Source organism: Syngnathus floridae, chromosome 3 (assembly GCF_059516105.1).
Source record: "Syngnathus floridae isolate MCC-2025c chromosome 3, RoL_Sflo_1.0, whole genome shotgun sequence".
Lineage (NCBI taxonomy): Eukaryota > Metazoa > Chordata > Actinopteri > Syngnathiformes > Syngnathidae > Syngnathus > Syngnathus floridae.
The window spans coordinates 6,276,808-6,390,904 of record NC_142415.1 but is presented as its reverse complement, the minus strand read 5'-3'; the positions used below and the strand labels follow the sequence as shown (position 1 = coordinate 6,390,904).

The window sequence follows — 114,097 nt, the reverse complement described above, 5'->3', positions numbered from 1 at the left end:
TAGCACATATTTGATCTCGTACTCAAAAGTCAAGAAAGTTACCTGCCCACTTTAGTATCATAAGTTGGCATTTAGTGGTGTTCATAATTTATCATTCACATTCAAAGCCATGTTAAATGGCAATTAGCAGGCTTTGGCCACCATTAAAAGTGCTTCTGATTCACCCCAAATCAATTTCAATTGTTCCAGTAGACTCTTCCTGACTTTTTATTGTCACATCTTAAAGCACACGCAGAGATCATCACGCAGAGATCGCTATAGTATTTGCCCATTCTTCTTCAAGTAAACAAAAATATCTCCGGAAAAGCCTACTCAATCAGAGGTACTTTAAAATGTGACACTTGGCTGCTGACTCTCATTTGACTTTGAGAATTGTTGATGGTCACTTGTCTCTTACCCAACCATCCTCTTTGCAGCCAGTCAGCTCTCATAAATATTGAGAGGAGACAAGTGCAAAATGCTTGTCCTTTTTTTTTGGGTGTGCGTCTTTCCATTTGGGAAGTCCGCATGGGACTAAAGAAACACTTTCCTTTTTTCTGTTACCCAAACACACATTTGTATTAATAATTCACAGGCAGCTGGAGAAAAACTACAAGGCGAAAAATCTTGTTAGGTTCCCACATGTTACAATAGGAAGCACGAAAATAAAACGAACGAGACAAGTCACGTGGAAAGATCTTAAGATTTTACTATAAATGTACTACTACTTTCCATTTGTACATTTGTACATAAATGCTTGAAAACAAAAAATATTCTCATCAATCTGATCATCCATTTTTTATTACGACTGTATACACAGCAATGCTAATTGTGTTCTGCCTGACCCCAAATCCTCTTAATCTTACTTCTTATACATCCAGACAGGGAGGATTTGTCACTGATCCCCTGGAGGAATTGCCTCCAATTGTAATGTTATGGCTTTTCTCCACATCGTCCAAAGCGACAAGCTGGCAGTGCAATAATTTGACAGAGACAGACGAAGTCAAATAAGAAAAAGAGGCTGTGGGTGATTGAGAACGTGATGGATTGAGACATAGAACAGGTAAACAAATGACAGAACCTTAAACAGGTATTGCTAGATTGATGTCTGCTAGAAACATCTCTGGCTGTCAACACGACCGACAAATTTCCTGAGGCAGCGATGGTGAGTTACATGATGTTATATTACTAATATGTGAATAAATCTCAAATTGAACGTCATGTGTTTGTAGCAGTTTACTTTCCTCCGCCATCCTTCTAATCATGTTCTATACCCATTATCTTGTTGAGGGTTGCAAATAAGTCATTTGAGGGCATCATGCTAACCATTATTCGAGCATGCCGTCCCCCCTCCCCACGCCCAAATCATATAATATGATGAATATATCACACATTGTCACTCTTGGGCAGACTTGTTGCCAGCCAAAAAGAGGGTACATATAGACAGTTCATGCATCGTCAAAGCCCGCCGCAGCTACAAACAATTTAGAGACTACCAAATACTTGATATGGCAAACTATGGTCAAGATAATAAAATGAAATTGTAATTAAAACCGATGATACTGATTTGTTTCTTTGCGGAGTAGAAAGGCTATTGTCTCTTATTCTCTTAGTATATAATGATAATAATAATAATAATAATAATAATAATAATAATAATAATAATAATAATAATAATGGGCGGCTCAGTGGCACACTGGTTAGCACGTCCCTCTCACAGTTCGGAGGGTGCAGGCTTGATTCCACCTCAGTGGCGCACTGATTAGCACGTCCGCCTCACAGTTCGGAGGGGGTGGGTTTGATTCCACCTCGGGCCTTCCCTGTGTGAAGTTTGCATGTTTGACCTGTGCCTGCGTGGGTTTTCTCTGGGCACTCCTGGATTCCTCTCACATCCCAAAAACATGTATGGTAGGCTGATTGAGCACTCCAAATTGCCCCTTGGTGCGAGTGCGAGTGCGGATGGTTGTTTGTCTCTGTGTGTCCTGCGATTGGCTGACAACCAGTTCAGGGTGTCCCCCGCCTACTGCCCGATGACGGCTGGGACTAGGCTTCAGCACGCCTACGTCCCCCGTAGGGACAAGCGGTACAGAAAATGGATGGATGGGATAATAATAATATTGCAACATTTTTATAGTGTCTAATATTGTAGTATACAGTACTCAATAATATTTATGAATTAAGTGAATATAATTAACGTCAGATAGAAGTTGGATTTCTGAAATGTTCAAGCTATAAATTACAACCCATGGTGATATCTGTGCAAGCTTTTATAAGTCAAACTTTAAGACAAAAATATACGTATATATTTTTTTAAATTGATCTGATGTGCTGGAAACAATAGACACTTTTGGAATTAGTATCAAAACACATGCAGGGACACAAAACCATATCAGATTAAAATGTGTTGTTTACCAGTGTAATATTTACTGATGGGGAAATGAAGCTTAATGAATAGTTTATTTTTCAAGCAAGTCTAAAATATTACAATTGCTTCATGAAGCTTCGTTTCCCCATCACTATATCATCAATTTTAATTAATCAAAAACATGAAAGCAACAATTTGCTTTACATTTTTATTCTTTACTGTGGGTTGCCTGACCAACTGTCTACTTACATTCACTAACTCAAGGTGTGCTTAACCCTGCACAAATCAGATCAAGATACAACAAAACAGCATTTCAATGCATTTAAATAATCTGTCAAAAGAGCTGAAATAGTTTGTTGCAAAATGTTTGAAAAAAAAAAGCAAAGCCCTTTTTAGTTCTTTTAAAATGATGATTGAAACAATTGCATAAGTGTGTGGCATCTTTGAAGTGTAAGTGGTCTGTCATTTTTATTATCTGGTGCATGAATAATCTTGATATTTGTAAGATTTCAAAATGTACTGTACTGTGATATTATAAAGACATACAAGCAATGCTCCCCTCTAGTGGTTATACTAGGGACCATCTCCAAATATCTGCTCTCATTTTTGGGAACAAATTTTGGTAGCAGTACAGTAAGTATAACAGCCAACGATGTTGAATCGTTTTTAAGCTTTGCCGAGCATTACATCGAATGTCATTAAAGCGCATGACAGCTTAGTTTACTATGAATGGTTTAACACGATAAACTTGTATGCTTTGTAAAGCTATCGTGTTGCTTTCAAAGTGACATAAGTGTCAATTTACTTTTCATTAAACATGAGTAATAATTTACTTTTCATTAAACATGAATAATTTTGAAAAATGAGTGTGGCAGTTACAAAATAACTTGAAACAAGATAAATGAGACTGATTTTCAATGAAATGTACAGAAACGCTGATGGGCTTTGCTCATACCACCTAAAATGAAAGTTATTTTATATTTATTTGTTGAGGGAATGAAAGCAGACGGCAAGTTGGCATGGATTCATGCTAAGACCACAAATCAGCCTTGGGTTGACTTAAAACGTTTATTCAAAATGAAAACTTTTAAGCACTGCAATAAAGTTAGGGTAACAAAAAGAGGTGAGAAGAATTATCATTTCACTCCAAACCTGTATTTCATTGTCGGTCCTGACTGAACAAACACAAATCACAAAGCAGAGCAGCATTGATCCTACCCAAATATTCACATCCTAACTTAATAGAATCAAATGGAAACAAGTTACAGTGGTCAAGGAAATGCATGGTATTCAAATTTTAAAAAACTTGAATTTAAAGAAAATGCCATAATCCTTAGAATAGAGTTGAACATAAATATTAGTTGCTGGCCTGTTTGGAAAGTAAAGCCGCAAATGTGAGGATGGCAAAGGCAAATTATTTTCCCTGGTAACTTGAACAAAGGATGGCTGTGAACTGGTGAGAATGGCCTGGTTCGAAAAAGTGCATAACAAAACTTGCCGCTGTTGATGCGATTCGAACTGGCATCAAGTGCACAAGGCTGTGGTCCACAAACCAAAGTGTCATTCTTCAGTGCTCCCTCCAGTAGACGCCAATGTGTCATTACAGTAGGCCCTCAAAATCCTAAGTCGGTCCGCATCTCCCGCACAGTCGTACTAAAAAGGGTAGCTGAGCGCGGGGGGGAAGCCCTGACTCCGAGGCTGCTCATCCAGCAACAACAAATCCTCCACATCCCTCCCTTTATACCGCCGTCTGGCGATCTTTACTGTCACTTTTCTGCCTTGAAAAACTTTCAGCGCCTCTTTGGAAGCCATGGCTCGGGCGGCGGGTTCGTCGCGCCCGTAGCCTGTGCCCATGTATACGGTCTGACAGCGAATTTCGCACACGTGGCCTTCCTTCTGCGTGCGAGCTGTGGGCAAGCCTACAATGTCCTTCAGCGGCACAAAGACGCACGTCAAGGTCTCCTTACATGACTCTACACAGCTACAAAGTATTTCAAAATGGTCGAGGTTGGGGCCGAACCCGCCCGCCGAAACCAACTTCCAGGCCACAGCCTTGTAAAGGCGGTTGAAGAAAGGTTGGTGTTCCGCTGGTGCCTGCGAGGACGGCCCCGATTTCTGACTCATAGATTGTGCCGATGTTCTCCCGGCCAGTCGACCGTCGGGCTCATTAAGAGCGTATCTGGCTCGTTTGGCACAGCTTTCGTCGGGCGCTCCTTCACCAGATGAGCAAGAAAAGAGAAGAACAACATTTAATGAGGTAACAGACTGCAGCTTCAAGTGTGGGCGTGTAAACATGGAAACGCTGCTTGAAGAGAAAGGATGAAAACATCACAGTACACTATGTCCCATTTTACAAACAAGCTGCAATAGTACCACCAGACTTTGCTAATGTGGCTGTAAATTAAAAGACACAACATTAGTTCTGTTTTACGGTACACCCTTTGCTCAGTTTTACAGATATAAATTGTGGATTTTATGGGTAATACTGCAAGTGTGGCCGACATGCTGACTGGAAACGAGCCATCTGTGTTTTTGCTCCCGTAGTTTTATGAAACGGGTTCAAATGGGTCTTTAGTTGCCAACCCCCATGTAATACGTGTCCTCCCAACGGTGAGTCTCAAAAATGTAACGTAGCAAACATGACATCGCCTCATGTCTGAAAACTGCAATCATTACTGAAATTTAAGCTGACATCTCTACTTATGCTCACTTCTACCTCTGAAAATATTAGAATGATTGATTGCCCCAATACTTTTGATTTTATGGACAATAAACATTTTTCCTACTACAGAAGCTGATATCCTTTAACTCACTCACTGCAATTGATAAAGTTAAAAAGTTAAAGTCCCAATGATTGTCACACACACAACTGGGTGCGGTGAAATTTGTCTCTGCATTTAACCCATCCCCGAAGGGAGCAGTGGGCAGCAGCGGTGCCGCGCCCGGGAATCATTTGGTGATCTAACCCCCCAATTCCAACCCTTAATGCTGAGTGCCAAGCAGGGAGGCAATGGGTCCCATTTTTATAGTCTTTGAGTATGACCCGGCCGGGGTTTGAACCCACAACCTTCCAGTCTCAGGGCGGACACTCTACTACTAGGCCACTGAGCTGGTGATGGTATAGGTATAGACATCAAATATCCATTTTAACTGGGCTGGCAGTGAAGTTCATGAAGAAAACAGCCCATAAAACACAAAACGTGGGAATAACTAGAAATGACCACAACCATTTTGGGTCTTATTAAGCGAGACAGTCCTGTGTGTCAGTCTCCTAGTGTTCCCAGCTCTCATTATATACAAATACTAAGTACATAGCAGCCTATTTTATATGACTCCGTCTGTGGGGGCAGTTTTGAGTCGACATAATACATCATTATATTTTAGTTAAGAGAGGATTGACTTGCCCGTGAGTTATACTCTCTTTGGGTGGTTCTTGTCACTGTTTCCCAAAAGAATTGAACTCAAAACTTTTTACACTTCTCTGACAATTAAGCATGTTAAAACATCAAATTGGCTGAAACAAAAATATTATTTATGTGGTTGCTGACTTCCCTAAAATTATCGGAGCCAGACTTTGTTGTAATGTGTTTGCTTGTCTTCCACTAACAAACTCAGTTCCATCACTTCAAATTTCATCTCGTACGTATTCAATGGTTAAAACCAGCTGAGCAACAAGTGTTCTTTTTGTGCATGTCCATCTCCACTGTCAAAATTATACAGAATACTAACTGTAAAATAAAACTACAGCACTTTCTAGCTCACACCACACTCAACATCTGCAAAATGTCTTTGTCTTACCCAATGGCGCACTGAACTTTTCCTTGCGTGTAGTATGAACTGGACGATCTGGAACAGTTATTCCTTCAGCCATATCTTTAATCTTGAGCATGACAGCCTCTGGGTATCTTAGAAATGGGAGGGACGACATTTATCGTCCTATTTGCAATCCAGTTGGTCAATGTGCTGTTATTGAGTGTCCAACCTACCTGCACCCGAGGAAAACATGGTTAGCCCAAACCATGGAGAGAGACAGCAGCCTGTCCAGACTATCGTTGGAGACACCTGGTTTTACTGAAGGGTATGCGTCCATGTTTTTTAGGATGAACTCTCTGCGGGCAAACCACTGTTTGTTGTTTTCGCAGTAGCCCCTCAAAGTGTCGACCCACTCGGCCACCTCCCGGTTCTGGGCCAGGTACTCCGAAACTATGTCGTCCGTCGTCACCTTCGCCATACCTGCGATTTAACAAAGCACTACGGCGTAAACATGGGAAGAGATTCCTTAAAACCGAGGCGGGGGAACAGTATATGTTCTTGTCATCAAATACGATCGTTTTGTTGCTTACGTACCTTTTAAATGATTAATTCGTTGATGTATTTGAGACAACTTCTGGACTCATGTAAACTGATAACGTTACACAATGATGACAAGCTGAGTATTATAAGCGGTGCTCATTAGCGATAGTGACATGAATCACGACCTATACACGTCTAGTAACATTAAGGCTTTGGTAACATCATCTTTTCAACTTATTATATGGAATTACCAAGCTTTTTCTGCTGCGAGTTGTTGCTAGTAGCTACTGCATGACCGACTGATGACGTACGATAGGAAGCTTCCGTTTCCGGTAAAGAACTACAATTCCCATAGACTCTAGAAAAAGCAACTGGTTGATGCATAGCTTCCGTATGTTTAATCGATTTGATGAAGTATTTGTGGCATAAAGTGACATTTTGTCGGACTTAAAACACCTTAAAACCTTAAATCTATTAAAATCTCACTATTTACCAGAAAGTTGATGGAGTGCAAACAAATTCAAACAAAAATGAAATACTAGCTAGTTGCAATCCCGTCCCAGCTTTCTTTGGGAAGGTTGCGTCATCAATCCGCGACTGTTCCGGCGGTGGTTTTTTGTTTTGTTTTGACGGTTGCAGACTTCACTGCTGTGGATTTTCATTTATAATTTCAAGGAAGATGATTCACGAATTGTTGTTGGCATTGAGTGGATACCCGGGGACCATTTTCACTTGCAATAAACGAACAGGTTTGCAGGTAAAGCACAACACGACCCAAGCTAAAAACCTTTAGACATTTATTTGCAAAATAATCAGTTGACACGGTCAATCATTCATTCGTGAATCCCAGTAAAGGGAGTCTATTTTTTCATTTTCCAAATGTGGATTTTTTATTTTAGAACAGTGGTTCTTAACCTGGGTTCGATCGAACCCTAGGGGTTCGGTGAGTCGGTATCAGGGGTTCGACAGAGCCTACACTGCGAACGTTTGAACACCTGATTTATTGTGTAAATTCGTGATGACGCATTTATGAACTGGTCTCGCAAAGGCAACAGCAGAAGTCACGCTGATTTGCAGGTCATTTATTTTGAGTTCATGCATCGTGTTGGTTTTGTTCTTTGAACAAGGTGATGATCATGCACGGCTCATTTTGTACACCATACATTTATGTCTTGAATTTGAAAAATACAATAAAGGTTTTCGCTAAAGAAGCGTTCGGTGAAGCTGATGGGGTTCGGTACCTCCAACAATGTTAAGAACCACTGTTTTAGAAACTACAACATCTTGGTTTTAAACCACTAAAGTTTAGGGGGCTCTCAATGACTTCAGCATGTCGTAAAAAATGAAATGAAAACCTGAATAAGTAAATAACTCCCTACAGCTTTCCACAATAACCAAAGTTTTAAATTTCCCAAGTTAAATAATAAAATGTCATTCATCTTTGCTTGAAATTCAAATAAAAATGAAAGCTACAAGTCCCCAGTGTCAGCAGAATTTATTTTTATAATGTTAACAGAATTTTTAAATAAATGATTGCCTGAAGTTAAGTTTTACATTGCTCTCTTGTTGGCCAAGACCAATGCTGATATTTATCAAAATGTTGAGTATCGGTGATAATAAAACTATCGCTAATCATCAGTTCTGACCAGCAGTTTCACTATGTCCAAAGCCTGATGAGCTAATGAAGCTATTTTCTATTGTATGTGAAACTTTTACATGCAGGTGTCCCAGGACCTACCTTTCCTTCACCCTAGTGAGACCAGTGTCCTCAATCGGCTCTGTAAACTAGGATCGGATTACATACGCTTTACGGAATTCATAGAGCAACATACTGGCCATGTACATCAACAAGTAAGTAATAGATATCCAGTTGAATGTATTTTGCCTGTAAGGTTAATTTTTTTTATGTGGTGTTGGACGCGTGGGGTCTGAAAACATGTTTTTCAGAGCAGAAGAGTGAATTCTCGCCTTCATTGGAGGCACTAAATTTGAGGACAGGGGTCACCAATTCTAGTCCTCGGGGTCCGGTGTCCTGCATGTTTTTAATGTTATCCAGTTTCTACAGACCTTGCTCTCTTATCAGATCATTAGGTGTGTTGCACCAGGGAGACATATGAAGCATGCCGGACCCCGAGGACCGAAATTGGTGACCCCAGTTTTAGAGCAAGTTTGAAAGCAATCTTGTCATCGGATGCATGCAGGCAATACTTGACTCGTTTGGGAGTGTTAGTCCAAACAAGGTAATATGATTGAAAGTATTGGCTAAAGATGCCATGCCCTATTGATAATGCACACACCTTTTTTTTCAATTTAAAAAAAAAAGATGTCTAAGAGTATTTTTGTATTAGATAAGATAAAATATGTGTTAGATTACAAGGCAATGCGTATATTGTATTATATTAGCTACTGTGTGGAAGTGTGGGGTAACACATATAAGAGTGACACAAAGGCATTGTATCTACTACAGAAGAGAGCTATAAGGATTATTCGTAAAGCAGATTATGAAGAGCATAGAAGAAAAGGTCACTTTAAGTGTCATTATTCACGGACAAGTTTAAAACAAATGTGTATATATCAGTGGTTTAACTATGGAATTCTCTTTACAATGAGATAAAGTATTGTACAGATATATTCCAATTGAAATCTTATCTATAAAAACAGAACAATAAGATTATACGGACAGCCGTGAGTATCAACATTTCGCTTTATATTTATTAATTTAGTGAATTTTTGTCTGGTTTTGTATATATTTTGTATCATCTCGTGAGGTGTTCAGTTTGTACTGATTAATGTAGTTATTTTTTTGACTGGTTTTGTATATATTTTCTCACGAGGTGTTCTTCATGAAGTTTTGCACTTTCTTTTTTGGGTGTTTTTTGTTTGTTTTCATTATAGTTGGATGAATTTGTTTGGTTTGTATGCTTGTGAAGCCATTAAGACTGATCATTATGTGAAAGGGGGCAGGTACTATAAGATTTTCTACATCCTGTTCCTTCTCAAGCATAGATGTGTAGATATGTGTTTGCTTGTTGGACTTGATTTGTCTATTGATCAGAATGCACATCAATGAAGGCGATACATAAAAATGAAATGAAAAATTAACTGTCGCATCTGTCATAATTTGTATTGTTTTGTTGCCACAATCAGTCATCGCGTTGTTTCTTTGTAGGAGCATCACACAAATCAGGCCAGCCAGATGGGACTTCATGGCATTTACCTGCGTGCATTCTGCACAGGTTTGGACTCAATGTTGCAGCCATACAGACAAGCCCTACTGGACCTTGAACAGGAGGTAAAAGAAAAATACAAAGCTGAGTATAGAGCACAGGAGATTAATGTGTGTTGCTGTGCGTGTGCGCGTGCGTGTCATTTCCAGTTCCTCGGTGATCCCCACCTGACAATATCCCATGTAAATTATAAACTTGATCAGGTAGGCTGGTAATCCCCTTTGAATAATGCAAAAGAATATTGACCAAGGTAAGTTTGAGCAGTTTTTACATTTGTACTCTTTCTAAAGTTTCAGTTGCTTTTTCCCTCGGTGATGGTGGTGGTCGAAACAATTAAATCACAAAAGGTAAGGACCGGTTATTTGACAAAAATAATTGCAATAGTGTAAAAAAACAACAAAAGACTTGGATGTGAGCTGAAACAAATTCAAGCGCACTGAATTTAATTGAATGACCACACTTAATAAGATCAACTGCAGACTAAAGTTGACCATAATTATGTTTGAAGAAATGAATAAGAAGTAGGGCTGCAACTAACAATTATTTTGATAATTGATTCATCTGTCGATGAATTGAGTGGAAAATGAAACATCTTTTATTTTCTATCCCTTTTTTTCCAAAATCATGCCATTATTCGAAAATGATAAATGAAAAAAGTTACAAACAGAGATTAAATTATGGTTCAGTTATTGGTTTGGATCGTAACATGTTGGAAAATAAGCAAATATACCAACTGTTGAATTTCAAAGTAAAAGCAGATGTTTTCAAATTTGAATCCAAGAGAGATAACACTGGCCAACAACAAATTGTAATCAGAGATGACTTTCATGTTTGGATGCTATTTTAAAACATGCCTTTACCTTTTTCCTAGCACATCAGATTTTCGAAATATCTTCTGCGTAGCGTGCGGCACTGTTGCGCTATTTTCGGGAATGTCTGCTGTACGCGCACTTGCTCCTTTTTTTTTGCTCCTCTTATTTATTTATTTATTTATTTATTTGTTGTGTTATTTATTCATTATTTATTCAGCACGCTTTTGTTATACTTGTTTACTTGTTTGTCTGTTGTGAGCCATGTCTTGTCTCCGTGGGATAGGGGGGAACGACATTTCGGTTTCTTTGTGTGTCTTTGGCATGTGGAGAAATTGACAATAAAGCTGACTTTGACTTTGATTTTTTATCTTTGTTTTTCAGTTCGACCTATAAAAACGTATTCAGAATGGATTTTAATGTGGTGCAATTCAGTTATATTTTTTCAGGGGAAAAATTCACCTGTTGCTTAACCTCACACAATTCATAGGTTTTACTGAATATTGTATTTGACTATATTAGCTATACTATTGTTAGTATATCATTATGAAAACCTGATGTGCTAGGGGGAAAAACGAGAGCAGATTCAGAATCATCACAAAAAAAGTTGACATGCATCGCTTAAAAAAAGCGTAAAAATTTGTTAACTCGGGTTATCAGTCTGCTTTCATTGAGGGCTACAGAAATCAAGGAATATTGACACATACTGGAGATATGGACTATTTTAAATGAAACATATTTATTGAGCAAATTGTTAATCAATTAGTTGTCGATAAATCGTTGCACCTCCAGTAGGAAGTATTAAAGAGGTGTCTGTGCTGACAAGCATTGAAGCAGATGTCTCCTCCGCTTCAGATCCATGGCTGCCAAATCCTGGAAACGGTATACAAGCACAGTTGTGGGGGGCTTCCTCCTGTCCGCATGGCATTAGAAAAGTAAGTTATTCCCTTTGCATTGTTTCATTGGACCATTATGTCATTGCAGGTGTCATACGCTATGCGCAAAACGTTTGCGATACTGGCCTTTTGTTGTGTGTTTTCATTTTGAAATATATTCAGAAAAAAACATCAGTATGTATGTGTGTTGTGCGCCGTTCTTTAGGATCCTTGCCGTGTGCCATGGTGTAATGTACAAGCAGCTCGCCGCCTGGATGCTGCACGGATTGCTGCTCGACCAAAGTGAGGAGTTTTTCGTGAAACAGGGTCCAAGTGCCGGAGGGGCTTCCGCCAACCAGGAGGAGGATGAGGAGGATCTCGGGCTGGGAGGCTTAAGCGGCAAACAGCTGAGAGAACTTCAAGACCTGGTAAGAAGCGCCATTGACTTCGAACTCGGGATTCCCAACGATTGCTTAATGCCGCCGTTGTGCGTGGCTTGGCAGAGGCTGATCGAGGAGGAGAACATGCTGGCTCCGTCCCTGCAGCAGTTCTCCCTGCGAGCGGAGATGTTGCCTTCTTACATTCCAATACGAGTGGCCGAGAAGATCCTTTTTGTTGGAGAATCGGTGCAGATGTTTGAAAACCATAACCACAGTCCCTCTAGGGCAGGTACCGTATTGTACCTAAATGCTCACTCTTGTGAGCATATTTCCATTTGGCTTGGTGTGAATATAACTGTGTGATTGTTTTAGGCTCCATTTTGAAGCACCAGGAGGACACATTTGCTGCTGATTTGCACCGACTTAAGCAACAGCCTCTTTTCAGCCTTCCTGATTTTGAAAATTTAATAGATCGCATCAGAAGCACAGTGGCTGAGGTAAACTAGTCTCGGATTATAATACACACTGCTCAAAAAAACATAAGGCTTTTCTGATTTGGTGTGTGTTTCATGATTTCATTTCATTGATTCGTGATTTAGAGAAGGTCAAATTATGTTCCTCCTTTTTTATTTTATTCTCAAATTTCACCCAAAACCTTACTTTACGAGTAGTGTAGGTCTTTCATAATAATGCAAAATTTGCACTTTGGCTTGCTTTTCAGCATCTTTGGACACTGATGGTGGAGGAGTCAGAGCTCATTGAGCAGCTCAAGGTATGATCTACTTTCACATTTCTTTTTATAGCAAATTGGGGTTGATGAATACATCTCGATCTTTATTCTATGTTAAAACTATACGTACACAAACAGTGTCTCCTCTTACTGTCTTCTACGTTCAGATTATCAAGGACTTCTACTTGCTGGGTCGTGGTGAGCTCTACCAGGTTTTTATTGACCTCGCGCAGCACATGTTGAAGACCCCACCGACAGCCGTCACGGAGCATGGTAAATCACGTCAAGCTTTGTGCTTCTTTCTGAGCCTTTCCTTCCCCTTTATGGTGGAGTGAAACAAAACACCCGTCTTGCAATTCATTTCTACCAGGCTGAAGTTTAAAACCATGAGGAGCCCAAGATAGTCTGCTTCACTTTCTTCTGTCTGATGCGCTGCAACACTTCCATTCAGACAATGCACCTCTCTCTATACAACACTCCTACTTTCCATCCTGTTGATCTATAGTAGCTTTTGACGTGACTGCCTTAAAGTTCCCAATCTTAGAGACTGAAATTGATTACTTAGTAGTGAGTGATTAAATATTCGACCGTGCCATAGTAGGAGCTTTTATGCTTGCGTAATAACTCAATATGTAAAATGGATGTTTTTGGGAAAGGTGATGCATTTTCATTGCTTCATGTTTTATGTTGTATGTTTTCCCCAGATGTGAATGTGGCCTTCCAGCAAGCGGCTCATAAGGTGTTGCTGGATGATGACAATTTGCTGCCTTTGCTGCACCTCACTGTTGACTACCAAGGCAAAGATAGCAAAGGTCAGCTGGCTGTGAACCACAGCAATGTTGAAATATAGGCTACATACATTTAGATGACTGAGATTCATTTCAAGCAAATACAAAGATTATTTTATGTTAGGCCATTTAAATGTCACTGGATGCTTATTTAATTTGACTTTTTTGGGATAAATCAGTGATTGAATGATTGGTTTTGATTGTCATTATCATTGTATTTTCCATGCTACAAAAAGTCAAAGAAATGTCACAGTAAAATAAAATCACTTCTAAAAAGTATTTCCAAACACATTCTTAATTAAGGAATGAGGATTTCGGGGGTGAGTCCTGAGCTTCAATGTTGTTGGGCTTGGTTTTTGTGACTTAGTCTGCAAAATGGGGTAGCACCATCCAAAGAAATGTAACTGGCATAGTCACAAAAAGACTGCTCATTTGTCTGGTTCTGTTCTCTCCGTTATTTTTTTTTTTTTTTTTTTAGACATGGTGGGCTCTGGAACCACTCCTCCACAAGATATCTCTCCCCGCGAAGTGCCTCCCACTGGGTGGGCTGCTCTCGGCCTCATCTACAAGGTTCAGTGGCCGCTGCACATCCTCTTCACTCCTGCTGTTTTGGAGAAGTTAGTACTAATATTTTTCTCTTTCCCATCCTAAAATGCAGTAGGCTTCTATATGGTGAGCATTGTGTTCTCTCTGTCAACTTATGGTTAGATACAACGTGGTGTTCAGGTACCTGGTGAGTGTGCGGCGGGTGCAGTCCCAGCTCCAACACTGCTGGGCTTTGCAGATGCAGAGGAAACACCTCAAGTCCAGCCAGACAGACGCTATCAAGTGGAGGCTACGTAACCACATGGCTTTCCTGATTGATAACTTGCAGTACTACTTGCAGGTAACAGCGACTGACTGTGGTATTATCCCCACAACGATGGGGGAAATTATGCCATCCAGCCAAACATTAAGCAAAGGTTTATATGAGAGGTTTCTTGATGGTTCACATGGTGAGCCATGGTGAAAGAGCTGCAATTAATACATATAAGGTTATCGGTGTGATTTCTTTTTTTTCCCAGAAGACATTGAGTATCCCAATATCAGTCGGACTAACACAAGCTGCTTTTATGTCTTCAGGTGGACGTGTTGGAATCCCAGTTCTCTCAGCTGCTTCAACAGATCAACTCCACCAGAGATTTTGAGAGTATTAGACTAGCCCATGACCATTTCCTTAGCAACCTGCTCGCCCAGTCCTTCATCCTCCTGAAGCCTGTATGGAATCAAACTTTGCCTTGAATAGTTACTGAAATAGAACCTGTGAGACAAATCCAAGCCTCTAATGTTCCTGCTTTCAGGTTTTCCACTGCCTCAATGAGATCCTGGAGTTGTGTCACAATTTCTGCTCTTTGGTTAGTCAGAGTGTGGCATCGCTGGATGAGAGGGGAACCGCTCAGTTGGACATTCTAGTCAAGGTGGGCTTATTAGTCTTGCCATTGTTTTTACAGAAGAGAGAACATATGTTTGCCTCACATTCCGTCTTTATTTTCAGGGCTTCAGACGTCAGTCGTCACTACTGTTCATAATCCTGTCAAGCGTGCGGAATCATCAGATCAACTCAGATCTTGCTCAGCTACTTCTGCGACTGGACTACAACAAGTATTACACCCAGGCCGGAGGCACCCTGGGAAGGTGAACCTCACACTTCAGTCTCACCATATAACTTCCAAAACGAAACTGTGACCATATCTTTGTTTAACAACAGTTTGCAAGGCTGAGAGCTAAAACAAAAACATGCCTGATTATTGCTTATGTCACAAAAGCTGTTTGAGGGATAAAGGTGATGACATGTTCTTTGGTGAAAATTAATGTCAGTGAGGCAGGACTGACTGCCTGTGTAAAAAAAAAAAAACACATCCAACAAGATGGCTGTTTCGGATTTTTCTTTCAAAAAGTTACCTACTTGTTATAAGCAAAGACAGTGTTGTTGCTATTGTCTATTATTTAGTTTTTAGTGTTTGAGAAAACCAGAGTGTTTGTTTACAACGGTGTATTTAAAAACATTGATACTTAAATTTCAAGTGGCAAAATTTTTTGCTTTGGAGGCGGCTTATAAATCTTATTTATGTGCATGGCTCAATGCAACCAGTTCATCAAGAAAACTTGTTTCCATCGTTTGAGCACTCGAACCAACAGACTGAAGGCTTTCCTTTTGTATAAACTGTATAAACAAATGGAGAGATGGGCTGAGCATTACCAAGAGCTTTTAACGAGGGAAACTGAAGTCACAGTAAATGCTGTGGAAGGCATAACACCACTACCTGTCATGGAAGAGCTTGATGAACCGCCCACTATTCAGGAGCTGTATAAGGCTGTCGATTCCCTATCCAGCGGTAAAGTCCCAGGAAATTATGGCATCCCCCCAGAGGTCATCAAAGCAGCCAAACAAACCAGCCTCCTCGTGCATCTCCACAAGCTACTCTTACAGTGCTGGGATGAAGGAAACGTCCCTCAAGACATGCGAGATGCCAAGATCATCACGCTATACAAGAACAAAGGCGATAGAAGTGTTTGCAACAACTATCGCGGAATATCCCTACTCTCTGTCGTGGGAAAGACATTTGCCCGAGTTATACTAAACAGACTCTATCCACTGGCTGAACGGATTTATCCAGAATCCCAGTGTGGCTTTAGAACAGGGAGATCCACCATCGACATGATCTCATTAAGGCAACTGCAAGAGAAGTGTCGTGAGCAACAGCGACCACTGTACATCGCCTTCATAGACCTAACGAAAGCCTTTGATTTGGTCAGTAGAACGGGTCTGTTCACACTCCTGCACAGAATTGGCTGTCCTCCTAAATTGCTGAGACTGATTGTCTCCTTTCACAAGGATATGAAAGGTGCTGTACAGTGCAATGGATTAAAATCTGAACCCTTCCCAATTACAAGTGGGGTAAAGCAAGGCTGCGTCCTTGCCCCAACTCTCTTTGGCATCTTTTTTTCACTATTGCTACGATATGCCTTCGAGACATCCGAAGAAGGGGTGTACCTGCACACCCGAAGTGATGGCAGCCTATTTAACCTTACTCGCCTTCGAGCAAAAACACGCGTGCACAAAGTTCTCATTCGTGAAATGCTGTTCGCGGATGATGCGGCACTGACATCACATACCGAAGCCGGCCTCCAAGACCTTATAAATGCCTTCGTCCATGCTTGTAGAGAGTTCGGTCTGACAATCAGCATAAAGAAGACGAACATTTTAGCCCAAGGTGTCAGCTCTACCCCTCACATCTCAATTGACGACTGTTGCCTCGATGTGGTCGAAGATTTCACCTACCTTGGCTCCAACATCTCTAACAGTCTCAGCCTCATCAAAGAGATCGATGTCAGAATCGGCAAGGCCTCATCGGTGCTAGCCCGTCTAGCAAAGAGGGTGTGGGAAAATAGCTCGCGCGCCATTAAAACCAAGATCTCAGTGTATCAGGCCTGCGTGCTGAATACACTTCTATATGGGAGCGAGAGCTTGACGCTGTATAGTCATCAGGCACGCAAGTTGAACAGTTTTCACCAGCGCTTCCTCAACATCTCATGGCAGGATCACGTTTCCAACAAAGAGGTCTTGACCAGAGCAGGACTTTCCAGCATGTTTGCCATTCTTACAAACAGACGTCTGCGGTGGATTGGCCATGTATCCCGTATGCAAGATGGTCGACTTCCCAAAGACATTGTATGGTGAGCTCGCCTCTGGCTCTAGACCACTCGGAAGACCACTTCTCCGCTTCAAAGATGTTTGTAAACGGAGCTTGAAGGAGGGCAACATCGCACCAGCACAATTTGAGACACTGGCCGCAGATCGCTCAGGGTGGAAAGCCGTTACCAAATCAGTCATTAAGAAAACGGAAGAGAACAGAGAGAAGAAAATGGAAGAGAAAAGGGCTCAAAGACACAGAAGAGATGCTCAGCTACCCCGAAACTCTACTGCTTTTAGCTGTGACATCTGCAACAGGGCATGCGGCTCCAGAATTGGACTCTTCAGTCACAGAAGGAACTGCAGGTCCAGCAACCAATGACCACCAAGGCACATAATCCATAGTCTCTCGAGACTGACGGAAGCCAACAACAATATATACTGAAACATTTTGTGTCTAAAATAAAATCAATTGACTAAAACGAAACAAGGATGACATTTATTCTTCCATAAAAACACACAATGAAGTTATGTACAGTAGGCATGCAACAGAACAAATGCTGAACGGTGAGTATAACGGTTAAAAGCAGCATACATGTACAGTATCTTATGATTATGATGTTGATGGTGATGTCGAGGAGTAATTGTGGTGATATTGAGGCTTGCTCTGGAACCCAAGACACTCCCCACAGATAATACTCTGGACGAGCCACTCGGGAGACACCAGTGGCACTTGAAGTGATGTCACATTTTTCTCTATGAGCGGTGGGCAAGAATGGTCTGCGACCACAACATCAAACTTTCCTGCAGGAACGTCTACGAGTGGGGGAAACTTCATGTTGGTCACTTTGTCAAAGCAGAGTATTGGTGTAGTTGATGTCAATCTTACCAGAGCCGTCCTTATCGGCATGGAAATGCCGGAAGGAGGAAGCGCCACCCATAGTGACGAGCTGGGCCCAAAGCTCCTCTGGCTTCTCAGACACCAGAAAAAAATGCAAGTCCTTGAAAGGACTGCAGCGAGGATGCCTGAGAAAAGAAATATACTACTTAAGAATTGCTATTCAACGGTTTCTTTTAATTGCAATGTTTTATATTAGCAACAAATAAAATAATAGTTGCAAGAAATGTTTTTTAAACTGCACATCAGAAAAAAAAAAGTTATAGCACACCACTTATTAAAATCATTCAGTGCATGTACAGGTTAATTATGTACCTTCTGTCATCTACTGGAAGAGCATTTTATTTGTTACTATACATGCTTTCGTAGAATATATATTTTTGGTCAAAATAATTGACTATAATTTGTTACGGCACACGGGTTGACAATAATTGTAAAACGTAACATGGGCAATATAACAACATTTTAAAAGATTTTTTAGAATACAACAAGTAAATTATTTACTGCATATTGGACCATATGTATATATGTATATATATATTGGATCCAAATGATCTGTCAAACAAAAAAAAAGTTTGGAATCAAAATATCAGTTTAGCTTTAAAAGAAATTGCTTGCATCGAATCAAACTGAATTGTTCCATTTAAAATTATATTCTTTTATTGGAGAGTCATCTTTGAACCCATGGACAAGTTCAATCATGTTGTGAGATAAAATCCCCTAAAAACTAACAAAATAATTTTACTTTAACATAAAAATGACTTAAATTGTATCAAACCCTATGTATCAAAATTTGTAGCAAATTCTTTTGTTGGAGAGATATATACCCCTAATACTTCGAAACGTTCAAAAACAAATTCTTCATACCATTCCACGATGGCACCATCTGGTCCCAAACCAGCAGGTAGCAGATAGTTCCTATAGTTGAGCAGTTTGTTGTCTTTGCAGCAGTCTCTCACCCAAAAATGCGACACGCATGGCACACCGCTGGCTAAGCTCAGCAAGTACTTTCTGGTACGGCAGTGCTGGTCTACAATGAGAAGGCTCTGGTAGGCCGCCTTGCACTGAGGGGAGGACGAGAGCCACGTGAGGCTGAATTCATGACCCATGCGCATATTCATATAATCACAGCACTTACCTGTTCTTCATTGAAGTCTGGCAGAACAAAGCCTCCACCTGCCAGTAGCTGGGACTCCGTGTATGCTTTGTTAAATGGGCCAGTCTGAACATTATCTGCTTGGAAAATAGAGACAAAGATGTCAAGCCGGCCACTGGGATGGTTACACCAGCTCTGAGGATAATCGGCCTCACCCTCCTCATCACCAATGAGTATATTGTTCAGTCGGTCCATTTCAGATGAGGCGGTGAGCATGAAGGCGAAGCCCATGAAAAGAGATGTGTTCTGAGGCATTGGGCCGTGAGTCTCAGCCAGATTGCCTGGCTGTGCGGCCACATCTGTGCCACTGCCAGACGTGTTACAGACACCGGCCCGCTGAGCTGTAGGACAACAGTACAGTCACATATACAGTATCAAAATGCAAATTGTTTCATTTAGTTCACCCAAATCAGGAGAAAAATAATCATTAAAATCACTTGTAGTGGACTACTGCTATGAGAAAGACCAGCATTTTCTATTTATTCCCATCTTCCCTCCACCTGTGAACCACCACCAGTGGAAACTTTGTTCATTACCAAATAAGCCTCAGCAGCAGCAGCCCGCATACAGCATGGTAGGAAGGACTCGAATGGATAAGACCAATGTCCCAGCACAAAACACACTTATTACCAATTCCAACACACATTTGAAATCTTACAATATTAAAAACATCAATCATTTAAAAATCATAATTCAATTGGGGGAAAAAATTCCCAAGAGTGGAGTTAAAAACTAATGCAATATTTTAAAATGCACCAAGTAGAACCTATTAAAACCATCAGCACAATTATTTTAAAACTAGTAAAGTATAAATATGGTTACTCTATCTAATAAAATCACAGGTATTGTTATAAAAATAAAAAAAACCAAGGTCGTTAAACTTTAAGTATGACGACGTGCCCTCCCCTCCAGACATGTTTTTTGTGAGAGAGTCTCTGTACCGGCTCTGGCGCCCCTGCGGCTTCTTTTGGCCGGCGAGCTCTCATTATCAGAGACCCGCAGCCTTCTCTTAGTGGAGGGGCCTGCTTTACGTGGGCTGCTGGAAGAACTTTGGTCAGGGGTGTTTGATCCCACAGGGGGTCCTCTGCGGCGCCTTTTGCCTTCCACCAAATTATCTGCAAAGTGAACAGGATTGTGTCACTAAAAAGAAAACATTATGCTCAACACATTCATTGTGTAGATTTGAAGAGAAAACAAAAAATATCAATTCCTTTCTTTGATATTTAGGCCTCACAAGTTTTGAGGGAATTATTCCTCAAGGCTAATTTTGTTGTCTTGCAAAGTGCGCATGTGATGTGATGGTACTTACCTAGGCTGATGTCGGAGGCCTTGGCCAGGGGAGTGGAGGGCTCATAGGGACCAAGGCTGTGGTGCTCCCTCATTCTGTTTCCCTGCTCCAGCGAGAGGATGACTGAAGTCCTGTTGTACCATTCCTCTTGGCCCTCCCTCTCAATATTGTAGAAGAGGTCTTGGCCTTCTGATTTATAACCCTTCACCACACCTAAAAACACAGACACAGGAGACACTTGATCAAGATGCGCTAGGATGGTACTGATTTCCCGCTGCACAAACAATGCTTACTTGCCTCATTGTTTTTTCCACCTCAAAAAACCATTGCTGGTCTTGCTGACCAACAATAGAGGAGTTTCCATTCAAATGTCTTATTCCAGCAAATTTTGTGAAAATGTGCAAAATGAACATGCGACTTATCACCGTTTTGAGGACGACATGAGATGGCAGCATGAGATGGCAGCATGAGATGAAGGCATGAGATGGCAGCATACAATAGCGTCTCTCTGCCACTAGACTGTTGTCCGTCTCTCAGCCTAATATATTCTTTATTTTTAGCAATTAAACATTCATGGGGATGTCGTGTTGATACTGGTGGCAAAAACTAATGACATTTCCGTGTTTTGATAGGTTTATAAAGGGTAAATTTTGTAGCATTTCCATTCAGGTTTAGTTTCACTATTCTTGAAAATTCAAATAAAACTAGGTAGACGGAAACCCACCCAGTGAAGATGGTGTAACTAATTTGATTTGAGAAAAGGTGGCAGCAACCAGAACTAATTTAGTTACAGATTCAGAGAAGCAAGATTATTTAAGATGAAGATGTTCAAAACTGATCAACTTTGTTCCCCCTCATCCTCATTTTTATGCCCCTTACACAGTTGGGCGGTAAAAAGAGGGAGCAAAACTCCACAGAGCGACGTCCAAGTCAGATATATCCGATCACGTAAAGTTCGGTGGGAAAGCAGCGTGTAGTGGGTTGACATTTTTCTACTTTACCTACCTATGCTGAAGAACTCATCTTCCACCAAAGCGGTGACCTCAGTCTCCAGTGGAATGGGATCACACAGCAGGATATCTTTTCCCGCCACTTCACACTCATATCCATCATCAAAACGCAGGCGAAATCTCCCCTCGCCAGGATCTTTGACAATGCGGCCAGAGTAGAAGTAGCCATTGGACGACCACTTGGCCATCACTCGCAGTCCCACAAAGCTACTTCCGGCTGAGCTTGCCTCCTCTGGGGACGACCGTGGGGAGTTGGTGTGGCGCAGGACCTCATCGTCGGTGGGGCTGACGGGGATGCGTGGGGGAGGTATATAAGGTTCATCCTCTGAGGAAGACAGGGGCTGACCTTGAGCGCTGAGCAGCAGCAATGAGCCAGCACCTCCTCCCCTGTAAACCAAAGGATTTGCTCAAACCAAACATGTTGAAAAGCAACACCGGAAATAAATAACCAACACCAGGAACGTTAGTGAGAAGAAAAGTGTAGATTAGCAGGTGCCCTTTCACTTGAGTGGTGTTAAACATGCATGGCGAGCCTCTGAGAGCACTCACCTGAACGGGGGTCGACCACGTTTAGCCCGTCCTCTGGGGGTGGTTGAAACTAATGCCCCAGACTCAGGGGTACCTCTGTCCTTTTTGACCACTGACCCTCCCTTTTGACCCCTATTACCCCTCTGTTTTTGTCCGCCTCCCCTTTTAGGACTGCAGACACACAGAGGGGACAAATAGAGATAGTCAGGTTGCACAGGCACCGATTTGAGGTCACTCAAATAATGAGTGACCACAGATTGAAGCCTGGGAGGTGCGATTAGTGAATCACTGAGAGATTAGGGTGTTAGTCAAAGAAGGTGAAGGAGTGACACAGGAAAAGGTGGTGTTTTCACCCATGCTGTACTATGGTAGAGAAAATCTGAAAATCATGCTCTGATCAAAGATGAACCAGTACCTGGCAGATTTGGCGCTTCGGCTGGGTGGGATGATGAACTCTGGCCTGGAGAGACCACTGGTGGTGCTGCGTGCTCCCCCAGAACTTTTCTGTAGGCTGGAGGCCTTGGATGACAAGGAGCTGATGTCACCAAGGTCGCCAGATGTTAGGGAACTGCTGATTGTGCGGCACGGGGACATGTCATTGTCCAAGACCTGACAGTCCACCACTGGGTCCTCGCTCTCCTAATAACAATGACAAGACACTTATTTTGGGTTTTAAATAGGATGACCTACATGTGTGAATGTGTACAGCGCATTCAAATGGTATTCAGCGCACTTCACATGTACTTTAGAGTCTTTACTGACCAAAATGGGCATGTTTCTGCAATGTGGGAGAAAGTCAGAACTCGAAACGCAAGCATGAAGACAACATGCAAATATCACTCAAGAAGGCCGGGGCAGGGAACCAAAGTCGCTCAGAAATTTAGAGCGGACGAAGCAACAACTCCGTAACAGAGCAGCCAGTGGAGAGCTGAAGGTTTTCCCGGCTGACTGGGCAAAAGGGAATCTTCACTCTGGACTGGTCGTCAGTCAATCACAGTGTACATTACCTACAACCCATACTTAAATTCACTGTCACTGAAGTCGTATTGCCTGCACTAAAATCAATAACGCTTAAACATATCAAGTGTCCCCAAAACACAAAAGTTTCATGAAAGGAAGACATTCGTGGGTGAAAGAAACAACGTGACTCACTAACCTCTGTGACTTTGCGATCCACCTCTTTGCCATCCTCATAATAAACATCTGTAATGATCCGTGTGATGGTGGTCCGTACTTCCTGGATGGTGCGCACGTGTCTGCGGTGGGAGGGCCCATCTTTTCTTCGAAAAGATGAGGTCTCCGGTTCGCCCTGTTAAAGATTAAAGATCAAAGTTAGCTATTCAACAAAATATAGCTGATTTTTCATTTGAAAAACAACAATGGTACGCACCATGCCTGCTGGTGAGCACGGCATTTGTATACTTGAGCTGGCCTTATGGGCATCTGCCTGCTGACAAACGTATTACAAGTTGGTTGAAAGTACAAAAAAAAAAAAAAATCAACATTTGAAGATATATTTTGAATATAGATACAATTTTAATTAAAAAAATGCATCTGGATATTGGCAGAAGCCTTTTTTGAATCAGTGATGTATTATTTTCATAACCAATTTAAAAAAATAAAAAAATCTGAACATCTCTTCACAACTAATTGATACTTTCACATGACTAATGTAATTTTGCATTTATTTTCTCTGACCATATCAGGTTTTTTTTTTTTTTTTTTTTTTTAAGTGAATAGCATCAACGTCATCTGTGGTCGGCAAGCGACATTGGTATTTGCTGTGCAGCCGAGGGAAGAGAGGAATTTAACCTGGTAATGATTTGCTAAGAACAGCTACCAGTGCAAGTTTTTTTACAGCACATTTTAAAAATTTAAGCTGTTAGTGCTCTTTTTTGCACCACAGACCGCTTTTACATAATGACCATATTTTGTCAGACTATCAAAGCGGTAGCGCAACGAGATGTCGAGCCATCGTAATGTTTGTTCAATCCATGCCACGATGCCATCTTCAAAATAAAAGTTTCACACAAGCAGTGTGGCTGTTGACTTTGACTTTTCAAAGGGCTGCTCTGAAAATGCGCGCTGAAGCAATTGAATCCAGCACATAAGTGACTATTTTCAGTACACACGCGCACTTGCTTGCAACTTATGTCCACCATAGTGGTTAATTATTAGTTAATTTAGGTTAATAACGTGTATATATAGTGACTGAAGAACCTTGTTGGATGGGTGAGCAGTAACGGTGTTGTCTAAGGTGTGCTGGGATACGTCCTTTTGGTTTGGGACAGACAGCTCTGGTCCTCGCCTCTCTTCAGACTGCTCAGCTTCCGTTTGTCTAGCAGCCTCCTGTGGCACTGCCGACACTTCCAGTTGTAAAGACTCTGACTGGCTATTGGGCAGGCTGTCACATCCTAGCAAGGCTGTCCGAGATCTTTTTCGTAGTGAGGGTAGTGAGGTGAAGAGCTCTCCCCTACAAAAGTGAAAAAATTGTAGAAAACCTCAGAAATACACTTAGAGACTTATGAACAAATACTTGTTATAAATACAAATACAATACAAATACTTGTACTAGTTCATTTTTGTGTGAAAAATTTGGTTAGGAAAGAAATCAACTGTGTCTACACTAAAGCAAAATTATATTTGAATATCCCGCACTCCGTGCCAAGATCTAGATCTACAAAGTAAATAAAAATTTGTAGGGTGACTGATTACAAAACACAAAGGGGCTGCTAAAATTTAAAGACAGCCTGCATTTATATGTACCCCAATTTCACACAGCCTTTGGGGTCCAGAATTTGGGAATCACGTTAATCCCGAAAGCACGATTCATAGTCTTTTTATTTTTTTTATTTTTAGAAAGGCATGTTTTAAAGGCAGCGGAAGACGTGCTTTGTTACGTTAATTTATGTCAGGCAATACTATTGTTGGGCAGCCAAAAGGGTCCGTTTGCAGTCCATCACTGTGAATGCTCACCACACATTCAAGTCAGCTGACATTTTATTAAGAGAATCAATATGCAGATGACAATATCAGGCGGCTTGAGTAAGTCATTTTGATGCTATGTGAATTGGATGGGAGAATAAAGCAGCCACTTATTCTACTACTACTGTGTCCGACCACACTCTTTGACTTGTGTCTGTGAGCATGAGGTGCTTCCGTGAACTTCCCCCTTTCCAAATCAAGAACAATCCTAGCTATCTGTAACACTGTAATAAAGGAGTCATAAAGATCAAACAGCCCGACATCTTATTATCAAACTGCTTTAAACTGGTCATGGAAATTCATCAAATCACTAGCGCTAAGGTTTACGCGCTAGTCATTTAGCTTCATACAGTTCTTATATTGTCCATTTAAAATATTACTTAAAAATGTATTTGTAAAAATAAATTTGGGGTCCGTGACCAAAGTGCGTTAGATAGAAGGTCGAATAGGATCAAAGCGAGTAAAATCAAGATTTAAGTGTATTTTTCTTCGTGTGCAAACGGGGGTAAAACGGGTTTGCACTAGGCTGTCTTAACTTTGTGGGCGTGTTTGCGCTGATGACATTAGCGCAGTATCCTTTGTGAAGATGACGTTAAGAAGATGACGGCCCTGTGTGTACTAAAAACACATTTTCCTTTCACAACACTTCTTTTCCAAAGGAATTGCACCGGTTTATCATTTACCCCATTTCAATTCAATCTCCAGCTCACCTAACAGGTGTGTTGTTGCATCTTGGAAGACTGCTATCTTCTTCCTCTGCCTCCTGCTGTCTGTGCACTTGCCTGACACGGCTGAATACTGACGGACTGATGGAACAGAAATTATTATTCGAGTAACTGTTTTCACAACAATGTGGCCAACCAATTTATCTTTTCCCACAGTGGAAATTTAATTATTATTTCTAATGTATGAGGTGGTAATAAAGTGTGAAGACGAGTGATGCATCAGTAACTATGGTACCTGGTTTCAGCCTTAGTGACAGTGGTAACCTTGGCAACAGATTCATCCTCTTCTGATAGTGTTGGTTCTGCAGAGGAAGAGTAGTTACTGACAAAATACTCTGAATGCAGTATCCATGGCTACAATTACGACCGAGACGAAATATGCTTACTCTGCAAACTGAATCGGTCCGAGCTTCCCTCTTCAACCGGGGTCACTAACTTCATTCTCAAACTCAGCCTCGTGTCTCCCGTCTCTGCCAACTCATCTCCAGATTCTTCCAGAACATCATCTTTGGCTGCCATCACCACATCAGCACTGACATCGTCTGTCACTGTCTTCTCATTAAATGTCTCTAGATAAGTGAAAGAAGCTCGATTTAAAAATAATGTCGCTACTTGACATTTAAGATTGCCTTGTATGCTTTTCACAGGAACACACCAATGGGCGTGCTGTGCCTTAGCGTCCCCTTCAACTCACTGATAATCGGGGGAGTTGCTCCAACAACTGGACCGATGAACTCACCATCTTTAGGCAGTGTGAAATGGAAGGACATTTCTGGAAAAAAAAGCATAAGAAAAAGATTACCAGTTAAAATGCTTAAAAATACAAGTGACATTTTTTTAGGAGGGGTATTTGAAACTGAAAAACAAAAACCGAGACAAATAACAGTCGAGCTTAGACTGGCACCCAAAATCCCCGTTTCTTAATCATGGTGACGAGAATGAGCGAACGCAAACGAGATCCGATTCGATTAGAAGCTTTCACTTATAAAATGTAACAAGAGATTTTTTGTTTGTTTAAAAAGGGCTTAGCTGATGTAGAATCTTGCACCACATTGTGGAAAAAGAAAATTCTGGTTTGTTATTGTTAACTTTTGGTACTATAGATAGTAAATCCTCGTGGTAAATGCCACATGTGATAGTGGTAGTGATACATCAGGAATTTGCTAACCACCAAAGCAAATTAGAAGAACTGAAAGAAAAGTAGTCATGGCAAATAATGTGACATGTTACCTTGCTGCTGTTTTTCAAAGCAACAAACACCAGCTGGCTTGCTAGTTTAGCATGCAGCATACACAATTTTTTTCTTTTTACAATTTTCAGTACCAAAAAGGCATAATAACTGACCAGATTTCTACCGTTTGGCCACAATTCAATTCGAGTCCATGAAGAAACAAAAAAGAAAAAGCAGTAATGAGAAGCAGAAGTTTCAAAATGAAAGTGAATTCATTTGTTGCCATCAACATGATTGGAAGGATTTTGGGTGCGAGTCCAAGCTCTAATTTGAATTCAAGTCACACCTCAGTATCAGTCACAAGTTGCTAATATGAACTTAAACAATGTGGCCATCCTACCTCCTGAGCTATCACTGAACCTCTTGCTTCTGTGCATGTCTGGTTCTTGTACCATGAGCTCATGGCCATTAGTTGACGTAGATGACACCTTGCTTGTGCTTGAACCGGGAGTAGTGGCTTTTGAAAGCTGCAAGGGTGTTTTGGGAGGATCCTGTGAGTTTCTCTTGCTCTCTGCAACAGTAACAATGCTCTCATCCCCATATGCATCCTCCTTGTCACCAGAAGACATCAGCTTGTTTTGAGAGAGGACTAAACCCATATTGGAAGAAGCCCCCACTCCCAAAGTACTCTCCTCCTCCATTGCCACATCCTCCTCCTCTGAGGAATCTTCAATATCTGCAGGTTCATCAATTTCATCTTTGCCCATCTCCTCCATCTCCATTTCTTCCTTCTCTGAGGAAGCGTGGTCAATATCTGCAGGTTCATCAATTTCAACTTTGCTCATCGGACTGCCAATGGATCCACAGTTCTGTGACAGTGATTGAGACTGTACACAATGTGCTGCATTCACGCCACTCTTTGCCACCTCCATAACAGACATATGGGAGATGACTGGCTGCGATTTTAGACTGCAGGGAGTCACTGCTGACGAAGTCTCAAGCACAAAGCTGTTTACAATCACATCTGAAGATTGAATCTTGGATTGAGAACAGGACACAAATGTAGGAGGGCTTGACTCCTTGATAGCAGTCTCACATGGTTTTACATTCAGGTTGGGTAAATTCAAGAAAGGTGAGAGCTGAGTGCATGGTTTAGAAATGGGGGCACTTTGTGATTCAGCACGGACACCGTTGCACTCAATCCTCTGATCGCTGTGTGAGAACGCCGAGTCAGTAGTATCTACTACAGACTGCTCTTCCAGTTCTTCAATCTGTGTATCCTGGGTGTCCTCCGTGATCTCTTCTGACTTCTGGGATGAGTTGTCATCATCCATATTCACAGAGAGCTGTAAAGGCAATGTGAAAGCAGACGACAATTCCTTGCGAGGAGACTCAACAGAAAAGGACTCAGTCTTGTTAGCAGATGGCTTTGGGGCCTCCTGACTCTGTGTTGGGACAAACACGTCCTGAGAAAAACAAAAACAAAAACAAACAATAAATCATGAGGACAGAGGGCTACTACAAAATTTGGGACACCTGCAAAATATAGTGCTCGCCAGAACCAGAGATACAGTGCTCAATATATGAAGTAACAACTTTCATTTTGATGACTCATTGGGGTTGATTCTTGTGGCTAAACAATTTAATAACGGGCAAACAAAGATTCAAGATGATTTGTGAACTATTTTGGTGCTATGAATAGTAAATCCAGCACCAAAAGGCACAATAAGTGATGAGGATTCTTCCTTTTCCTACAATGCAACAGTTTCCCATTTAATCTTAGCCCCTTTGAACGAAAAAGAAAAACAGGAAGTTTCTAATAAACTTGAACTCGTTTACAGCCGAGAACACAATTGGGGAATGGGGATTTTGGGTGCCAGCCTAAATGTAACTTTTCTTCGTCTTTGTTTTTGTCAAATACATTATCCCCCCCAAAAATGCGACTTGTGCTTCGGATCCACTTTTTTTCTTCCTCATGCGGCACATTTTGACTGGTGCATTAATGGCCCAAAAAAACAAAGAAACAGCAAGTCATACGAGTACTAATAAAATGTGGTACATACGTGTGAGAACTCTGGCTGAGAAGGTAAAGAGAGAGCCTTCTCTAACACAAAACAACAAGAACTCTGGGATACAGCAGTTGAGGTGGGTAGTTGTGGTTTAGAGGAGCCCTCTGTTTCCATTGGCACTTCTTCCTTTGGAGCAGCTCGCTCTTCTGTAGGCTGCAGGCTATCCATGGACTCATCAGCACCTGACAAAGCAAACCTTGCTTGTCTCACTTCATTTAGGGAATTCTCATTAAAACAAAATCTTGTCTTACCATGTTGGCTCTCTGCTCCACTTGGTGAGTTAGGGACAATCAAAGGTGCGTGGAGAAAGTTGTCTGGGGTTGGGGCAACATAATCAACAGAGCTCCTAGTGGGTAATTGACAATTTCAGATCATTTCTCTCTGTGGTGGTTGTTTGCGCCACATAATGTATAATTGTCATGTGACTTACTGTGATAAGCTCTGCTGTATCAATGATTCCTGTCCAAAAAGATGCAATAGCCGGGGGGTTTGGGCTGGTGTTGAGGTGGAGTAACCTTGTTGCACTGTACTGTCTACTGCAGCACCTGAGGGCAACAAAACACAATAGTTTAATTTTTTAAGGACGCTCTGATCTAAAGCGGTGGTCTCGGCAGCCAGTTAAGAAGCATGCAAAGCTAGCAATCCAGCAGTCAATGCTAACCCAAAGCGCCTTATGGTAGAGGAAATACGGTACGAATCAAACTTATCTGAATGTCTGCTTAATTGTCAATGAATGCCACGTGCAAAGGGACATACCTGACTTGTCGGCATCAAACATGTCCTGCTGAGATGACATCATTCCACTGTCCCGCTGTTCTGGCTCACCAGCGTCCTTGAGGCACTGTGACTGCAGCAGAACCTGAACATTCAGTGTTTGTTCTGACTGGCTGCTGGAGCTCACTTCAGATCTTTAGGATATAGAACAACCTTAAATTGGCAAATGCATCTCAGATGAACAGAATAAAATGAAAAATTAGGTTATATACCTGACTACTTTGCATATCAGATCCTGCGACGTCACAGTGTTGATGGTGTGCTCTGAAAGAAAGGGGGACATGTTTACCCTAAATTGTCAGCAGAGATTATGAGAGTTTTATGGTGCTTTTTTGCCCCCCAAAAATCAATTAATCCTGTTTTGTCAAAGGATACTTTTGTAAAATGAATCTTAAATTCCATAAAACTGTTTGGGGTTATAGTTTGTTGTATAAGGATAAGCAATGATGAGCAATGTTTCACAACCAACCATGAGACAAAAATGTACCAGTTACAAAGAACGTCAGTTTCTTTGCATGTAATTTGCTTTGAACGGGATAGGCACCAAGCGGGCTCCCTAATAGTGGAAATCCATGTTTAATTGATGCCCACTGAAATGCATTGGAGTGGACTCGTAACCCCCAAAATTCTAAAAAAAAAAAAAAAAAACACTAATATGGATTCTCCACAAAAAACAGAGGTTGTCTCACAAGCTCCCCCAAAAAATAAAATAATTTTACAAATTACACAAATAGGTGGCTATGCAAGGAATGAACCATGTGTATGGGGGGTGGTCCACTGTAAGCAGGGGTCACCAACCTTTTTGAAAGTGAGAACTACTCCTTGGGCACTGATTAGTACAAAGTTTGATACATGGTTCTAAAAAATGGAATTTGCTCAAATTACATATTTTTAATAAAAAGACTCGTATGTGTTTGTTTTAATATTATTTTTAGTCAAGAACTCATTCCTAAATGTCTGCCATTGTTTTTGTTTTTAATTTATCACTTTGCCAAGTAGAAAATATGAATCTTTTATCAGTGGTGAGCGATTTTTAATTTAGCCCTGTGGGCTACTTATTTGGACCTTGTGGCCTACCTGGTGCCTTTGGCCTACGACTCAGTTTTTATGTTTTGCGGCAGGGTCATTTCTGAACGCACATAGCGGGGGCTTGTCATAGTTTTACTTTAAAAGGAGGGCAAACAGATTGTTAATTTTTTCTAACTACCCATTTTATGCATATTTTTATGGGAAAAATGAAAAAAGATAGCATTTTCTATTTTAGCCATTCATTGTGGAGAAATAATGAAACAAAGATTGTCTTTAAGAACGGCATGCACCCCTCCCCTCCAAGTCTTAGTTGATGTCACAGAAGGGATCACAATTTCCCTATTGGAAATCAATTTTAAAGAACTATCAATTAAAATGTCTCAAAACAGCTATGAATTGGCACCAAAATTTACATGGACATCTCTACTTATCTCAATCTTACGCAGACTCTGGGATCCAGAATTTGGGAATGGCATTAACCCTGACAGGGCATTGTATAGAAAGTCTTGTTTTTTGTTTCTTTTAGAAAGGCATGTTTTAGGCAGCCAAAGGAGCCCTTTGTTACGTTAATTTAGGTCAGGCATTTTGTTGGGCAGCCGAAGGGGTTCGTTTGGCTTCCGTCATCCACACACATCAAAGTCAGTTGACATTTTATGAAAAGAGTGATCAATATGCAGAGTACAATATTAGGCGGATTGAGTAAATCACTTTGATGCTGTGTGAATTGGATGGAAGCGAGAATAAAGCAGCCACTTATTCTACTACTGTGTCTGGCCACACTCTTTGACTTGTGAGGATGAGGTGCTTCGTTGAACTTCCCCCTTTCCAAATCAAAAACAATCCAAGCTATCCGTAACACTGTAATAAAGCAGTCATAAAGATCAAACAGCCTGACTTATTATTATCAAACTCCTTTTAATTGGTAACGGAAATTCATCAAATCGCTCGTCATTTAGCTTCGTACGGTCCTTTTGTCATCCATTTAAATTACTACTTGAAAACGTATTAACAACGAAAAGAAATTGGGGTCCATAACCAAACTGCGTTAGACAAAAGGTCGCGTGGAATCTAAGCATGTGAAATCAAGACTTGGGTGCACTTCAACATATCACAAGGATTCCCGTGAGATAGTCAGGCTGTGTTAAATCAAGCAGACTCGGCCCAAAATATGGGCGTCAATAAGTGTACGGCACTTATTCCAAAATACAATTTTTCAAGGGGGACTTACAGCACTGATATCATTTCTTAATACAGTTCTATTACTTAAGTGCCAAAGTTGGCTCACTTTACCCTCCCTTTCAAAAACCTATTCAGTATAATAATAATTCTAGCATTTTTTTCTAATTATTAAACTTTTGATTACCTAATTTGGAGTCTGTCTCACTGACTGCTCGAGGCTTGTCCCGCTCGTCACCTTTCTGGCTATTTACTTCAACATCCTGACTCTGAGAAAGAGGAAGGAAACCAAAGCGCGAGTTTCCACCTGAAAGACAAAAGTCTTATCAAATAAACTTTCAAAAAAACATTAAGTACGATAAAATTTTTTTGCATATTTCCTCTAAATTATCAAATTCTTAATCCCTAATTTGGAATTTATCTCACCGACTGTCCGAGGTTTATCACGTTCATCTCCCTTCTGGCTATTCAGTTCATTGACAGCAAAATCCTGACTCTGAGATAGTGCAAGGAAACCAAACTGCGAGTTTGCATCTGAAAGACAAAAATGTTAATGCGTAAACTTGTATTCATTACTGAGCCTAGAAATGTGACAAGGCTCCTTACCTTCAGCCTGCTCACAAGGTGTGGTGGAATCAGAATCCATTGGCACATTAGCCCTGAAATATTAAGATAGAAATTTAAAAATATTTTTCTGAGCATGAACAATCTGCTAAAACAATGGCCAATGGGTACTTTAGTTTGTTTGGCGGGTTAATGGTGAGAACTTGACTCTCCTCTTCTTGACAATCCTCTTGGCATTCTGAACTGTGGTTGGGTAGAGCAAGAATGCCTAGAGATAAACAAATACAAGAGAAGGGCTTCTGTAAGGCTGTTAAATACAAGGTACGTGAATGCTTACATTGTTAGGGAAAAAAAACTAACCAGGACCAGCCTGGCTGTTACTGCGGCAGCTCTCAGATTGGCTTTGAGAGCCTCTACTTCCAGGTGGTGATGATATCAGCTCCTGGAAAGGTAAATGATTAAAAGTTAATCATGTATACAATTCTAAAGTTGCGACAGGGTCCACATTGGCAAAAATCACATGCCAATAACGTCTTCAGGCATCTAGATTATGTTTTGAGGCAGGGGACTTTATGGAATAAATTCCAGTTTTAGCGATAAATAGATTTGCATGTAACAAAGGCAGGCGTAATATTTATTTTGATTAAATATTTTTTCAACTTATTTCCCATATTTAGTTTCAAGGCAGCATGTCAGAGTTAAAAAGGAGACAATGCCTGAGAAGGAAATTTCAAAATGAAGACAAAATAAAATGATTCTCCTTTAAAGCTACATTCTACTTTTTGAGAATCATCAACACGTGTGCAAGAGGGTACTTACTCATGCTAAAAAGACCGAGTTTGGGGTACACAAGACCCAAACAGTTGGGAGCTATTATCGTATTGGCCCGAATATGACTTTTTTTTTCATTGAAATAAAACTGGAAAAAAAGGGGGGGGGGGGGGGGGTTCGTCTTACATTCAGGGTCTAGACAAAGGCTTTTTTCAAACTTGAGTCTTGAAAAAGAGGGTTGTCTTATAATCGGTGTCGTCTTATATTCGGGCCAATACGGTATAACATGTGAACATTGTTAAGAGATGAATGGAGTCAGGGGCACTACAAAGAAGCAAAACGCGATCAAGATTCTACTGGTGACCAATTAACAGGGTGCCTCAAAAATAGATTGCGATCAATTGAGGCACTGAAATGATGGGGCCCAAAGTTATTTTTGTTCTGATGTCTCCCATGGCAGAACCTTTCAGGGGAACACGACCAGGATTATTCAAACCATCCATTTTCTATACCGCTTGTCCCTACAGGGGTCACGGGCGTGCTGGACCCTATCTCAGCAGTCATCGGGCAGTAGGCAGGGGACACCCTGAACCGGTTGCCAGCCAATCACAGGGCACACAGAGACAAATCCGCCTACCAAGCATGTTTTTGGGATGTGGGAGGAAACCGGAGTGCCCGGAGAAAGACCACGCGGGCTCGGGGAGAATATGCAAACTCCACGCTGGAGTGGCGGAGATGGAATTGAACCCGCACCCTCCTAACTGAGGCGTACGTGCTAACAACCAGTGCGCCACCGTGCCACCCTTATTCAAACCAATCTCTGTAAAATATTAACACAATGAACTGGCCTAGTAATATAGTGTTATTCAAACATTAGTAATTACAGTTCTGACACAGTACGAAATACAATTAAGAAATCTGCTTTGTTGATATTGTACTTTAGCGTACAGCAATGGTGTTTAGATTGACGCAAAGATATGTTTCAAATGAAACGACTTTATTCTTCAAGATCTCCATTTTGAAGTGCTGTACTACTGCATTGCATATGCAATGTCAATAAAACAGTACCTTTCCAAACATCCATCCATCCATTATCCAAACCGGTTATCCTCACGAGGGTCGCTGGAGGGTTGGAGAGCCTATTTTCTTTCGAAAGGCTGAATGTTTAGCCCTGATGAATTGTGGAGGCCTACCTAATGTTAAGGCTGCAAGGTTAGAATCATGTGTGTTAAAAGCAAACCACCACGAAACACTAAAAGCTGTCTTGCGGTTTAACAGCAAGTCAACCGTGACTCTTCACGTCCCTGTAAATAAAAGAGCACGGCTTCCATGTCGCTGACTGCTTCATGGCCGTGACGAGAATGGCGTATTGTTACGTTTCTTGTCGCGACGCTGCTTACCAGGACCGGGCTGCATGCGCTGGGCTGCAGGTTTGATAGACGTCGGGCCAGCACAGCACGGTAGCTGCTCTCGGGGTCGTCTTCCAAGGCGACGCTGTCCGGCTGTGAATCCTCCACAATGAGACACGGATTCTCCGGCTGAGGCAGGCAGGAGTCCAATTCACTTCCGTCGGGATCCATGTGGTCTTGCCGTAATCAGTAGCGGACTGAGTGCGACATATACAAAGAAGGATGTGTGAACCAGTCGCTTGTTACTATCCTTTGAACATAGTTTTCTTACTTAACCTAAATTAGACAAGCGTTTCAATGACCTATATAGGTATGTATTTATTTAGGTGGCTATGTATTGTCGATTTCGTTCCGCACGTAAACACACACCCTCTCCACCGGTTCCTGCTCAGCGCGGTAAAAACAAGCCTATTGGCTTGAGCGATGCTGTGACGTCACAAACCCTTTGCTTGGTTTTATGTTTACCGAACATTACTTTTGATTGGTTTTATGGTTACTGAACATTTGTTTTCATTTGTATCCGGTACTTTCGATTTCTATGTTTGGTTCCGTAAGATGTCTTGAGCCAGTTACTATTAAAATATATTATAGATTATGACACAGGTGTCAAACTCAAAGCCCGGGGGCCAAATACGGCCCACCACATCATTTTAAGTGGCCCGCGAAGACAAATTGTGCATCAAATTCGTGTGTCATTCCTAGAATTGCGAATTGTCTTCAATTTTAATATCTTTTTTTACATATATTTGATCAGATTTTACTGATTTGAAAACGAGTAATTTGTCAGTTTGTTTTGTAGCTTTTACTGTATATAAGATGAGGTGCTCATACATTTATTTGGGTTGGCAGTCATAATGGCCCTCCGAAAGAACCTATGGCTACAATGCGGCCCATGAAAAAAATTTGTATGACACCCCTGCATTATGAGTTGATTACATTTGAATTACTGTTTAAGTTTTTTTTTTTTTTTTTTTATGCTAGGGAGGTGACAAAATTAAAATCCTCTGTATTTCCAACAAGACGGATGTCACTGGAAAGAGCTGGGATAATGGAACAATTGTATAGCATAAGGTACAACTAATACCATAAAAGCAATATGCAACGCAATGCTCATTTCTCTTTGATGAACCTTGTTTGCATGTCCCATAGAATGGTCAATATAAAATGTTGCCGGTACCGTTAACACTTTTTAGGTAGTTAAAGATGACTTATACTACTCTTTGTGATAAAGGGAAATACTGCGTGAAATTCATCAAATCGAAAACAAGTCGACTAAATGGAAGACTTGCCATGTCAATCACCAGAGGAGACTGAAGGGAGAAGGAAGAAGTGGCTGCAGTAAAGGCCTAGAAAAGTGTTTCAAATGACGAATGTAACGGTCTTGTTAGGTCAGTGGGTCACTTGATGAAGTTATTGCATGTAAGGGTTATGCCTCCAAATATTGAATGTTAATCACTTTCACAATGAATAATGAATACTTTGCAGACTTAAAGGGCTAGAGACACCGGTATATGTATAAATCGGTTTTAGTTAGCTTATGGGCTTATAAATATAAATTGACGCTCGAAACAACGAAAAGGAAGCTGTTGCTCTGAAAAATATAATTTAAATTTGCCGCACAGACGAGTTTGACAACCGAGCCGCCAGCCGGAAGTGACGTCTCTTGACGTCTCAAGTTGTACGCGTTTAGCTTCAATGAATGTAAACAAAAAGAGAAGAGGGGCCAGCGCGGAGACGTCGGGCCATGTTTGCGGCCAACCCAGCTCGCCTAGTTCGTTCGCGGGACGACAAGATGGGTTGAGTTCGCCTGATAGGATCCACGAACCGGACAGTGCGTGCCTGCTGTGTGCTCGTGTTCACAGTGGCCTGGTTGACTGTCATCTTTCCGGACTCTGCTGTGCATCGGGAGCGGCTAGCGTGCTATCACTCTTATTGTTCATCTTGTTTTATATTTCCTGTGTTTACTTGTATCTGCGTTGTGAACTCTGTCTTATCTTTCCGGACTCTGCTGTGCATCGGGAGCGGCTAGCGTGCTATCACTCTTATTGTTCATCTTCTTGTTTTATTTTTCCTGTGTTGTTTACTTGTATGTGCGTTGTGAACGCTGTCTTGTCACCCTGGGATAGAGAGAAACGTAATTTCGATCTCTTTGTGTGTCTTGACATGCGGAGGAATTGACAATAAAGGAGACTTTGAGACTGACTTTGAAAAGTATCTCGAAGCGTGACGGGAGGGGCACAATTCAGAAAACGTGCTCAGCTCGTCGAGAAAATGCGATTTAAGCAATAAAATTAAAAATGCTTATAAAACCTAAACCAAACGTTGCAGGTGGTCATGTCTTCATGTGCCGAGATCAACTCGGCACTCTAAAGCCCCCAAGAGCACTTTTTACTATGCCAACCTAACCAGAGTGACGGGAGGGGCACAATTCAGAAAATGTGCTCAGCTCAGCCCAAGTGAACTGCTAGATTCATCATATTCTGCGTCAAAAGAGGTTTCTGAATCGGATAAAATGATGCTAATATTGCCGCTAGAAACGGAGCTGTCGCTATCATCTGCCATGTTGTTTGGGTTTGTTGACATCCAGATGTTCAACTTGTGACGTCACAGTAATGGCCCCGCCAGTTTGGCTTCGTGCGGGACCCGATCGATAAACTGGCATTTCATTTCAGCTTTATTCTTAGTAATCGGTGTCCATTTTTAATTTCCAATGCGCCAAATGTGTTCACTTTATACATTCTATCAAATTCCGTTCTAATTGAAAAAAAAAAGGGATGTCTCTAGCCCTTTAATAAGTGAGTGGCTTCAAAGGTGCAATGTCCTGAGTTGAAATAAAAGCTGGAATTCTGAACTTGTGTTTCTAATTTATCTTTTGATCTGAAACTGAAAGTTTGTTTGAGTTTATGTCTGACATTCCATTTGTTTGGTTATCTCAAGACAAGTGAAATTAATGCAAACATTAAGAATTTGAGAAAAGGTAAATATTTTTCACGGCACTGTATTGTAAATACCTTTAATCTATAAATTGTATAAATATGCCTGATGGACAAAAGTGAAGCGCAGGTTCGTCGTCATTTACTGAAACTCGTTTTACTGGATATGTGGATGTTTTTCAAAATGTATTCATGTCATAAACCACAAATGTAAAGTGATGAATGTATTTATTTTTACTTGTACATAAATTATTTTTATTTTATTTATACATCCAGTCTGCTGATAATTTGGAGACGTAACAGCCAATCAAATATCACTTGTATAACCTCAGTTTCCATGGAGACACCACACAAGACACCAGAGGAGGAAGCACAAAGCAAAATCATTTAGGTTGTTTCAATACAGCAAGACATCAATCAAGACAAAAAATGTGTTGCCAGAAAATGGCTGCTTTAAGATGTAATTTTACAAAGCATGCCGTGCCTGATCTTTTATTCGGTCCAGACTTAATTTACGATAGTAATGATTTTTTTTAATGAGGTCGTTTTGAAGTATGTTTTTTAGTGCTGTTAACAGTTTTCAATAAAGTCTGCAGTGTAGTGTGTACTTGCAGACGGGGTACACCTGAACCAGTTGCCAATCGCAGTGCACTCATAGACAAACAGCTACTCACATTCACAATCACACCTACGGACAATTTTGAGTTGTCAATCGGCTTACCATGCATGTTTCTGGAATGTGGGAGCAGCCCAGAGGAAATCCACGCAGGCACAAGGAGAACATGCAAACTCCACATAGGAAGGCCAGAGCGGTAATCAAACCGTGCACCTCTGAACTGGACGTGCTAACCAGTGCGCCACATGCTGCCTTTTTTGGCAATCAAACAATAGATTTTTCAACACCTCTTAATGTGTTTTTCAACGTTAGCCTTCACTGATTAATGAACATGCAGATGATCAATCACATAATATTTGAGATAAAAAAAAAACATGCCAAAAATACTTGCATATATTTTACCGTAGACCAGTGGTTCTTAACCTGGGGTCGATCAAACTCTCGGGGTTCGGTGAGACGGTCTCAGGGGTTCGCCAGAGCCTCCACTGCGGAGGTCCGAACACACCTGATTTATCGTGTAAATTTGTGATGCTGCATATCTGAACTGGTCTCGCAAAGGCAACAGCAGAAGTTACACTGATTTGCAGGTATGTCATTTGTTTTGAGTTCATGCATTGTGTTGGTTTTGTTCTTTGAACAAGGTGATGTTCATGCACGGCTCATTTTGTGCACCAGTAAAAAACTTTGATGTCTTGAATTTGAAAAAAATCATTTTATTTTTCACTAAAGCGGGGTTCGGTGAATGCGCATATGAAACTGGTGGAGTTCAGTACCTCCAACAAGATCAAGAACCACTGCCATAGACACTAATTCTTCCAAATAAGAAAATTAATTTGAATGAAATTTACATGGTGATAATGTAGTGGTTACTACATTACTACATGGGATAATGCGGATGTCCATCACAGAAATAGTTAACGATTTAACATCATCTATGATGTCAAACAGAGTCCTAACACTATAACAATACTGCACAGTTACCTGCTGTACATGCTAGAAACAAATATTTAAGATCCTTACTTTCTGCTCGGAATTTGTCCTCACTGCCTTGCTGTTTTTTGTGTGTGTGTGCAATAATAACAAGTGTCCATTGCTGAGTAAGTAAATTGTCTGATTTAAAGTTCATGTGATCGTGTGATTATTGTGGGCTTCAGGAGATTTTCAGACACAAAACATGTCAATCAGATGTTGGGCAAAAATGATGAGTTTTCAATCCAAAATTATGTCACTGGATGTCTTGTTTCGCTTAAACCCAAAGACAAATGGTCTGCTAAGGAAAAGAAAGTAATAACATCTGAGAGGCTGATCATTCATTTTTAGTTTTGTTTGCAATAAACATGCAAGCAACAACCATATAGTGTAATAATTAATTATGTTCTGTGTTGCCTTTGAACATTCGATTATTTGGCTACTCGTGCTATATTGTCATTATGTTTTACCTCAACCAGAGTTCGGTTATTTTGTTCTTGGACCACAATGGAGAGCGGAACAGTTGAATGGGAGAGGGTGTACATTTGCTCAAAAATTGCCTCGCTCCTGAACAATTTGTCTAGCCCCGCTTCTGAACTGATGGCTATCCCACTGAGAGTTTGGTTGTGGAGAATTTTTATCCATTTGCCCAGAAGAGTGTCTGTTTTGCTCTAGTTCACCCTAAACCTGTTTGATGGGCTTGATGATCAAGTTTTCCACATATTTAATGCTATGATTTTTGCACCAATGAGGAAAATAAAATCTTCCCTGAAATCCTTAAACAAGATTGGACGCATCCATTCATCCATTTTCTAGACTACTTGTCCTTATTAGGTTTGTGGGTGAGCTGGAATTTATCCCAAGTTATGAACCGAGGACAACCTGATCCTGGTCTGGTCGCCAGCCAATAACACGGCACATATTGACAACCATCCACCACATGCATGATTTGGGCATGTGGGGAATAGATGTGTTGAAATTAATTGATTAATCTTTTAATCTAACCCTAACTAATCGATGATCAAATTAATCAAAAATATCAACTAATCATTTACAGCCATTTTTTAAATTAAAATGTCCGAATCTTCTGATTTCAGCATCACAAAAGTAATTATTCTCTGATTTGTGCAGTCGTTCATGAAAGAAAACTGATTATATTTTTTCCATCCATTCATCCATTTTCTGAACCGCTTTTCCTCATGAGGGTCACGGGCGTGTTGGAGCCTATCCTAGCTGACTTCGGGCCTTTTTAAAATCAAAATCAGACATTTGCAAACAACAACCAAACCAGAATCAGTTTTGAAAAGGCTGGTGAGTACAACATCAATCCCCTCCTGTGTGATAATGTTTAATTGTTGTGTAGTGTTTGTGTTTTATTTTCCTTTAATCACTCCGCAATACCAAATAACCAACAACTGGTTAATAAACCATAGGTAATACGGTTTGGATGCAGAATAAATTTTGAACCCATCATTTGATGGCATCAAATGATCCATTCTAAATATATTAAGAGAGAGAGAACATAAATGCCACATAGGGAGCCAGCCCAGAGCCAAGATTTAAACCCCAAATCTCAAAAGAGCAGTGCTCATTACTAGTGTGCCATGCTGAAATAGAAGCATATTCAGTATTTGTCTAAAATGTAGGATGTTAAAAAAAAAAAAAGGCTCCCTAATCGATTAAGAGGTGTGTCCAAAGTCTTTTGTCTAAACTGCCGTGTATTGACATTGCTCTGCACTGTTCTCTCATACAGACGCTCTGGTTTATAGATAACGGGAGCCACAATGAATGCACATTCCGTACAGAATGCGACAGTCAACGTAACCTTAGACGCTCCAGCCAAGTTAAGTGCCAGATCGTCATCTAATGATATAGGGCAGTGCCAAAGAGGTTTTCAGACGAATGCTCAGCCATTACCCAAAATGTCTCACGTTCGCCCCCTCCACTGGAACACACGGGCACGCGCTGAAGCTCACGCGGGAGATATTTGACGACACTTCTATTGCTCTTCGACAACATAGTTCGACCCACAAAAAAAACATTTACAACATTACCTTAGAAGACAATACAAATATTCCACTCCTGTGTTTCAGTGTCCCGTTGCACGCAGTGAAAACATGTCCTCCATCGCTCCGTTGCTCCTTTCCTCTGGAGAACAGTCAGGGTGTGGAGTGCACGCACACAGTGCACGTAAATATAACGGCATTTAAAAACAAATTTGTTATTTGTTAATTTTTTCCTACTGGCAAACGCACTCATTGCACAATAAACGTCAAACAAAGACCATTTACAAAATAATGCATATGAATGTAAATTAAAACAATTGGTAATGTTCATTTATGTATTTTCCTATATCTTCAAAATTTAAGTCTCGTTTGTCTTTAGAAGAATTTAAAGCACTGTAACCAGCCAATAAATTGTTTCATTTGCTTGCCTACTTTCACAAGAAGATTTTTTTTAATATAATTAAACATTGCTTGAGGGAGAAGTACCGAGCCTTTTTGTGCCTAACTTTAAACATTCATTACTTTCGAGACAAAGCACAAATATTAATAACAATAATAACAACAACAAAATACGACAAAACAGTGAAGAATAGCATCTTAGATTTCCTTTTAGCAAGGGAGAAGTTCCACGCTGCTATTATCACCTTTCATGTTGATGACAACGTCTAGCACTTTCCACTCTAACCAGCAGAGGCCAGTGTATTACACAGAGTCGTTTTGCTGACTCACCGGTGGAAAATCAAAGCGCAGATGCAGCACTCTCGAAAATAATGGTACACAATAAACAAGTAAGCAATTACATAAAAATGCCTGTCTGTATGATTAAAGGAAACATCACACAGCGTTTTCAAAATAAACATTCTAAAAAACCTGAAAGTGGTGAGGCTCTCCTACTGTCTGGAGTTTGCATCCTCTCCCTGTACTTGGGCAAAAACATACATGAAACAGGTTCACTAAAGATTAATTGTGGATGGTTGTTTGCTGGACCAATTCTAGGATCAGAGATTTAGGAGTGCGTAGCTAAACTGTTTTGTCACGCAATATTATTGTCACATTAATAAAAGGGACTTTTTTTCTTAAGTAAGCCGGTAAACTAAGCAATATGCTACATTTTGTAAATTGGATCCGTGGGGAGGAACCAAAGTTTTGATTTGGGTCCTTAGATTAAAAAGTCGATCATGTTGTGGCTATTCGGCTATGTCAGTAAATCTCAACTGGTAGAACGGCACCCAAAAGTGGTTTGAGCAATCAAAAAAAATACTCTTAGTCTTCTTTTGATTTTTATGCTCCTTAGAAGCCTAACAAATTTCAACATAAATCAAATTAGGTAAGCAACAAAAAGTTTACCTAGTTTATGTTTTTGTCACTAGTTTACCCCATAATCAAATACTGTCTTATATATACCGACTTATTTGAAGGAAGAAACAAGTGGTGGCAGAGGCGATAGTTGATATATTTTCAGTTCAACATGATGTACATTGTAATGTTGGCTATCTTAATTCTGTCTAATAATGTCTAATATAGTGATGATTATAATACGAGCTTATTTTTAGTTTGGGGGAGGGGGTGCACAAACTAAACTTATTCACATGACCCAGAAAGTCTAAAATAACTATGCCTATGCTTATTAAGGCGTCTGTTGTCTGTCTGGCTTTGTGCATAGATTAAACATTGTTTTGATCACAATGGGAACAAAGAAGAGTCACATAGAATTGCATTGCCTGGTACGATTTGTGCCAATGTTATAAATAGATCCTTTTAGTGTTATTTTCAGCTCATTTTGTCTTATAAAGTTCAATACATGAGCAATTTAAGGGAGGTGAGTGTAGTGTTACTAATTACTCTCATAATCCCAAGAACTAGTTTGCCTTTTTAACAACTATGTTTTTTTAATCAATACCCTCATATGATTAATATTATCCTCTTATAAACAGTATCAATCCTCATATGCTGTCAATAGTGAGGTAAAAAAATTGACTTCCTATCATATGCTGTCAATAGTGAGGTAAAAAAATTGACTTCCTACCATATATTCATCTTCATTGTTCAAATCTCAGTATGTTTGTTTCAGATGTCTCGTGAATTTGATCAACATAAATTTTCAATTCCCTTGTTTTGTTTCGGCTGGTGATGCTTTGTGACATCAAATAGTCACATAACACGTTATCCAATGAAAAATGTTCCTTCCACTAGGGCCACACCTACAAGTCCACTCAGTTCATCCTGCACCCAACATCCTTTCTCTAGACGCAGTTGTCATGGAGATGGAAAAGAGTTGAGCGTCCTTGAGTGCAACTGTTACCATGGAAATTCCTTTTGTCATAGCGAGTCCAGTAAAGCAAGCCAAGCCAGTTGAGCACCAGGATCAACGTCATGCTGGAGCTGCTTTACAACACAATAAATATCGCATGCTGATTGTGATTGGAGAGATTTCCACCAGCGATCACCTTGACTCTGCCAAAAAACAGATCAAACAAGGTAAGACTGAAATGGGATTGTCTGATGACGTACTCCTGTGTGGATTAACTTGCTAAAATCATGTGAATTAGGACCTGTCGTACTGTGTCCAAATAATATTGAATAAGGTGAAAAACAAGTAAAACTTCCATACAATTTACGCAATTAAATAATTCATTGCACAGCTGAATATGCTGTGAGTGGCTGTTTGTTTAGACAACTCTACACTTATTTTGGCAATCAAAAAACTACCAATAATATAGCTAAACCTCGATTTTACGTAGACTTTAGCGTCCAGAGTTTGGGAAATTGCCTCTTGTCTTTTCACACTGCAATTTGTATAATATCGTCCATCCGTTTAAAATACGACAAAAAATCTTGGGGTCCATGACCAAACCTTGATCGACAGAAAGTTGCATAGAATCGAAGCGTAAAATCGGGGTTGAGCTGTCATGAATAATGTTTTTCCAGTGCCCATAAAGGTATGAAGGCTTTATTTCTTATTTGATCTTTTATCCATATACTGTTTTAAGTAAATGGGGGAAATGTTTACTAGAGACAGGAGAATAATCAATTAATCAGTCATACAGTAAAGAAACCTGTAAATTGTATTGAATTTAATAATCGCAACTTGATGTGCGATTGCAACCATCAAAGGTGTTGCTGATTGAGTTTCAACTGTTAGCAGCATAAATATCAGAACAACTCTCGCCTCTTACCATAACAACTCCTCCAGGCAGCAAGAGTTCAAATCATTCGGAGATGGATTGACACATTTCTTTAAAATAGTAGTTCATATAAGATGGAAATGAAATAATTGGATCGTTAATTTCCTCCTTAAGTAGTCGAGTAAATTTAGGCCAACCCCCCAAATAAATGGAAAAAATGAGTTGAATGCAAAAATCTGTAAACACAAATCCTCAGGAATAACATGAAGCAACAGTCAGATGCTGGGCATTTAGCACGTTCTACATCAGGGGTCTCAAACTCCAGTCCTCGAGGGCCGCATTCCTACATGTTTTCCAAGTTTCCCTCGTTAAACACACCTGATTCAATTATCAGGCTCCTGCAGAACGTGAGGATGAACTGATCATTTGAATCAGGTGTGTTTAACGAGGGAAACTTGGAAAACATGTAGGAATGCGGCCCCTGAGGACTGGAGTTTGAGACCCCTGTTCTACATGATTCATGCTTCACTTATTTTAATCCAGGTTTGCTGTCCTGGAATGTTGATTTGAGTATCTGCGACCTGAACAAGGAGCTACAGCTATTTGAGAGCAAACACACAGCTCGATTTTCTTCAGAGGTCAAAGGTTGGTTTATTGTTGTTGAGTTTGGATCTACCTTATTATTATACCGTATTTTCTGGGCTATTAGTCGCAGGTTTTTTTTTTTTCATAGTTTGGGTGCGACTTATACTCTAGAGCAGGGGTGGGCAATTAATTTTTACAAGGGGCCACATAAAAAACCTGAGTTATGTCAGAGGGCCACACCTACAATAACTTAAACCTGCTCAATTTTCTTCCATTGTAAAATGCACTAAATTATTTATTTTAAATAGCTGGTACTGGTAATTAGAAGAATACAATTATTCTGTTTATATTCATATTAAGCTATGTGAAATTGTGGTGTGTAGGTCAAATAAAAAACAATCATTAATCAGTACAATTTATTCTTAACTTCTTTAACTTTTCCTCAAATGACAAAGCTGCTGCATCTCTGGGTGTGAAGTTTGATAAAAAGTCCTTGTTGGGCTTGCAGTTTTGCTAGCAATGCATCAGCCTCTGATGCGCGCTGTTTATGTATTTTTTCGCATGCTTGGTCGTGTAGTGGCGGCTGAAATTATATTCTTTAAACACCTGTGTGCCACAAACCAGGCACACGGCTTTACCTTTCAGTTCTGTAAAGAAATACTTGGCAGTCCATGTCTTTTTGAAAACACGGCACTCCTTGTCAACTTTTCTTTTCTTTGTGTCAGCACACATTTTGAGAGCAGCATTACTTCGCGCTGTTCACCTACACGCACAGCTCACATGCACGCACGCTTCACGCGTGGAAGTGCGACGCCTTTCAAAATAAAAGCAGCACAGATGTATTGCATGTACGACACAGATTTTTTTTATTTATTCAGTTGTAATCAAATGTAATTTATGATTGCGGGCCGGCCAGAGACGCACAAAGGGCCGGATATGGCCCGCGGGCCGTATTTTGCCCGGGTTTGCTCTAGAGCAACTTATATGTGAAATTATTAACACATTATTACTTGATCATTAACACATTACTTACTTACTATAGTATTGTTGATCACTTCACATGTTATTTTCACTTTAAACTGCATGAGGGTGCACTAGGCCTGTGGAATAATTGAAGCCACCACTGACAATGAATCTGACCTCAGCGCCACATGTACTTCTGGAGTCAGCAGGGACGTTGTTTATAAGTGACACGGAGGACGAAGATTTCGATGGATTTAATGATTTGGAGTGACACGGATGGTTCGATAAACGTGTTATTCATGTTATAGTTATTTTAATAACCGTTAATATGTTACATCAGGCACATTCTCAGTTCCTCGTTTGTTTATGTACCATTAGCATACCGTATCATTTAGCCTGTTGTTGCCTATTAATGTCTGTACTTGATGTTGTATTTTGTCAAATAAAGTTCCCCCAAAAATGCTTCTTGTACTCCAGTGCGACTTATATGTGTTTTTTTTCTTCTTTATTATGCATTTTATGGCTGGTGCAACTTGTACTCCAGAGCGACTTATAGTCCGGAAAATACGGTAATTGTTCTCTGTCTGTATCGTAGTTTTTTGCTGCTTGTCCATGGATGTACTATGAACAAAGTGCTGGGAATATAGCAACCTGTATTTCTTAGACTCTCACAAATAACTAATTGAGGATCTGGAATCCGTGACATAATTGAGAGGAGACAGAATTAGGCCATGTAGTGAGACAATGAATATGTCCAAAGATGCACCTTATTGCTGGTTTGCTGTTTTCACAAGTATGCCTCATTTTCACTCTACTGTGTTACCATGGGTTACGATTCCGCTTTATTTTTAAATTCAAAATGTGATTGCATGATTAATGATTTAACCAATGGTGGAAAGTGCGAGTACGAAGAGAACATAAACACGGAGAATTACAAATGTAATTGAAAACAGAGTTATTATGATCATTACAATCATTTAAAATGATAAATCACTTCTTTAAGATGATAATTTAATGAATTTGTGGAAAATTAGAAGAAAGAGTTGTTTTTGTTTTGTTGCATGTCAAATTGTCAGCCTGACTGATACTCTATTGGGCTTATAGAAGATGCATTTATTCAAAGTTCAACTGCTCAGCTTCCAGTGAACATATGTAAGTCATTTGCAAAGGTCACATTGAAAAATTGATCTCTTTTGGATGTGGAAATCTCATTCAGTTTGCTCCAGTAGGGCTTTGATGTTAGTACTAATACCCAAAAGGGGGTAGCTGTATATTCCTGCTTTCTATTTATTTGAGGAATTTGCCTGCTCCTATCGCTCCTCCTCGTCTGTGCCTTGAATACAAATCACCTACCTAGCTTGTATCCTGTCATCATGGCAGACAGGCTCAGAGTACACAAAGAAAAGTCCACAAGAATACTCTCGATCTTGTTTTTGAATTGTTTTGGAATCCAATTTTTGCATTCTCTTTCAAACTGTGAAGGCATCATCTCATTAGAAGTGAAATTCAAAATAAGATCAAATGGAGTGAGTCTAATCTTTTTGTATTAAGTTTTGCATACCACCTCCTAACAAGGAAGATATTTCTCTTTGAGTTTGAACATGGCGCATAAAATGTTGAAAGACCTTATTTGTGCGTGCGCGTGTGTGGGTGCATGCGTGCGTGCGTGTGTGTGCAGCCAATGTCTAATAGTTACAATAGGAGTCCGTTTTCATCTTAGGTGGTCTATTTTAGCAAACTACAAATGCCCAAACACTCTCCATATCACAGTCCTGCTGCGACATAATAAAACTGAGACATGCGGTAATCAAGACACACAGGTAATCAGGCATCCATCACTGCATTACTCCATTACTGTCACAGTCAGCTGCATCTCCACTGCTCAGACAAGAGTGTCTCGACTGATGAGGCAATCTCACATGGGAGATTACATTTCCTGTCAGGAGAGGAGGAGGAGGAGGAGGAGGAGGAGGAGGAGGAAAAAGGTGACTGAAATCACTTCCTTGAATGCAGCTAGCATCTGCAAGATACAAATAGCATCATTTATAGACAGATAGCTGGTGAAAAAAAAAATATGATAACGTATTTCAAATTAACTTGTTTTTCTTCCTTTGAGTGATTGAAAATGATGTCCAATCACAATTATTGTATCAAAAAGGTTTTGAAACAGATATAATGGGGTGCAAAACACAAACTCAAGAGGCTGATTTCTATGATGTCGATGTACTGTAGATCCTGCCTTGGCCTCTGAATCATACTCAACATCAGCACCATAGTGGACATCATGTGGCAAAGTTCAAACTCCTGTGGGAGTAGGACGCTTTTTTGCTCCCCTCGCAAGGTTACAGCTGCGAACTGAGAGATAACGGTATACAAACACGAAGACATTCAGAATACAAATTACGTACTTCATACAAAATAGCTTTACTCGTACATGGGAGGAGCAGAAGAACGATTTTTATTGAGTGATGGGTCCGAAAAAGGATCAGGGCTATACCTTGAAAGACAAAAATCAGCTGAGAACTTTGGACACTCTTCAAGAGGAGAGGAGAGACATTAAGAAGCATATTATGGGAATGGAGACTCGATTGATTGGTTTCGAAACCAAGATGGAAGAAATCGCACTTCTCAAAGCTGAGAATGCCAAGAAAGATCAGCTGATAAGAATTCTCACCAACAGAGGAGAAGATATCGACTAAGAATATAAAATGAATGATGTGGTCATCTCTGGGCTCAAAATCTCGCCACGAAACTACACCGGATTGCTGAGACCGGGACAGATGGTGGAGATTAGGACGGAAAGCAATCCATGGAACAGCAAGTGGTGGATTTCCTTACAACAAAAAACATATCGGTGGACAAGGCAAAATATTAAGCACAAAGTTGCTCTATTGAAACAGGGTCAAATGTTGACATTAACAAAAATCTCAAAAAGCAAAACACAACATGGAGAACACAAGGAAAAATACAAAGCACTTGGACGACAAATTGCAAAATCTACATAAAGCCGTATGGATCATCCCCAGAAAATACCAAACCAGTTCTGATCAAAGCGATGGATTACTGGAGAAATACGCTACATTCTACCCAATTACAATTATCAAGTCAAATTGCAAGAACTAACAGACTTGGCTGCGAGATATGAGAATATTCAATGGGAAATAAGTAATCATCCAACAACAAACTATCCAAATGAAGATATTAAGCCAGACTTTCACCACTACAGAAATGGATTGGACAAATGTGGATACTATTTGGAAGATCAATTCAACAACTGCATAAATATGGAAAGAAAACGGTCTATAATCCACTTCAACAGCAGGAGTTTAAAGGCCAATTTTGAAAAAAATACAAGTCTATCTTCAGACATTGGACAAACCTTTCAATGTCATTGCAGGATCAGAAACGTGGCTCAAAGTGTTCCCGCAGTGTTCTAAAATGGTAGAGAAACTAATTAGTCGAAGGCTGGACAAGACAATATGGCTAAAATCATAACATCCTATTTGAAAAGCTGACTAGGTATGGAATACAGGGTAAATCACTAAATGGATCAAAAGCTATCTAAATAATAGACAACACTTTGTACACATTGGTAATATTAGGGATATCACTTGTGAGGTCCCACAAAATATTAATGAATATAATATGTTGGGCATCATTATTGACAACCTCTTGGAATGGAAACCATATTTTAAATACCTCCAAAACAAACTAGCAAAGAGCATATCTCTACTACGCAGGTGACAAAACAAAGTGAACCAACCAGTCAACTCTAAGAATAGTATATTCGGCGCTGATAGAACCACACTTGTTGAGTGTTGATATTTGAAGACCTACAAATAAACACAACATTAAGGAGCCACACGCTATCAGTGGCTGGTGTTAAATATTGGAACAAATTAATAACAGAAATTAAAACGTTTGCAAATCTAAAGACTTTTAAAAAAACAGTGACTGTGCTTTGAAATCTGTTTTATTGAGTCTACAATACATTATGTTGTGAAATGTTGAATGACGATCTTAAAACATAAATGTGTAAAGAAAGAAAGCATTGATCATGATGTTATGAAGAACTGGGAGTACAACTCCATCTGGCAGCTGGTGTAGAGCTTTTTTTTGATAACATGAGAAACAAAAAATTTCTGACATTAATAAAAAAAAAAAAAGAGAAATACAGAGTCGGAGGTGACAAAACTTGCTGCAGCTCAGCAATTCGTTGGTGTGCAAGGGCCTCGGGAATCTATATTTTAAAATTAGCTTGGATGGATAAAAGTGTGATGTACAATAACGGACAGACAGTAACAGAATGAAGATGTTGAACAAAGTGCCAGAAGAGCACTGGTTTTGGTAAATGTGAGATGGAGTTGCAATTTTGAGGGCAGGTTTTCAGGTGGAAGGAACAGGCACTTCAGTAACCGTGTCATATAATCGATCTCCTAAGATGAGCCTGCAGCGCAACCAACCAGACCATCTCCACTTGAAGTCCTGTAACTGGGGGGTCACAATGCCCCCACAGTACCTCTCTTGCAGGGTATACAATGGATAGCTGGAGCGAGTGGCACGCATGGAAGATGCGGAAGATGTGTACATCTTGATGTTCCTCGTCATCGGCTGGCTCTCTCTGACCCTCATGGGGTTGCACCTGTAGAAGGAAATGAAGTCTGGCGCCATTGGCAACAAGGGACTTCCAGCCTTGGAAAGCAACCTGAGGGCTGAGATGATGACAATGCTCCTTTACGAGATGTCTCTACACAAAAATAATATGGACAAGTGACAGGAGGCCAGCGTGGGAGACGATTAGCTGTAATCGGTCGCTGCAAGCGCTGCCTGATGCTGGGGACAGTGTCCAGGGTGCCTGCAAGATTGTGACTCCAAATCTCTCAAAATTGATTAAATTGTTACTGTTGCATTCAAATCAAACTGTCAAAATTATTTTGTCAGTCCATTTGTCATTGCTGCATTCAAATCAAACTGCTATCAAACTTCCAGTTAACTTGTCATTGTTGTATTCAAATCATGTTATCATGTGTCAAATTTCTGTTTCCTTTGTTTATTCCTTTTATTTTATTTTTTATGGTGATATCTTAGACAGCACTGTAGATATGTAGATTGCGTGTCTGGCAGTGAAATCCTTGGTTGAAATCGGGATGGGACTCGATAAGCAGAATTTCTTCAACCCCTTTCTTTTTTCGACAATTCATGTATAACATAACGTAAAATGGAATTGTAATGACTGTTGGTTGTGTACTTGACGAATTAAACAAATCAAATCAAGTGGAGTAATTGGTGAAAGTCCATCATTCATTTGCTACTTGGAGATACATCAAACCTTTTACACTCAAAATCGAATCTCTTGGGATGAAGACTCTTGACTGTATTGGGCCATTAAGAACTTGCATTTTTTGTGCCTCTCTTTTTCCTAAATATATTACTGTCTATGTAAATTGGTGAACATATATTAACTCTCAGTAGATGTACAGATGACAGATGCTGTATACTGACAGGAAAACATTTTGAAGGAAGCAAACGCAAGAGTGGGCAATAATATAACAGCTTGTGTAGTTCTTGGGTGCGAAAACCACAATATTAGTCTGTTCGAGTATACCTGCTACAAAGTAAATTTTCGATTGTGTTTTTCTCTCTTGGGTATTTGTGTAATGATGCTGAGCCAACAAAATGTTTGGTTATGGGTTTCTGTTCCCCACTGCATGCATGACTTACAGGAATCGGTGTTTCTATTGATTGCTGCAAGTCTGGGTGTCTAGTATACAACATGCAAAGGTAGTGAGCTGAAAATCAGCCATCAGTGATGAGAAACGGTGATATGATAACATGCAAGGAAAATATGTCAGAGTAGTGTTGTTTCATGTGTTACCCTGTTAATATTTGAATGGCATTTTGTAAAAATGTCCTAGACGTATGCTGACTGACCGGAGCCAAGAGAATGTCTGCCGATTAATAATTCAGCAGCTCCTATTGATCAATCAGTTTTGAGTGGGGACTGCTGTCCATTAGGAAAGTTTATCTGCCCCCACTCCACTTGATCTGATCCTGAATGCACATCAACACATACGTACAGTACATACACCAGGTGGACTGTGGCATGAACTAAATTCTAGGTTTTTAGATTTACTGTATGTGGAATGAGCCTGAGGAATTTATGCATCAGCTAGCGTACAATAAAGCCGTTAGATAACAAAATATGAATTGGAAGGACAACTATCTGTAGAAAGAAAACGACCGGGTCCCCACTGTGTAATGTGAGGAGCCACCCTCGTACCGCCCCTGGAAACTGAACACACGCCCAGTTTTCCAGTTTTGCAATGTCTTCAGGTAAAAATCATTGTTGTTGCGTTGATTAAATGAGCTTTTTTCATCAGCGTTAGAAATATAGCCACCCAAATAACTCTGATTTCATAAGGAACTAGATCGCCATTGTGCCAAAGGTAATATATAACATATGTTTGCCTATAATTAGCTGTGAAAGACTTAAAATAGCATGATAGAGTTCCTTTAAACTTGAGTCTGTTTAGCTGGTATTATTTTTGTCCCTCTTCCACCAGCAGCCGTTTGAAAAGTTCCTTTTCCCAGAACAGACGATCCGCATGCATCACGCAAGACTCATACTGATGAAAAATGTGGAAATGTGCGCACAGCTATTTTGGTCTCTCATCTACCACCCAATTGTATTGCATATTATTAGTCTGGCCATATTAGAGTTTAAACCTCAACACTTAGCTCTTAAATGAAAATGCTGAAATTGTGTGACATGACAAGTCTTTTATGGGACAGTCGTAATAGTGTTTAAGGGTGAGCTTAAACAATAAAACAATCCCAAAAACTGGTTTGTGTGGGTACCACATTTGCACAGGTTCCCCCGCATACTACATGCTATTAATCTTCAGAGTCATGGAGATAGTAAGTGGATGCCTTTTAGGCATGAGATCTGCACCTACAAAAACAAATACCCTTGACTAATGAGTGCCGTAAATTACGAGTTTGTATCATTTTCATATTTATTTTATTATTTTCCCTGTTACAAGGCAACAATTTTGGTGAAGCGCTTTTCACATACGCTTGCATTTAACTAAATGCGTGCTATGTGTATGTGTGAATTTTTTTTTTACTTTTACGTGTCAAGAATAATATTTAAAATTGTGTTATTGGGGGAACTTTAACAGTTTAATGACTCAGGGAAATGGAATGAGTAAATTAATTTACGAGCTTGGTCACGGAACGAATTAAAGATTGAAATGAAGTGAGTTAGCAATTCTCACTTCCTCTATTCTCTGAAACACCTAATTATCCATCTATTCATAATTTGACAGATATTTATTTTGAGGATCTTGGACTGCATCCAAATTGACTGTTTGGCTGAAAACGAATGACCTCACTCACAATCGGGATCCGGGAACGCTATAGGTTTTCCGAGCGGTTCCTGAATGTAGCATGAGCAGGCTTTGAGCCAAACTGGCCGATCCTGCCCTCCTTCCTTCCTCATCTCTCCTCCGTAGCCCAGCAGCATCACCGCCCCTCCCTCTTCTCCATCCACAAACCCAGGACGGTAAGCACCCTCACCGTTTCTTGGTTTGACGGTGTCAACCTTGGACGTTTGGACAATATCTTTCGTGTTCGTATGCCGAAACAGCCGAATGATTCGACGTAGCAGTCGATAGAATTGTCCGATTTTAAACAGCACGTCGGTCACGATCGATATATGCAGATTGCTGGAGGAATCTTACTGCACTGTCAGGGGTTCGCTTAAGGAGCCGTGGTGTGATTAAGTAAGTAATATCATGGATGATGACATTGCCGGCCATTTCACAGGCTGCAGAAACAAGCACACGGCCATTTCAATAACAGTTGCTACATATGCTTTGGAAAGACACAGACGCTGCCTTGACAACGGATTACTGTATTCTAAAATAATGTGATGTTTAATATTGTGATTAAACTAATTCAGGTGTTGTACCAGATTATACATTGTACCTGTAGTGTAAACACACAGCCATGGGCCCACATTATGTGTCACTATGCGCTTCTTGCTACTGTCTTTTCGGTTCAGTAAATTTGGGTGCCCTAATTTATAGTTAAAGCAACATCTTCTGACCTAAATGCAACATCTGAGGTAGTGAGCCTGATGAGTCTCTGAATTGGGCAAGCCACAACATTAGTCATCGGGGTCAAATCTGTGTTGCAATGTGGTTTAAATCTCACTCTCCAGATGACCCTGAAATTATGCAACAGGTTTGACAAAAAGTCCCCAAAATAGAAATCTGAACTCCTGATGTTTTAATCCAGAAACATTCGAGTGAGGGGGATAGGGCTACATTTTCCTGTGTAACATTGTTTTTGAGTTACATGGTTTTAGAACCACAATTGTAACATGATACGACAAAAATGTCACTGAGTGAAACAATCGATGAATATTATGACCATGGGATGTATGATGTCATTGAGAGAGTATGCTGGTAATTATGAAAACATTAGAAATGATGTCACTGGAGAGATGGTTTGTTTACTGATTTTTATTGGAGGGATATTAATGGTATAAACAAAGACTGTGAAATAACTAATTGTTCATGAGGAAAACTCACTGAAATACCAGTTCAGTCATCAGTTCTGATGTAACAATCTCAGCTTCTCACCAGTTTTAGAATAACAGCAATACTGCCGCATGAATGGACAGATAAAATAACACAGGTTGTGCACGTACTGCACATGCATAACAATTAGTACTAACATTATCATCAACATTTTTTTTTTAATAGCTTTCTTTCAAGGTACTGGGAGAAAATGGAAAGTGTTGATGTAAAACATCAGATGTTCATGAGTATAGTCACAGTGAAAGGAAAAGAATGAAAAAATATCGTTACAATAATCGAGTTTTGAAATGACAAGAAAAAGCAATTTTAATGAACAAATAGGATGGGAATTACAACCAGTTCTGAAAAAGAACCCATTCCCAGTAATTGTTAACCGTTTGTTTGCTTGCCTGATAATTCCACTTATTGATTCCCCTTATGTCGCAAATCAATGACGATGTCATAGCAAGAATATAAAAACGTCTGCAGTTACTATATAACCCTTTAGCGTTTATATTGTTATTTTGATGTGTGATGTCAAATAGTGCATTTGACTGTCTTGACTTACTATCAATAGTGATAGTAATAGTCTAGATTTGTGACTCCCAACATTTATTAATGAAAGTCACACATTTTAAGGTTGTAAAATCTCACGGCACAGCACCAGACAAAAATGTCACAAAAAGTGGACACTGTCAATTAAATACTTTCTTCCATCAATTAGGTAATTCATTTTAGAATTAGCAATAGCGATAGATTAGCAAAAATACATGAATAGGTAGGAATTGATTATCTTTGGACCAGTTAAGCGAAATTTGATCATTTCCACAGCACACTTTAAGAGCTCTCACAGCAACTAATGCTTGGAAATCACTGGTGAAGATAGAACAACGTTTACTATATGTCACTCCATTAGATGGAATAAAAGCTGCAGTTGTGAGCCTCAATGTTCTCCAAATTGCACCTTCAGTGTTCATATCCTGGTCAGTGAAAGCAGCAAGTACAAATCACATAGACATCATATCTTGAAGGACCTGTACATTTGACAACAACCATGTTTCTGCTTTCATCTCAGATTCATAAATCACCTTGAGTTACAGTAGTGCATGCGTGCAATGCTATCCTTAATGTATTCAGTTTAGTTTACGTGTTGGCTCATGGAAAACCAATTAGGAATCTGGGATTTCAAAATCTACCAATAAAGAAGAAACATCACACATTCCATAAAACGTGGTCTGTTGAGCGCAGTGGTTTATAACCTGCCCATATTACATATGAAAGCAAGTTTGGTGATTTATAGAAAAGCTAACACAAGACGAGAATGTGACACCCCTAGCAACCGGAAAAAAAACATGAATCAGTTTCTTCTTTGTTAAAGTCACAAAAGTTAAAGGTGATGAAAAAGTCACAGTTGATACTCTGCATTTTACAATAATCAAATCTTCGAAAAAGTTGAAAACTTTATGTAGCCAACATAATCAATATTTTGTTGTAACACTGAAACACTTTAGTTGGCAATATATAGATTTTTAAATTAGTTTAAGGCACATGTGCAATTGATATACTGTGAAAAACACATTTCTTTCAGCAACGCTATTACGCTAATTAGAGTGTGGCTCCCTGGTTAACTGCCTAAAGGTCTTGACTGTTCCCTTCAGCGCTGTAGGGCATCTGGAGTCCATCCCTGATGGTTTGGCATAAAACAAAGGGTACACTGGGCTGATTGCTAACTCACTGCGGGGCATCCCAAGTACAGTGCTGTAATCGATGCCCAAACATAACATGGTTGACTATGGCCGCTTCTCACTCCTTATTATTGGCAAAAGATGTTCAGCTGGGCATACCACGTTGAAAACATATGGGTCCATATAATGACCAAAAATGAATACACATGTAATCAGTAGGCAAAAGAAAACTTCATCTTCAGGTTCAGGTGACAGCAAATGAAGCTGTACTTGGTATTATGTAGGCCGTAGATGTGCTGCTGCCAACTCAGATGATGGAGGCTGCAAACCACTTTGTATCATATGCTCCAGAAGCACAAATGTGTAGGCTTCTTTAGCTTTTCGATTGATTCCTTTAAACACCCCCACACGGTTAGACATTTCTCTTACAGCTTTCAGCTCGAGGAAAGTGCTTTTTCTGCTCAATTTCATTTGAGAGATTCACTCCAACAAGAACATATTTATATAACAATCTGTATGGCAGAATTATTTGTCATAATAAGACACTTTATCGTCGTTCATAAATATATTAGACTCCATTTGCACAGAAATAGATTACCTAGGCCCGTTGATAGTAGTTTATTAGACGAGTACAGGCTCGCAGCTCTGAGAGAGGCAAATCTGCGTCTCTGTGCAGGGATGATGTAATCACTTGGAGACGCCTATCGACACACCTTACACAATAAAAACAATATTGCAGCTGCACCTGCCATGCAGCATGGAATGTATGGTTACAAATTTGAAAAATTCTGAAATTAATTATTAACACTTTGTAGCTGTATAACAATAACAGATTATTTCTGAGCAAGGTGAGCGCCAGAAACGTTTTGACGGAGCAGAAAAGATAGTTTTGTACTCAATTTACTTTTGACTTTACAAATTGTCTTTATGGTGAAAAAATTAAATACCGGTTTTATAACTAACATCACCACTAGCAGCAATAAACTGAATCATTCGTTTGATTCACATTGTCTGCCTATCAAGTCCAGTGAATTATGGCAAGATAAGCAATAAAGAATATCTTATTGCAGTTGACTAAAGTGATGGTCAATTTGTCCCACCATTGAAGAGGAAATATACCATTAATTCAGTCTGACACCAAATAATATTTGTAGTCATTGTATCTTTTTATTCCATTAGTGCTAAGCCATCATTGGTGTGTTTTGAGCCAGTGATTAAACCGTACTTTTGTTCCCTGCATTTATCTTTATTACAACAGTATAAAAACATTTTAGCAAAGAAGAAGCTATACAGGAGATTTTTTTGTTGCAAATTTGAACTGGAGGGCAGTGAAGCATTTAATAGACTTCTCAGAAATGCAACACATTGATGACATTTGGCAGGTATAGCTGAGCTTTGCCACAACAGTGATGTCACAGTAATTTTGCCAATTCCTCCACCTTTTCTTCTTATTTTTTTGGGACATCTTATAGGGCACTAAATCAAATATACTAATAAAAACTAAAATATTAGATCAATAATTAAATCTTTTTATTAGTGACATGCGGTGAGGTTCATAAGTGGTGAGGCACCGATTCCCACTGGAGCGGATATAAAAATTCGAGCCCAGATAAAGAATAGATTATCCTGTATTTCAATTTTGACCTGAATTGAATCAAGTTGGGCGGCACGGTGGAATGCTGGTTAGCACGTCTGCCTCACAGCGTGGGTGGCGGGTTGGTGCATGGTAGGCCGATTGAGCACTCCAAATTGTCTGTGTGCCCTGCAATTGACTGGCAATCAGTTCAGGGTGTCCCTCGCCTACTGCCTTTAGTCAGCTGGGATAAGGTTGTGACATAAGTGACCTATCGGACATGTTGCTGCAGGAATGGCGTCGGAATTTAGCCGTCGTCTAGCACGTGTAGTGTTTGATGCCGTATGATTGCAACAGTGGCAACGCACGGTAACACGTTCATCAATGGACTTGTTGCGATACATGCACTTTTTTAAAATTAAAAAACATTTGGTCCTACCATTATGTTCTGAATGCATGGTACCTTCTTGACTTCACGTGCACTCTCAGTTGCTTTCCCGGCTGATCAGAAAGGCTTTGTGACACAGATTCATGAAATATATTAGACAACAATATATTGAATGTCAGCATGTTCAGCATTGTGTGATCAATCATGTTGCATCTTCTCAGATCACTCAACTGTATTTATAGAGCACTTTAAAAACATCCATAGCCGTCTACAAAGTGCTGTAATGAATTTAAAATCAGAAATATAAAAACAAAGACATTCTGGTTTAGTTGAGCACAATTGTTACCCATGCCATCATAATATTTGACAATACATAGCTGGAAAGATAAAAAAATCAACACAAGCCAACTTTAGCTTGTATGCCTTCCTCCAACAATGTTCCCCAAAGTCTCCACATTGCTGCGATGGGCCACTTTCTTTCATTCCTTAGCTTACTCTTGAATAAAAGTGTCTCCTCACTGTGGCCATCAGCCACATGGTGAAACATAAATGCATTGCATGCCTCACTCTGATTAATATTTTCAATGTGGTTTGCTGCTGTTCTATTTTGAAGTGAAACGTATTTCCATTCTAAAATGGGTCAGGGTGTGGTGAACTGACTGAACTGGACCTTTTGGTGCCTTTTAATAACAATCACAAATATTGCAGTGTTATTGAAATTTGTATTGGCCTCAGGTTTGACAGATTTTGTCAGATTATGTGCCAACTTTAGCTGATAGCGCTGTTCTAGCTTCACTTAATGTACATAATATAAATGATTGGATTAAAAACAATGTTTGACATATATCCACATATATTTGGGTGGATGTTATTTTTCACTCGTGCCTGTGGTTTTTCATGTTGGTTAAAACAAAAAACTATCACCCTCTCAATTCGGTTAGCAGCTGTGCAAACAGATTATTAGTGCAGCACAGAGAACCACAGTTTGTTCATTCATCAAAGATTATGCTAAACAATGGCAGCTCATTGTCTCTTTCCGACCATTTTAATGAAGGTTTCATCAAATCAAACATAAATAATGAAGTGTCATTCATTTTAGTTGAAATAAACATCTTTCACAATAAATAAAGCTCCCATTAGAAGTGAGTGACTGCTTTCATGTGCTCAGTTACGATACGTAATATGTGATGGTGCGTTCCTACTGTCATGCAGCATAAGCTATCCCTCCCTCTTGCAGAAATGCTGCAATGCGTCTGCCTCAGCCAAGACTGGGTCAGTGTAACTCAGCTTACAAAGACAGCCACATCAGTGTCCCCATGGCAACAGCCAGTGAGGCTTGTAAAGCCTGTGATTGCTTAAGTTTTGTGTGCGTGTGTGTAAAGAATATTTTTAATAGGCTTAGAATAACACCGGGGAGATATAAGAGGAGTTGGGGAAGGGTTGGTGGTGGCCCATATAATACTCAGTACATATGCTAAAGAACAACAACACAACAATATTTCTAACCTATCCCGTATTTCAATTTTGGCTGTGTTTTCTCAGCCCTCCTATGGTGAGAAAGGTTTTGGATTTGGAGCCTGTACCAGATCATTCTTTGGATACTTTTTATTTTGTGTGGTCAATGTACGAGTCAGTAAGTAATTGTTTGTCCATAATAATATACATCAGGGGTGTCAAAGTCATTTTTTTGGCGGGCCGCATTGTAGTCATAGCTTCTTTTGGAGGGCCATTATGACTGTCAACCCAAATAAATGTATGAGCACCTCATCTTATATACAGTAAAAGCTACAAAACAAACTGACAAATAACTCGTTTTCAAATCAGACGAGTAAAAACTGGTCAAATATTGAAAAAAAAAAAAGATATTACTAAAAGTAAAGACAATTTGCAATTCTAGTAATGACACGAATTTGATGCACAATTTATCTTCGCGGGCCACATAAAATGATGTGGCGGGCTGTATCTGCCCCCCGGGCCTTGAGTTTGACAACTGTGATATACATCATTGCTGTCAAAGGTAGCTAAAGCACATACTCTCAATACTTAAAGGAGTACTCACGCCCAAATAAACTTTTTTTTGTTTTCATTGATAAACGGTATAAATGAGTGTGTACTAATTCTGTCTACATGTCCTGGCCATTCTTTTGACATGCATGTTAGTGCATGTTTGTTGGAAGCTTGAATTTGAAAATTATGTATGAGCATGACTGAAAACATGCATTCAGCGGGAGGGAAGCCGACCACAGGACAAGGACGATGAAACATTGGCAACTAACGTTTAAAGTTTGTCTTAAAACAGCTTGCCTCAACTGTAACCCACCAAAGGTACAATCCTATTGCACGTTTTTTTTTCCTATTCTTGTTCAAAGCGTAAGTTGCGATGAGTACACTTGGTGTCAGGGTTTCTTCTCCGTTGTTCTTTCTTCTTTTAAAAAGTTGATGGCATCAATGAAGAAGATGATGATGATGCCAAAGAAGAAAAAGGAGCAGCAAGAGTCATGTTTATGAGTCATGGCCACCAAATTTAGTTTTGCAAATCATATAAAGGATTGTACCTTTGGCTGAAATACACTACATGATTCTAGTTAAAGTAACATGAACTATTTTAGGATAAAAATACAAAACTTTAATGTCGATATTGGTCAACGTTCCGTTGTATTCGTCCGCTGTTGGGGTGGTAGAGCAGGCTCCTCTCACACCCTGCAGCTCACTATTTAGCTTTCATTTAGCATTTTAGGGTTCAATTTATTAAATTTAACAAGTGTTTAGTCAATCCCCAATAAATAAATAAATAAATGAATAAATAAATAAATAAATAAATAGGTAATTCTGTGAGTGGTTGGTTGGATGGATAGATGGATAAATGTATAAGTAAATATGTAAATAATAATAATAATAATAATATAAAAAAACAACCTTGGTGGATTTCACTTGCGGGCATTTTAAAACTGTCAGGAAAGTAATGTATTTAGGTTGTTGAGAGCTTTTTTTTCCAAATAATTTCATTAGAGACTTCTGCATGTTTATTTTTTTTGTTTGTGTTCTCTTTAGGTCAGAGGATTCTCCAATATCAGAGTGACATCCTTGAGACAGTGGTGTTGGTTAACCCATCAGAAGAGTCTGTTTCTTCAGAGGTGAGCCATACCTGTGCAAGACAAGGACGAGTACACGGGTTACAGTCTTAATGCTTTATCCCATTGTTGTATATTTTTATATACTGGAGCCTGTATGGATCCAAGATTCACCCAGAAAACAGTTCAGTTTGGTGGTGGAGTGGAAAGATTATGTTCTGGGGATGTGCAAAACATTTGCAAGTCAAGTCAAGTCAAGTTTATTTGTATAGCCCTAAATCACAAAGAGTCTCAAAGGGCTTTACATAGCCAAAAATTGACAATTATTCTCAAAGCATCCCCTGATCATAAGCTCCCAAATCAGGATCACCAGGTTGTAATGGATGCAGAGAGGGCACAAGTAATAACTAATATTATATTTACGTATTATGTCCCCAAGCGGAATCGTATAAATATTAAATAAAATCGGTCCGAATACCGATCCCTGTGGGACGCCACACGTAACATTATAGAGCTTAGAGGACGTATTGCCATGGACCACACGGTGCGTCCTGTCTGATAGATAGGAATTGAACCAGCTGAGTGCTGACCCTGAGATACCAACACAACTTTTAAGACGCCCTAATAAAATATCGAAGTCTACAGTGTCAAAGGCAGCACTAAGATCGAGTAGTAACAATACAGACGACGTATTTGAATCCATAGCTATGAGGAGATCATTAGTCACTTTAGCAAGTGCTGTCTCTGTGGAATGATTAGCTCTAAAACCAGACTGAAAAGCGTCATATCGATTATTAGCGATCATGTAATCAATAAGCTGCTGCGCTACTACTTTTTCAAGAAGTTTTGCTATGAATGGGAGGTTTGAAACTGCAAGGTGGAAGGCAATATCAATCGACTAAAATATCAAGATGTATTAGCTACCTCTTACTTTCCCAACGACAAAAGGGGTCAAATTTTGCAGCAGAATCGTTTCTAGTTCTCCTGCAGTATGTTCTGTCAACTGAAAGTGCCAGCTACCTCTGCAGTGGATCTGGTCTTCAGCCTCTGGCTGGCTTTGGACCATTGAGACTTTGTCATACAAGGACTAAAGGGTTGGCCTTCAGGCATTCCATGGTTACCAAGTCCAAAGTTCCTCTTGTAAAAATTAAAGCTGAAAGTGGCAGTGCATTTTGAAGGTGGAAAGCTTAGCAACTGAAGGCTTTTGAACCCATGGTGATCGGACAGACAGGAGGTAGAACAAGTCAGAGAAGTGTGACCAATGTAAGACGACGTTAACGTAGAAGAAGATGGCTTTGAATATGAGAAGAGAGGTTCTTTTATGAAATGCGGAGTGTAATGGGCAGTTTGGTGTCGTGAAGTCAGTGAAGTTGCTGTAGGACAAGCATGATGAGACTTGTGTGAGTAAATCGTGTCAAACTGGGGGCAGCGGCTTTCAAAATGGGGTTGGCTGAATTTCACGTCTTGTCTCTTTAGCTTTTAAGTGTGACTACTTTGGGATGTGGGACCCCATTTTCTTCATTTGCGGTTTAAATTTAGATGGGTTATTGTAAAATGCTTGTGCACTCTCCCTAGGTCCATTCTCTGCTCATTGACTTGGCTGGAAATAAATTGCTGATACTAAGTGGGCAGAGCTCTGACCAGGGAGGTGACATCCTTCTGCAAGGTGGGGCCTTTACCTGGCAACACTTCTCTGATATCATCTCCAGCACACAAGTAAGTAGAATATATACATTTCTTGACTTTATCGTGATTAGTTTTTTTAGACTGTTTTCCTTTTGCTTCTATGCACATGTTTCTAGGTGCAAACAGTCCTTTCTAAGGTTTCCCCCAAGCAGCCATCAAGGCTTACTGTTTCCTGTCAAGGAGAAGGGGGCTGGAGCTCCCTGGGCCAAAGCCAGGAGTTTCAAAATATTCTGGAATATCGTTTGAACCCTGAGCCTCACCTTCCCAGTATGGAAGGGGTAACAGCGTTTACAGAGTACGTCTCAGAGACAGTAGATGTGCCGTCACCCTTTGAACTTCTAGAGCCACCAACTTCTGGAGGATTTCTAAAACTTTCCAAACCTTGCTGCTACATCTTTCCTGGAGGAAGAGGAGACTCTGCTTTGTTTGCTGTCAATGGGTTTAACATCTTGGTGGATGGTGGCTCTGACAGGAAGTCTTGCTTCTGGAAGCTGGTTCGGCACCTTGATAGGATTGACTCTGTTCTGCTCACCCATATCGGGGCAGACAACCTTCCTGGCATTAATGGCTTGTTCCAAAGAAAGATTGCAGAACAGGAGGAGGAGGGCAACCAAGGATCTGGTTCAAGCAGCAGTGCAGAGTCGATGAAGAACCTAATATCCCCTGAGCTTGGCATTGTGTTTTTGAATGTTCCTGAGAAACTTCGGATGCCAGAATCCACTCTAAAAGTGAAACGAAGCATTGAGGAAGCATCTCTCACACTGCAGTACCTCAATAAACTCGGTATCACACCTGAACCGCTTCACAGGGCGGTGACTAACACTATTGAACCCATCACGCTCTTTCATAAACTTGGAGTGGGAAAGTTAGACATGTATGTGCTCAACCCTGTCAAAGAGAGCAAAGAGATGCAGTTTCTTATGCAAAAATGGTCTGGGAACAGCAAAGCCAAGACTGGTATTCTGATGTCCAATGGAAAAGAAGGTGAAATATCTGTTCCCTATTTGACATCAGTTACTGCCCTCATTGTTTGGGTTCCTCACCGTCCGACAGAAAAGATAGTCAGGGTGCTCTTTCCTGGAAATGCACCACAGAATAAAATATTTGAGGGCCTTGAGAAATTAAAACATCTTGACTTTCTGAGATACCCAATAGCTACTCAAAAAGACTTTTCTTCTGGTGCACCGCTGCCCATTATCAAACAAACTAAAATGAAATCAAGAACTGAAAGCAAAGAGAGTCTCAAAGCTTCACCAAAACCAAACTCAAAAATAACCAAGAAAGATGTCGGGCAGGATGAAGAGTCCCGTAGTGAAACTACCAAAGAAAATAAAGTGGAAAAGAAAGATGATAAAAAAATAAAAAGTCCAAGTCTGAAGGCTACCAAACAACTGAAAAATAGTGAGGTTGCCCCTGTGACAGGAAAGTCAGAGAAGAAGATAGCTGACAAAAGTGGCAAAATGAACAAAGTGTCTCGAATGGATGAAAAGAAAGACAAGGAGAAAAAGGAAATTAAAAAGGACAAAGTCAAAAAGGATGAAAATATAAGAAAAGAGGAGAAGAAGGAAAAGAAGGAACTCAAAAAGGATAAGCCAGAATTGAGAAAAATGATGAAACCTGACCTAAAGCCACTCACCCCTGAAGTGAGAAAAACTTTACATAAGGTCAAGACTCAGACTAAGACCAAGACAGAAAAAAATGCAACCGCTAAGGAGCATGTGAATGGTAAAAAACAAATTCCAGAGAACCTTCGTGAAGAGGTCGCAGCAGCAGCACTTGCAGATAGGTCCATTGTGTCATCCCCGGAGGACCTTACTGAGGACTTTGAGGCTCTGAAAAGAGAAGAGCTATCCAAACCCAAGAATGAGGCTAGCCAGATATCCGAGGCGTCCCTTCACAAAGATACTAAACTTTCAAAGTCATTTCCTCCTGAAGACAAAATGACATCCTTTTGTACAAATACTGAGACCATTTCATCAATGTTCCCTGAGAAACCAGATGAATACAATACAGACAAGAAAACATCAGAACAGACAAAATCTCCTCAAAGGAAAGATTCAAACAGCGGCATTTACAAGAATTATGAAGACGAGACATTTGATGATTATGGCAGATATTCTGCAAAGAATGACTCAAAAGACACATCAAAGAAGAGTGATAGCTCAGAGGAGGATGATAATGTAATTGAAAAAGCTGAGCTTGAGGGAACAGAAGATGATGCAGTTCTCAAGTATAAAACACAGGAGATTAAAAAAGAGAAGTTTGGAAAAGAATTGGAAAACAGACAAACCACACAACTAACCTCATCCACAGCAGCACCGTCTGGACAAGGATTCGGAGCATCGGCCTCAGAGCTCTTCTCTTTTATCCAAGATGAAACCATCCCTGGTTACTCTGAGACCGAACAGACCATCTCTGATGAGGAGATCCATGATGATACAGAAGAGAGAATGCCACAGTTACGATATAGTGTTGGATCTTATGACGTCTCGGTTCCCGATGCCCTGAAAACCTTTGACTCCATCCACGGTTTGAAAGAAATGAAAAGCTCTGCTGTATCCAACGTTGTAGATGTCAGACCCAAAGCTCTCATGGGAGGTCAAGAGTCTGAGATTCCATCTTACCCTGCTGTTGTTACAGCTCCTCTTGCAGAAGAAGAACACATATCATCTGCCACATCCATAACAGAATATGACAAGATGTCTTCATTTGCTACATCTGTCGCTGAAGACCAATCCATTACATCTGTTACAGCCCCTCAGATTGAGGAAGTTGGAAGGAACGTCCTCCTTCTTGATACTAACAATGCACCGTCACATACGGAAGGCAACCAAGGCAAGGACTATCTCCATTCTGCAGGCACCATTTCGCCCACCTCCTCTCTGGAAGACGACAAATGTTTTAAGTCTCCTTCCTCTGACGAATACCAACTCAACATCCATGAAATGGAAAGTGATGCCAAGGCCAATGCTGTTCATGATGAAGATGACGATGAGGAAGACGAGGATGAGGATCAAACTCCCAATGTTGACATCCCACTCGGTAAACTCCAAGAGGGCTATGAACATGCTGCATCCTTGCTGCTTAGAGAGAAAGAGAAACCACCCTCTCCAGCTATTTCTCCTCCCAAACAACAGCCTTCCATGCAGATTGTCAAACAAATATCTCCATTTAGTACAGATGGAATCGTGACCATCACTGGAATACAACCCGTATCGCCAACTTTACCTCTTGTCACCGGTTTGTCCCGTGTAAGGCAAGACAGTGACGAGAGATGTCCGAGTCCAGATGACAGCACTATGAAACTTGCTTCACCCACACAGTCAGTGCCGACAAGCAGTAGCTACTCTCCGGCAGAAGAAAAGTCCTTAAAGACTGAAGATAAAAATGAAGCGATGACCGCGCTGAAATTTGACAAAGTAGAGAAGTCAGTCACCATTTCTGATAATACATCCTTCATTGGACTGCCAGATGACAAAACAACATCAGAGACTTCAGAAGAATCTGAAGAAGACAGTATAGAGGAAGATGCCTATTTCACAAAAAAAGATCTTCAGCCAGCTGTTAAGGCCAAACTTATGGAGGCAAAAGAAGGATGCTTCCTGGATGATGACTTGACAAATGAGACAAAGACAGACATTGAAACCTTAGAAAAGGCTCCAAGTGCAGATGACAAACCTAAATCTCAAATTATGAACTTGGATGAGGATGAAATAAATAATTTCCCAAGTGGATTAGAATCAAGGTTCTCTCCAGCAAATCCAAGCATTTCACAAAAGTGTCAAGAAACCTCTGAAATAACAGATGCGTCTTTGAAAGAGCCAGAGAAAAGTGTTAAATTTGGTATGTGTGATTTTCCAGAGAAGGAGACCAAAGAGAAAGCCATCTATATAAGGCAAGACACACCTTATGTGCATGGCAAAACATTCTCTTACGGTGACATTTATGATAGCAAACAGAGTTCTGTGGAGTCCGATTCATTTCGTCAGGAGTCCTTAGATAAGAGTGAGAAAGACATTTCAAGGGATAAAATAGGTTTGCCACTAGACACAGTAACAGCAACAGAAAAAGTCACAGAGAAGGATGAATTTAGAAAAGAACCTTCCACTCCATCATGGCATGACTCTAAAAGCACGGCAGCTATCCAATCAGTGGTCAAAGAGGCTACAGAAACTGAGCCGGCAATTGCGGGAAGTCAATTTGCTTCAGCGGTAGATAAGTCTCCAGCATCTTCTACTTTCCTTTCATTAGAGAAAGATCCGTTGTCTTTCCCAGTACAAGCCCATCTCCCTCAATCATCAACGTATTCCTCCATGATAGCCGTCAAAGCTGGTCATGACGATAACAACAAAGGCGCATGTTTGGAGATTGATATGCAGAATCTGACAGCCAGGGATGAGGAAGATTATGATGATGATGAGGTTGACGATGAAGATGATGAGAAGGAAGATGAAGAAGATGAGGATGATAATAGTGCTCTTGATTCTGACATGGAGAAAAGTACCAAAGAAAAGTCTGAGAAGGAAATAGAAAGTCCTGTGAGTGAAATCTTTAGCTCCGACAAGCCTGAATTCATGGTTTCCATGGCTGGATATGGCTTTAAAAGTCAAGAGAAACCAGCTGTGAAAGAAAACCTCCCTGGCTCACTCGCAAAAGTAGAAGCAGATGAAAATAAGGCAGACTGCACATTCTTGGGTGGAAATTCAAAAGAGGGTTCAGCATGTTTCTCTGGCTACTCCTCAGAGTTACACCTGGAGGGAAGTGATCTTAAGGAATCCCTTTTACCAAATCAGACCACAGACAAAAGTAAAGAGGATATTACCTTGACGTTATCAAAGAGAAATCTTTACCAGAATGATGATGACGATGATCTTGATTTTGACAAACCTCGGTCGCCAGATCACCTAAGCAAGAAATCGCCAGACACAAGCTTTCAGTACACGACCACTGCTGCCCCTGGGTATTCCTCTTCCTCTGCCTATAGCTACTCCTCATCTACTTCAGGCTCCTTCTCGACAAGTCGTCAGCTTGGAGAAGAGCTGGAGACACCTGCCTCAGCTGAGCCACTGTTTGAGTACTCCTCCTTTAAAGAGGAACATTCCCCAGTTAGAGACTCTCCCTTTTCCAATTTAACTGGCACCAAAGATGACTATCTTGAAGTGTCTGAGAAACAGAACACTGTTACAACCACAGCAGAATCTACTTCTAGCTTGGCCCACTTTTCACCCCGTGACCCATTTAAGGGAGTCAAATTTTTCCCTCTACATTCATCCACTGCTTCTGCTGAAGACAAAAAGGAACACGCATCTTTGGGCAGTCGTTTGGATAAACACCCTAAATCAGACTGCTTTTATAAGCCTGAGTGGTCTGAGGTGTCAATTTTGGACTCTGCAAAAGGCTTTGGGGACTCACTAACTTTGCACTCTCAAGAAACAGCACTCTCAAAAGAGGCAGCCGGGGCTGCTCTGTTCGGTGTCACTTCTTCACCACGACCGGACGCTGAAGGAAAACATTACTTTGAGGAGACTGACAGCAGCGAAGAAGAGGACAAGGGAGATTATATGCAGGAAATGACTCGAATAGCCCCCTCCAGTGGACTCACGGGTAACTTGACATTTTCTGACAAGCCTGTTTCTTTCACTGAAAGTGAAAAGAAAAGCAGTGCTTTCCCCGATGTTCTCGGGTCCTACGTGTTGTCACCACATCCAGCCAGCAAGCCGGAACCAACCAACGAGACCGCAGAAGTCAGTGCAAGTTCAACCAATCTTGCTGGCACTGCAGCTAGTGGTGTAGCTGCAGGCACAGCCAGGGTGGAGCCCAGAGAGGGTGCTGGAGGCTACAGGAGCTCCTATGAATGGGAAATGTCCAAGCCTCAGATAGGGAGGATGCCTGGTGACTCTCCTCCCCATTATCGTCATGATGATGAGTTTGAAGAGGAGTGTGAAATGGAGCCAGAGCACCCAGCACGCCCACTTTCTCTGTCATCGGCTAATCAGCCATTTCCCTCTCCCTTCTATGATGAGTGCAGTCAACAAGGGCAGGATGATGATGACGACGATGATGATGATGATGATGATGACAGTGATCAGGATATTGCTGGTAAAGCACCCAAAGGAGCAGCCGCTCCATATGCAAGCCACACCACTCCCGGATATTCATCCTGCGAGTACAAGCAGCGTAAAACTGACCTTTCACCTTCCTTTATCAACCCATGCATGCAGCAGCTATGTAGTGATGAAGATGACGGCGATCAGGAACAGCAAAGTGACCAGTCGCAGGAGGGAGATGAACATGACATGTCAGTTAAGAGAAGGGCTCATAAGCAGCCCCACCATCATAGCAGCAGCTCTTTCCATCAAGCCGACGGCACGTCAGCACGGTTGGGTCTGGCGACAGAGGACACGCCACCGACTTCAATAAGTGAGTCTCTCGCTTCTCAGTCAGACTCTGAAGTGCCTCCAGGAACAGAGGAGTACCCATCAGTCACCGGCGAAGGCAACAATGATTCCGACGAAGATTCAGACTACATGCCTATCGACAAAATATCCGCCGCAGGTGAAAGCAGTCGTCATCCTGCCTCCTGGAAGAGTAACGATCCGGTTCCTACAGGTCAAAAGGACCCTTACCCCCCCCCTCCTCGCCCTGATGTCTGCATGGTGGATCCTGACTCTTTGGGTAATGTTAAAAAAGACCCTAAAACTAAAGGCCTGAAGAAAGCATCCGGGAAAATGAAATCAGCATCACCAGCCAGACGCAAGCGGTCCCCCTTGCCTGGGAAACAGACATCATCTCCTCGTGCTGCATCACTGAAAAAGAAGGAAGCTGACAAGAGCTCACGTATGTCTCGCTTGTCGGATGGACAAGGCTCAAAAGATGATGATCTCTCCAGGTCAAGCTACAACCCTGGCAAACCGCTGACTTTGGGTAATGGAATCATTATAGTACATGCTCTAGAAAAATACAAGCTTTTCAGAAAGTGTTTCATCTTTTCCTTTCTTGTGACCTACCAGGCTCTCAAAAGGCTGGTTCGACAGCTCCCATTTATGTTGACATGGCCTATATTCCCAACCACTGCAGCGCTAAGAACGTAGATCAAGAATTCTTCAAACGTGTACGCTCTGCATACTATGTGGTGAGCGGGAATGATGCTGCGAGTGGTGAACCGAGCCGAGCAGTTCTCGATGCGCTGCTGGATGGCAAAGCCCAATGGGGGTCAAATCTTCAGGTGAATTTAAAGCTCTCAATTGTTTTGCATTTATTGAAACTTATATTGCTGCTTAACACACTTTAAAGTTATAAATAAGGATGAACAATTAATTGCGTTTGCAAAAAAAAAATTCCGATTCGATAAAAGGTGTTTTACCAATGCTGTTGTGATTTGCATATGTCAGTGGGAAACGGTGTGTGAGAGATTTGACTTTACATTAAGTGTCTTCTGCCTCCCTCTGAACGTAAAGGAGTCCTAAAAGGCTGGGTTCTTTGAACTGCTGTTTGGTGGATAGGACTTAGGACCCATCTCCCCACTCCAAGGCAGATCTCGTCGACCTTAGAGAACCCATAAAACGAGCCAGAATATATCTAGTCGCAACGTGTAGCCCAGGGGTCGGGAACCTATGGCTCGCAAGCCAGATACGGCTCTTTTGGCGATGTTAAAAACATTATTAAAAAGAATACATTAGTACACTCAAAAAATCGTTGGTCTTAATTAAAATACATGCATTTAATTCAGTGGTTCTTAACCTGGGTTCGATCGAACCCTAGGGGTTCGGTGAGTCGGCTTCAGGGGTTCGGCAGAGCTGGTATATTTTAGAAATTTGGAAGTTTTTGAATAATAAATCTCCCGCATCAGATGTGATATATCCAGATGTTCTGTGTTCAGGTGACGCTGATCCCTACTCATGACACAGAAGTGACTCGTGAGTGGTACCAGCAGAATCATGAGCGTCAGCAGGAGCTCAACATCATGGTCCTGGCCTCAAGCAGCACCGTTGTTATGCAGGATGAATCTTTCCCCGCCTGCAAGATCGAGTTTTAGGAAAGCTGTCATACACCTGGCCTCCATACTTTTTGAATAACTATTTCAAGCCTAATAATGTGTTTTTGTCCCTTTTGTGGTAACTTTACAGAAAGACTAAAATAAATTCATATCTTTTTTTTTTTTTACATTAACCATTGAGCTTGTTTTGTCTGTCTGTCACAACAATTACTACGTGTCCTCATGACATCATTTCAGAGACAGTGGCTGTCACTGTCATGACACTAATATTTCAACAATAGAAAAGGCAAAAAGGCGGTTTCTGCAAAGAATTTTCCTCAAATGGTTTATATATACAGTAAGTACTACACTTTTCTTGCACCTTAAGGCCAATACTATTTGCTGCCCTCCCCAGTATCTCAGTTTAAAAGTTATTCTTGCAGTATAGCTGATCAGATTAAAACATTGTGATGGTAGAAAATGACTATCGTGATCAGTTTTCTCATAGTTCCGGTGTTTGAACTTTGTGCCTCCGATTGATATCGTGAAATAGAGAATACTAAAATAGAGGCCACAGTGTCCTTTCAGTGTCTTTCAAATATATTTGCTGTAGCATAGGAACGATTTTATTCAAACTTCCATATGGTTGTGAACTATTTCTATGATAATAACCCGTTACATTTAGAATTGATGTGAATTTGACCAATAATTTCTTAGTAATTTTTTTTCCTATAGTCTTTGATATTTGTTTTCCGTTTATGTGAGGTTGGTATCCTGTTCAGAGAAATGCAGTCAGATGTGATGTCAAAAGAAACGGTCGACCAATCCTTGATGTTCTGTCTTTTCAACTAGTGCTTTTGAAGGAAGACGTTGAACCTCATATCAGCTGCTGCATTTTTGGGATCTTTTTCCAAAGCTGTGTCCAAGGTTGAAGAATGTACGAGGATAGTGAGAGTTTGTGTTTGCACACTGGACAAAATATGGGCTGGTATTATTACAGTGGGAGACCCATGTGCCTTTTAGTCCTGTTGTGGTAGGAGAGTGCAAGGGTGGAAAGGTTTATTTGTTGTTGAGACTGGACATGAGCAGTTGTGAAAGAGGATTTGACAAGCTAGTCGCCATAGTTTTTGTGACTTTTGACGGTGACGCGAGTGCACAAAAAGCATGTACTGCAAGTATTGCACTTTCTAAAGCATCAAATCAGTGTTTTGGTCATTAATTTCCACAAGCTGCCAGTTAAAAAGCACAAATAACCAGTGTACAAAATTAAAAGCAGTTTTTCCTATTTACTTTATGACAATAATGCAATGATTAAATACTTTTTCAGTAGGTTTAAATGATTTAATGTATTTGAACGCAATCATTTTATTTTTCCTAAAAATACACTTATCATCCAGAAACCGAGACAGTCGCAACATAAAATTGGGATGCTGTGGAATTCTAAAAATTCTGCTTCTCACCTCAGTATAAAGGTCCAGACTTGTACTGTATTGCAGACTGCAGGGATAATAGGAAACATCCCTTTCAAAACTTCTGAGCTCCAACATTAAAGGGCTCTGGTGGAAAATTAAAGCAATATAGTTGAAGTAAAATTCTAATTGACATTCTGTCAAAACTGGAGTCAAAGCAAATTTGTTCAAATGTGATGAGGACAAGATTGTCACTTTGAAAACTTTAGTAAATAATTCTTGACAAAAGACTGAATTGAACAAATTATACCCCAAAGCACATCTTTCTGTTTTGATACTCTTTCATAGACTGAAAATGCTCATAATTGTTTATCAATAAATTACTATTCACGTGGCTTTTTTTTCCTTCAAACTTTCATTGAATTGCTTTGTGATTTATTAAAAACATTTGTTGAACTGGTGACTTTAATAATAATTCTTAGCATTTATGTTGTGGAATTTGTATTATTTTCATATACCAACCAGAACCAAATGAATCATCAGATTACAGGACCAACAAAAACCAGGGTCAACATTTTTAGATCCGCAAGTCATCAGATTACAGGACCAACAAAAACCAGGGTCAACATTTTTAGATCCGCAAGTCAATACAGTTGTTATGGCATATTAGTTTCCTATAGTGATGTATGTACTGTATTGTACATAAGGACAATGGCTCTTCTCTTTAACAGAAAACAGGCTGCAGGCAGAAGCTTCAGTTGATTTGAATGTGATGATGCAGATTACCTTTATGTTCTCTGTGGAGGACTTAGAAATATCCTGGTTGCCTTGTTTACCGCACATCTAACGGCTTACTGTGGCCAGCAGCACATCTCCAAGTCATAAGAGCACTTTTCACAAATAACGAGCATGCATCATTTAACGATCCATGTATTTCTTTGGGTGACAGGAAACAATGTCAAGTAAAGTTCAAGATGGTGTTTTTTTTTTTTGTTTCGGCCTCTATGAGCGATGTTATATGTAATATTTCTGCATTAAACAGACTAGTAATAACTATGATATTTGCATATGAGAAGGACTACTGTACTACCTATGATTCAGACATAGTAAAATACCCATATTTGACTGCTACATTTTCACTGAATGTGATTTGAGTCCTGCTGTCCTCCACTAAGCAATGCTTGTCTGTGCATGTGTACCCTCTGAATTCTCCCAGATGACTATAGTACATGAGAAAATAACTTTTGTTTTACAGTTCGAGATTAAGGATACTCCGTCCAGTACTGTGGAAGTTCATGTGAAATGACTGTTGTACTGCAAAGAAAGCCTTGGGAATTGTTTATTCTTTTTGCTTCATACCCTCCCCCATCTCCTGTTTTGAGTGCAATATTCTGTTTTACTCCTCAAATGTGTAAAAGTAAAAAAATAAAAAGATAGCTACTGTCTTAAGAGGAAAATACAATGAAGACAAATAAATGATCATTTACTGAAGCAAAATGTCTCCAATCTTGTATTGTTACTAATACAGCATGAAAAGTTGCAATAGTGGAACGCCAACCTCTAAGAAAGGATACATTTAAGGAGCAAATGCTGTTTTTGATAGTGTTGGGAAAACAAAGCTTAAAATTAGCTTCATGAAGCAGTTGTATTTTTTGGACTCCTCTCGATGGCATGGATGTTTTAAACAAAGGGATTTAAAAATGGTATGGCGAATTTGGACAAAATCATATACATGTTATCAAACCATGGGAACTGTTTTAAATTGTTAAAGAATTGCATAGGGAAAAAAAAGCCCCCAAAAATCATTAATCAAAACATCTGTTTCAAGGAAACTGTGTATTTATTTCATGATTAGGTCACTCGTATAATGAAATCATTTTCCCTCCTGAACATAAATACTTTTGAAATTTGATATAATTCTTTGTCTTGATCCATATACAAGGGAGTTGTCAGAACGTTTACGCTAAAAGATTTCCACATTATTAATGAAGCAAAAAGAAACCTGGAGTGAAGCAAAAAGCAGCACATAAACACAATGGTGCCATTACTTTCCCAGTGCACGCAGACAAGATGATTGTAAAGTTTCAACAACTCACTTGTGCCATCTCGCCATAAAGGATCGTAGGTAAAAGTGGAAAATCAGCCTAATCATATACCTGAATAAGTTTCTAACACAAAGCAAAACACAATTATGCTTGCTACATAAGTGCTTGGCACAATCAAAGCACCTTCAAAAGTAAAATGTCACCTTTGACTCAAGTATTTGCTTTGAAAAGTTGCCACAATACAGGGTCAGTTTTGCCCAACTGTTATTGAATATACTGTTCTCTTGTCAAAATAAATATTTATTTTCTAACAAGAAACTTTGAAAGTATTAAGGACTTTGGCAGTTAGCAGTACACTACACACATCTCCACTTTATACATAGCACAAACTCTGTCGAAGCAGCTCGGGGCAAGCAATAAATGTCAGGCCAAGCGGGCGTTTGATTAGGAGCCAACGACTATTGTTGCGAGGTGCTACCACCATGATATGCAACATGAATAGTAACAGGTTTGATTTACTTTTAGCTGCCTTTACGATAGCCTCTGGGATTAATTGTACTGTAACAAATGAAGACAAATCAACTAAAGTAAATGTAATTTGTTTGATGACTGGACTGAATTAGAGCATTCTTTACAAATCATGTCCAGGATTAGTAAAGAATGCCCCAATTTGCCTCGAACCAGACTCCCTCACTGGAAACTGTAGCAAGGCTGTTCTTTCTGCAAATTATTGATGTCATCTTTCTGCCTAAATCTTTTGCAACTGCGCACTTTTGTTTAACTAATATTGCACTTTCTGTAAATCCAATCAAATTCATTTCCCTTCTCCAAGTTTGTCTGTCATATTATACGTATATTTACCTTAAATTGCTGATCCGAAAAAAACAACGATTCATAAAGGAAAATCTGGAAAATTATCAGCAGTATTTTTTCATTCAACAGAATATAACACACTACCTTCCAAACACCGATTTAACACTTATGACTTACGGAAACGTGCAGGGGAACATTGAGATCCCTGTCCTTAGAGAACAGCATTGTTAAAGGGAAAGTCAATCCACAAATTCTTTACAATAATTCATCTGTTTATAATCCATCTCCGCTTGCTGTCGACTGAAAATGACATCACAGTTGACAGGTCACAACCAATCATCGCTCGGCTTCAGAAAACTTGGCTGCCCAGAGATGGATAAAAACAGGTGAATTTTGCCTGTTGAATTCAAATTCCCATTCATCAGAAAAGTTTCGACGAGGTGGGCTGCACAGAACACATTACAAAGAAAATTAAGGGGTTGACTTGCCTTTTAAAGGCATTTATATCAGGTTACGTCTGATGGATTGGACAAGTAGTTTGTTAGATTAGGCTCATGTCAGCATATTTATACGGGTAATAAACAGCATTGGCTAGATAACAGAGTCACGGGACAGAGGAGAGAGCCAGTATTCTGTTCAGTACCCACTAACGCCTGGTAGTTTCTTGTCCATTTTTGTAGCATCATGGTTCTGCTGGTGGATCAGCCTTGACCTCAAGAGGTGTCTCAGACTCTAGGGGACTCTCTGGACTGTTCATCCACAAGTCCACCGACTCCTGGGTGTCGAAGAACTCGTCATGTCCTTCGGGAGACATGGGCGTCAGGGAGCTGGAACCCGCCTCACTGCTGCTCTCTCGGAGCTCCAGCAGTACAGGCAACGAGCTCGGGAGACAGAAACCTTCCATCCGACCTAGTGAGAGCTCAGCGAGTGGGGAGCAGGGTGGCCTCAAAGCAGCATCGAGAACGCCACCACTGGGAAGGTCCGCGGCTAAACAAGTTTCTTGACCTTCCTGTGTGTGTTCGGGATCATCAAATTGACGATCAGTACCGTGACATTGCTCGCTGTCATTGTCTGGTGAGTTATTTGGAGTTCCAGGTACTTCAGGGAGGGTTGAGACAGCAGAGAAATTTGGGTCAAAAACCTGCGATGACAGTGGAGGTGCTGACTGGGAAGGGAGGTTTTGAGAGGAATGGGTTTCCTCACTACTCTGAGGAGTGAGCGAAATCTTATCACTAAAACTGAAACGTGGGGAGATGTCGGCCGCAGTGGGAGAAGATGGTCCGGCGCTGGATACGGTACTGGATGGACCACTGCTATCTGTTGGTATAGGAAAACCAAAGTACAAATTAGAATAAGCCAAAATTGGGATTTGCAACATTGAGTTAAACGTTAGGCAAGCCCCCTCCATCTTTAAAACTCACCTTAAAGCAGTTTTATTCTTTGGCTTTTGACTCAGCATGAGACTGCACCGTTTTAGAGCTTTATGGTGTTTATGTTTTATTGTTTTAACTGTGTGTGTTTTTATATTTTTGACTTTTACTTTATGTACATGTAGCTGTGGTCATTTGTAAAGTTAGGTCTCCAAACTAACATGTTTTACAAAAAGCACATAGCTTCTAAATTACTATTGGTTGCGCTTGAAAACAATTTAGGGGCGCACATGGGAAATTGGAAAAGTATTTACATTCCGCTGCATTTTACCATGATAGTTGCAGAAACTGCAGTGATTTAATCCGCATTTTACCTTGTAAGTTTTGACAAAACATAAACCTTAAAGTACAAGTTAATGCTATTTTGAAATGTGAAGCTTGACACAAGACAAGTTGTTTTGGTCGTGTGACAATATTATATTCCCAAACTAGCAAAATGAGTAAAATACACAGATATATTTGTAAAGTATCTTTGCAATGGAGAAAAGGCCTAATGAGGATTCAACACAAGAGCCTATGTATGCCCAAGAAAAAAACAAAAAAAAAGATGCATTTCACAGTCAATACCAGACAACCCACTTCAAATATAGCTTTACCAAAGGTAATTACCACGCACGAAGCCCAATTTGTGGCGGGCGGTTCTCCAATGAGTCAATTATGCCTTAAACTATTTTTTATCAAATGTAGAAAGCTTTGAGCACATCATACTCATTCAATATAGGTGAAAAACAAACGGTGAATTTGCGTTTGTTATTGCACCATTGCACTCCTGCCAAGCCGATAAACGGTAAATAATGGATGGATGGATTCATAAATAAAATCATCATTCAAAAATTACCGCCATTAAAAACACCCCCAAAAAAATAAAACAAACACCTACACAAATATTTTTCCATGGTACTATGTATTCAAAATATTTTGTGACTGAAATTGGACCTAATTGTACTGCTTGGTGATGAGCCCCATTTTCATGTACTTGTGGCAAAGGGAACACTTGAATAGTACAACTCTAATAAGGTCAATACTCACACCACGGAGGTCTGTCCGAACGAGACCTGAGAGACATGGACGAGGAAAGGGCTTTGTGGGGGATGTACGAACCATCTCCTGATGGATGGCTGTGTGCCCCAAACATGGCTGACAGCGCTGCGGAGACAAAAGTCCAAACATGAAGCGGTGATTATTCCAAATATTCACACTAGCCTAATTTCATATACAGTCAGCGGCTAACCTCTGGAGGTCCTTGTATGTGGATCTCCAGCACTCTCACACACACTTGTGAGGAACTCATTGACTTGTTTGAGTGACAATGAGTTGTGTAGTGTTTCCAGAGGATAGATGGAGGGCACCATGGAGCATCCTTCAAAGCCTGTGGTACAGGAGAGAAATGATATAGACAGACATACATTAAAAGCTCTTAGTTGGTCTGGGTGGCCAGATGAGCACCTGGACTGAACCACACTGGGTGCCACATGAGAAAGCTGGTTCAATACTCTGCACTTAATACTCAACATTCAGCTTTCTTCACAACACAGGTTAACATGTTGTGAGAACTGGTACCAGATTCTACCATTCATCTCCACACAGCTATGTTTCAAAACCCATGCTGGATGTCAACACAACATTGTGCCATATCAAATAAGTCTTACAAATCAGAGGCCCAAGCAGATTCTAAAACTCCAACAGCCTTCCTGCACACACTTGCCTCGAGCAGCACACAGCAGCTGCAAAATCAGGTCTGACGCGTTATAAGAGTCAGTTTAACTGGTGTTAGTAGTCAACAGAGCTACTCAGTTGCAAAGCATTGAGCTCAAACTCAATCTTCATCATCTGCAATCTCAGCGATGCAGAAGAACAAGCAAAAGTTACGGCTATTCGGCATTTGGATGAAATTTCAGGGTGACCCTAGAATGCATTGTGACGTTTGAAACAAAGCTTTGCTAAAGTCCAACTGTTTAATGTTTCATTACTTTATGCCCAACTTTCTGCACTCTAACAAGAAGCTGAATGGCAAAATTCAGAACAATTATTTGATCCTTGAACTACCCAACACATTTCCTGGGACAATTAGCCTTAAGGTCACCATTGCGAGGCTTCAAACAACATCTTCTCAGAGTGAATTGTCGACTGAGCCTCGAGAGTCACAGTGTCATCCTCAGGTTGCAACAGAGCAAGAGAAACTGGAAAAGGCATGTCCTTGGCAATTAAAAAAATAGTTGTGAATTTTGCCATTCAGGTCCTTGTTAAAAAACAGCAAATTGAACAAAAAATACTGAAACTTTGAACAGTTGGAAAGTCAAAATTTTACACAAGATCAAATTGAGTTCAACTATAAATGTTGCAGTGCATCTCAGGTTCATCTCAAAATTTCACTTGAAAACCAAATACCTAGCCCTAACTTTTTGTGAGTGGCGTGGAACGCATTTACAAACTTGTCATATTATATTTATATAATACACTTAGTTCTATATAAACATAAGAATGAATAAAGCTAATTTCAACACATTTTAATTTAGGAATATTGCATAAGAGTAAAATGTGTTTTAGTCAGTAAGTCAGGAATTAAAAAAAAAAGATCCACAAGATGACAGGTATTGGCATGTTGTGTTGGTAAGCTGATAAGGACATTACAAAGATGTAAGTTGTTAGATGTTTATTTATTGATGGAAATATTTATACGCTGTAGATTCTACTACTTCTACCAATATCACTGGCATTCCAGTTCTAATAGCTTGTCTTGTACCTGTAGTAAATGTATTATTTAAATATGCAAAATTACAAAAAATATAATTAAAAATATTATTTGATTCATATCATCTTAAAAACCCCCAATATTTTTGGTAAGATTATGATCTTTGTATCTAATCAATTAGTAGAGGCAGACAATCTGCCTTCAATTTACCAGGGTGGGGAAGGAAATAGGTAGCTTTATTTGCACCAAGCCAGCTTGCAGTCTGCATAGCCACAGAAACAGGCAAGCATGCATCAACATCAAGTGGCAAAACACGAGTCCACCACAGGCCAAGCACAGTCCAAGACTGCACCGTTTGCAGTGGTTGGACGAGGCATAGAATGGGCATCTAGGGCGGGCCAGGGTCTAACCATGAAGGTACTCTATGGGGTCCTGGCCAGAGATAAGCCAGTTTCGGAAGAGGCGGAGGTGGTAGGAGCACTGGTGGAGATGATGGGTGAGTGCACCGTCGAGAGAGAGGTGGCAGCCCAGACTGAGTTCTGAGGAGAACCGACTCAACAACTGGGCCACATGGTGCTCTTCCAATGGCTCTGGAGAAGAACAGGGAGAGCGAGGATGGACACAAAGGAACAGAAGACCAACAATACCAAAGACATGGGATGATAGATTGCAAGGCTGAAAGATGAGACGGCAAGAAGACACTGCAGTAGATGAAGGGAAAATAAGAGAGCGACATTTACAAAGTTTGTCTGTATGTAGATGTCAAGTCATAGAAGCCCCAATTCTGCAGTTGTTTTAAAGTAATGGTAATTCTACTGAACATTCCATTTTAAAGCAGTTCAGAAACAAAAAAAAGCTATTGGTCATTGTGTGGAAGTACAACTTTAACATGAGCGGCAAATCTTGTGGGACTGCAACACAGTGAGCATATCAAAGGATTACTACCATTTTTGCTTTTTTTGTTGTTTTTGCCACCACATCAGGGTATGGGTAATTTGCAACGAGTAAAGCTTTGTGATGACCAAAATTTAAACTTATTTTCAACATGGAAAAGTGGTAGTGATCCCTCGCTACTTCGCGCTTCGTTTATCGTGGCTTCACTACATCGCAGATTTTTTTTCCAAATTAAAAAAAACATTTAAAAGTCAAAATAGCACTTCTAAATTGCGGAAACATGTGTCTAACCTTCGTTTATCGTGCCTTCACTACATCGCAGATTTTTTTTCCAAATTAAAAAAAACATTTAAAAGTCAAAATAAAACTTCTAAATCGCGGAAACATGTGTCTAACCTTTAGGACAATGTAGTATAGCTCCAAATGTTCATTTACATTCCTTTAGAAGTCCGTTTTCGCGTGTTAGCACGATCGCGTTATTAGCATCTTTCCGCTAACTCGTTAGCCTGCCCAGTACTTCTCGTTGGTGACCGTACTTTGCGGATTTCACTTATCGCGGGTGGTTTTTGGAACCAATTGTGCGCGATAAACGAGGGATTACTGTACACATGTCTGTCTGGCTGCTCAATACAATATTGTTGTGGACAATAACACTGGTCAACAAAGTTTTATTTTTTTTATTATTATTATTATACATATTATACGTTTGAAAATCAGAGGTGTAAGTAAACCTTCGTAGATTTATTTTTTGATCTGAATCCAAATCTGTCCTTGTTTTTTCTGTAGCACACCAAGTTTTCATAACAATATACTATAATGTAAAATGTAACAGTCATATATTTAGTACTATATATGAATTAAGGGTTACATGGCAGTTTTCCTGAATCATTGTAGCTATAAATTAAAACACATGGTAAAATTTGCATTGCGCAAGTCAAACTTAAAAACCTTCAAAAGGCTGATTCGCTAGGGAAAAAAAAAAGAAAAACATTTCTTTTGACTAATGCACAGTTGACAGTGGTACACAAAAAATCCTCATTCTAGTCACTTGTTCTCGCTGCCTCATTATAAAAGCTTTTTTTTTTCCTAAATGAATGTATATATTGTATACCTATGTATTTTCAAATGGTTTATCAGTACCGTTTTGGGTGGGTAAGGGGTCACGAGGTTGGGTGGGTGTGAGGGATTTGTTTGGCAGGAATTTGGTGGTGGTGAGTTTGGGTCCTTGTTGTCAGGTTTTATGGGTTGCTTTTACATTGTTAAATTGATTTATTTATTTTTATTTTTATCTGTATCACTTTGACTTGCACATGTATAAGGTGTAATAGAAATTAGGTTGAGTTAACACATCAGCTGGATTCAGTCTTAATAGTGACTCACCTCAGAGGCACAAGCATTCATTTCTGTCCACCACTGCACTGGTTAAAGGAGATGTTTTAATGTTCGCGTTTTTCACACCAGTCAACTTCTTTTTGGTCTTGACTTTAGAATGTGCAGCATTATTCATTACCTACGCCACTTGTTCTCAATGGGGTCATGGGTCAGCTGACATAGGGTAGCGAGTCGATTGCAGGGAATAACTACTCTCACTAACCTGGGAATTCTACAGCCTTCAATTAATCTCACATACATGTTTTCAGAGGAAGCCTCAGTACCGGGAGAACATGAAAACCAGTTATAAATGCTAGGAAGGAAATTTAAGACGTTTATGTGGTGTGACTTGCCATAAAAGCAGTAATTGCTTGTCTGTCATGCAACCAAAACTATTTTGAGAGCAGGTAACTTTTTCCATCAGACGTTGCTAATGTTAGACTGATTGCAGCTATTTGACATTAGAGAAGATGGTCGAATATTGGACGAAGGAAACAACTGTTCCTGAACCAATTCTTTTGATATTATTATTATTATTATTATATATTCCATGTGACTTATAAATAATCATAATAATAATCAAAATGTTTTTAAAATGTCAGTCATAATAATAATGAAAATGTCATCAAATATTCACAACTAACAAACAGTTAGAAGAAGCTCAAGCTGCTAAGCCAATACACGTGCTAAACAAAAATATCAGCTTCATAACATTAGGTATCAAAATCACTGAACTTTGACGATTAACTTGGCACTGACACGAACCTGATCACAAGATGAGGGAGGTATAAAAACTCCTCCAAACATGCACTTTTGTTGTTCTGTCGGGAAGAGCTCAATCACAGGTTACAATTATTTTATGAGTGCAATCATTTTGAGATTCAGAGGCAACAGGAGAAAGGTTAAAACATTTGTGTTAGTGTGGTTTAAAACAATGTACTTCATTCAAATTCAAATAAATGCATAGGAATGTTTATACTTTATAGATGCAAAATCACCAGCCCGCGTAACTGTGTGCACGACGATGAATCAGAATTCCTTCTAAATGATAGCACGTGCAATAAGGGTGGGGGAAAAAATAGATATTGCAATATATTGTTGCAATCTCAGTTGGAATAAATAACTGATACACTGACAGGAAATATCGATATTTTATGACAACACACTAACGCAACGCACATAATTGCGTAAAAGACATTTAACCCGTTGTCACCGTCAATACTTAATCGCTCGTTCTTGTTGCGGGGGCGCTAATACCATAAATTGGGTGAAATAGGCAGAAGCAGAGGCCTGCAAAAAAGAAAGGATGCAAAGACCCACCTGCAGGATTTGACCCAAAAGTGTGGAGACTCTTCAGCTTGACTGACAAACACTGGATAAAAAATATACAATCTGCAAGAACTGTTTTCCAAGCCGTAACAGCACCACTATGAATCTACAAAGCCATCTTGTTTGCTCTCATGGTGAACACCACGAAGGTTATAATAAAGACAAACCAAGTCAGCCAACGATCACTACAGTTGTGAGCTACCCAATCACACTTCACAGCATCCCCACATCGTATACTAATGCTGTAGCAAAAGTGAAGGGAGTGAAACTAAATGTGTGTGATGCAAGTTTGACTGGCGTTTCAGAATCACAAAGAAGTACGCTGTTCTTGTTTACAAAACTATCAATTTTCATTTACTTTAATGTGTCCAGTTTTAGTGTTAATGCACTTCAATGAAAAACTGTACAGTGTTTTAAGTCAGCCAACGATCACTACTGCGGAGTTGTTTCCCTTTGGGTCACCGAGGGCACAGAGTATCACAGAGAATAAAGCAGTACGCTGTTCTTGTTTACAAAACTATGAAGTTTCATTGTCTTTAATGTGTCCAGCAGTGTTATGATATTCATGTTAATGCACTTTAATCAATTGAATTGAATTGTGAGTTCCCCCTATCGGCCAATCCTGAGAATACTGTCCCAACAGTGAAATATAGGGGTGGCAGCATCATGTTGAGGTGGTGGTTTGTTGTTGGAGGTACTGGTGCACTTTGCAAAATAGATGGCATCATGAGGAAATAACATTATGTAGAAATACTGAAGCAACATCTCAAGACATCAGCCAGTAAGTCCAAGGTTGGGCACAAATTACTGTTCCAAATTCACAATGAGATGAAGCATACTACTAAACTGGTTACAAAGTGGAGTAAGGAGAACAAAGTCGATATTCCCGGCAGGGTCATCTAAAAGATCTGATCTCAGGCCTATTAAAAAAAATTATGGGCAGACCTGAAAAGAATGAGCTAGCCTTGTAGCCTCACAAACCTGGTTCTGTTAGACCAGTTCAGTCAGGAGAATCAGGCGATAATTCCTGCCAAAAGGCAATGGTACCAAATACAAATGAAATGCAGCCATGGTCGAGTCAAACGTCATCTTGAAGGTTTCCTGACCCAATCGGCTGTTTTTAGGCTTGTCACCCAAGGATGGAGTGACAAGTCCTATGAAGACTAGAGTCACAGCCCAACTCTTAGCAAGGCAAGATAATTGTCTTTATGGAAACAAGCTTTGAAACTTAAAGACAAACCTGATTTACAGCAACAGAAGTCGCAGTAACTGACCAGGATTCTATTAGTGGCCACAATGCACTGCAGGTTTCTTGTTAAAGCTACTTTAAACTAAAAAGAAAAACTTTTCCGTAGTTAGCAAGACACAAGATCCGGTTGGATGAAATTCCTACAGTTCTTGGTCTTGGTTTTTGTGAAATAAATTTCTGCCCAACGTATGACACAGACAGGTAGGTTTTTTTCTTCTTCAGGATGCATTTTTCTGACTGGTACTTACTGCAGAGGAGCGTCTTTAAAATACGGTACTAAGACATTGTCTAAGAAGAAAGTCTTTCATTATTTTGACATTTAGCAGATGCTAAATACAGCTATCTTACAGACACGACTGTCCCTATGTCAGAAAAGAAATCAGGCATCGAGCATTGCCTTCATGCTGCTATGAAAGGCAGGTTTGCATTGTATGCAGTATTTTTGGTGAAACGTGCCCCAACCTCCGACTCTTGCAAACAGCACGATAGCACTGCATTGCCCACAATACTTATGTTTAAAATACGGATAACCCGGATTAGCTAGCGGGAGAAGCAGGAGACAAGGTTCAAAAGAAAAACAAATTGCCAAATAAATACATAAAGCACTAACTCATTAACTATTAAAGAAACATTTATTGTAAAATCCACTTTTTTTAGCTTTTATATCAATTATATTGTGCACTTGGAGTATCCAGGATAGTAGAAAATGTTAATCTAATCACTCCAAGTGCTGCAGATACTTTTATAATAACAATAATTTGGAGGATATTTTTTAATCCGTTCAATTTGATAAATTGTACGTATTTTTAACAATTACGTCCGTCTTTTCATAATATTAGCATTAGTCTTTCTGCTGATTTTAGCTCTGTGCACTGTATGTTTTCACTTTTTTTTGGATGTATTTTGAGTAATTGTATCAGATGAATTGCATTGAAGGTGCTGTTTTGTTCTTGGGGAACACAATGTGTTAAATGCATTCGTTAGCTTCTCACTAGCATTAGCTTACTTCTTAACATGGCTGCAGTGCTTGTTTACAGGATGCGCTCATAAATATTATGAGGGGATTTATTTTGTTCTGTGTTGTATATGGTTGGAAGGACAAGTCTTCTGTTGTTGACATATTTTAATCAATAAAAAATGTTTGTGCACCGTAAGATAACTTTACCTCTGCTAACAAACTACAAATATGTCTGACCGAGGGCTGGAGGTGGCAGGGTGTGAAGTATCTCACTTACATTTAAAGAGACCGCACCAAAATACCTTGCTTGCAGACGCTACTCAGAACGGGGGTAAAGGAAGGGCCTATGATAATGAGGAACTTAGACAAAAGCATTGCTGTTCCACTTTATATAGACCACAACTGAATGATTAAAATGTAAAAAGAAAGGATTTATAAGCATGATGTCTACTTTAAATTAATTATCACGGATTTTGTCAATGTAGTCATAACTTGTCGACTTATCTTGGCAGCCCTCTTGTGAATGACTTGGTTATAACAGATAAACAGGCTTAGTGTACATGAAGGTATTGTAACAAAAAATGTATTTCCTCTGTTGAAGAAAGAGATAAACATGGTGTCAAAATAAAGACCAAAATAATTTTAAAAATTGCACCATATTATAAGTGTGCACACAAACACAAACTTGCCCATACAATTTGTTGCTATTCATCCAGACAGCCATTAGAAAACTATCCATCCTGATTAGTTCAAAAGCTAAACACAAATTAACAAATCAATGACTAGTAATTCCTTTACATTATTCATCACAAAATCTGAATTTTAATCTATAATTCAAGAAATTGAAAAAAAACCCATGATTTTCAAATACATACCCTAACAGAACAAAACCAAAAGAAACTGTCCCAAAATATTATAAAACAACTGTCAGTCTTCCTCTAAAGTTCAATGCTTCGTTAATACACAATGACCAGAATCTGAACAAAATCTTTCTGAAAAACATGCCTCTGAAGTCATTAACCTTCATACTCTGTAGTACTGCCATGGAAAACATACAGAGTCGCCACTATATATTTTAAACAAAATCGATGCAGTGTGGATGGAATGCAAGCACGTTTGCTGAACATGCACTTTTCTGATGAGGAAAGGGTGAAATCACAAGTTGATAGCAGTGACAGTGAATGTTCCGAGCGTAATAAAGGATTTTCAGTACTTTAAGCGCAACTGAGCTTTAAAAAAACTCATGCTCCACCAGTTAATCAAAATGGAAGTTACTCATATTGTGCATTAATTAAGTCAATCTACCAGTCAGGGAATTGTTGGATCTTTCGAAAAGGACATTTAATAAATACAGCATAAAGCAATACCAAAATGGAAAGAATGTCCATATATAATTTAAAAAAAATCTAATTTCCATTACAAAAATTATGAATTAGTTGAAATCCTAGTTAGAAAGAGAATTTCAATGTTAGAAAAGCGAGAGCAACGATAGATCTCTAACAAACTGAAAACAAACAAAACCAAAACTAAAATGCTGGTGGGCCATATGGGAAAAAAAACCAAGGTTAAAAAAAAAAAAAAAAGTTTGAAGACATGCAAGACAAAAGGTGAGATAATAATATACTTGAAAGAGGCAGACGTACCATTAGTCGGATGCTTTGCAAACGACACAGAAAATCGTTTTACTGCCGGCATAGACAACAATTCTGAGGAAACAAAAATTCACTAATGTTACTAGGATCCACAGTAAGTTGTTGATCATATGTTATCAGCAAGTTCGCTAGTAAAAAATACTAATATGGAAAAAATTTAGGTCTACCTTCCCTTCCCTTGTATTTGTGCCCAACTTAATTCCTCAAATACAAACTTTAAGAGCTGTCACTAAGAGTACTCAGTTTAATATAATGACAATGAAAAACACTACCTAGATTCAGTGGCCCTCTCCATTTACTGCATTTAGCATGAAAAAAATAAAATAAAATAAAATATATGAACAAAAATTCAGACTGGATCAAGACTAAAATGTCTCCACTGGTAAACCTCAAAATGAGACGCAACAAGATGGATGACAAAGACGAACGAAAGTGCTATGAGGATGGCAGCAGTGACGAGAAGAATGTTTATATAATACAACACTGACACCTACTGAACAATATTACAGACTTCAATATCAGCTACGCAACCGTTGAAGCAGAGGCAAACGCATCATAGAGCCCTTAGTTCTAATTATCTATACATTATCACACAGTATTGATTGGAAAGGTAATGGCAAGTATTTTTACCTGTTAGGCCAAAATACAGAAAGTCACATTATATAAGTGCTAATATACAGTAAAATGTTGTATGATTTCTCTGTAACTCTAGAGCACAAATGTTTTGTTTTAGTTTTGATTGCACTTATCTGAAGATGGACTGATCCTCAAGTTAAGTGTCTGTATTAACTGACCACTGAACAGACAGAAAGTCAGTGCAGCTGGGCTCATGGAGAGAAATAAAAACGGCATGTTGGGATTTGGAGTGTAAGAGCCAGGTGATGAACAAAGGCGACCATTTTTTTCTCCAAAAGTGAGATCAGATTCTATTGCCGAAAACACAAATACTACTGAAAGATCATTTACACACAACAACACACCAATAGCATTACAGCACTACAACTACCCTTTTTCATTAGATTTAAACCAGTGAAATGGGATTTTTATACAATTAAACATTCGCTGCAAAATATGTGTTGGAGTTAAACCGCAATCTGACAGACAATGATCTGAGACTTCATCTAAAATTATAAGAGGTAATTGTGCAATAGCCACAACTATTGTTCTTTATATCTTTAAACGTTTTGAACTGGGCTTGAAGTAGCATGTATATGAACTACTGAAATGAAACATGCTAATCAATGTGGTGTGGAGAAAGAATGATGGAGAAAACACATTTGTGTGACTAAAATGGATATGGATCTTAATATGCAGTGACTAAAACAGGACTGGAAACATTTAATTATTGATGTATGAGCATGAATAATAAACATTGCCTTGCTTAACACGTACTATATTGTATATCCTTACAGCTGTAATCTTTTTAAATTTAACTCATACATGTGTAGCCTTATATCTGTATACAGTACATTAACATGCCCACAGTCTCCACAGGGCCTCATTCTGGATGTTGTATTAAATAGTGAGGTCAAAGATGAAATTTTCACTTGTTTTTTTTCTGCTGTGCTGTGTCTCAAACACATACCGTCTTTGTAGGATAGACTGCTGGTGGAGAATTTTTTGCGGTGTGCGCGCGCGTAGTCCTGCAGGTTAGGGGCACTAGAAGACCCACCTAGGACAGTGGTGCTGAACAGCCCGGCACATTGAGAGCCTGCGAGGGGGGCGGGGGGGTTAGTCACCACTACATATAACATGCTGTTACTCAAATTACCATCCAAAGAGCGACACAAAGAGAGAAAAGACACAGACAAATAAAGAATATAGAAAAAGAGAAACGTGCAGACAGTACCAGAGGAACCCATGCTACCTGAACTCATGTCTTCCCTCCGCTCTCTGTGCTTCTTGCACAAGGCTGAGAAAACCACCATTGAATGCTCACAGAAGAAAACATTGTCTTCAAAATAAGGGATCTATCCGTAACTTCCAGTTACAGGTTATTTCTGCATGAATGCTGAAAATTAGTGTACATCTGAAGATTTAAGATTCAAAAAAGGGCTCACTGATCCGCAAATTGTTTGTCCTGGTAATGTGTCTGGCATCATGACAAGCTCACTTCCAACCAAAAATCATCTGAATGCAAATCCAGATTTCAGTTTTAAAAAGACTTGAACATGAAAGCGCTAAAACAGAATCAAGTTTGAGAAGTTCAGGAAGATGTTTGACACCTAAAAAATGAAATAGATGTAATTTTTATCCTGTGATATTAAAAGGGCTTACAGAAACAGCAATCCAAAAACCAGCATTACACAGGGACGCAGACCTGTTGAAACTTTCAAAGGGGAAGTCTAACCAGAAAATGTCAATATATTCTGTATAGCCCCACCAGTCTAAACATGGTTTTGCAAAATGCACCTATTTTTTATCCATCCAAGATGGCGGCCAATTTGCCACTTGCTGTCAACTAAAAACGACATCACAGTTGCTCAGCGCTCATGTAACAACCAAATATTCCTGCGAGAGAATGTCACATGACCAAACTCAGAAAACAGGTGTCGGGCACTTGTTATGTAATTTTCGACAGCAAGTGGCAAAACGGCCACTGCCTGAGATGGATAGAAAACGTGTGGATTTTGCTGCTTAATTGATAATCTACAAACACAATTTTAATCAGAATGCCATATAGAGACTAATTAAGTCTTGCAAGTTTATATATTGTTAAAGTTTGCTCATTATTCTCATATTTTCCTCAGCGTGAATGAATGGCCACACCAATTTTCTTTTACCTGACGGGAGGCTCATAACTGCTCTACGCATAGTGTGATTTAGTGTAGTGTAACACTGTAAATGTTGATTCAGAACAATTGGTGTAGTATCCTGAGCAAAGATTTCCAAATAAATGACAACCAAAAAAAAAAAAAAAAAAAACCTGATTCCTCTCCTGCATCATCTAAACACATGCATCTTAAAAGCATCGTGATACTTACCTAACCCACTTTGTTTAATCTCAGGCGACTGACGAGAGCAAAACGAGAAGAGACGATAACTTCCTACTTTGGATGATGACGTCTCTGACAGGACCTGGAGGGAAATTAATTTTCAAGACATTCAATGAAATATTCCTGTCACCAATGGTGGCTTTAAATTTGAGCAGAGGAGGCCTACAAACACATTTTGGGATAGAAGTGTGTCAAAATGTTATATACCCAAATTGATATACTGTATATACTCATTTTCTATTTTATTTTCCTTTAAAATTACATGAAATGAATGGTAATGTTCTGTTCATTTATTTTATATTGACCAAATCAATAAACAAATAAATAAAATACAAATAAAATAATACACTTCACAATTGGTAGTACAACCACTTTAAGGAATTACGTAAAATGGGGGCATGCTTTATCAGAACACAAACGGAATGGCTGGGTGAATGGGTGAATGAGAGACTTTGATGGTGTTGTTAAAGGTAATATATAAGTGCACACCATTGACATTTACCATTCCTACCCTGTGAAATAAATAAATAAGGGCATGATACACATACACATTTTTACCCCCCAAAAATTTGAGAAAAAGCCAGTCCGCAAAAGGTGAACCGCGATATACTGAGGGAAGACTGTACTGTAATATTTCTGCTTTTGGTGGTGATGAATTTGTCACCCCAAGAAACACATTTAGTGCAATTAATGACATTTTGGTCTCAGGTGAATACATTCATTATGTCAAAAGTTTTTAAAGCAAGCATCGCAGAGAACAGCAAAGACCACATGCTCTCACCCAGTAGTCATTGGACTTCAAACTGTTCCGCGGCCTGGCCAAGAGTCAAATAGGACAAATACGATCCGAGGGACTGACCAAGAGCCAGTCACTCAAAGAAGTCATGCCATGTCGTGCCACCAAACACTGAAAATCTATTAACGCTACATTTCCCCGTGTCAGCAAGGGTTCTTGAAGTGCAGTGACAATTGGTTCTGACCTCTTCCAGAGCAGTTTTCAGGTTTACTAAATTTTCCAAATTTAAAATGTAAAGTAATGCAGGATGGGCAGACATATGAGTGATTCTCTAAAAGTGTAGTCCAATTGCATGGTCAAACACTGACTCACTGAGTCAATATTGTATTCTAATCAATCACCAGATTTCACTGCTTACAATATCGCACAGATAAAATAAACAACTTGACTACAATTTGTGCTGTCATTTGTATGTTGAGAAGTGAAAAATAGCCGTTCTGGCAACTTTTCGTCCAGCAAATCCCAGAGGATACTAGTGTGATTATTAACAATTAACAATAATTCACAATATGTGTACAACGAACCTCCATAGATCCAGTTTTATGATTTCGTATAAGTGGTGATCTCCTCTGTATGGTGATAGGCTCAGACAGCGGTACAGCTCTGTCCGTCTCATCGCGTGAGAGGTCCTCCAAGCTTCCTGGGTCTGTCTGTTTTTGTCCATTCTGAATGAGAAACAAAAAGCGAGCACATTATCTGCAAATGACCACCATCTACTGTAGTTGCAAGTAGTGAGTGCACTGTACCTGTCGTGCTACCTCTGCCGAAGCTGGCCTGAAGCCAAAGCCAGTGGGTGCATTCGCTTCTTCCTCAACACCTTTAACCCCTGGACTAAAGTGAAGCTCCACATGGAAGCGTTCCTCTGAGGAGAGATCCTTTAAAGAATAAAGTACAATATATAATACTGCCATTACAGGTACATTATATAATACTACCATTATGCACAGATTAAAAGGAGCTGTATCATACCATTTTAAAATTTCAACAGTTAAATATTGACCTATATGATTGTATATTACATTTGGCAATTCATCTATCAAAACTAAATTTAAAATCTTATAATAAATGTTCCCTAGAATTATACCAGTGTAGAAAAAGTGTGTTAAGAATTTATTTATTTATTTATAGAATGTTTTGTCTTCCGGATTAGAGCAACGCTGGCATCTGGATTGTTGACTGTTTTGTGTTTCCCGTTTTAAATGTGCCCGTTTTCTTTCTTTTTTTTTTTCCTTCTTCTATTTTTTCTCGCCTTTTCACCTGCCCACCGCGTATCTCTGGAAGCTCTGCTCGCATTCTCTGTTCCCGCTCCCTCTGATTACGAGCTACGCTAGCCAGCTAGTCAACCCACCACCGGACCCTCCTACCTCCCAGCTCTGATCCTGTAGCTGCTCGCTCTTGGCTCGGCAAACAGCTTCAACCCAACTTTCTGGCCACTTGACCGGCGTCCTCGGGGGGAGCACCCGCTCGCTGCGAGCTCGCCAGTCGTGGCTCAGCTGTGTGCCGACATGACACACTGGGGCTTGCTGTTTGCACGGGTACAGTCAGGATTGACCAACACCACCAGCCACTCCACCAACATCACTACTCGGTCCACTGCTGCTTCCATGCATTTCATCTGCCCTTCCCTCTGACCCCACTTCTTCCTCCCCTGATGACCTTGCCACCAAGCTCAACAACATCCTTTCTGACTCCCTTGATTCCCTAGCCCCCAGGAAAACTTCCTCTGTCACATTCACTAACTCTGCCCCTTGGTACACCCCGGAACTCCGCTCCATGAAACAAACTGGCCGTCAACTCAAACGCCTCTACAAAAGAACCCGCCTCACCGTCCATGCTGAAACCTTCAAACAACACGTCTCCTCTTATCATGATGCTCTTCTTGCTGCCAAATCTGCTTACCGTATTTGCCGGTGTATTGGTCGACCTTTTTCGATCCAAAATCGACCGAAAAAAATCGACCTCGACTTATACACCGAGTCATAAAATTTAACTTCGTATTCATCGCTTCAAATGTGATGGTAACCAAGGCCGTTTCTCATGCATCTCATTGTGCGTTGCACTTAGAAAATTTGAACCGGGCGGCGTGCGCGAGTGCGCGGCCCGCTGGAAGTCGAATGAGGCGCCGCCACCACCTCCGCGGTGCTTATAAACAGCCGATCCGCTCGGCGGGGGCTATTTTCGGCCACTTGGCTCGTGCGCACGGCCTCCCGGATGTGCCGGGCGGGTGCGCGAGCTCGCCGGCCGCTGGAAGTCGAATGAGACGCCGCGACCACCTCCGCGGTGCTTATAAACAGCCGATCCGCTCGGCGGGGGCTATTTTCGGCCACTTGGCTCGTGCGCACGGCCTCCCGGATGTGCCGGGCGGGCGCGCGAGCTCGCCGGCCACTGGAAGTCGAATGAGGCGCCGCCACCACCTCCGCGGTGCTTATAAACAGCCGATCCGCTCGGCGGGGGCTATTTTCGGCCACTTGGCTCGTGCGCACGGCCTCCCGGATGTGCCGGGCGGGTGCGCGAGCTCGCCGGCCGCTGGAAGTCGAATGAGGCGCCGCCACCACCTCCGCGGTGCTTATAAACAGCCGATCCGCTCGGCGGGGGCTATTTTCGGCCACTTGGCTCGTGCGCACGGCCTCCCGGATGTGCCGGGCGGGTGCGCGAGCTCGCCGGCCGCTGGAAGTCGAATGAGACGCCGCGACCACCTCCGCGGTGCTTATAAACAGCCGATCCGCTCGGCGGGGGCTATTTTCGGCCACTTGGCTCGTGCGCACGGCCTCCCGGATGTGCCGGGCGGGTGCGCGAGCTCGCCGGCCGCTGGAAGTCCAATGAGGCGCCGCGATCTCCTCCGCGGTGCTTATAAAGTGCCGATCCGCTCGGCTTGGAGCTATTTCCGGCCTCCCGTTGGTGCCGGGTGGCGTGCGCGAGCTCGCCGGCCGCGATCTCCTCCGCGGTGCTTATAAACAGCCGCATGCGCACGGCCTCCCGGAATTTGAACACATTTCGTCAATAAATTTCGCATATTGAATTTTGAAGTTTAATATAATGCAACAATTGAGCTCGACTTATACAAAGGATATATCATAAAATCGTAAATTTCCGTCGAATTTTAGGGGGTCGACTTATACACCGAGTCGACCTGTACACCGGCAAATACGGTACTTCTCATCTCTCATTAATAACGCCAACCGGAACCCCCGCATACTGTTCTCCACCGTCAACAAATTGCTCCAGCCACCGGCCACCAAGCCACCCTCCTCACCCGCCCTCTGTAACTCCTTCTTTGTTAACTTAAACAACAGAATCGCCAAAATCAACAGTTCTCTGACCGACACCATCAATAACTCCTCCTCCCTCACCTCCACTGCTCTCCTGCCCCCCCTTCCTGGCCTCCCGCCCTTCCCCTTTCTCACTGCCTTCTCCCTTGTTGACTCCTCCACTATCCTAGACATCATCACCGCATCCAAGACAACCACCTGCTCTCTCGTCCCCCTTCCAACGACCTTAACTAAGGCCTGCCTCCCTGTCCTCCTCCCTCACCTCACCACCCTTTTTATTCAGTCTCTATCCCTTGGCCACTTTCCCACTGTCTATAAGCTTGCAGCCATCACCCCCGTCCTCAAAAAGCCCACCTTGGACCCACTCAACCTCTCCAACTACCGTCCCATCTCCAACCTTTCATTCTTTTCCAAAACCCTTGAACGCATTGTCTCCACCCAACTCCACACCCATCTCCAGTCCAACAACCTCTATGAACCCTTCCAGTCTGGATTCCGCCCACTTCACAGTACCGAAACAGCTCTTGTTAAAGTCACCAACGATCTCCTCATTTCTGCAGACTCTGTTGCCCTCAACATCCTACGACTACTTGACCTTAGCCCAGCCTTTGACACTGTGAACCATTCCATCCTCCTCCAAAGGCTGCGCCAACTAGGTGTTGAGGGCACTGCACTCGACTAGCTCACCTCCTATCTCGCCAACAGAAACCAGTTCATCTCTCTCTCCGGTCACACATCCATCCTCTCCCCAGTTACACACGGGGTCCCCCAAGGCTCAGTTCTTGGCCCCCTCCTATTCATCTGTTACCTCTTTCCCCTGAGTAATGTCATCCGCAAACTTAATCTGGACTTCCACTGCTACGCTGATGACACCTAGATCTATATACGCACCACATCAACCCATAATCCTTCCCTCATCAACTTTGAAACCTGCATCTCTACAATAAAAACATGGCTGACCCACAACTTTCTTAAACTCAACAGAGCTCCTCCTCATAGGCACTAAATCCTCCCTTAATAAAACTGGATCGATCACACTCACCATTGACTCCTCAAACATTACTCCCTCTCCTCTGGCACGCAACCTTGGCGTTATTTTTGACCCCACACTGTCCTTCCACCCTCATGTTAGCTCAGTTGTCAAGACCTCCTACTTCCACCTCCGACGCATCGCCAAAATCCGGCACTGCCTCTCTGTCCCTGCCGCTGAATCCCTCATCCACGCCTTCATCTCATCCCGGCTTGACTACTGCAACTCCCTTGTCACTGGAATCACTGCTCACTCACTCTATAGACTTCAACTAGTCCAAAACTCTGCTGCCCGCCTCCTTACCCACACCCGGTCCCGTGAGCACATCACTCCTGTTCTCCGCTCTCTTCACTGGCTCCCCATTAAGGAGCGTATCATCTTCAAGATACTCCTCCTCACCTTTAAACCCCTTCACCACCTGGCTCCCACTTACCTATCCGACCTCCTTATCCCCTACTGCCCCAACCGTCCCCTCTGATCCTCCAATACTTCACATCTGACAGTCCCAAAATCTAAACTCAAATCCTTCGGTGACAGAGCCTTCTCCTGCACATCACCCGGACTCTGGAACTCTCTCCCTCAGTCTGTCTGTGACTCACCCACACTCCCCATATTTAAGATCCGTCTGAAAACGTACCTCTTCTCTCAAGCCTATGACCTCCCCTACCCACAACTGGTTTCCTCTTCTTAATTTTATCCCAATGTCTCTTCCCCGTCCCCCTCCCCCTGCCCCTCCCCTCCTGTATGTCTTTGCCTTGTTCCCTGTAAACGTCTTTGGGTTTTTGAAAAGCGCTATACAAATTTAATGAATTATATTTAACCTGGTGATCCTGAAAGGGGGATCCTTCCATCTGTGGTCCCTTCTCAAGGTTTCTCATTTTCCCCTGGCAGGGGTTTTTTGAGTTTTTCCTTGCCCTTTTGGGAGCTTAAGATCAGGGGATGCTTTGAGAATAATTGTCAATTTTTGTTTATGTGAAGCCCTTTGAGACGGTTTGTGATTTAGGGCTATACAAATAAACTTGACTTGATTATTATTATTATTCCCACTCCGACCCCCCCCTTCTGTCAGAATAATAGTTGTGCTTTACATGCCACCAATAGAGACTGATGCCATTCTAGAATATTTATTATTTTCCTGGTATGCATGCAAACATTTGAGCAGACTTTGATAATCGTGCCACATTTTCATAATGACAGAGCTATAAGAACACAGCATTGCGTTTATACAGATACTAACCCATTTGTCTGAAGTTATCACTTGAAGATCAAATCACACTTTATGACCAATTAATGTTGAAACCCTGGTAATTCCAAAGGGTTTGCAAACTTTTTCTTACAAGTACAGCGATTCCTCGGTACTTCGCGTTTCGTTTATCGCGGCTTCACTACGTCGCAGATTTTTTTTTCCAAATTAAAATACCATTTAAAAGTCAAATTAAAACTTCTAAATTGAGGAAACATGTGTCTAACCTTTAGGACAATGTAGTATTGCTCCAAATGTTTGTTTACATTCCTTCATTAGTCTGTTTTCGCGTGTTAGGACGATCGCGAATTAGCATCTTTCTGCTAACTCGTTAGCCTGCCCAGTACTTCTTGTTGGTGACCGTACTTCGCGGATTTCACTTATCGCGGGTGGTTTTTGGAACCAATTATCCGCGATAAATGAGGGATTACTGTATATATTGCGCTCTTATTAATTTACATTTTTGCTGCTGTTGATATTGGTTAACGATAATGAATGATAACTACAAAATGTCACCTTATTGTTGTCCTCATAAAGCATAATGACAATCTGAGTCATGTAGTTGAGTTCAGAAACGGCACAAAGGTAATCCATGGCACGATTCCACTGCTGGTCTTTCTCTTCCTTTGACAAAAAAAGACAAACTGTTTTAGTGTGACCTGCTTGAATATATATATAGTTGCCTATCAAAGAGATTCACATCTTACATCCAGTAAACCACCATAACGGAAAATACTCAGCAGAGAGTGGACGTGACTTTCACTAGTGAAATATAGACGTGTCCTCACATGTCGTCCAGGTGACATGACTCCGCGGGAATATCTAGAAACAAGATCTGTCAGTTAATCAAAAACATTCTCAGCTGTCATTTATAGATTTGTGCCCAACATCATTTGACTCACAGAGGGTGAAGCTTATTGACAGACTCATCCTCATGAGTCCTCTGAAGGTCAAGCTGAATCTTTCTGACCAGTGGAAGGCAGTAGGCATATGCAATGTCCAGCTTCTCAGCTTTATTTATGCCATATTCCTACAACAACAAAACAACATTGATATAGTCAGGATGAGCTGATAAAATAATGTCCTGGTACTTGAAGTACAAAGGCTCAAATTTCTGCAGTTTGTAATGTAACCGAAATTGATCTGAAAAAAATAGATAAATGAACTAAAAATCCTTCAAAGCTATTTTTGGATGTAGGCTATGTTTTCTGCTGCCCATCTTCAAAAAGACCAAATTTCAGCTAGCTGAAAAGCAGCATCTAAACGGTTTGAGCTGTTAAGTTTGACTCTATTTGACATTTATTGTGAATGGTCAAGAGAAGAATGATATCCACCAGAGGTAAGAGTCCAAAGTCAATTTTAGGGTTGATTGTTTTGAATTTGAATGGCAACAGTGCCAAGGATTCAAATAAAATACACATTCATCTCAATGGGAAAATTTGTTTAGAGAAATCAAAACTTGTCAATAGTTTTTTTTTTTTCTAAATTGAGTGCACATCACTGATCTGACAGGTTACAGTTTAACATACTGCTTCTCAGACTTAGATTCAACTTTATTCATCCCTTGGGATTGCTCCCTCAGAAAATTCTGGTTGCAGTAGCTCACACAGAAATAGTACAAGAGTACTTGTATGTATTGCACATGAGTAACAAGAGGAGAGTAATAAATAAAGTGCATAGCAATAAACAAAGTGTTGCGTAAGAAACAAATAATAACAACAACAATAATAATAATAATCTCTAACTCTTCTCTTTTTCTTTCTATAGTTTCAACAAAAAGATTAACTTCTATTTTTCTCTTTGACACAATTAGTATTACAGGATTCTTTGCTCTGATTTACCTGTGGGATGACAATGTCAGCCAAAGCACGAGAAAGTCTGAACAACTCCAGTGTGTCTTCCAAACCCAGAGTAGAATTATGAATGACATCATATTTTACACAGTCGTAAATGTCAGGTATTTTACTGATGTCATAACGGCCATTCTTCATGCGGAAGTCTCTCTCAAGTTTGGACCAGCGCTGCAACATCAGCTCTAGAGTTTCACTGTGGTAAAGTTGTAAGTCTGAGGATGGCAAGCACAGAAGATATGCTGGTTACTAATGCACACAATTTCCAAAATTATTGTTGTTATGCGGCACTGTTACCGCAGTCACCCGCAACGATGCTGTGTTGTGCGCAAAGCAGTGGACCCTGTAGGACATAGAGCCTGCTCCCATTGGCATGAAGTTTTTCATTTCTAACATAATGCTCCACTACCTGTTTCATGACCACTGAATTTTTGGCAAAAATGACAATACCTTAATTTCTAAAACTGCAGCTGTATATAGTATTTTTAAAATTAATAAATGCAGTGAAGCAGCTCAACTCAGTCAAAAGTGTTGTGCCTTTCAGTGTATCGCTGTTACACGAGAACACAAGATACGGACAGACGAGCCTGTAACTATCGCGCTCTTTCAGACAATAAACTCCTCATGAAGAAACAAGACGAATGCAGTTTTGTCTGCAGTTATTTTGTCTATTTATTTTTGTACCCATGGAAAATTTCTCCTGTAAGTTGTGTAAAATAAGTCAAATTAACTCGCCGACGTCCAGACCGGACTTGAATTTTGTCACAAATTTGAGGAGCGAAACGTTAATTTGAGGCACACATTTCAAATACTTCATTTTTCCTTCAGATATATGTTAGTCAGCAACTCACACCTACCTATCATGGTAACGTCTCTAGTGATTTGAAATAAATTAACATCCCGTATTTGAGTCCTGGTGGCTTTTATTAGCACAGAAAATCAGTACATGGTTTAAAGTATTTTGACTTTTTTTGTGAAGACTAGAAAATGCAGATTTTCAATGATAAACAAGATGACTTGTCATTGTAGGTAGTTTACGTCACAGTCAAGTCTAGTTAAGGTTGCCTAAGTTTGAGGCAAGCCAATTGAAAGATTTAAAAAAAAAAAACTCAAATCTGCCTTGAATGAAGTCATGTGACTCGAGTCCCCAATCTCTGTCGCCCATATATCCTCCATCTCTGATACACATGCCAAAATGTTTTTTCCTTGTAAAGGTTAAATTTTAGATTAATTCATGAATAATTGAACGCCTCACCTGCTGACTTGGGATCTTCCATTCTTTTGCGAATCTGTGCGGTAAGGCTTTGAATGAGGGCGTAAACCTGGTCACATGTGGCCACTGGGTTCTGCACTATTTTCATAGAATTCACCAAAGATGCACTACATGTTGGGGCCAGCTGTCACAAACAATCACACACACACATACATATTAACATTACATCAGCCATTACACCAAACTCGTTAATAGTCATGGTGGGCAACTCACCCTGTCATAGTCTTCATCAATGAAGTCCCTGTCCTTTTGGAGAATCTCATGGAGTCTGGCTTTAACTCTGTGCTGACAGCCACTGAGCGAGTCGCTGTCACTATCCAGCAGCCCGTTCATGTTAGCACTTTTTACCATCTGCACCAGAATGGGAGTCAGCTCACCTTCCAAGGCAAGCAAACCCTACTCAAACACACACACAAAACATATGGTTATTCACTCGCCTGTTGGCCATCAAATTACCAAACAAAGACTGTGGGAGCTTGTACCCACTCATGCACACACTTGATGCATTTGGCGTATGTCAGCTAAAGTGTGGCTTAATTTTGTTAAAATAATGGGCCAATTGCTTCATTTGGAATAAGATTATATGATAGATACATGGTGCAGATGCGAAGCAGCGCCCATCTATGACGTGCTAGCTCCAGCAATAACTGGCCTAATAAAAGAAAGACATCTAAAATTTTTACTTGTCTGAACAAAAGAATCTGCAGTGTAAAAGAAAGACTGCAAAAGCATAACTACTGCATTTTCTCGTACCTTTGCAAAAGCTGCAGCAGTCATCTGCACTCTGCCTTCATCAGATGCATATATTTTAAGGTCATGTCTGTAGGTGCTATGCAACCGCAGCAACCCACATCCGGGAAAGCCAGCATAGTCTCCTAGAAGAACAATAGATCCGAAACAGTTTTAGCATTAAGACAAGGCTTAATATAAATACATAAATTATAGGGCCCAATCAATATAGATTTTTGAGGCACATGCCAATTTTGGGAAGAAAAAATTATTGTTACTCATACTAATACTATGACTCCATTATTAAAAGGGCGGTTGGTTAATTCATTAATTTCTAGAATTCTATATTGTTTTTATTATTTGTGATTTTGAAAAGCAATTTCTGACAATGATATTAGGCAATATCTTTTTCTTGGAAAGTACGACTATACTTGAGTTCAAAACTAAACAAAAATAAAAAAACTACCCAGAGTGCATTTCCAGTTTTCAATTAAAAAACACAAAATAGGCTGCTTTGTATCTTACCTTGTCCTCCGGGATACATACAGCGAAAAGCCCTTCCAAGCTCTTCAGCTTGCACCCTTCCAGCAGGTGTAAGCTCTCCTCCCCACTTCAGCACAAGCAGCAGTGATGGACCTTCCTTTCGTGTGTCTGTCACAAAAGAACAACAAAAAATAAATGGTCTATTTTCCCCTTTAGCATGTTTTTTTTTTTGGGGGGGGGGGGGGGGGGGGGGGGGGGGTTCTTAGATATGCTTATTTTCAGTTGTTTTGTACATGCCTTCTTCTTCACTCGAGGTTTTGGGCTGCCCATAGGGCAAGTAAGTCAGCTGCACTTTCCTGTTGATCCCAGAGAAGTGTCCATACCTTTAATTGTAGAAAAATATGACAAATGAGGAATCATAAAAATGAATGACTACCAAATGCTTCTTGCAATGTTGTTCCTGCAAATACAGTGAATATAAAAAGTCTACACACCCTTGTTCAAAAATCTTGGATGCTTCCCCCGTTAGGTAGATTTTTTTTTTTTTTTTTTTAACTTTCCGGTATTTATAAAAAATGAAATAAATAAAAAAACTAGTGTGTTAATATACATTTTCAGGCATCAATACACTGATGCTTTCACAGGCATCACCACTATGAACCATGACAGAAAAGGAAAAATAATCAAAGTGGGGAAAAAATAGGAATAAAATCATTGACGAGAGAGAGAAAGCGCGAGCTACTTTCAGTAAGTGGGGATAAACTGCCAAATGTTTTTCCAAAAATGGGGTCTGCTCCCAGAACAAATTTTTTTGAAATGCATGGTACTCAAGTAAGAAAAGTGACCAATCACTTACATTTCTAGAACAGTTTTTAGCTGCTCAAGTTTGGACTTCTTCTCTTCTATCTCACAGTCACTCTGCTGGCCCAGGTCTGCTAACAACTGCCGTGTGATGTCCAGCACCTCCTGTTGAGGTTCACAAACCAAGCACCATCAATTTATACCACGTTAAACACACAACAATTGCAGACGAATTATTACCTGCAGTTGCTTTGGTTTCTTCAGTTTTAATTTCCCAGTTTTGTACCCTCCATATTTTTCAAATAGGTCAAAAAACCTATGTAAATAACAAATACAGACTTTATTTGATCCAATGGACATAAAATATCTTTTCTGCTGTAGAAAGGTTACCAACTTACATGGGGTTGCGAACTTCCATCTTCATCTTCTGCTTTGGTGTTCTATCTCCATGTCGGATGACAGCTATCACACAGCGCAATTCCATCCTTGAATGTCAAAATGTAAATTGACTATTAGATTAGTAATATCAAATCATTTAAAAATGCTGCTGGATACTGCCTCCTCAAAAGAAATGCACAGAATAAGAATTAACAGGGAATCTGTTGGATGTCATTTTTCACCAGTTATTCATACAGGTTATATAGCTTTGATAACATCTTAGACAGTAATTCATGAAAAATTATGTTGTAAAGAAAGAACATACTTAAATGTGAGTGTGCAGAATATCCTTCTACTGATCATGAAGATCAGTAATCATCAACGTTACGATAATGCAGCAGCGATCAGTGATTCCCATAACGAAATATGGGCAGTCCGTAGTGTCTGCAGTGTCTTTAAATTGAGGAATTACACTGAACACAACTACAAAATAAAAATTTGCTAAACTAAAATTATGCTATTAAAATAGCATACTATGTATAAAACTACAGTTCTCCTAGTACTCACATGGTCCCGGAAGTAGTGGGAACAATTGGAATATCCTCTGCTTCAGTAGGAATCGACCATGGAATCTGAAACTGTGGCGCTAGCTCACGCATCACAATATTCCTTAACAACAAAAAAAAACAAAGAAGGAAAACAATAAGACAAAATGTTCTGGTCAAATACGAATACAAAACACACAATTAATTAAACACGCAGACTGTTACCCTAGGATCTTAGCGCAGTCATCATAGTATTTCATAGAGTTCTTCACAAAACTGAAACCGTTGACGTCGCACACATAGGAGTGCCCATTGGCTCGAAGAAGGTCAAAACCACAAACAGTTTGCTACAAATGAATAGTGAAAGAGAAAAACACTTGTATTTTTAATGATTAAAGGTATAGTAACAGTGTTGAACAGAAAATAATAAAGGCTTTGCTTACCTTGAAGGCTAAACAGACTTTCCGGGCGACCAGTTTCTCCATGGCTGACAGCATGACAGGGTAACGGACCTCCTTGCCCTCACTGTCACGCTCTACTTTCCCGTCCAGCGCAGGTGACTTTCTCGCTTCGGCATGAGCATAGTCAGGACCCACGGTATAGACCTGGAGTACAAGACAGACTACTGATCTAGTGATGCTCATGGAAAATACACTGGCTTCTAGAGTTCCGAAGCAATTCTCTGAAAAACTCTGAAACTTAATGTGAAGTGAAGAAAATGTGCAGATGTTTGGTATTTTGCTGACTTTGGTGGTAGATAAGATAATACAGTAATCCCTCGTTTTTCACGGGAGATGCGTTCCAGAACCATCCGCGAAAAACAAAAATCCACAAAGTAGAAAAGGTATATACATTATTTTGAAATTTAACGGGGGACATCATGCATAGCAGAACCAAAGTGAGTCATGGCTGTGATTGAATCTCCTGTTGCATTGTGGCCCAGTACACAATAAAGACATTTTTTTAAACCCTCCCCAATACTTTTATGCTACATAAAACTTTCCCTTCCATTAATAAGCTTTCCCACACTGTTCTGTGCATGTACAGTAATCCCTCGCTATATAACGGTTCACCCTTCACGGCCTCGCTGCTTCACAGATTTTTTTCACAGTGCATTGTGCTATGGCTTCAGAAGAAAAAGACACTACAGAGAGGAGTCAGGCTGCAGAGGTGCACTATAGAGTACGTACTTTGTATTGATGATTGAAATTATTATTTTACTGTAGTTATCTGGAAGAAAGCATTTACTTCTCTTAGTTAAACAAACGCTTGGGCCTGAAAACAGGTTTTGTTCTTTGGTTTCAATGTTATACCGTTATAATAATGGTAAAAAAATAAAGGTTTCTACTTCACGGATTTCACCTATCTCAAATTCTTTTCGGAACGTAATCCCAGCGAAAAACAAGGGATTACTGTATTGTACCTTTACAGTAAATAAAAAACACACATAATATTGTTGCGTGTCCCAACTCCTCCTGTGCACTTGTTGGTGCTTCTTCCCTTGCGCGTGGCTGGCTGCTGTCCCGACTCCTGGACAGCATTGCTTTTTTTCCTACATGCGCGGCTGCACATCCATCGCTTGTCCTCAGGCAAGTACATTGCTCAGAGGCACGCCCCGTGCAATCAGGGCTCATTGCCAATGTCCCTACCCTTAACGGCATTGCTTTTTTCTTACCCCACCCTTGTCGCTGTCCCTACTCTTTCTGCACAGTGGTCCATTTTTCCATCATGCACAGCTCTGTCACGTCTCCGCTTTTGCCCTGCTGGCCGGCTAACGCGCCCTCTGCGCTAGACCTCAGGGATGCACATTGCCAATACGAAACTGTGCGTGCTAATTGGCGCTAATCGCCACAACCTGTTCCATGTTACCCGCTGATTAGGCCATGTGATCACCAAATGATTCCCGGGCGCGGCACCGCTGCTGCCCACTGCTCCCTTCGGGGATGGGTTAAATGCGGAGACAAATTTCACCGCACCCAGTTGTGTGTGTGACAATCATTGGGACTTCAACTTCAACTATATAGACACCGTTCACCAGTCAGTCCTTGCTGTTTCGTCTGCTTTGTCACACACACGCCTGCCACCTGATTTCTGTTTGCCTGACCCGCTATGTCACGTGATGCCACCCCGAAGCATGACGCGAGCTTGCTGACTGGCTCGTCAGTCGCCTCGTGCACCCGTTCTGGTGGTGTTCTATCCTGCCTTTTCTCCTAAATAAACAGTATGTGTTGCACGTGGTTGTCCTGCCTTGTTCGTGCACTTGTCCGAAGTGACGCACATTGCTCAGAGGCACACCCTGCACTATCAGCTTGTATTTAAACGCCGTACTCCCGTCAATTATAAACCCGCAAAGTAGCGCATTCGTGAAAGGTGAAGCGCGAAGTGGCGAGGGATCACCGTCCTAGCTTTGTTTTTCTTTATTTTTTTTTATTATGAATTAAAAAATTTCTATGTAGGACAACCGATGCATTTTGAAGACTTAATTATATGAAATTTAGAGCTAACCCCATTGACACACAAATCCCTTGACTGTTAAATCTCTAGTCTTATTCAGAATTTTTCTATACAGATTTAAAAAAATAAATAAATAAATAAAAAAACACATTACCTTGACATCTGTACCATCTGTTGGCATAAACTCTTCATAGATATAAGAGCCAGTCTTCCTCACATTGCTCTCTGGTGAGTACACACTGCTTCTGCTCCCAATCTAGACAGGTCAAAAAGTTGATGTTAAACAATGTTAACATTTATGCGCACTTCATAAGTTATAGTGAGCGAAATGTGGTTGTAAACACTAAATGTTTTACAGGCACTGATCTGCAATAAACTCAGAAGAATACAGTTAAGATATTTTTCACGACAGAATGTGTCGTATAATGTTTGAGTTAATAATTACATTACACTAATCACCCTTCTTTCCCAAAATCTGCGGGCAAAAGTAATGCGTTTGCGTTCTACGGTACTGTGTTGTGAATTTAGAGTGCGCTAAATCCGCCAGTCCTGTGCAGCAAAGGGGTTGTTCCATGCCAAATCACCCCAAAGATAACCTGAAAAGCCGTGCTCTGACTTGCCTAAAATTTAAGGTTTAGTGTTGTGCCATGACTATCAACATATACACCAAGTTTCATTAAAATCCAAATTTGCTTCGTTACCCACTGAGCGATTTGGCATGGAACGACCCAAAGTTATCAGCTTATACAGCAGGCACAATACATTGTAAGTTTCGGTTGCTGCATTATAGTGGGGAATCAGTGACTAAAAAATATGATTAGCTCAGGTTGCAAAGCCTGAACCCCAATATGGCAGTGGGTTATTTCATCCATCCTTTCTTTCCTATTGCAGGTGGCTGTCATTAGATCAACAGATGCTATTCTATTCCTGACTTCTATTTTTATTCTATTTACCCAGGTCTTACGGCCAGCACTAATTTGAGTTAGCTTGCACCAACAGATGCTATGTAAATGGTATTATTCCCAGTTGGTGTACAATCCAAGTAATCACCAGGTCTGACCCTGCTTGGATCAGAAAAGATCAGGCATTCTCAGAGTAGTACTATATGGCAGAAAAAGTTGAATATTACTGTATTACTTAAATTAAAAAGGAGATGTTCTCGGAGGTAGAACTAGTGTTACAAATTGTTTTCCTAATATATCAGCAGCGCTGATATTTCTGGAGGGTAACGTACTCATGGATGAAATTAGAGCTAAAGGACCCAGTCCAAACAACTCATCACACTCAAAGGTTAACTCTCAGAGTGAGGCTAGAGAGGGCTTGCTGGTAAATTTACAGATCTGCCAGGCTGCGAAAATGTGGCCATTCAAATAAAAAAATTAAATAAAAGAAGCTTTTTGATGAAATTAAGAAGCTGGGGAACAATTACAGAAGTACAAATAAAATTTCCAAATACCGTATTTTCTGGACTATAAGTCGCACCAGCCATAAAATGCATAATAAAGAAGAAAAAGACAACTTAAGCCAGGCCTGTTTACAATAGTGGGCTGTAAGAGCATTCCAACAGGTAACTTTGTGAAATCAAGTTACTCACAATGGCTACAATTTTAATTCAACTTTCTTTGTCAATCATTTGTCTGCTTTTGTTTGCATCGCATTGCTAATGTTTTAAAGTTGTTCCACCTGTACAATAACCTACTTCCTTTTTGCAGCAACAAGAACAAGACTAGGAATATTTCTAAACTCATTAATGAATTGATTTATTTTTATTAAATACGAAGGTTTAATGGTTTTATCTAGTTTTACTTTCTGCAAGTTTTTGCCCCTAAATTTTGTTGTTTAAAAAAAAAAAATTACTTAAGGGCAACATATTGTAAAACAGTCAAATGTTATCTTTAATTAATATACTATCTATTGGAAGTGAAGAAAAAAATAAGTTAATAGAGTAGGTATGTCTTTTTACAATCTGTTGATTAATCAGTAATTGTTTTAATTTTCTTTCAAATATCAGCATTGGCCTTGAAAAAATTCATATCGGGTAGATAGATTGATTGATAGCTAGCTAGCACAACACCTTTAAGATACATGAAGGTTAGGAGACCAGACCTTTCTGAAGAGACGTTGGCTTCCACCACCGGCAGAAGTAGGGTAATAGATGTAGACATTGTGGTCCTCAGCACAGACGGGCTTCTCAACAAAAGGCTTCTGAAATATTTCTCCATTCACCTCCACATGGTCCTCTCCTTCCACCAGGTTACACTCTGGAGACATCAGAGCAAATATTTCTGTTTGCAAGCTATTTTTTTTTCATAAGAACCTCAACATCTAAGCCAGGGGTGGCCAACCAGTCAGAGACTAAGAGCCACATTTTTTACTGTGTTACCGCAAAGAGCCACATCATACACATGAGAGCACACACAAACATTACCCCCCAACTAACCCTAACTTTCCTTTTCACTTTCCACATTCTACTTTTCCTCATGTTAACTGTCTTAAACATAAACACACTCAGTGCCAATGTGAGCTCATTACTAACCATCTGGTTTATCTGGGTCACGATTCAGCACAGCATAGCGTGGCAGATCAATCCCTTCCTCTTGCAGAATGCGATATACTTCTCTCCTGCCAAAAATGTGGTAGCAGGTCCAAAAAAAAGATTCGATTGCATCCTCAATGCTATTTATTTGGTAAAGCATGATTCAAACAACACTGGCAAAGAATTGAAAAGCTGTACCTATCCTGTATGTAGTACTGCATGTTGAGGTCGTTGATGAGCAGAGGATTTCTAAGTTTAGCATAGCTCACAGCTTTATCCAGCGGAAATCCTGGTTTGCAAACAGAAAAAAAAATTAACAATCAGCTTCATCCATTATTTCATAAATATGCAAAATGTTAATTGTGGTTTAACAGTCAAGGCACATAAGTCTCATCATACAACTGTTTTTTATAATCCTAAGGGCCTGTGTGCAATTGTATCTGGTGAAGACGCACCTTTGGAGTGAAAAGAGATGAGGCAGTCACACAGAGGCCAGTTTTCCACAGGCTCATTGAGGATGACGTCCTCCGGAAAGATGACAACAGTGATGTACTCAAACCTGCATAGCCTCTCCAGGATCTGGGTCATTGGCTTGGACTTTGACTTCTTCATCATGCAGCATATCCCCACAACAATCTGTTGCTCAGGTGGCTGAACAAGAATGAGAGAGAAGATTTTTTTTATAATATTTTTATGAATTTAACATACCCCTATATCAAACAACAGTTTAGCGCATATTGTGGTGATCCACAACTATGTCTTCTGTAAAATATCCATTTGTTTGTGGACAGTAGAGACACGACTCGACTTTGCCTACTTGTCTCATCATTTACTGCATGTCCATAATATTGCTTTTAAAACACGGAATCTGTTCAGTCTATTTAAATTGTGATGTAAACAAAAGTCAAGCCTAATCAGAACTGATTTGGTTTAACTTGGCAATAAAGCGCTTGCTTCTGATTAAAAGTTACGTCATTTGTAAATGTAATCAAATACGATTTTATTCAAGAAAATAATTAACATACATCAAGAGCCATATATTAGTCAAGAGTTTGTGCGGAGGTCCTTACAGAGTCTGTGTCTTCGTCGTCCTCATACAGTTCCATGTCTGTTCTTATGCTATCCTCCACGACCTCGCTCTCATCGTCTTCGCAGCCCACGAAGAATCTGGGAGCGCCACACCGGCTCTCGCCTGGGCTGTTGGGCTCGGACATCACAGTCTCCCGCGGCAGCCTACAGCGTCCCACCGCGCCATCGTACACCACCACACCACCGGAGCGCGCCACCGATGGAAGGGCACGAGGCCAGAGGACACAAATGCTTCCACTCTGACTGAGTGGGACAGCAGGATAGGTGAGGATGGATGCTGAAGAGAAAAATGGGCCTCAAAGATTGGCAACAAAGCTGTCACTGGAATTTGTAAGTGATGATGACATCTATCTCTTGGACTTTCTTTTGTCCATGACAAGGCTGATAGTTCTGTAAGAAAAACAAAAGCAATACATCTTAATAATTTTGTGAAGTCACCTTGGCAGTTTTTCTGGATGCAAGTTCTAACAGAGGCAGGGCTTAAAAAAACAAAAACTAAACGGGTAGGAGACCGACTTAGCCTTCAAGACTTCTCAATCTTCTGTGCTAAAGCATTTGTCACTGTCTTCTATATTATAACAGATGCCATCTGTGATATTGATACATGCAATTATCTGATTGCAGGACACCATGACACTAGCATCATGTTGCATCAATATGACACGTTTGCTGAATTCTGTCCAAAAGGCAAAAGTGGATAAATTTGCCTTATGTGTCTTCTATCATAGTTCTGATGCATCATTTTGGCAGAAACCGTGTAAAGCAGGCAGTGTAACATTTACAAAACAACTGATGACCTAACTTTTTTGGAACATGACTTTTAAGTACCATACTTTATTTCCGTACCCATGCTGAAAAACATTATCAGCATAGCAATTTGATAGCTTCAGATTTCTCATGTTTAGAATTTTTTTTTTTTTTTGTGGAAAGACAAGTTTCTAGTTTCTTGAGTTTGATTTGAATAACGGTAATGGTACCTACTGTCGATACAACAAGCCCCTTTTGAGCTGCGTGCTAAAGGCAATGCTTGCTAGCTAAGATGTCTAAGTCATCATCATATATCATTGAATGTGCAGGGGAAATGTTTAATTAATTCCATACTAATGACTGCTCTAGCTGAAGTACTGTATTTCATTACACCCAAACGTTTTTTGTGCTCTTATGGTAAAATAGCTCTGCCAAAACGACAATACGCTAATTAGTTAATGATCATATTATGGGTTTTTAAAACTAAAAGCACAATAATCAGTCTCCGTAACTGAAGTAAAACTCGAGCAACATAACTTTCTCCCTGACTGTATCTCAGATGAGTTTTAAATTCCACAGAGTAACGACAAAATGACAATACTTCAAGGTTGCTGTGCAGAGATCACATTTGCTTTAAATAACATGACAAGCGCACTTGGCAAGCAGTGCACGAAGAGACATCCAATACGACCATGTTGTATTTTCCATCTGTGCAAATTTAGACATTTACTAGCTGATTCTGGCAGATTATATATCTCGGTTGTTCTCCTATTAGACTTTTTTTTTCAAATAATAATAATAATAATAATAATAATAAGTGTCAGCATGCAATAACATCAAAACGACATATTACTTTGCTTTGGTGTGAATAATGACGCTGACGCCTTGATAGACGAGGCAGGGTGACGATTGCTAACTTTGCTGTTGTGACGTCTCTTTGACAAATGCAAGTAGGGTACGCAGATTCATGTATGCGCGAAACATGTCAGCAATTCATCTTGTCTATAAAAGGCAATAGTCATCATTGCAACCAACTCTCGACAGTCGTTTTAAAAGACAAAGCCCATCACAGTCCAAATTCATATTGTAAGATAACGCTAATGTTAGCATACATTAGCATTCGACAGGGTCAAGAATGTAAACATTGATTTCACAAAGCTCTTGTCTGCATCGGAAGCAGAAAAATCTGCTAACGTGATTTATGATTATAAATATTAACATTGGCGAAGGTCAACAATACTTCCTTTACAATATTCAAATTAGAAAATAAACTTACAATGCTGCTGGACCTTCATGCAATAATTGCTTCCTGCCTTGACACTTTGCGTGTGAAACCTATCTTACTTTTTTTTCTCTCGCTACAAAACATAAGAGCAACGTTTAAATTAACCAATAGCAGTTGGGAAGAATTTTAGGGAGGCGTTCCACAGAAAACACAGCAGCCAATAATCAACGACCTAATGGGTATAGCCTCATTCGTGAAGTACGTGGTGGGGCGTTAGCGGACTCTAGCGTTAGCATTGATTAGAGACCGTGGACCGTGGGGTCATAAAATGTCAACCTTTTCGTCCAAATTCAGCTGGGAACTGCGTAGAGAAAATCGATGGATAATTTTAACCCCTTACGTGAAAATCAAATTAACAAAATGTGTTCAATTGAGTTACTCTGTATCTCAAAGTAATGCACTGTACTATAGTGACTTTAACAAGTCAGCTACATGTTTTTGGATGGATGGATGGATGGATGGATGGATGGATGGATGGATGGATGGATGGATGGATGGATGGATGGATGGATGGATGGATGGATGGATGGATGGATGGATGGATGGATGGATGGATGGATGGATGGATGGATGGATGGATGGATGGATGGATGGATGGATGGATGGATGGATGGATGGATGGATGGATGGATGGATGGCCATAACAAAGTATAGTTCAAGGCAGCACAAAGAGCAGATAAAATATTTTGAATTTATTTGTAAATGTATTTGTAATTTACATTGCCCTTTGGCCTTTATCAAAGTTTATGCCAACTCTATCTATCTATCTATCTATCTATCTATCTATCTATCTATCTATCTATCTATCTATCTATCTATCTATCTATCTATCTATCTATCTATCTATCTATCTATCTATCTATCTATCTATCTATCTATCTATCTATCTAATATGATACTACACAATTATAAGGAACATCCATTTTGCCAAAAACAACAAAGATGCATGCATGCATATGCGTAATATACTAACTCTACAGGTAAACGTGTGTGTTATGTTTGTAGAATGAGAGCATTATTTTCATTGTGCTGTACCCAAAGTCAACTTCAACAACATTTTACAAGAGTGACTATTCACTTGCATATGTTTGAATGAGCAGCATTGTCTCGTTTTTTTCTTGTGAGAGTGAGGGAAACTCGAGAAGGGGTAGGATATACACTCAGACATTTAGGAGACCAATAATTGCCAAATGTGGAAATAAAGCACCTGTTGCTGCCTGATTTAAAATATTTTTTGTGAATCGCTAAGGTTAGGGTTAGAGTTCCAAATGTCGGAATTAAGCACATGTACTGGCTGTTTTAAAATAAATATTTTTTGGTGAATTGCTAAGGTATTGTAATTAATCACAAGGTTAGACTGTTAGGCCCTGCAGCGCATAGTGAATACGGCTGGTAAGATTATTGGTGCTTCGCTCCCCTCCCTGAAGGACATTTACACCTCCCATCTCGCCCGCAAGGCAACCACGATTGCGAGTGATGTGAGTCACCCAGCTCACACTTTGTTTGACCTTCTGCCCTCTGGGAAGAGGTACAGGAGCCTGTGCTCCCGTACCACCAGACTCGCCAACAGCTTCTTTCTCCAGGCTGTTAGGACCCTGAACTCGCTACCCCCTTCTGCGTAGCGTGCGGCACTGTTGCGCTATTTTCTGGAATGTCTGCTGTACGCTCACTTGCTCCTTTTTTGGTCCTCTTATTTATTTATTTGTTGTGTTATTTATTCATTATTTATTTGGCACGCTGTTGTTTACTTGTTACTTAATTGTCTATTGTGAGCCGTGTCTTGTCACCGTGGGATAGCGGGGAACGAAATTTCGGTTTCTTTGTGTGTCTTTGTCATGTGGAGAAACTGACAATAAAGCTGACTTTGACTTTGACTTTTAAATGGGTTTAAAATGTTAATATTCCATCCATCCATCCATCCATCCATCCATCCATCCATCCATCCATCCATCCATCCATCCATCCATCCATCCATCCATCCATCCATCCATCCATCCATCCATCCATCTTCTTCCGCTTATCTGGGGTCGGGTCGCGGGGGCAACAGCTTTAGGAGGGACTCCCAGACTTCCCTCTCCCCAGCCACTTCATCCAGCTCATCCTGGGGGATCCCAAGGCGTTCCCAGGCCAGCTGAGAGACATAGTCTCTCCAGCGCGTCCTGGGTCGTCCCCGGGGTCTCCTACCGGTGGGACATGCCCGGAACACCTCCCTAGGGAGGCATCCAGGAGGCATCCTGATGAGATGCCCGGGTCACCTCATCTGGCTCCTCTCCAGAGATTGGAGAGTCCGCCTCAGAGTCTCCAGGCCCTGCTTCCACAATGGAAGGTGTGTTGGTGGAGTTGAGGAGGTCTTCGAAGTATTCTCCCTACCGACTCACGACGTCCCGAGTCGAGGTCAGCAGCACGCCATCCCCACTGTAAACAGTAGTGACGTTGCACCACTTCCCCCTCCTGAGACGCCGGATGGTGGACCAGAGTTTCCTCGAAGCCGTCCGGAAGTCATTCTCCATGGCCTCGCCAAACTCCTCCCACACCCGGGTTTTTGCCTCAGCAACCGCCGAAGCCACGTTCCACTTGGCCATCCGGTACCTGTCAGCTGCCTCCGGAGTCCCGCAGGCCAAAACGGCCCGATAGGACTCGTTCTTCAGCTTGACGGCATCCCTTACCACCGGTGTCCACCAGCGGGTTCGGGGATTGCCGCCACGACAGGCACCAACGACCTTACGGCCACAGCTTCGGCCGGCTGTCTCAACAATGGAGGCGCGGAACATGGTCCACGCGGACTCAATGTCCCCCGCCTCCCCCGGGACGTGGGAAAAGCTCTGCCGGAGGTGGGAGTTGAAGCTCTTCCTGACAAAGGATTCTGCCGGACGTTCCCAGCAGAACCTCACAGAGCGTTTGGGTCTGCCAGGTTGGACCTGCCTCTTCCCCCACCATCAGAGCTAACCCACCACCAGGTGGTGATCAGTTGACAGCTCCGCCCCTCTCTTTGCCCGAGTGTCCAAAACATACGTCCGCAAATCCGATGACATGACTCCAAAGTTTATCATCGAACTGCGGCCTAGGGTGTCCTGGTGCCAAGGGCACACAAGGACACCCTTATGTTTGAAGATGGTGTTCATTATAGAAAATCCTTGTTGAGCACAGAAGTCCAATAATAGAACACTGCTCGGGTTCAGATGGGGGGGGGGGGGGGCGTTCCTCCCAATCACGCCCTTCCAGGTCTCACTGTCATTGCCCACGTGAGCATTGAATTCACCCAGTAGAACGATGGAGTCCCCAGAAGGAGCGCTCTCCAGCACTTCCTCCAGGGACTCCAAGAAGGGTGGGTACTCTGAGCTGCCGTTTGGTGCATAGACACAAACAACAACAGTCAGGACCCGTCCCCCCACCCGAAGGCGGAGGGAGGCTACCCTCTCGTTCACCCAATGTGCAGTCGCCCACCCGGGGGGCAATAAGTATAGCCACACCTGCTCGACGCCTCTCACCATAGGCAACTCCAGAGTGGAAGAAAGTCCAGCCCCAGGGCTTGTACCGGAACCCAAACTGTGTGTGGAGGCAAGTCCGACTATGTCTAGTTGTAACTTTTCTGCCTCGCACACCAGCTCGGGCTCCATTCCAGCCAGAGAGGTGACATTCCATGTCCCAAAAGCCAGCTTCTGCAGCCAGGGATCAGACTGCCAAGGTCCCTGCCTTTGGCTGGCTCCCAGCTTACACTGCACCCGACCCCTTTGGCCCCTCCTACAGGTGGTGAGCCCATGGGAAGGGGGACCCACGTTTCCTTTTCGGGCTGTACCCGGGCGGGCCACATGGGCGAAGGCCCGGCCACCAGACGCTCGCCTTCGAGCCCCGCCTCCAGGCCTGGCTCCAGAGGGGGACCCCGGTGACCCGCGTCCGGGCGAGGGGAAACGAAATCCAT

At 40.6% G+C, this 114,097-nt stretch overlaps 5 protein-coding genes and 1 long non-coding RNA gene across 16 annotated transcripts; 3 read left to right on the top strand and 3 right to left on the bottom strand.

Moving 5' to 3' along the window:
- Nucleotides 1-3,398: 3,398 nt before the first annotated feature.
- On the bottom strand, nt 3,399-7,002 carry cdkn2aip (CDKN2A interacting protein). Its single transcript, XM_088371465.1, has 4 exons — nt 6,889-7,002; nt 6,331-6,577; nt 6,143-6,249; nt 3,399-4,557 (listed from the first exon to the last, which is right to left on the bottom strand). Exons 2-4 carry the CDS (start codon nt 6,573-6,575, stop codon nt 3,998-4,000), a joined length of 912 nt encoding a protein of 303 aa, XP_088227591.1. The 5' UTR covers nt 6,576-6,577; nt 6,889-7,002; the 3' UTR covers nt 3,399-3,997.
- Nucleotides 6,840-15,354, top strand: tubgcp4 (tubulin gamma complex component 4). 2 transcript variants are annotated; one of them, XM_088371464.1, is made up of 17 exons: nt 6,840-6,969; nt 8,360-8,488; nt 9,807-9,929; nt 10,014-10,067; nt 10,155-10,211; nt 11,529-11,608; nt 11,775-11,976; nt 12,052-12,217; nt 12,301-12,425; nt 12,650-12,700; nt 12,826-12,931; nt 13,363-13,470; nt 13,925-14,063; nt 14,155-14,332; nt 14,569-14,703; nt 14,787-14,903; nt 14,981-15,354. In XM_088371464.1, exons 1-17 carry the CDS (start codon nt 6,940-6,942, stop codon nt 15,122-15,124), a joined length of 1,944 nt encoding a protein of 647 aa, XP_088227590.1. In that variant the 5' UTR covers nt 6,840-6,939; the 3' UTR covers nt 15,125-15,354. The 2 variants fall into 2 exon arrangements, with proteins under 2 accessions (XP_088227590.1, XP_088227589.1); XM_088371463.1 differs by lacking the exon at nt 6,840-6,969 and adding an exon at nt 7,028-7,394.
- Nucleotides 15,355-17,596: 2,242 nt separating this feature from the next.
- On the bottom strand, nt 17,597-43,325 carry tp53bp1 (tumor protein p53 binding protein, 1). Of its 7 annotated transcripts, none has more exons than XM_088371451.1 (30): nt 43,223-43,325; nt 34,664-34,869; nt 32,853-32,934; nt 32,664-32,760; nt 32,535-32,587; nt 32,355-32,462; nt 32,116-32,235; nt 29,936-29,987; nt 29,706-29,857; nt 29,380-29,494; nt 29,201-29,295; nt 28,944-29,131; nt 27,281-28,346; nt 26,365-26,481; nt 26,096-26,278; nt 25,945-26,011; nt 25,695-25,790; nt 24,220-24,472; nt 23,390-23,449; nt 23,156-23,308; nt 22,415-22,638; nt 22,021-22,170; nt 21,467-21,858; nt 20,483-20,674; nt 20,115-20,288; nt 19,329-19,514; nt 19,156-19,250; nt 18,885-19,081; nt 18,009-18,145; nt 17,597-17,935 (listed from the first exon to the last, which is right to left on the bottom strand). In XM_088371451.1, the coding sequence occupies exons 2-30, from the start codon at nt 34,841-34,843 to the stop codon at nt 17,733-17,735; spliced, it is 5,187 nt and encodes a 1,728-aa protein (XP_088227577.1). In that variant the 5' UTR covers nt 34,844-34,869; nt 43,223-43,325; the 3' UTR covers nt 17,597-17,732. The 7 variants fall into 7 exon arrangements, with proteins under 7 accessions (XP_088227577.1, XP_088227578.1, XP_088227580.1 ...); XM_088371452.1 differs by lacking the exon at nt 43,223-43,325 and adding an exon at nt 41,245-41,351; XM_088371454.1 differs by lacking the exon at nt 43,223-43,325 and having other exon boundaries at nt 26,404-26,481; nt 34,664-35,503.
- Nucleotides 34,652-36,970, top strand: LOC148400212 (uncharacterized). Its single transcript, XR_015857586.1, has 3 exons — nt 34,652-34,806; nt 35,654-35,743; nt 35,904-36,970. It is a non-coding gene; the product is annotated as an uncharacterized LOC148400212 (long non-coding RNA).
- A 10,044-nt stretch (nt 43,326-53,369) lies between the features above and the next one.
- On the top strand, nt 53,370-73,738 carry map1aa (microtubule-associated protein 1Aa). The gene is made up of 6 exons (XM_088371450.1): nt 53,370-53,433; nt 61,152-61,234; nt 62,747-62,887; nt 62,974-69,781; nt 69,868-70,082; nt 70,737-73,738. The coding sequence occupies exons 4-6, from the start codon at nt 63,127-63,129 to the stop codon at nt 70,890-70,892; spliced, it is 7,026 nt and encodes a 2,341-aa protein (XP_088227576.1). The 5' UTR covers nt 53,370-53,433; nt 61,152-61,234; nt 62,747-62,887; nt 62,974-63,126; the 3' UTR covers nt 70,893-73,738.
- A 324-nt stretch (nt 73,739-74,062) lies between these two features.
- ppip5k1a (diphosphoinositol pentakisphosphate kinase 1a) lies at nt 74,063-110,322 on the bottom strand. 4 transcript variants are annotated; one of them, XM_088371462.1, is made up of 31 exons: nt 110,170-110,322; nt 108,128-108,536; nt 107,513-107,708; nt 107,256-107,346; nt 107,058-107,143; nt 106,628-106,782; nt 104,676-104,777; nt 102,511-102,672; nt 102,293-102,414; nt 102,090-102,191; nt 101,543-101,629; nt 101,385-101,460; nt 101,200-101,309; nt 100,641-100,726; nt 100,386-100,511; nt 99,885-100,006; nt 99,345-99,527; nt 99,114-99,255; nt 97,850-98,073; nt 96,911-97,038; nt 96,716-96,830; nt 96,525-96,632; nt 91,213-91,341; nt 90,991-91,131; nt 89,659-89,752; nt 88,260-88,385; nt 86,666-86,728; nt 79,632-79,811; nt 77,761-77,898; nt 77,559-77,675; nt 74,063-76,416 (listed from the first exon to the last, which is right to left on the bottom strand). In XM_088371462.1, exons 2-31 carry the CDS (start codon nt 108,269-108,271, stop codon nt 75,782-75,784), a joined length of 4,290 nt encoding a protein of 1,429 aa, XP_088227588.1. In that variant the 5' UTR covers nt 108,272-108,536; nt 110,170-110,322; the 3' UTR covers nt 74,063-75,781. The 4 variants fall into 4 exon arrangements, with proteins under 4 accessions (XP_088227588.1, XP_088227584.1, XP_088227585.1 ...); XM_088371458.1 differs by lacking the exon at nt 79,632-79,811; XM_088371459.1 differs by lacking the exons at nt 79,632-79,811; nt 86,666-86,728.
- Nucleotides 110,323-114,097: the final 3,775 nt, after the last annotated feature.

What these genes read in the sequence shown, in the direction of transcription:
- tp53bp1 (XM_088371451.1), bottom strand. Translation starts at nt 34,843, where the DNA reads ATGGATCCCGACGGAAGTGAATTGGACTCCTGCCTGCCTCAGCCGGAG. An exon ending in ACTCATTGGTGATGAGGAGG is followed by an intron (nt 19,251 to 19,328) that starts GTGAGGCCGATT and finishes TTTTCCAAGCAG; the next exon opens with ATAATGTTCAGACTGGCCCA. An exon ending in GATGGTGCCATCGTGGAATG is followed by an intron (nt 18,146 to 18,884) that starts GTATGAAGAATT and finishes TTCTTTTCTCAG; the next exon opens with GCATCCTCGCTGCAGTCCTT.
- tubgcp4 (XM_088371463.1), top strand. Translation starts at nt 7,317, where the DNA reads ATGATTCACGAATTGTTGTTGGCATTGAGTGGATACCCGGGGACCATT. An exon ending in TACTGGACCTTGAACAGGAG is followed by an intron (nt 9,930 to 10,013) that starts GTAAAAGAAAAA and finishes TGTCATTTCCAG; the next exon opens with TTCCTCGGTGATCCCCACCT. An exon ending in CCACAGTCCCTCTAGGGCAG is followed by an intron (nt 12,218 to 12,300) that starts GTACCGTATTGT and finishes TGATTGTTTTAG; the next exon opens with GCTCCATTTTGAAGCACCAG.
- map1aa (XM_088371450.1), top strand. Translation starts at nt 63,127, where the DNA reads ATGGAAGGGGTAACAGCGTTTACAGAGTACGTCTCAGAGACAGTAGAT. An exon ending in TGGCAAACCGCTGACTTTGG is followed by an intron (nt 69,782 to 69,867) that starts GTAATGGAATCA and finishes GTGACCTACCAG; the next exon opens with GCTCTCAAAAGGCTGGTTCG. An exon ending in AATGGGGGTCAAATCTTCAG is followed by an intron (nt 70,083 to 70,736) that starts GTGAATTTAAAG and finishes TTCTGTGTTCAG; the next exon opens with GTGACGCTGATCCCTACTCA.
- ppip5k1a (XM_088371462.1), bottom strand. Translation starts at nt 108,271, where the DNA reads ATGTCCGAGCCCAACAGCCCAGGCGAGAGCCGGTGTGGCGCTCCCAGA. An exon ending in CATCTCTTTTCACTCCAAAG is followed by an intron (nt 107,347 to 107,512) that starts GTGCGTCTTCAC and finishes TTTGCAAACCAG; the next exon opens with GATTTCCGCTGGATAAAGCT. An exon ending in CTGCTGCAGCTTTTGCAAAG is followed by an intron (nt 99,528 to 99,884) that starts GTACGAGAAAAT and finishes GTGTTTGAGTAG; the next exon opens with GGTTTGCTTGCCTTGGAAGG.
- cdkn2aip (XM_088371465.1), bottom strand. Translation starts at nt 6,575, where the DNA reads ATGGCGAAGGTGACGACGGACGACATAGTTTCGGAGTACCTGGCCCAG. An exon ending in CATGTTTTCCTCGGGTGCAG is followed by an intron (nt 6,250 to 6,330) that starts GTAGGTTGGACA and finishes CCCATTTCTAAG; the next exon opens with ATACCCAGAGGCTGTCATGC. An exon ending in AAAGTTCAGTGCGCCATTGG is followed by an intron (nt 4,558 to 6,142) that starts GTAAGACAAAGA and finishes CATCTGGTGAAG; the next exon opens with GAGCGCCCGACGAAAGCTGT.